This window comes from Pongo pygmaeus, chromosome 9, assembly GCF_028885625.2.
Source record: "Pongo pygmaeus isolate AG05252 chromosome 9, NHGRI_mPonPyg2-v2.0_pri, whole genome shotgun sequence".
NCBI classification, from domain to species: domain Eukaryota; kingdom Metazoa; phylum Chordata; class Mammalia; order Primates; family Hominidae; genus Pongo; species Pongo pygmaeus.
This window is the reverse complement of record NC_072382.2, coordinates 16753894-16898072: the sequence shown is the minus strand read 5'-3', so window position 1 is coordinate 16898072 and position 144179 is coordinate 16753894. Positions and strand designations below refer to the sequence as shown.

The 144179-nt window shown below is 37.9% G+C and overlaps 4 protein-coding genes and 1 long non-coding RNA gene across 16 annotated transcripts; 2 read left to right on the top strand and 3 right to left on the bottom strand.

Moving 5' to 3' along the window:
• Window positions 1-10981: 10981 nt before the first annotated feature.
• LOC129007193 (uncharacterized) lies at window positions 10982-27896 on the bottom strand. The gene is made up of 3 exons (XR_008492256.2): window positions 27742-27896; window positions 13604-13821; window positions 10982-13435 (listed from the first exon to the last, which is right to left on the bottom strand). It is a non-coding gene; the product is annotated as an uncharacterized LOC129007193 (long non-coding RNA).
• LOC129007191 (olfactory receptor 5B21) lies at window positions 22771-24071 on the bottom strand. Its single transcript, XM_054437721.1, has one exon. It carries the CDS (start codon window positions 24069-24071, stop codon window positions 23202-23204), a length of 870 nt encoding a protein of 289 aa, XP_054293696.1. The 3' UTR covers window positions 22771-23201.
• Window positions 27897-42925: 15029 nt separating the features above from the next.
• LPXN (leupaxin) lies at window positions 42926-93948 on the bottom strand. 8 transcript variants are annotated; one of them, XM_063670895.1, is made up of 10 exons: window positions 90110-90786; window positions 86248-86365; window positions 85589-85746; window positions 79154-79200; window positions 69860-69959; window positions 66139-66306; window positions 65047-65220; window positions 64861-64942; window positions 44095-44243; window positions 42926-43774 (listed from the first exon to the last, which is right to left on the bottom strand). In XM_063670895.1, the coding sequence occupies exons 1-10, from the start codon at window positions 90215-90217 to the stop codon at window positions 43505-43507; spliced, it is 1374 nt and encodes a 457-aa protein (XP_063526965.1). In that variant the 5' UTR covers window positions 90218-90786; the 3' UTR covers window positions 42926-43504. The 8 variants fall into 8 exon arrangements, with proteins under 8 accessions (XP_063526965.1, XP_054293691.1, XP_054293693.1 ...); XM_054437716.2 differs by lacking the exons at window positions 86248-86365; window positions 90110-90786 and adding an exon at window positions 90809-90979; XM_054437718.2 differs by lacking the exons at window positions 79154-79200; window positions 86248-86365; window positions 90110-90786 and adding an exon at window positions 93353-93948.
• Window positions 90725-136045, top strand: ZFP91 (ZFP91 zinc finger protein, atypical E3 ubiquitin ligase). 5 transcript variants are annotated; one of them, XM_063670893.1, is made up of 12 exons: window positions 90725-90980; window positions 92955-93322; window positions 99984-100012; window positions 124904-125113; window positions 125371-125407; window positions 126011-126112; window positions 126659-126793; window positions 127343-127393; window positions 127831-127909; window positions 129304-129418; window positions 131788-131887; window positions 132254-136045. In XM_063670893.1, exons 2-12 carry the CDS (start codon window positions 93270-93272, stop codon window positions 132762-132764), a joined length of 1422 nt encoding a protein of 473 aa, XP_063526963.1. In that variant the 5' UTR covers window positions 90725-90980; window positions 92955-93269; the 3' UTR covers window positions 132765-136045. The 5 variants fall into 5 exon arrangements, with proteins under 5 accessions (XP_063526963.1, XP_063526964.1, XP_054293688.1 ...); XM_063670894.1 differs by lacking the exon at window positions 90725-90980 and adding an exon at window positions 92764-92860; XM_054437713.2 differs by lacking the exon at window positions 90725-90980 and having other exon boundaries at window positions 93069-93322; window positions 126008-126112.
• Window positions 136046-137358: 1313 nt separating this feature from the next.
• CNTF (ciliary neurotrophic factor) lies at window positions 137359-143581 on the top strand. The gene is made up of 2 exons (XM_054437722.2): window positions 137359-137959; window positions 139125-143581. The coding sequence occupies exons 1-2, from the start codon at window positions 137846-137848 to the stop codon at window positions 139611-139613; spliced, it is 603 nt and encodes a 200-aa protein (XP_054293697.1). The 5' UTR covers window positions 137359-137845; the 3' UTR covers window positions 139614-143581.
• Window positions 143582-144179: the final 598 nt, after the last annotated feature.

The window sequence follows — 144179 nt, the reverse complement described above, 5'->3', positions numbered from 1 at the left end:
TTACCTTTCCTTTACACATAATATCACACTTGCCCATTACATTGATGACATTATGCTGATTAGACCTAAAGAGCAAGTAGCAATGACTCTAAACTTATTGGTAGGACATTTGCATGCTAGTGGGTGGGAAACAAATCTGACAGAACTTCAAATGCCCTTTACCTAGTGAAAATTCCAGGGAGCCAGTGGTATGGGGCATGTTGAGACATCTCTTCTAAGATGAAGGAAAAGCTGTTGTATCTGTCCCCTCCTACAACCAAAAGTATGGCACAACACCTAGTGGGCCTCTTTGGCATGGGGAACAACATATTCCTCATTTGGGTGTTTTATTCCAGCACATTTACTGAGTGGCTGGAAAAGCTGCTAATTTTGAGTAGGGCTCCAGAATAAGAGAAGGTTCTGCAACAGATCCAGGCTGAATGCAAGTTGTGCTGTCACTTGGGCCATATGACCTAGCAAATTCAACAGTGCTTGAAGTGTCACCAGCAGATAGGAATGCTGTTTAGAGCCTTTGGCTGGCCCCTATAGGTAAATTGCAAAGCAGGCCCTTAGGATTTGGGAGAAAATCCCTCTCATTCATTGCCAATAACTACTCTTTTTTTAAGAAACTGTTTGGCCTGACATTGGGCCTTAGTAGAGACTGAGCACTTAACCATGGGTCGCCAAATTACCATGCAATGTGAGCTGAGCTGCTTATCATGAATTGAGTGTCATTTGACCAACCAAGCCATAACGTTGGGTATATACAGTAGTACTCCATCATCAAATGGAAGTGGTATATACATGATTGGGCCCAGGCAGGCCCTGAAGTTACCAGTAAGTTACATGAAGAAGTGGCCCAAATGCACATGGTTTTTATTCCTACCACACTGACTTCTCTCTACAAGCCCGTACCTACGATATTATAGAGAGTTCCCTATAAACAGTTGACAAAGGAGACATAGACTCAGGCCGGGATTACAGACCTTTCTGTACAATGGGATGTAACCAGTGGTTTGTCTGGATGGTTAGGAGCTTGAAAAGAACATGATTGGAAAATTGATTCTAAGGAGATTTGGGGAAGAGGTAGGTGGGCACACCTCTCTAAATGGGCAAAAAAAAATCTGAAGATATTTGTCTCCCATGTGAATACTCAGTGAAGAATGACTGCAGCAGGGCCTTTTAATAATCAAGTAGATGGGATGATATAATTTCTGGATACTGGTCAGCCCCTTCCTCCAGCCACCCCTGTCACTACTCAATAAGCTCATGAACAAAGTGGCCATGGTGGCAGGGATGGAGGATATGCATGGACTTAACAACATGGTCCTTCACTTACCAAGGCCAACCTGATATATCCATCACTGAGTGCCTGACCTGTCAACAGTAAAGATCAACACTAAGTCCCCAAGATGATATCACTCTCCAGGGTGATCAGTCAGTTACCTTGTAGCAAGTTGATAACATTAGACCGATTCAATCATGGAAGGGGCAGTAATTTGTTCTTACTGGAATAGACACTTACCCTAGATACAAATTGGCTTTCACTGCAGGCAATGCTTCTGCCAAAACTAGTATTCATGGACTTACAAAATGCCTTATCTGCTATCACGGCCTTCCACATAGCATGCTGTCTGACCAAGGAATTCACCTCACAGCAAAAGAAATGTGGTAATGGGCTCATGCTCATGGAATTCACTGGTCTTGTTAACCACCATCTTGAAGCAGCTGGCTTGATAGAATGGCGAAATGGCCTCTTGAAGACTCATTTACAGCATGAGCTAGGTGTCAATAACTTACATGACTGGGACAAGGTTCAACATCCAATGTATGTTGTTTCTCTCATGGCCAGGATACATAGTTCCAGTAATCAAGTGGTGGAAATGGGAGTGACACCTCTCACAATAATCCCTAGTGACCCGTTGACAAACATTTGGCTTCTTTTGCTTGTAATCTTACCCTGTGCTAGCTTAGAGGTCTTAGTCCAGAGGGAGGAAAGCATGTCACACAACAATGAACCCATTGAACTGGAAGTTAAGAATTCCACCCAGCCACTTTGGATTTCTCATACCTCTTAATCAATGGACAAATAAATGAGTTACAGTGCTGGCTGGGTGATTAATCTGGACTACTAAAAGGAAATTGGACTACTACTGTACAATGGAGGTAAAGAAGAGTATATCTGGAATAAAGAGATCCCTTTGGGCATCTCTTAATATTATCATGCCCTGTGATTAAGGTCAATGGAAAACTACAATGACCCAATTCAGCCAGGACTATGAATGGTCTAGACCCTTTAGGAATGAAAGTTTGGGTCACCTCATCAGGCAAAGAATCATGAACATCTGAAGTACTTGCTGGAGATACAGGGAATATAAAATAGCCTGTAAAAGAAGTTAGTTATAAATGCCAGCTATGACATGTTATCAGTTATAAAAAAAAAAGATTGTATTTGTCATGAGTATTGCCTAGCTTTTTATAAATATATATTTGTGTGAGTGTTTGTTTTCTTTCCTCTCTTATTACCTTATCATGAGACATAAGATACATTGACTTTACCAGAATTTAACTATTGTTAATTTTATATCATAGTTTTTAAGTTATGGGATATCAAGGAAAAGACTAAACATCATTCAAGGACTTTACCTCATCTTCTGGGGAAGGGATTAGCGCATCTTCAGTTGTTTGTGGGATAGTTGTATAATGTTAGGTGGATTATGTCCTTGTTATTGTCTTTAATGAGATCAAGCCTGGTTTAAGGAGATGTGTATGGGTGTCAGGTTCACAAGTGGCAAATTTGTGATGGTAAATTTTATGTAACTTGGGCCACAGCATGCCCAGATCACTGGTTAAACATTATTTCTGGGTGTGTTTGTGAGGGTGTTTCCAGAAGAGATTAGCATTTGAATTGAATAGAGTAAAGCAGATGGCCCTTCCTAATATGAGTGAGCATGATCCAATCTGTTAAGGACCTAAATAGGGCAAAAAAGTGAAGAAGCTTGAATTCACACTCTGCCTGATTGCTTGAGCTGGGGAACAGATCTTCTCCTTCCCTGGGCACTCCTGACTCTCAGGCCTTCAGACCTGTACAGGAACATATACCATTGGCTCTCTGGCTCTCAGGCCTCTGAATCACACCACAAGCTTTCCTCTATCTTCAGCTTGTGGACAGCACGTCATTGAACTTCTCAGTCTCCACAGTCACATAAGCCAATACCTTTCAGTAAGATGTAAATAAATGGATAGATAGACAGATAGATAGACAGATAGATAGATAGATAGATAGATAGATAGACATAGATGCATCTTATTGGTTCTCTGGAGAACCCCAACTAATACATCCAGAAATGATTCTATGAAGATGGCAGTAGTGGGGTTGAGGAAAAATTGGAGAAGATGAGTGTTGTTCAGAAGTCCATGCACATATGCAGGATTGTGTCCACAATCAGGATAACCTGAGAACTCCCTAATCTCTTATCTCTGGCTGACCTTGACTTACTGTACAACCAGGAAGTACAACCGGGTTCTGTACAACTGGGAAGTAAAGGCTAAGGGCAGAGATGTACATATTTTCCCAATTGATCTACAGATTCAACACAATGTCCAGCAAAATCCTAGCTGCTTTTCCTTTTAAAGAAATTGTCGAGCTAATCCTAAAATTTATTTAGAAATGCAAGGAATCCAGAAGAGCCAAAATAATTTTGAAAAAGAAAAAGTTGAAGGACTTAGACTTCCTGATGTCAAAACTTACTACCATAAGATATCATTTCAGATCTACTAGAATGGCTAAAATAAAAAAGACAGGCAAAAGCAAGGGTTGGTAAGGATTTGAAGATGTTGGAGCACTCATTCATATCTGGTAGAATTTTTAAATAGTGCTGTAAAATATCTTCTCAAAAGGTAAGCATAAAGTTACCATAAAACCCACTAACTCCAATCCTAAATATATACCCAAAAGAATTGAAATGTATGTTCATAACAAACTTTTGTAAATAAACGTTCATAGAAGCATAATAGCCAAAAGTAGGAAAAAATGTCTATCAGCTGATGAATGAATAGCCAAAATGTGGTATATACATAGAATTGAATATTATTCAGCTATACAAAGGAATGAAGTATTGGTACATGCTACAACATGAAGACAGAAGAAGGTAGATTTGTGCTTCAGGGAATTGGAAGAGGGGAGAATGGAATGGAAAGTGATTGCCAATGGGATTTATTTTTAGGTGATAGAAATATTCTAAAATTAGATAGTGGTGATGGTTGCATAACTCTGTAAATATAATAATAACCACCAATTTTACATTTTGAAGCATGAATTTTATGGCATATAAGTTTTATATCAATAGCACTATCATTTTTAAACCATAAAATGTTATGCTGTAGTCTGACACAATTAACTATAATTACGTATAGCACATGGATAGATCTCTAAAGCGAACTCTTGAGTAAAAAATCTATGAAAAAAGAATGAGATCTATAGCACATCATTTATGTAAATTTTAAGAATAGTCAATATTTTTAAAATATTGTAAAATATTTAAGAATATTTGTAAAATATCATTTCCAAGGAAACACATACATCTAAATATATTAGACTTAATGCCTTTGCAACAAAGGAAATGGGGGAAGAGTTGGAGATTAATATTAAGGGAGAAAAATAGTTAAATAATAGTATAAGAGGGGCAGAGACCAATAAACACAGAGTGAAATAAACCATGGAGTATAACAAACTCAACTTTATGAACTTGTGTTTTTCATCCCCTCAAAGTGGAGGCCTTTGTTGAAGACTGATTCAACCTCAGTCTACCAGGTTAGCTTCATCTCTGAATTATCATTACTCTGCCTAGCATACAAAATGCAAGCAATCAATCGTGACACTTACCACCAGAAATTATCAAGAGCTTACCATTTTACAACAGTGTTTGACACTCAATAAATACATGAGCATTCATGCCACATAATTATTTGAGTAAAAAGCATTTCTCTCAAAAAAAAATAGATAGCACTTCTATATAGAGTGCACTTCAAATGACAGACAAGAAACAACTGTTTTTTCCTCCAACAAAACTGAGTAAGTCATTCCAAGATAAATAAGACAGCAGACATGAAAGGAATACTTCAACATAGGTTCCACTCAGCCATGATAGTCCATTGAATGAAGTTTATCCATGCCATCCAGAAAGAGAAAAATCCAATAGCAAATTCTGTTGGGGTTTCCTTCATCTCTCAGGCATTTTTCTAAATTCAGGGTTTGCTTACACTACAGAAATACATCAACAAAAGCAGCCACAGATATGTGCCTTGGCAGACATCAGTAGATCATGCAAAGTGAATGCTCTAAAACCTTTCAACTGAGAACTGATACTGCCAAAACTGGTATTTGACCGTATACACCCATTCCAACACTTATTCACCATCTTCTTCATCCAGCTAGATGCTAGAGATGGAGAGATGAACCAGACTGTTCCTAATCTCAAGAACTAATACTGTCAGATGGCAATGACCAAAGAAATGATAAGTGCTTGAAATGATGGATACCCCAATTATACTGATTTGATCATTACACATTGTATGCCTGTATCAAAGTATCAAAAATATATATTGTTATGTACCCATAATAATGGGTACATAATAATTAAAAATAAAAATTTTAAAAATAAACAAAAGCTCACCCTCAGAAAAGGAAAAACTAGAAGAATACAGTTTTCAAAAAAATACACTTTGAAGTCAGACAGCAAGTTTGCATGTTGAATCTGCGTCTATCAGCTGTTTAGCAAGGTCTTTGGTCCTTTTAAATTTTAGCTTCTACATTTAAATAATAAGAATTACAGCAGGAATTTAATGCAGATTTTATAAAAATTGAATAAAACTAAAAATGCCTGACCAGAGTCAATGCTTGGCAAATGCGACCTTCTCTTGCTCTCCCCTGCTGTTGAAGAAATGGTGTGTGAATATTGAAGGATGTGCCATTGCAGATATGGAAACGTGAAATAAAGTGTATTCTGATTGTTATGTGCTCAGAAAGCTGCAAACTTAATTGAGATTTTGCTTTCACAAGAACTTTTCTAAGGGCACTTTGACCTTCCCTATTCTTTAGGCTATGGACAGAGGGTACAGGGTAGGAATGACTATGGCAAAATAGGAATGTAATTTTGTCTGTGTCCACGGAAGGGCTGCATCTGAGCTGTGAAGACAGGAGAATGATGATCCTAACTGAAGGTGGACACCACAGTGAGGTTGGAAGCACATATAGAATAGTCCTTCTGCAATTACGCATGGGGCAGGGGGATGAGGAGATCAATGAATGTAAACAGATATGTGATCATGATACTTAAAATGGGGAGACAGTCACTGAAACCCACTGGAAAGAAAATGACTGACTCACAAATGGCAGGACTCAGCATAGTAAATATATAATTAAAAACCTATTGTTATGTGGTAATTCTATTTTTAGTGTTCTGAGGAACTTTCATACTGTTTCCACAAGGTTATACAAATTATCTTACATTCTCACCAACAGCGCACCATGGTTCCCTTTTTATACCCTCGCCAACACATTATCACTCATCTTTTTGATAATTATATACACAATGGAATACTATTCAACCTTAAGAGGAGGGGAAATCCTATTATTTGTGACAACCTGGATAAACCTGAAGGGCATCATGTTAAATGAAATAAGCCAGGCACAGAAAGACAAATATCATATGATCACTTATATGTGGAATCTAAAAAACAAAGTTAAATTCAGACAAGTGGACAGTAGAATGAAGGTTATCAGAGTTTGAGGACGGAGGGAGGTGAATGGTGAAAGGGGAGACATTGATCAAAGGGTACAAAGTTTCAGTTAAACAAGAGGAATAAGATTTAGTGAACTATTGTGCAGAATGGTGACTATAATAAACAATAATGCTTTTCATATTTTAAAATTAAGTAAGTCCATTTTAAATATTTTTACCACAAAAATGGTAAATATGTGAGGTGCTAGATGTGTTAATTAGCCTGATTTAATCATTCCATATTGTAAACATATATCAAAACATCACATTTTGCCCCATAAATATATGCAATTATTATTCAATTAAAAATAAGGTTTTAAAATATTATTATTATTTACAGTTATACATTTCAGCTTATTACTAATATTAAGTGCCTTCAACTATATCTAAAATGACTAAAATCATGAAGTAAACAAACAGTTAAAAAATAAGGAATTCACAATTAAGTTTCCATTTTAGGGTTAATATTTCTTGTAACAAAAGAGCAACAGTTAAAAAATACTTATCCTATAATTTAAATCACATGCTGATAGAAACTCTTATCTCCAATCTGGGTAGATTTATATGTGATATAAAGAGGTTCAAATAATTATAACTATCTATATAGAAATAACATTATTTCTCATGCAGCAAAAGGTAGCCATAAGAAAGGGGAAGCCTGGCAGGAGTGTGAATTTCAATAGAAAAATGCAGCTACTACCAATCTGCAACTCAGCAAGCAGGGAGTTGAGGGAATAAAGACCTCAGCATCTCTTTCCACCTGCCTTTTGATCACCAACTGGACAAATCCATGAAGCCACAAGGAAAGGGAGTCCAGATGATCTAGTTTATAAAGTGAGCCTCCTGTGGCATGGAGCACCAGAGAAATGGCAGAGCAGGATGTAGAGGGAAAGACAGAAGTGACAAAATGACATCTGTGACTGCCTAGAGAATAAAATACAACTTCCATATCCAACCACCAGTATGTATACTATGAGGCGGTCAATATGCTTGCTAGGGTCTAGCTTATAGCAGGTGCCTCACAAATGTATATTGAAATAATAAGCCTATCAATCAATGAATGATGGAATTCAAGTGACCGTCTGGCCAAGTCAAATTAGCCCTCTCGTGGCAGAGTTATACACATTCTGGAGTGCCCTGTAAATATTTTTGTTGGATGTGGACTGAGTTAAATACTTCATGAATGAAACAAACACAGGTCGGCAGGTAATCATGAACCTTCCAAGAGTTTTAGAGGTGTTTTTCTGTTTTATTTAAAAATAAATAAAAACATTCATTCCTGACTTAAAAATAATCACAGAACATTTATGTTTCTTTGGCTCCTCTCTCTTTTCCTCTCCCTCTCCCTTTCTCTCTCTTTCTCTTTCTCTTGCTCTGTCACATAGGCTGGACAGAGAAGAAATCAGAAGCTCAAACCTGTGTGGAATACTATCTGCCTTTAAGAAGAAGAAAACTCTGCCATATGCAACAACATGGATGAACCTGGAGGACATTATGCTCAGTGAAACAAGCCAATCACAGAAGGATAAATACTACTTGATTCCACTTTTATAAAGTATCTAAAATAGCCAAACTCATAGAAACAGACAGTGAATGGTGATTGTTAGGGGCAGGGGGAGGGGGCAATGCTGAGTTGCTCAAAGGGTATAAAGTTTCCATTATGAGGCCAGTTGCAGTGGCTCACACTTGAAATCCTAGCTCTTTGGGAAGCTGAGGTGGAAGGATTGCTTTAGCCCAGGAGTTCGAGGTTACAGTGAGCTATGATAGCACCACTGCACTTCAGCCTGGGGGACAGAGTGAGATCCTGCCTCCAAAAAGAATAATAATAATTCAGTTATGCAAGATCTGCTATACAACATTTTACCTATAGTTAACAATACTGTATTGTGAAGTTACAAATTTATGAAGAGGATAGATTTCATGTTGTGTTCTTATCAAAATCTTTAAAAAAGAAAAAGGAGGCTGGGGGTGGTGGCTCACACCTGTAATCCGAGCACTTTGGGAGGCCGAGGCGGGTGGATCACGAGGTCAGGAGATCGAGAACATCCTGGCTAACGGGTGAAACCCTGTCTTTACAAAAATATAAAAATTAGCCAGGAGTGGTGGCGGGTGCCTGTAGTCCCAGCTACTTGGGAGGCTGAGGCAGGAGAATGGCGTGAACCCGGGAGGCGGAGCTTGCAGTGAGCCGAGATCGCGCCACTGCACTCCAGCCTGGGCGACAAGGCAAGACTCCGTCTCAAAAAAAAAAAAAAAAAAGAAAAAGGAAATAAAGACATTTGCTTCTGACTTTAAAATACAGAATGTTTTTGTTTCAATGGCTTCTCTCTCTCCTTTTTACTTGTGCTGTGTAGGTGGGACAGAGGACAGACCAGAGGCAACTTAAACCTGTTAGGAATGACTTCAGCAGGTCCTGGGATATGAGGGTCCCTCCTAAATCAGAAGAGAGTATCTTAAGGTTATATATCTGTTATAAAGAACATCTCCCCGTGTCCCCAAAATATAAAGACACACTAAAAATACATATGACCCAAGGAGAGAACCCACACAAGTGTGGGTGTGATTCACAAAGTTATAAATATCACTTGCATAAAGGATGACTCAGAGAAAAATAATTTAGAAAGAGACCAAGAACATTATTTTATTAATATAATTTCTTCTGAGAGAAAAATGAGGCTGAAATATATGACACTGCTTTCCTGTTTCTCCCCAATAATGAACCCCTAAATGGGGTTGACAGGAAGAGTCTGCTATAGGTCACTCCTGTTCTCAGTTACCTCTTCCACGAAATGAAAATGCTAAGAATAATATCCACCTAATAATAATATGAAAAACATTAGGTAATATTTACTGAGCTTTACTATGAGTTAGAAATCAGCCTGCAGCAATTATGTTATGTAACCTCTACAAGCCTGATGAAAAAGATACTACTGTCCTATGATTGCTACTTCAGAGATGGGAATTACAAGACTTAGAAGTATTTTAGTAATTTCTTCCAGGTTGCATCACCAGTAAATGGCAAAAACAATATTCAAAACCAAGAAGTCTGATTTCAGAAGCCACAGCCTAAATACCAGGATAAATATCTCTTGATTAAATAAGATAAAGCATGTCATAGTAAGCACTCCATATTTGAAAGTGACTACTATATTTCATCTAAGTCCTGCTTCTATGCATTCTACACTATTATCCCATGCTAGTCCAAACTTGGAATTTCTTTCTTGTGTTAGTATTTATTTCAGTCTGCAGGTTCTTTCCATCTCTGCTGATAGGAAGGATCAAAATTCACTTAGAGATTTTTCAATTTCTAAGAAGACTTAGCATCTCTTCAGCATGCTCTGCGAAGTTCAAGCCTCTTGATTGAAGCTTCTTATCCTCTATGCATCCATGTGCTCATTAAATTCTGAAACAAGGTTCATGAACCAAAAGAAAAACGGTTAAGAACCACAGCTCTGGCTCTGATGACTGAAGCATGACTTCTGTCTCTATTTATGAGGAGTTGGGGTTTGGCACTTTTCTTCCTACTTTGAGCTTTCTGTGTTCAATGCCAAATACCACTTAGATTTTCCTTCTGTCAAAGCCCTGCGGAATATTGGTACCATCACATGAGTTTTAAAAAAATTCTATGTGGTTGAAAAGTCTAAAAGTTCAGAAATAATACTTAAAACATCCCCATCTGAGATTTAAGTGTTCAGTAGGCTATCAAAGATGCCGAGAAGTACTGTAGTAATGTAACAGTAAGCTGTTTAACTTACCTGCTTATGGAAAGCTTTTTCATATGTAACCCTGTTAACTCCCCATAGCATTTTGCTTGGGAAAAAAAAAAAAAAACAGCATTACACAGAAGTGTGAAATCCATGAAATTCCTGGATTGTGTCCCTCTGAATACAATGCATCTCAGAGTTATACTCTTTGTCCATTTCATGCCAGTTTTCAGGACAGCACATATACAATTTGCCCATTTTCATAATTCTCTCTCATTAGCTTGAGTGTTCCATGAGGATACATTTTTGTCATGTTTACCTTTAAAATACCATCACACTGTCTAGAATTTATTAGTTATAAATAAAACACTTCTTGAATAAGTGAATTACTCAGAACCTTTTGTTTGTTTCATTGGTGGTGAATAGAGTAAACAACTGTTCCAATTTGCCCAGAATTAAGAAATTTCCTGAGATTTAGGGCTTTCAGTGAGAAAACAGATTGTTCCAGGCAAACTAGGACAAATTGGTCATGCTATGTGGTGGTGATTTTTTATTTTGTTGATTTTTGCTTTTAATTATCCTATTTGTCCACTCTGTGTGTGTGTGTCCAAATTTTAGCTAAACACTGGCCATGAATTAGTTTGTTTACTTCTCAAAACAGCCTCAGGAAATATGTATGATTTCATCTCCATTTCACAGATGAGGAAATCAAGACAAAGTTTTCATGCCTTGGCCACAGATACCCAGCCTTACCCTGCTGTCTGGTTCTAGAGTCTGTGCCCTCCAAAATGAATTCTGCAGGTACAGCAAAGAGCATAAGGTCATGAAATTCATCTTTGAAAATAAGAGCTCAGTAATTCACATAGAAAATAATGTGGACAAGCACAATCCATTCCCTGCTGGGTGAGATAGAATGTGAGAGAAAGAAGTCTGGAAAGCCATAATCTTAACATTAATCCAAGACACGAGTGAATTTGAATTTGAGCTTTTAATATGTTATATACAGGCCAAGCAAGCTGAGAGCTATTTTTAGCTCTAAGTTATGAAATACAATCACATGGACAGGTGGCCTACATTTTCAGTTTTATATTTGGTGAGGAGTTTTGCAGTCAAAGTGAGAATGCCATTGCACCGACCAGGTTTGGAAAAGGCAGCCGGAGTCCTACAGATTCTGAGCATGCTGAGCAGGACAGCTAGCTGGTGTTGTGGAGTGGGAGATAGAAAATCTGGAGCCTAGACTCAACACCACCAGTCTAGCTATATGACATGGGAGAAACCATTTGAGATTTCTTTTTTTTTTGCCTTAGTTTTCTCATCTGAAAAAAAGTAGAACATGTTGGGGAGGTAAGAATAGAGTATAAAGGGTTTGTAGGCCAGCAAAAGAGTGAAACTGTATCCTGGTTCTATCACTTAGTATCTGTATCTGAGCCTCAGTTTTACCATCTGTAAAATGGGAAATCTGATTCATAAATCACAGGTTATCATTTAGTAGAAAATGATGACACATCTTCATCTGTTTAATCCTTGATAAGTCACTTCACATTTTTGTGCCTTGGTTTTATCAACTATAAAACTAGGATAATAACCTAAATGTTAACAGGGTAATTATGAGAAACAACAAAGGTGAAAATGCCCACCAGAGCTCACAGCACACACAAAACCATCAGGAAGTATTTGAGGAGGGGACAGCTTCTAAGGCTCTTTACATCTCTAAGAAATGTGAATTTTGTGCACACTAGCCACTGTTTTCTGCTTACTTCAAGAGACAAGTCTAAAGATTTAGGATCTTATCTCTGATGTTCTTAGCAACACAAATCACAATCTTAAAGAAGGTAAAACATTATTTGGCCATCAGAAATTATCATAGAATTAAGAGTGGATCAGGACAGCAAAAGAAACAAATAGAGTAAAAAGGGCAACTTACAGAATGGGAGAAAATATTTGCAAACTATGCATCCAACAAAGGTCTAATATCCAGAATCTATAAGGGACTCAAATTAACAAGCAAAAAACAAACAGCCCCCATTAAAAAGTGGGCAAAAGACACGACCAGTTTTCAAAAGAAAACATACAGTGAACAAGCATATGAAAGATGCTCAAAATCACTGATCATTAGAGAAATGAAAATCAAAACCACAATGAGATATCATCTCACACCAGTCAGAATGGCTATTACTAAAAAGTCAAAAAATAACAGATGCTTGTGAGGTTGCAGAGAAAAGAGAATGTTTATACATTGTTGGGGGGAACGTAAATTAGTTCAGCAATTGTGGAAAACAGTGTGGCAATTTCTCAAATAACTTAAAACAGAATTCTTATTTGACCCAGCAATCCTATTACTGGGGATATGCCAGGAGGAATATAAATAGTTCTGTCATAAAGACACATATACGCATATGTTCATTGCAACACTATTCACAAGAGCAAAGACATGGAATCAACCTAAATGCCTATCAACAGTAGACTGGATAAAGAAAATGTGATATATATACACTATGGGATACTATGCAATCATAAAAAGAAACAAGATCATGTTCTTTGAAGCAACATGGATGGGGCCATTATCCTGAGTGAACTAACACAGGAACAGAAAAACAAATATTACATGTTCTCACTTGTGAGAGCTAAACATTTGAACACAAAGAATGGAACAAAAGACACCAGGGCCTACTTGAGGGTGGAGGGTGAGAAGGAGGAAGAGGGCTGAAAAACTACTTATCAGGTACTATGCTTATTACCTGGGTGACGAAATAATTTGTACACCAAATCCCCATGACACACAATTTACCTATATAACACACCTGCACATGTACCACTGAACTTAATAAAATAAAGTAAAACAAAGTAACTATTTCATACAGGGAAAAAACAGCAAGTGAAGAGATCTCTCAGATTAGATTCATTGGGAAATAGACTCTGAGACTGAGATGTGTGTGCAGATGGCTCTCCAGGAAGGACTGTCAGGAACAGCATCTGTAAGGGAGAGATGGCAGCAGAATCAGAGAGAGGGAGAAATTGGGCTGCAATGCAGTCTCAACAAAGGCCTCAGCCAATCCTTCAGGGTGCTTGGGAGCTGAGATGGCTCTTGGGAGCTGTGTCAAGGAAACAGGACAAGTGGGGGCAGGCCTTCATACTACTCACTGGTCAATCTTGGATGACACTTCTACAGCTGTTTAATCTTCACCTGGAGCCATAACCTCAGGGGAGGTGGGTCCCATTGACTGAAGGAAATTCTTGGAAGGATTTCAGCTAGGAGATCCAGGTAGCACACAATCACATCCACTATCACAGACACTATTGTTTACATACGATGCACTTGGAATTGAAGAGAGAAATCTGAAGAGCAGCCAACGAGGGATCTAAAAAGAAGTGGTTGTTGCAATTAACTTGAAAGTCAGTATACTGGCTCCTGGACACAACATTGTCCAGCTTTAGCCAGGCTCATACATTACTCAGATAAAAAGTGACCATTATTTGAACAGAAAATCAGTAATGTGTTTATAAGGACAAACATGTTTGTAAGAAAAATGTTTCTGACTCTATCAAAAACATTAAGCAAACTAAATGTGTGCTCACACACAAAAGGGGTTGTGGCCGCCAGCCAGAGCAGCTGTGGTGTGTGAAGTGGTATGCAGAGTTAGAATACTGCACAAAGTCTCACTCTGTCACTTCCTGGATGAGAATTCAGAGACCACTTCTCCTATCCAGGCCTCAACTTCCTAGTCAGTAACATGCAACAGGGGAACAAAAACAGCCCTAAGATCTCTTTCATCCTATGTACCAATAATTCCAGATCTTTATTACTATTGTTAGCAAGAACAAAAATATTTACAAAATGGATGCCTTGGTAATTTGCTTCATTTTCTGCTAAGTTAAATTTTGTGGCAGTGTTTCCTCTGCATTATTTACTTCCTGATAATTTTTTATAACACTTTTTGTTTTTTATTGAAATATTGTGGACCTCTCTTTTATTATTGAGGGTGCTTTATTCCCCATACTCTTTAACATTTATAATTTTGTGAGGTCAGTGACTTCTCTCTTGTTCACTCTACCGTCCATGGAAGAGTATCCCTCACAAGCTAGAGGTATCAGTTATGTTTCATTATAGACACCAGTTCAGGCTAACTTAAAGGGAAACAAAGGAGGTAATTGAAAGGATATCAAGAGGTTTGCAGAATCAAAAGGAAACTGGGCAAAATGCAGGAACCAGGAGCATTTCAGAGGGCTAAGGAACAGAAGTCAGAAGCAAAGAACCATGTCATGTCTGGAATGGCCCCACCAGCATTTCCCTGCTATAGCAAATGAGCTCCAAGCCTTGATGCTTCTTTCCATCCCTTGCAGATTCAAATTTAGGGGAGTGAGAACTTTTTGTTGGCTGAGCTTAGGACTCACGCCTGCCTCTCTATGTACCTCCATGAATCTGTCTGTATAGATTTCTCTTCCTTAGGGGGCAGGGAAGGAAATGTTATCCTTGCCTCAGCTTCCATAGACTTGTGGGTGGAGAGGGTACAGGAACTAGACACTCTTCTCCCACCAATCTATTCTCCAAGAAAGAGATCATTCTCCAAGAAAGTCACGATATTTTAAGCAGGAAAATGGATTCTAGATACACAGAATACCAATATTTGCTAGAGCAGGTGCTCAAATAATGTTTAAGGTGGATATGTGCTCATATATAAAATGCTGAAAATTTCCTCTGAAGCAAACAAGTGCTTTACTTTAACATAGGCGCATAAGGAAAGCTGTTTTAAATACTCTTCTACAGCAGTTGAGATTCTGCCTTATCTCTGACATCTATCTGCATGATATCCAGAATTTCTTTAGTGAAGTTTGAATCTATAGCTTAAATTTGAAAACCTCAATTTGAAAGATAATATCCCTACTGTTGGGCACCATTGTATCATTCCAAACTTATTTTCCATTACTTCTCTCCACAGATATTACACTTCAGCCAAACAGACACTATTTGTGAAATATATCTGAATAATTTCTCTTCTATTTTACTGTATCTCACTTTCTTGTCCAGAGCAAAGTTATCTTCCTCAATTCCTCACCCTAGAATCTACCTTTCAACTATTACTATAGCATTTTATATGTATCTCTTGTTGGTTTTTATTATTTTCTACATAGAATTAAAGTTACTTATATATAGGTCTTATCTCCCCTTTAGTTTTTTTAAATAAACTTATTGAATATAGGAGCTCTGTTGGGTCTGTTTCTAAACATTTGAAGTGTGAAATGTAACATATATGGAAAAGTTTATAACAGAAATTTAGTTATATCACTTTCTAAAATATAAGAGCTTTGTTTGATTTACCTTTTTTAACATTTTTACTGTGATATATATTTTGGTGTGCGTGTGTGTACATATATAAATATATTTTATTTTTATTTATACATACATGTATATATAATGTGTGTATGTGTATATATAATACAAATTTTATATATACATATATATGTGTTTGTGTATATATATAAAATTTGGTATTCCAAAAAAGGTACATAAAATACGTAGGTTCATTTGGCTTTCCTTATCTACCTAGTCTCAACTTTCACCTTTCTTCTGAGCTCCCAGTTCAGGTTTCTAAGTATTGAGGCACATCACCAGAGAGGAGACATGTTAGCATCTAAAATACAACATATTATGGGGCAAACTTCTCACCTTTTTCACCAAACTAGCACTTCTTTGATATTTCTGACCATGTCATCACAATTGTTTTTAACCAATCAGGCAAAATCCAACAAATTCCTTTAACTGATATGGACTTCACTAATGTTGGCCCAAGGATGCAGCATATATATACATACTATATATATATATAATATAATATATAATATATATATATTATATTATATATTATATATTATATAATATATTATATATTATATATTATATAATATATTATATATTATATATTATATAATATATTATATATTATATATTATATATATTATATATTATATATTATATATTATATATATTATATATTATATATTATATATTATATATTATATTATATATTATATATTATATATCATATTATATATTATATATATTATATATCATATTATATATTGTATATATTATATATCATATTATATATTATATATTATATATCATATTATATATTATATATATTATATATCATATTATATATTGTATATATTATATATCATATTATATATTATATATTATATATTATATTATATATTATATATTATATTATATATTCTATTATATATTATATTATATATATTATATATAATATATAATTATATATAATATTATATATATTATATATAATATATAATATATATAATATATATAATATATAATTATATATTATATATTATATTATATATTATATATTATATATATATATATACACACATATATATACACATTTTTTTTTAGATGGAGTCTAGCTCTATCGCCCAGGCTGGAGTGCAGGGGTGCAACCTCAGCTACTGCAACCTCCGCCTCCCGGGTTCAAGCAATTCTCCTATCTCAGCCTCCCGAGTAGCTGTGATTACAGGCACCTGCCACCATGCCCCACTAATTTTTGTATTTTAGTAGAGATGGGGTTTCACCATGTTGCCAGGCTGGTCTCAAACTCCTGACCTCAGGTGATCTGCTGGCCTCGCTCCCAAAGTGCTGGGATTACAGGCATGAGCAGTCATGCCCAGCCTCAGCATGCATATATATATATATATATATATATATATATTTGCTTCTGAGCTCTTTATTTCACTGCACTGTATACCCCCATTCCAAAGCCCACACATATTTTTGACCTAGGATCTGAAGTATGTGTTTATTATATTTGCTTGATTCATAGGTGACCTATGTTAAAGAAATAGTCCACTGTGGGCACTCAGTGAATATTGTTTAAATAAGTGAGGCTTGGAAGAAGAGGGAAGGGAACTGATATTTATTTAGTCAATGTGATTTGCTAGATGTTTTATAAATCTTAACTAATTTATTACTCCCAGTAGCTTTCTGGGAATTTATTGTTGCCTTTTATAGATTAGGAAAGTGAAGCTTGTAGAGGGTCCAGAGAGTAGATGATAGCAGCACATAAACCTAGTTTTTTTTTTCAATTTCAAAGACCACAATATTCTTTTACTAGACCTCATAGCTTGCACACTGTAAAATTATCACTAAATTCTTATTATTATGAGTGTATTTTAAAAATAAAAGCTCTTTCAAATATAAAAAAAATTTCTAGATTCAGTTTAACAACAATTACCAAGCAAACATCAATTTCTATCACTCAGTTAGGAATAGAACAAATTAACTCCCCATATATTCATTTCTGTTTATTCTGTTTGTATTTATTTGTGGTTCATTTTTACACAAATAAAAACAGGTGAAAAATTTGGGGAAAAAAACAAAATTGTGCTGAACTTCAGCAGTAATCAAGATAGTACAAATTAAGACAACAATAAAAGACACTATTCTCTAACCAAACTGGCAAAATTTATAACTCCAGTAATACTAAGTACTGGCAGTAAGAACTCTCACACACTGTTCATAGAAGTAAAAATTGGTATAACTACTTTGGAAAATAGCGTCACATTATTTACAAAAGTTGAAAATGAATAAACCCTACAGTTCAGCAATTCTACTTTCAGGTATATTTAGCCTAGAACAATTAATGCATTTGTGCACCAAGATACATGACCAAAATGTTCACATGAGCATAATTCATCACTACCCCAAACTGTAGATAGGCCATATAAATGAACATGAAAAAGGAGACTGGACAATTAAACTTTGTATTTTCTATTGGGTTATCTGTCTTTTTCTTACTGTTTTCTAGAAAGTTTAAAATACACACACACACATATGTATATATATATATATAGACACATAAATATGCACACACATGTGTTTATGCATATGTATATACAATAACTTTTTTTCCTAATTAAATATGCTACAAATATCTTATCCCTTCCCCCACACATTTTGTGAAATAATCACAGGCTAATAACTGAGAAATTCCATGTTATGAACAGGAGGGAGAATTCTCAGGCTTGGATCTAGATACCTGATTGGTGAGATCCTACAGAAATTTTTCTGTAAAAGCATGATTTCTCTATAGAGATGCAATTATTCTCAAAGGCCCAGTCTCTTCACCTTGTTTGATGACAACAAGTTTCAATTGCCTGTAGAAGTAACGGACTGAGGCATTAGTGGTTCACCCTCTTCTAATCTGAATGGCCAACTTTTCTACAAGCTCCTGCCAACATGCCATGTGCAATCCAACCTCCATACCTGAGTTCAGATGGTTGCTTAGGAACTCCCCATTCAGCTCTGCTTATAATATTATTACCAACAGCAACACTATAGTTCAAAAGAGGGTAGCAATTCTGAAGATGCTTTCTCATCCACTATCTCATTTAGCCTGCAAAACGCCCTAAGGAAGGTATGGCTGGTGCTATTGTCTTCACTTTGATGATAAGAAAATTGGCTCAGAGATATGTGGCTTATACCAGCTTCACCACTGGCAATTGGTAGAGTTTTGACTAGAAAGTAAGATTGGAATCTTGGAATTCTGGGTTCCATCTACATTATTCTTACAGAGCTTGGCTCACATGCCACATCCTCTGAGGATCTTACCTGCCCATAGGATTCTTTCATGTCCCTGATGAGTTCTAATTATTATTTTCTAGACTACTCATTTGATAATGGCCACAAATGCCTTTGAACTATCATCTACCTAGAGGTATGTCCTCTGTTCCACCACGTTATTTGTAAGTTGCTCCTGAAGCAGGAACAATATTGAATATCAACTGGTTTCTTCATCAACTTCACACCATGCCTTTTCTGCAGCTTGTGTCTAGTTAACATTGGCTGAGGCCGGGCTATCACTGTCAGCTGTGGCACTCAAAGAGCCAACTCTATCAAGACTGAAAACAAATATGCCCTGATCCATTCATGCTCTGTGGAATACTGGAAAATTCCTGCTGGTAAAGTTATTGAACATTGAGTCATTAACCTTAAGGTGCATTACATCAGTAAACATATATGCAGGGGGCTTTACTTTGTGGAAGTAGGGATTACATCTTACAGTCTTATTTGTATTCTTCAGAGTGCCTTCCACATGGCAAGGACTCATCATGGAAGAGTGTAAGTGAGTTTCACATTAAGTAAGACCTCCATTGAAATTTATTAACATATGTAGTGACTTATTTTTTCAGAGTCTTGGTCAGGGAAGGCAAAAACTCGTTTCATACCTCGGTTCCTCTTTTTAACAGTAGACAGGTAAGTTAACTTCTCAAAGCTTTGGTTTCCTCCACTGCAAAACTGAAGCACAAATAACTATATCATGGTGAATAAATGAAGGTAAAAGTATAAAATGTCTTTTTATACCACAAGTACTTTATATAATATGAAAAAGGGTCAAACAAGATTTGGTTCTTTGTGAGTTTAAGCAAGTTAAACTGTAAAAATCGGGGTTTTTAATTGTGAAATGAGAGGATCGGTTTAGCTTATTTTTAAATTCTTTCAGCTTTTGGCTAAAGAGTCTATGACTCTGCAATTCCAGCTTCAATTGCCAAGGAATTTAATATTTTAATTTTCCATTCCCAATACATAAACCTCAACAAATGCTCTAATGCACAAAGGGAACATCCTACTTAGAATAATTCAATCATAATCCATTTTTAAAAGAATAATCTATCCTGATATAAATAACTGCCCTGATTTATGAATTTTCACATTCTCTTTTGAACATTTCAGGTAGGAAGTCCCTGTGCCTTTATTGCACTGCATTGAGCTGCAGGCCCTACATACAAGGTCTCTCATTCATCAGACAATTCCTGCAGGGAGAAAGTGGGTGTTGTTATTAACCAAATGGGCATTTAGTCTCCATTTGACAGATTTCCTGTGTGGAAGGGACGAGCTCCCACAGTAACGTATACTCTGTGAATTGATGTCTTGCTGGCGACAGGACATCCCCTTCTGAGTAGCTTCTATAAATGAATACCCATGTAATGTCAGCTTGAAATGTGTCTGCTGTAGAGCTGGAAACTTGGAGGGCAGGAAGTTAAACAACGAATGAAAATAAAAGCTAGGACTTGGATGGGATGAGCTTCACCTAGCTGTCCTTGGACTTCCTATTTTTGCTCAGGCAGCTCAAGAGCCAAAATGAGAAGTCCAGGGACAGCTAAGTGAAGAAAGAGCTAGTATAGAAATCTCAATGGTATGAAATACACATTCATTATGATGGGCACATTCACATACTTAATTTCATATTACCCTCACACTTTATCCTGTATATTGAGTTCAGTAAGACTAAATGACTTTCTTGAGGTCACACAACTGATAAGAACAGTTAGAATTTTCATCCAGCTTTTGACAGTACTCTTTTATACCTATTTACAGTCAGATGGAACACTTGTTTGAGGTGATTTCAACATAAAATATAAATATGTAGACACTAGGCCCTTAAATCTTAGGAGGCCCACTTTTTCCTGCCTAAACTGAGGTATAGAGGCATAAAGAAATACGTCCATAAGAATGATAAAATGGACTTTGGGGTCTCAGTGGGGGAAGGTTGGGAGGGAGGTGAGGAATAAAAGACTACATATTGGGCACACTGCTCGGGTGATGGGCACAATAAAATCTCAGAAACCACCACTAAAGGACTTATCCATGTAACCAAAAACAACCTGTACCCCCCAAAACTGATGAAATAAAAATTAAAATCATAAAAGAAGAAACATGCCCAGATACACATCTTAATATATACTGTAATGGTTATGATATATAGACTCTAGACTTTAATTTTTTTATAGAAATCTAAATGGTCTAGTGGTGAGGAAAGTTCCTGCTTGGGCTGGGCATAGAAAGAAGTTGGGAAGGAAAAAGAGGAGAAGAAGGATAAAATGAAGTAAAGAAGGAGGAGCAGGATGAGGAGGGAAAAAAGTCAATTATATCAAGTAGGGAAAATGTGTAGCTGAGATCGGAATGCACCCAGTGCTTGGATAGCTGCTTCCCAGGCTCTTCTCCAAATGCAGATACTCTTGAGCTCTGTAGCTTTCAATGAGAAAGATTCCTATATGCAGTGGATCCTGGCCTGTGAAGGCTGTTCTTCCTTGTGTGTTGCTGAATGGGCCTCATTGCTAAAGAAGAGGGGAGGGAGGCGGCTAAATGGGGGAGGTATAGGTTGTCTAGGCCTTGGGCTCAGAAGCTCCTGATCTTTTCAGGTGATGGCAGCCATGTGCCAGAGAAAGCTATTCTCATGTTTCTCATGTTCCATAACTCCTTCTTTGCAATTTTTCCCAGAAGACTTATGATTTATCCTCCTCAGACAGAGGCTGCCCTGTACATAATGGAGCTCAATAATCTGAAAACTAAATTGACATTTTAAGGCAACTGAGTTAGCCAACCACGATTTCTGGTCTTCATCTATAAAGTCAAAATTAATTTGTTGGGTTTTTTGGGGAGATTTTGAAATCATGATCTATTGTGGTGACTTAGATTAACTGTAGTTATAAACACCATCAAGCAGTTGATATGTGAGAAGTGAAATTAATCACCACTCCCTTCCCACGCACACACATTTGCTCACACCATCTAGCACATGAAACAAGACCTGAAGGTGGACTAGCACTGTGCGTCATCGTGCTGTTCCTAAGAAGTAAATTTCCAGGCAGGCTTTTTTATTCTTGTAGCATCTAATTACAGAACACCGGAATGCAATGGAGACCCAGAGGTGAGCTGAATTATTGAAAAAATAAAAGCAAAGACAGTCCAGAAAGCTATTACACATCTTCATAATAGATTCACCAAACTTAAGGGTGCTAAGAAATGCAAGCATTTAATTCAGAAAACAAATATATTTTTTCATAGCTCTAGGGAAAACTGTTTTTTTTCTTTAAACCTTCTGGAAGTTTTGGTAATTATGTTAGACAGAGACAAGAAACATAGAAGATAGTGTAGGCTCTCCAAAGGAAGTTGTATTTAGTCAGGTTAAAGTTTAAGTAATTCATCTATTAAAGCATTTCCATATTTCTGTATATAACAAGGTGTAATGTTTCCCCAACGCTTTAGCAAAAGGGAATGGAAATTACAAAGGCACATGACCAGTGAGTAGGATAGGAATGTGGGTACAGAAGGGAGAGTAGGGGGTTGGAAAGATTTAATCTTCAGCTACCTGACTCGATCTACTGCCCTGTCCTTTAAATTACAACTTTCTCTGAAATATCATTTAAAATATTGAAACATCCTTTGTCTACCTCAGAAAGTCCAACTTTCAAACTCTCAGGACAAAGGAATAAAAAAATACTGCGTGTTCATTTGATAAAAATGAAGGTGAAATCTTTACACCAAGTTTAATAGTGAATAAAAAATTCTTACAATTAAAAATAGGATGAGGAAAATTTGGTACATTCACTTGTATGCTTCAATCTTCTGCTTTAAACCGCATGAAGAAACTAAAGCAAGAAAAGCTTAACTGTCCCATGTTGTTGTTCACTAAATATAAGATTATCTTTCTAAGTAAGACTTTTCAATGTGCTGCTTTTTACATCTTCTAATAGCAGAAGTAACCACTGTTCTTGGGGAAGAAAGAACTGAAACCAGCCAAACATTGAAAGTCATGATGGCATTTAGGTGTGAGAGAAAGTTTATCCCTTAATTGCTTGCCTACTTCCCATTCACACTTAATATTGGGGGTAAAGTTTGTTGAGTATTTTCCAGAGAGCACTTTTCACTTCTTTGTTCCTAAGGCTGTAGATCAAGGGATTCAGCATGGAAATCACCACTGTGTAAAACACAGGCTATTTTGTCTGTGTCCACGGACTGGCTGGAGTTGGGCTGTAAGTACATGAAGATGATTGTGCCATAGAAGATGGACACAGCAGTGAGATGGGAAGCACAGGTGGAGAAGACTTTCTTCCGCCCTTCAGCAGAACGCATACTTTGAATGGTGATGCATATGAAGAAGTAAGAAATAAGGATGACCAGGAGGGTGAAAAAGACACTGAAGCCCACCACAAAGAAGACCACCAACTTGCTGATGCGTGTGTCAGAGCATGAGAGAGCCAGTAGTGGGGGAATGTCACAGAAGAAATGATTAATCTCTTTAGAACCACAGAAGGAGAGTCTGAAGGTGCCTGCTGCGTGGATAGAGGCATTGAGGAAGCCAGAGACATAGGAACCAGTAGCAAGAAGGACACACACATCTGCTGTCATGGTGGTGGTGTAATGAAGAGGCCTACATACCGCTGCATGGTGGTCATAGGCCATGGAGGCCAGGAGGTAGCACTCAACGGTGGCAAACCCCACAAAGAAGAAGAACTGAGGTGCACATCCATTGTAGGAGATGGCCTTGCCCCCTGACCGCAATGCAGCCACCGTTTTGGGGGCTACAGCTGATGAGTAACCCAAGTCTACAAAGGAGAGGTTACTGAGGAAAAAGTACATTGGAGTGTGGAGATGGGAGTCTGAGTGGATGATCACTATCATTCCCCCATTCCCAAGCAGGGTGATGAGGTAGATGAATAAAAATGCCAGGAGGAGGGGTATCTGAAGATTGGGGTCATCTGTTAATCCCAAGAGGATAAACTCTGTCACTTCTGTGCTATTCTCCATTGTGGCCAGCTTGAATTAGCCTGGTGATTAAAGAAGAGGCGTCAGCAAAATTCCAATGAAAGTATGAGAAGGGAGGATGGAATGATAAAAAAGGAGAAAACTAATGTATAGAGAGAATGTACTGTGTGTAAGACTCATGCTAGAACCCTCTGTTATATTATAGCTTTTAATTCATATGAGATAGGTGCTATTATGCCCATGTTACAGATAAGGAATTTAAGGCTCAGGGAGCTGAATATTCAGCAAGATAGCCTATCTAGGGGTCAGAATCAAAGTTCACCCCTTTATATTTCTGAATCTAAAGTTCATACATTCATCTTGAATTCTTTAACATATTTACATCATATAAATACAAATTATGATGTGGATATAAGATTGTATGTATTTAATTATTAAAAATAAAAACATCCATCACTTATTGTCTTCCACATTCTACTTCCAATAATATAGCCTCACTAAAGATTTTCTAAATTTATTTTTCCTTAAAACAACACAAGTTTATTCTCTCAAAATTCTGGAGGTCAGAAATCTGAAATCAGTTTCACTGGGCCAAAATCAAGGTGTTGGCAGGGCAAGGTGGTGCCTTCAAGGTCTGTTTGATACTAAATCCAAAGATCTTAACCACAACTTTTGAAGCCTTTATAAACTAATCCCTCAACAGTAGTTCAACTGAAAGGGAGTATGGTATATGTAAATATGAGTATGTATTTATATGTATTTAATATAAAACTATAAATTTGATATATACAAACGGCTTTGTGTATCTGTGTATATGCATATGTCTTTTTTCACCCCTTATCAGAAGTCTTTGTTGTAGACTCTAATTACAGTTAAGTCCTCCTTTCTCTGCCTCCTCAAAGCACTTGAGTCTTGGCTGATTATTGCACAATTAGTTGGGCAACCACTCACTCTTCACCTAGCTCTAAGCCCCTTGGGACGGTAACTATCTTCATCCCCTCTGGTCTACCCTCCTTACCATGGCCCCTCACACACATATATAAATATTTGGTGAATCAAACAGAACATCAATAGGAAAGTATGGAAATATTTTTCATGCTCTTTAATTCCACAACAAACATCCTATCGTCCTCTTGTCTAGCAGGTTTGTGCTTTGGGCCAAAATATTAGCTTAGACTTGCCGTATGAAAAATATTCAGGAGTAACAGTGAGTTTGCAGATGGTTAGGCCTGGAGACAGGTTTCTGTCCTCATTTTAGAGCACTCTTTCCCTCCTATTTTTGTTCCTCAACCTGAGGTGTTCACAGGCTTTCCCCACTCCTAGTAGCAGAGTGAGTGGGAGCAGACTCAGAAGAAGTGAGGGAGAAAATGTGAGAAGAGAGGAGGAAAAAGGAGAAAACAGGAATTAAAGGAGAAAAATGCTTCAGTTCTGCTGGACTTTAGCTTACCTTGAAGAGTAACAGCAGCAATTTGGCGACACAAAAAGAAGGGGATAGTGTAGCTTGTCCTTTTTGGATGACCATTACACACACACGATGTGGCTAGTTTCATAAGAACTGGCTCAGTCAGCTTGGTACATTACTATCCAGTAATGTACCAATTGACTTTCTGACCAGTAGCACTTTCCATTATATTTATCCAGCCTTTTTAACTTGTTTTTCTTTTGACTTTTGACATGTGTGTATACTCTCAAATTTAGCAAACACAATATCCTGTAATCTATGACAGGCAGTGTTCTGATCTTACATATTTGGAAACAGAAGGATGTAGTGCCCCTCAAGGTCACATAACTGCTTAACTGTAAAATCTGTACAATTCCAGAGCCTGATTTTTCAGCCTCAGCACTACTGACATTATGAGCTGGATAGTTCTTTGGTGCAGGGTGTGGTGGGGGAGAGGGAGTGCTGTCCTGTGCGTTGTAAGATATTCAGCAGTTTCCCTGGCCTCTCTCTACTCACTAGATTCCAGTAACACCACCACCTCCCATTTGTAACAGTCAAAAATGTCTCCAGACGTGGCCAAATGTCCCCTGAAGGGTAACATTCCCCTGATTGAGAACCACTGTTCTAGAGTTTATAAAAAACACTGGTTCTAAAGTTTATAAAACTCTTTTTGCATTCACTTCTTAATTTAATTATTGCATGACTAGATAGAGAGAAAGATAGCAGATATAGACATGAAGAAACCGAGGCTCAGTGAGGTGAAGTGACTGGTTTAAAGTCTAGAACTCTAGCCAAATATTGCTGCCTATTGGTAGAGGGACCCCAGGAAGGGATAACTGCTTGCTAAGTACTGTGGTCCTTTGACCAAAGAGATATTAGCCCTCCCATATCGTAAACCAACCTTTTCCTAGACACAAGGTAGGATGAAAACCTGGAAAAACTCCAAGAATAAAATGCAGCTGAGTTAGGGTGGATTGTGAATTATTTTCCAAAATACCTTCTGAAATGCTTATTAGATCAATTTCCTTGGTTAATATTGACCACAGGAGTCTATTCACTTAAGCTGTAGGTTCAGCTTTTAAAAGCCATTACACCACCCCCCCATAATGAACTGTCCCTGACTGCCATATTCCTCTACCAGCAATTAATATTTAAGGTACTTTCTGTGTTCCGTTGATGGGCAACCCTTCCATTTATGCATTGCGGTCTCTGTTAATAAATGTGTTGAGATCCAGAGCAGCAAGGAGAAATCTGGAGTCAGTGCAGAGAGAAAAGGCCTCATTTACCCAGCACCAACCCTGGGAGGCTGCAAGGCCTGAATCCAAATCCTGCTGCTGCTGCTGTATCTCCTCCCACTCAAGTCCTGTAAAACCCAGGCTTTTCTGCATGGACCTAAAATAAATATCGGAAGGAGTCTTGAAAGAGAAAAAACATTTTTGAAATATCTAAGATTGAATACTGAAATATCTAAGGTTAAAATATTAAGTCAAAAACTGAAAAAGCATTAAAATTTAAGGAATTATTATTGTTATAAAGAGAGAAGGAGAAGTCTAAGCCATTAAGATAGTTTGGAAATAAAAAGTTCCATCAAAATTTCTTCTAAAGGGGTTTGAAGCATCACCCCCAATCATCACAGCCCCATTTGGGGAGTTCTAAAGAAGATTCTCAATGCAATAAATTCCATAAGGGAAGAGACAAGGTCTATATTGTTTGTCACTGTTTTGTGCTTTATTATCCACTACTTAGACTCAAGGCAGCCACATGGTAGACTCAACTATTTGTTAAGTGGATGAGTGAATTAGAATCTCAGCAGTTGAGTTAGAGTAAGAGCTTTAATGCTTACTTGCTTTGGGACTGTAGGCAAGTCAATTTTCCTTTATAGACAGAAGATAAAGTGAGATAAAATATGAGAAAATTCAGCCAGTGTGTGGCCTCTAGCAGGTGCTCCATAGAAGCTAATTAATCAATCTCTTTATTAAACTGTAGGCCAATCGTATGAAGTTATTTGCCAGGTTTTATTAACATCAGTTGGTAGCAACACCCCATCTAGCAATGACTATGGCAATGGCTGTCTAAGTAAAGGTGACTCCAAATTACTTATGGGAAACTTCTGTCTCTGTTCTTGTGAAATGTAGCAGAGGAGGTTGGGGGAAATTGAATTAAGAGTCTTTTTATATACCTACTTCTGAGCCTCTTTCTTTTAGACGAACCCATTATTTCTACCTACAGTGTGAAGAATACTGCTTTTTAAAAAGATCAGGGAAAACATACCTATGTCCTTGGGAATTATGAGATCTCAATTCAGAACTGCTTCAACACTGGACTTTTTGAAGTCTGAAAAAGAAAAGAAAAGAAGAGCTGTTGGTCTCTGAGGACCTTGGATTTCAAATAGTAAAAGATTTCCTGAGGCTATGTGATAAAAGTGTAAAGACAGTTCAGCTGCTGCTGCAGTTTGCTTGAGACTGTAAGTGAGCCATACCAAACTGTGTGAAAAGTCTGAGATCAGCTAGAAGCTAGTGCCTATGTAGATTTGGGAGCATCTGAAGCAGGGGTTCCCTAAGGTCTCAATTCCAATCCAGGGCTCAGCAACATACAAACAAGCAATCAAAACACCACTTTCCTGAGGGAACTGAAACATTATTATGATATGGAGGCGCCTCAAAGATCCCTTAGGGGCCACAGGGGAGTCCTGGTTCTCCTAGTCACAGGCTAAGATTATTGATGAGCAAATTCTATCAAAAAATGCTTTCGAAGGAGCTTGAGGATCCAGCCACCGCACAATCAGCCCACAGATTTCCTGTAAGTATTGGGAGTTGGCCCTTTATCTAAGACTAAATGGGGAGAAATTTTCAAAATGTCAGATTATAAATGATAAATTGCATCAGAATCTCCATTTTCCCAAACCCAGCTCTGTCTACAGAACTCAGAGTTTCAAAGAGCTCTGTGAATCAAAACACTTCCAGGAACTTTTTTCCCAATCAACTTGGTTTTAAATGAATTTTAACATGGAGCCTACAAAAAGCAAAGGATTTCTTTATTTCAGCTTCTGATACATTTATATGTATATAATATATATTTATATAATATATAATATAGCTTCCTATGTTTCAAGCCCTTGGTTCAGTATATATTTGTATGTGTTATTTCACTTAATGTTCATATAACTCTACGAGAAATATATTTTTTTTCAATTTTACAGATGTGAAAACTTCTGTACACACCTAGCACTTAGATCTTTTTCTAATATTATTCTCTAATAAAAGAAACCAGGGCTCCTTCGAGAAATGGCTGGTTCTAGCACTGGAGCAGGGAATATACCAGGGAAGCCTGGAGCATCTTGTAATTCCAGAAAGTGAGGAAATGCTCAAGTCTGTCTGACCCAAATTCTATATATTTTTACACTGTGCTCTACTGCTTCTCTTGGAAATAAATGTGGAAAAGCAGAGATGCTCTCAGAATCTAGAAAACAATACTTCTCTTAGATTCTCACAAATGCATGTTCCACTACAGTCAGTTACAAAAGTACAGCTTATTTACTCACTTTTTCTTTTCTCTCATGAAAACATTTCCAAGAAAAAAACCCCTGTTAGAATAATTATTTTTAACAAAATAAGACATATAAAGTGGCCAAGCAAGTGGCAAGCTAGGTGATAGAAGTCCAGGGATATTTTTGCATACTCTTGGAATTTTGTAGCATCTAATCACCTGACCCACAACTCTGAGTCCAACTCTAAGTCCAACTCTGAAGACTTAGGTTTCTTCCTTATTATTTATTTGACCAATAAAACAACCAAGGAAAAAACTAGAGAAAGAAAGAGTGAAAAATGGGATAAGACAGATAAAGAGAGAAAGCAAAGAAAAGAAGGAGGGGAGGGAAGGGGAGAGAAGAGGAAGAAAGGGAGAGGAACAAGATGAAGAAAGAAGGGAAAACTTCACCTGTAGGATCACGACTCTAACCACTGAGACAATCTAGCCTATATATCTGGCTTTATAAAATAATTTAGTACTCTCCTTTATCAGTGTTTAATATTCTAAAAAATTAACCAGATAAAAATGAAGACTATTAACATGGTGAAGGGGTGTGGTTCTTGGTTTTGGCAAGTAAGAGGCCTAGAATTAACTACTTATGAATGGATAACAGACGAATCATTAATCTTTTTGAACCTCACTCATCATTTCTTCATGGCACCCAATATATCCTCTTTCTTTTCCCTCCAAAGACTCTTAATTCCTGGGAAATACTTCTACTTTTCCACTTTGATGCCTCCAGTGTCTTCACTGTTTGGTCTCCTCACAAGATCATGTTGACTCTTCACCTCCAAACAGTTACAGCTTGGGGTTTTAGAAGAACTAAAAGGCAGAAAAGGGCCAATTCTGGCTTTTGGATTACTTCAAGGCCAGATACCAGGCTCTGTCCATCCATATTTGAGTTAATGCTGCCACCTTGAGGCCATCCCGAGCTTTTCACCTGAGGGAGCCGTTCCCAGCGGTGGGGCTGGGAAAATGAAGACTTGTCTTTCTTGCCGCAATGACCAGTAAGTTCATACAGGAAAAATGCTTTGGAATTACAGGAAGAATCAAGAAACTACACATCTGCCTAAAAGGTTAATTTCATGGCCACATAGAATGTTAGCACCTCTTAGGACCCTGGAGATCACCTAGGTGTTATGGTACACCACGCACCACAGCCCACAGTGACAATTACAGTCGTAGAGCCATCCCAGCTCTCCCTTCTAGTTCCTGGAGGGGCTCTTGCAAGTCACTTAGTCTCTCCATTCCTCTCTTTCTCATTATGGGACTGTTGAGAATTAAAGTTAATCAACATAAAGTACAAATAAACTTCGGAGATATTGGGGGTTTGGTTTCAGACTACTCCAATAAAATGAATAACACAATAGAGCAAGTCACACAATTTTTTTGCTTCCTAGTGCATATAAAAGTTATGTTTACACTATACTGGGTCTACTGGCATTATGTCCAAAAAATGTACATAATTTAAAATACTTTATTGCTAAAAAATGATGATGATCACCTGAGCCTTCATTGAGTTGTAATTTTTTCTTTTGCTGGTGAGGGGCCTTGATGGCTGCTGACTGATCAGGATGATGCTTACTGAAGGTTGAGGTGGCTGTGGCAATCTCCTAAAATAAACCAACAGTGAAGATTGCTGCATCAATGGACTCACTTTCTTTTCTCTTTTTTTTTTTTTTTTTTGAGACAGAGTCTCTGTCGCCCAGGCTGGAGTGCAGTGGCGCGATCTTGACTCACTGCAACCTCCACCTCCCAGGTTCAAGTGATTCTCATACTTCAGCCCTCTGAGTAGCTAGGATTACCGGCACACGCCACCAGGCCTGGCTAGCTTTTGTATTTTGAGTAGAGATGGGGTTTCACCATGTTTGCCAGGCTGATCTGGAACTCCTGACCTCAAGTGATCCACCCACCTCGGCCTCCCAAAGTACTGGGATTACAAGCACGAGCCATCGTGCCTGGCTGATTGACTTTCTTTCATGAAAAATTCCTCTGTAGCAAGAACTGTTGTTGATAGCATTTGACCTACAGTAGAACTTCTTTCAAAATTGTATTAAGTCCTCTCAAACCTTGCCAGTGCTTTATTAACTAACTTTATGGAATATTTGAAATCCTTTGTTGTCATTTCAACAATGTTCACAGCCTCTTCCCCCAGAGTAGATTCTATCTCAAGAAACCACTTTATTTCCTCATTCATAAGAAGCAATTCCTCATCTGTTCAAGTTTTGTTATGAGATTGCAGCAATTCAGTCACATCTTCAGGCTTTAGTTCTAATTCTAGTTCTCTTGCTATTTCTACCACATCTGCAGTTACTCCCGCCACTGAGGTCTTGAATCCTTCAAAATCATTCATGAGAGTTGAAATCAATTTCTTCCAAACTCTTGTTAATGTTAATAACATGAATTTATGAGTCACAATGTTTTTAGTGGTATCTAGAATGGTGAATCCTTCCAGAGGTTTTTCAATTTACTTCACCCAGATCCATCAGAGGAATCACAATCTGTTGCAGTTATAGTATTTTCTAAACAATAAGGCTTGAAAGTCAAAATTACTCCTTGAACCATGCGCTGCAGAATGGATGTTGTATTACCAGGCATGAAAACCACATTAATCTCTTTGTCCATCTCCATAAAAGCTTTGAGTGACCAGGTACATTGTCAATGAGCAGTAATATTTTGAAAAAAATATTTTTTCTAAGTAGTAGGTCTCAATAGTATGCTTAAAATATTCAATAAACCATGCTATAATCTAGTCTTTTCTGTTTATAGAGCACACGCAGAGTAGATTTAGCATAATTCTTAAGGGTCTTAGAATTTGCAAAATGATAAATGAACACTGGCTTCAATTTAAACTCACCAGCTTCATTAGCCCCTAACAATAGAGTCAGCCTGTTTGTGGAAGCTTTGAAGCCAGGCATCAATTTCTCCATTCTAGCTATGAAAGTCCTAGATGGCATTTCTTTCAATATAATGGTGTTTTGTTTGCATTAACAATTTATTGTTAGGCTGGGCATGGTGGCTTATGCCTGTAATTCCAGCATTTTGGGATGCTGAGGTGGGTGGGTCACCTGAGGTTAGGAGTTTGAGACCAGCCTGGGCAACATGGTGAAACCCCGTCCCTTTCCAAAAACAAACAAAAGAAATGGAAAAGAAAAATTATCAGGGTGTGGTAATCCCAACTACTCAGGAGGCTGAGGCATGAGAATCACTTGAATCCAGGAGGCGAAGGCTGCAGTGAGCCAAGATCTCACTATGGCACTCCAGCCTGGGTGTCAGAGGGAGACATTGTCTCAAAAAAAAAAATATATATATATATATATATATAAAATATATATGTTTAGTGTATATATATGTACTAAGTGTGTATATATACATATATACTTAAGTGTATATATGTATACTTAAGTGTATATATATAAACAATATATATATATATATTGTTTAGTGTAGCGACTTCCATCAGTTATCTTAGCTAAATCTTCTGGATAACTTGGTGTAGCTTCTACATTAGCACTTGCTGCTTCACTTTGCACTTTTATGTTCTAAAGATGGCTTCTTTACTTAAACTTCATGAACCAACCTCTGCTATCTTCCAATTTTTCTTCTGCAGCTTCCTCAACTTTCTCAGCCTTCACATAATTGAAAAGAGTTAGGGTCTTGCTCTATTAGGCTTTGGCTTAAGGAAATGTTGTGGCTGGTTTGATCTTCTATCCAGACCACTAATATTTTCTCTGAATCAGCAATAAGGATATTTCACTTTATTATCATTCAGGTCTTCACTGGGGTAGCACTTTTAATTTCCTTCAACAACTTTTTCTTTGCTTTCTCAACTGGGACAACTGTTTGACACAAGAAGCCTAGCTTTTAACCTGTCTCAGCTTTTGCCCTGTCTCAGCTTTTGACATGCCTTCCTAAGTTTAATCATTTCTAGCTTTTGATTTAAAGTGAGAGATATGCAATTCTTCCTTTCTGTTGAACATTTAGACTTCATGGTAGGGTTATTAATTGGCCTAATTTCAATGCTTCATGACTTGCAGACTTATTTCTATCCATCAATTTCTCAGAATTTTCTGAGTGTCTGCAGACTCCACAGCCCCACTCAGGTAAATGCACTCTCTGTGGATGTGTTTTCCTTCATCTCCTTTACCAAATCAAGGCCATCTAATATTAACTTCACTACAATCTCTCCATCTAAATCCATCCTATCCTCCTCTGCCTTCCTACCTCAGAATTTCCCCCTCTTCTGTAGCAGGCTGGCCCCTTCATCTATGCCATTGATCCATCTTTACTTACTTTGGTGAGACCGTACTATGGCATTTACTCCTGTCCCTCCACCCTCCCTTACTCATTCCTACCCCATTTGTCCACAGACATTCTAAAGTTACCATCTCTTCCCCAAAAATGCTCAAGAATCTTTTTCCCATCCTAATATACTCTTGTGCTATACCAGCATCCTTCCTTCTACCATCAAAATTATCAAAAGTAGTCCACAGCGTCTCCCATTCTCTCCTAATCCACTGCATTGTAGCTTCAACTGTTTCTACTCCACTACATTGAAATAACATTCTTTTTTCTTTTGTTTATTTATATTATTTTTAATTGACAAATCACAGTTGTATTACATTTATGGAGTATGAGGTGATGTTTTGATATGGATATACAATGTGGAGCAATTAAATCAAGCTAATATAGACATCACCTGTTGACCTTTTCTCTTTTATTTTGAGACAGAGTCTCGCTCTGTCACCCAGGCTGGAGTGCAGTGGTGTGATCTTGGCTCACTGCAAGCTCCACCTCCCGGGTTCATGACATTCTCCTGCCTTAGCCTCCTGAGTAGCTGGGACTACAGGCGCCCACCACCATGCCCAGCTAATTTTTTGTATTTTTAGTAGAGATGGGGTTTCACCATGTTAGCCAGGATGGTCTCAATCTCCTGACCTCGTGATCTGCCCACCTTGGCCTCCCAAAGTGCTGGGATTACAGGCATGAGCCACTGTGCCCAGGCTTGACATTATTTTGTGGTGATACATTTGAAATTTACTCTGTAAGTTATTTTGACATATTATTATTGACTATAGTCACCCTGAAGTGCCATAAATCTCAACACTTATTTCTCTTGTCTAGCTGAAACAATATTCTTAAAGGTTGCTCCAAGACCAGCTTCACAGATGTGCAAAACAGACCCTGTGCTCAGAAAAGTCCCACTCTTGGAGAATAACATCTTGTGATTGTCATCTTCACATTATTTAAAATGTTATCTTTGAATTTGCATTTTGTAGGTAAAGTCCAATGGGACAATGGAGCAAACACAGAAAACTTGGAACCCCAGCTCGTGCGTGGTCACACCTTCTGCTACCTCCCATTCTCTCCACAATCCACTGCATTCAACACTGTTGATGACTGTTGCCTACAAGATGATGTCCCGCTTCCCAAGCCTGACATTCAAAGCACTCTAACCCTGAATAGTTTTTCCAATTTTATTTCTCTTGATAGCCACCAGGCATCCTACTTTCTATCCACATAGACCCCAAAGGCCCATGCCGCAGTGTTTGGCACACTGTGGACGCTCAATGAACTGGGTCCTTCCTTCACTCACCACACCATGTACACTGTCCCCCTTTGACATATTTCATGCTGTTCCCTCAGTATGGAATGCCCTAGTTTTATTTTTTTTAATCACTTTTACTTGTGGGTTCAAATTAATGCCATCTCCAAAGTGAAGTTTTTACCTGAGGTTTTAAACAATTATGTGTGTCCTATTTATAACATTTTTTTTTCAAATTGCCTTGTGTTATTTTCTCCTGTATATTATGTCTCCTTTTGTTTCTTTTCCTAGAACACAATACTTTAGCTTCTCCTACTCCTATATTCCTACCTATTACAAAATCCTGTCCAGAAACCATCCTGTATGGACAATCTCGTGTTAAGAGACTGAATGTGGGGGTCCTTCCTGGGCTGTAAACTTTCTGAAGGCAAACTATGCCTTACTCATCTTAGGTTTCTTCTGTAACCTAGAACAGTGCCTTTTGACAGTAAGTACCTACCGAATTATGCAAATCCCATCTGATTCTCTATTTAATAAATTGGAGAAGGCACAGGTATATCAACTTAGGAGCCCACCTCAGGGAAATGTATTTGTCCTTAACTCAACAAACTAGCTTCCAGATCACTAGATGTGATAGTTTAAAGTAGCACTGTCTGCTTGTCATTATGAACAAACATGGAAAATTTGTAAATTGATAAACCCTGGGGCTATTTGCTAATGAAAACAGTTTAAACTGGTGTCTTGAAATATATCTTGCTCCCACTTTTGAAAAGGAAACCGCATCTGTCTGCTATGTTACAAAACACTTGCATATGTAAACACATAGAAGATGAAACACTCTTGTTCCTAAGTATAACTCTCATCTGGGCTTCTGCCTCCATATCATCTGTATCCTTTACAATCTGGTTTAGTTATGTCACCTCACATCTCTTAAATCACCAATATCTCCATCTCTGTGGTCTCTGTCCAGTTACATCCAAAAATCACTTCTCAACTTTGATCATCCTTGGAACTAAACTTCTAACTCAACTTTCTTTTCCCTGAGTGAGTGAATAAATGCTCAAAAACCAAAGGACATTCATGAAGGAACATAACTAGTAAGTGGTAGAGCTGGGATGGAAACTCAAACCTGAAGTCAAGACCCACAACATAAAGTCTTCCCCACCTTTTAACTGCAACTCAATTACATCAGTCTCAAATGATCCATATACCAAAAGACCACACTATTCCTGTCAGTGAGTCTGGTATTGGCTAACAGAGTACCATCCATTACCTAGCTGTTGATCAGAAGGCATATGGAATTGTATCTTTGCCAAGCTGAATTATTTTAAGTAATAGTGTTAAAAAAGATTTTCCTAGAAATTTCCCTTGGATTATAGTTAGATCTATGGCAGGCAATGGAAAATCTTGGCCCTGGAAGGCTCCTGAGCTCTTTTCTCATGGCTATGTTTCCTTGACCTGGGTGAGCTGTTTTCTATCTATGGGAAGTAGCTAACTGCACAGATTTCTGTGCCATGGAAATCATTCACTCCTGAGTATTACTTTGTCAATATGTTGCTGCAAAGGAAGATTATGAGCTCAAATTCAAGCTCTTCTCCTAATCTCCCAGCATTTTCAATTCCATCAGCTTTCATCCTGAGCCTTAAAAAAGATTTCTAAAATCATACAAAAACAACTAAAAGCCTGCTATGGTTTCATGGTCTCCATGGAAATGCTAGGAATGGATGCTGTGTTGACTTCCTCACATATCTCTTGGACTATTTTGTTAATGCCTTTTATGTATGGTACTTGGCAGTTTACAAAGCCCTTTCTCACGTATTATCTCAGTTAATCCCCACAACAAACCCATGTGGGAAGTATTATTACCGAGGTTTAACATATCATGAAACCTAAATTTGGAGAAGATAAGTGGTTTAACCAAGGTTTACAAGTGGTAAGTTCACTTACAGTTTGCAAGTGGTAAATTCAACTTTTAAATTTTGGTTTGCCTGAAGCCATGGCTGCTACTCTTGCCACTATAACCAAAACAGTGTAGCCTAGAGCAGATCACTTTGATGCCCTAGTGCCCTTGCTTGTCCCTTGAAAATTCACCTCATGGGCACTTTACATTGTTGATATACAGCCTAAAAGAAAGCATCCCAGACAAGGAATTAACAAATTTTAGTTCTGTTTCTAAATCAAGTCACCTTGACCTATTCATGTAATCAACTGCTTCTTCCACAGGTAAATGGAAATAATAATCCTTGCCCACTTTCTCCCTTCTGTTATCCCCTCTACTAATACTACCTTAGATGAAATACATTAAGCTTCATAGAGCTGGGAATATTAAAAACTTTGCAAATGCATGGCTTACCACAAATTCAGTCTTGTGATTACCGGTAATGTGAAGACCTTTGCTATGATTTTCTTCCTTTTAACCTTACCCCTCGATAACTTTACCCAACAAATGGCATCAGTTCCCCACCCCTATCTGTTGGCACTTACTGCTAGGTACACACTGCTGCTTCCTACTCAAAGTGCCTGTGATTTAGAAAAAGGGCTTTCTTTGGCCTCAGAGTACATGCAGCTTGAGTACAAGGAAGACAGGGGTGTAAGGGTTGGTGGACCACCTCTTGTACTCTACAATGAATCCCAGAGGTCCTCTGAGTATTGAGTTTCAACTTTCCAAGACAGTAACCTGCTCATTAATGCACACTGATTTGGCCTCCTTGCCTTTTCTTTTTTGTTTGTTTGTTTTTTGGGTTTTTTTTTTTTAGACGGAGGCTCACTCTGATGCCCAGGCTGGAGTGCAGTGGCGCTATCTTGGCTCACTGCAACCTCCTCCTCCCAGATTCAAGCGATTCCTCTGCCTCAGCCTCCCGAGTAGCTGGGACTACAGGCCGCGCACCACCACACCCGGCTAATTTTTTGTATTTTAGTAGAGATGGGGTTTCACCGTGTTGGTCAAGATGGTCTCGATCTTCTGACCTTGTGATCTGCCCACCTCGGCCTCCCTAAGTGCTGGGATTACAGGCGTAATCCCTGTAGAATATAGAAAATATCTCACTTTTGGCTCTCCTACCTGTACATCTAGAGATTGCCTCCTAAATAGACTACTGTACACAAGTCCTAGTCTCAGCGTTCAATTCTAGAAAAACCCCAAACTGTGAGACAATCTAGGGTAAGTAGTAGCTTCACCAGGTAGTTTGTGTAAGGGAACTGAGTGACAATTCACCCCACTCTGTCTTTCTTTTCCTCAGAGAGTGTGTTATATGGCCCATCTTGCCTCCTTTACTGAAAGCTCTGAAAATTTCACCTTGCTCAACTCACAGATTCTCATATATCCTCTAACTTTCTTCCGTCCTACTTTTCCTCCCTTTCAAAATTTTCAGATTATCTTAGGAAAATCTCCAAGTTCTTCATTTTATTTTTGAGCCTCCAATATTTTCTAACTCATGTCTGAAAATGCAAGAGCACCTAGAAACAGAAAGTCATATTTTCTAAGGGTTATTGAACATAATGAAAATAACCACTTCCAACCTCCAAAGCACTGAAAAGTGTCCCTAAGTTCCCCTCTCAGAATCACTATAAATGTCTTCTTTTTCCTCCTTAACTTCATATAAACCCAATTTTCTTTAAGTAGCACCTTTCAGGATGTAATGGACTGAATGTGTCATTCCAAAATATGTTGAAGGCCTAACCCCCAATGTGGCTGTATTTTAAGTAAAGAAGTAATTAAGATTAAATGAAATCATAAGGGTTGGGCCCTGATCCGATAAAATTGGTTTCCTTACAAAAAGAGACACCAGATCTCTTGTGGTCTCTCTTTCTCTCCCTCTTTTCACTCTCTCTCTCTCTCCCTCTTTTCACCCTGTGAGGTCAAAGCAAGAAGGCAGCTATATGCAAGCCAATAAAAGAGCCCTCAACAGAATCCAAACCTGCAGACCTTAATCTGAGACTTCTCATCTCCAGATCTATGAGAAAATAAATTTCTGTGGCTTAAGACACCCCATTTATGGTATTTTGTTATGGCAACTGTGCAGACTAAGACACAGGATAAATGTAAATTTATTTCTCTTATAATCGTCTAATTTTTCTTTCTTTTTTGTTTGCTAGTGGGGTATCAGGATGTTTTAAAACTAGTTTTCACTATAAAGAATATTGCAGTAATATCAAATACGTAATAGTTCTCTCTGGATGATAATTAAACAAAGTAGCATGAATACCATGATTTCCAAAACAATTTTAAAACTTAGAGGATGACAACACCCTCACAACCTTTTTCTTCTCCTTTGTAATAGTGACAGATATTGCAAAATTGGACGGGAGCAAGAAGCTTGTACACTAAATATGCGAGCTATCCACAGGATGACTTAACCTTAAACTACAGAGTTTCACTGTGCTCTGGTGTAAAAAGCATCAAGAAGTGATCAAACACTATTTTTGTGTATTAGTTTTTCATGACGATATACAATATACATTCTGTACCAACACTGAGTTTATTTGTTCAATGTAAACAAAAAAGAGAATTTATTTGCTCACATAATTTCCTAGTCTATGGTTAAGATGCTGCTATGGTAGAACTGAGTGGCTCAAAAAAAGAAAACACAGCCTCTCCATTACTCGGTTCTACTTTCCCCTGTGCTGGCCTCTTTCTCAGACAGCCTCCCCCTAAGTGATGATAAAAATATTTATCAGCAGCAATGGGTTTTTATTATCTGCACAACTAGAATTCCAACGAATGGGAATGTCCTTTCTGAATAAATCTAGTAAAGGTCATTGGCTTTGCTGGGGTCACATGTCTATTCCTGATCCAATCGCCTTCCTTCAGAAGAACAAAGTACTTTTATTGGTCAGACCTGGGACTGTACCTATTTCTGAGGCTGAGGTTAAAGTCAGCCTCGCCTAAACACGTGGACCAAGAATGGGAGATGCAGTTCTTTGTAGAGAAATTAGACTCTAGGGAAAAACAGCTGAGAAATTTACTCCCCTTTCATTTCATGTCCCATCCTCAATTATATCCAATAATATTATTCAACATAGCATATCAAAGTCCAAAAACATTAAAATCCAAAATCAAATTCTCTAAGTTAAAGTTTAGAGAAAGTAAAGTATTCTTTGATTTCTTGGTCTGTTCATTTTCAGCTTTAGGAGTTTTCCCAGTAGAACCTGTGATCTGAGATATCTCTCACTAGAACTGAGGTACTTATCCCAGGAAAAATGTTATTCCCATAATACAGTATTTATTGTGATTTAATGATATCCAAAATAGGAAGGGAAGATGGATGGCTCTCAACAGGATGCCAGGATGTCTATGCAATTGTCCAGAATCCTTGGTCTATGAACCTAAACACAGTTAGGAGACTTCTCCCCACGGAAAATCAATTTAGGCACTATACGCTGACTATATCTAGGGTAGGAGAATGTCCTACATAAACTGTCTCCTTTCTTATAAGTTTGAGACACCACTGCCTTCTGGCAAAGTTATAAATTTGCAACAAGTACAACCCAAGCACCAGCTTTTACCTGAGATTTCTTTCTTTTTTATCCTGTGGATCGCAGGAGATTTCCATTTCCCCACTGAACTCTGTGTTCCCAGCACTTAACGTGCTGCACTGATGGTACCTAGTAACACAACCTCCACAATATTTTGGGGACAGGCAGTCTCTTTTTCAGTGTCATATTTCAGTGGCTGCCACCACTGCCTTATTGAGGACCTGCTTATGCCTAAGACACTCGCCTCTAAAGGAAGCTGCTACTCTTTCTCACCTTGATTTCAGCTGGAAGATCTCCTTTTCCAGACTGCCAAACTGAAGCTGCTTTTGATGCTTCTCAGTGGTGCGCCCCTAGGGGCCCAGGAAGAGCAGTGCCTCTGCCGCATGTTCCTCAGGACACCAGCATTCCTGGCTGTCTCCTCTGCCTTTGGGTTCTGTAAAGTTCTTGGACATGATCCCTCAGGATACTGACAATGCCTGCTTGCTTACCTTCTACATTACCTTGAAACTCAGCAACTCCAATATTTTCACTTTTGAACATACGAATTCAAGATTCATTGTCCCCTTCCCGCTTCTTACCAATATCCAGCTTTTAAAGTATTCACGTCTCCTCCACAAAGCCCTTGTGCTTTCGGGAAACTTAGTCCTGCTTGTAACTTTGGAAATAATTCAGTTTGGTTTTAGCCAAGCTGCAGAATCCATTCCCCCAGCAAAAATTACTGGTATGTGACCTAGGCTAGACCAGTGAGGATGAATCCCAGAACTTTTGCTTGCAAATGCTCGATAAAAGCACTCTTGCTCCCCCTACTGGTTATGAAACAAGAAGCATGCGCTGGCAGCCATCCTACAACTCCAAGAAGTGTGTGATGGAACTTGGATGGAAAAATAATTGTTGTCTTTATCAAAGTATTACCTTGGAAGAGACTAAATTTACTTCAAAGAAAAGCTGACCAAACTAATTGAGAGACTCCCCTTTGAGAATACAGTACCAATTCTACAGCATATTCCTTTCTATACGTTTATATTCACTGGTGGAAAACCCCTGTCCTGTGAGGGTGGGTTTGATTTTTTAAACACCCTAGGTTACTCAAAACCAAAAGTAAATAGGTATGTGATCAATTTTAGTAATGGCATTTCCAGGGTTTTTAAAAAGCAGAACTTTTTACTTGTGAGTAGTTTCCTTATTGCTAAAACACTAGTCCTGAAGTCAGTATCTCTTTGAGCAAATAAAACCACTTCTGTTCAATGTGAGAAGAAAGTGTTTTCACTTCTTAATTGCATCTTAGTGAACTCTGGATTTTCTTTGACCTTTAAAAATAGTTACATTCTATTGAATCTCAAAATAGCTAATCCTTTTTAAAAAACTTTTAGCACCTGTACATTTCTTTTTAAGGGCTAAAACTCCAAGTTTACTTTGTCAAATTGCCAAGGCAACCAATAACATTGCCATATTAACACCTGCGTGTGACATCGTTGAGTGAAGACATTGCAAAGAGGATGTTTAAAAGTTGAATGTGTGTTCTGCATAGTCTGGCGCTCTCAGACAGCCAAACAGGATAGAGGCCAGATGGTTCCATATCTGTGTGGCCTCCCACATATCTTACATGCATTTGGAGCTCCTATTTTATAGAATTAACTGTTGCCAATTCCTTGTAACTCTCAAAACCCCCTTATTATCCATTCCAACAAAGGACATAGATATAATAAAGTTTGGCAAGAAACATTTAATCCATTTCAGCTCTCCCAAGTAGTACTATTCCTCTATCAATCTAAAGACACCAAATTTTGTCCTATTTTTAAAAATACCTCCAGTGAAGGAGTTTTCGCCAGTAACTTATCTCAGAATCAAGCATTCTAAGAGTCTGGTTTTTGTTATAACAAATAATCACACAATTATTTTTAAGACCATGGGAAGAAGGATATTGTACTGATCTTCTCGAAATCCCTTTTGCAGAAAGATGAGTCCTTGTGAAGCTTACTTTTATGAAAAGTAAACTGTAGGACAGTAAACTGACAGGACATAAGAAAGTCAGATTCTCTGATAACCTGACAAGCTTTTCTACATATTTACTTATAATATTTTGAGATGAACAAATGATTAAGAGGAATTTTTCTTTGAGGCTTGGCTTTCCTAATTCTAGATAATAATCATTTGAGCTTTTTTTTTATAGCATCTTTCTTCAGAGATGCTCTAAGAACAGCCATCAGCCATCTCATTTGTCGTCAGGAGGCAAATGTGAAATTGTGTTTCATTTTTTACTTTAGAAATGAATTTGTGGCTGGGCGCAGTGGCTCACGCCTGTAATCCCAGCACTTTGGGAGGTCGAGGTGGGTGGATCACCTGAGGTCGGGAGTTCAAGACCAGCCTGACCAACGTGGAGAAACCCCATCTCTACTAAAAATAGAAAAATTAGCCTGGCGTGGTGGCGCATGCTTGTAATTCCAGCTACTCAGGAGGCTGAGGCAGGAGAATTGCCTGAACCCAGGAGGCGGAGGTTGCGGTCAGCCGAGATTGTGCCATTGCACTCCAGCCTGGGCAACAAGAGTGAAACTCCATCTCAGAAAAAAAAAAAAAAAAAAAGAAAAAGAAATGAATTTGTAAGGTATCTAATGGATAGCCAGGGTTTCTCCTTCTGTAAACAAAGTAATAAAAACAATTTTAAGAAGCTTTGTCATTTTTAAAAATGATTCAATCATCTAAGTCTAGAAAATAAAATGGTTATGGGACCAAACTAAAAAGAAAAATTAGTGAAAAGGAGACCCTCCTTTTAATTTCTTCCGATTAAAATTTTTAAAGTGTGCATTGGATGGAAGGAAACGAGGTATGATATAATCTTAATTGTACATAGTGCCTAGTATATAACACGGGAAGCAGAAAGTTTATCTCCCAAACAAATATGACAATGAGTTATTGAAACCGCAAGCCAGTTTATTTATCAATGATGTCAGTACTCAAAGTTGTCCAGTTAAAATCTACTTCCTCTTGAAAAACAAAAATACACTGAAGGAAGATGCAAAGAGCTAAGAGTGGTATCACGATTTCACAGCAGTGATTGTAAGGCAGTGAACCACACGGAAATGGGAAAACTTGAAAAGAAACAAGTATCAGGGCCAAATTAGAGAAGATATGAGTAGGGCCATCACTAGAGATGAAAACAGAGAAACCTAAGAAAACCAGTGCTGGCAATGAATTATGCAAGTGGAAAATACATCTGTAGAGGGACTAGATAGAAGGACCTAGATCTAACTCCAAGTACTTGATTGGAGAAGAGAGGGAGAAAGAGAATTTATAGAATTAACTGTATAGAAGCCTAAAAAATAAGATTATCAGCCTAGTCATGTAAAGTCTAGAAGTTCCTTTATTTGCTCATCACCTTTCCTTTTTCTATAAGACTATTAAGCAGAAGGTCAGTAACAGCAAATCTACCCTTTCCCGTCTTGGTTTAAATTTTATAAGGAATCTGAAGAGGCTGTGGATCAGTTGGCATTACAGTGGGAAGAGCTTATTGAAGCAAGGTTGACAATAGGTCTTGTCATTCTGCTCCCTGAAAATGCCCTTCGACAACTGTGTCAGGCAGAAAGCACACACAAAGTGCTCAGGATGGAACTTGTACCCCATGGCACTGATACAACGGCCAGTGATGGGCTGCCCACATCCATGGCAGAGCGTTCCCCGGCGGTGATGGTAATGGAGCTCACAGAATGGACGTCCATCCAGTTCAAAGAAGGAGCCAGTAGAAAAACTGGTGAAGCAGTCCTAGGGGTAGAGAGAAGAGAGAGAAAAGGAATGCAAATGTCAAGAGGTAAAATGTCAGCAAAGTAAAATTTTCAGCCTTGAAATTCCTGCCAGTTACCTGCCAGCTACAGGAATTTCCCTCAGGTTCTTGACAAATGGAGACTAGATTTCCCACTTGCAAAACAGACAAGCAAAGGGATCTGTATTTCATTTCTCCTTCAGGATGCCCACATCCATTCCTCATTCAGGACTGTGAACCCTTTCACTAACTGCAGCTCTTCCTCTCAGAGAGGACAACCCTTGACTTTCCCTAAGTCCAAAAGAAAAGTGATTATACAGACCCCACAAACAAAGCACTCTGGGTGCCAGACAGTGTCCATGGCTGAAAGGTAGTTTTCCAACACTGGGCGATTGCAGCCACCACACTTGGGTGAGAACATGGCTAAGAAATCCTTTCGGCAATATGGCTTCTTGTCCTTCTCATGAAAGCCTGGAGAGATAAAATCAGGAATTCACTGTTGCAGGTTGAGCCCTGAAAGCTACACTGGAGACTGAGAGGAGGCCCTTTCAATCTTAGTGTCCTCATATTCAAAATAGGATGATTATTGTTACCTAATTCAAAGGGTAGTTGTAAGAAATAAATGAGATAATGCAGATGAAGTGTTTTGGCATTGTGTCTGGTTCATAGTAAACATTTAATAAGTGTTAGGGGCTATTGCTCCTCAGTGCCTTTGTACTAAGTATTTCCTTGGCTTGGATAGTTCTGTCCCAGAACCTGATATAGTTGCCCTCTTCATGTGATGCAAGAATCACTCAAATATCATCTTATCAGAGAGGCATCTCTTCAGTCCCTCCTCATCACATCATCTTCTTTCACTGTCTTTATGGCATTTACCTTTATCTAAAATCATCTTTGTGGTCTGTCTCCCCTTACAGGAACATTAGCTCTGAGAGAAACTAGATATTGTTGATCTTGTCACCATTATATCTCTAATATCTAAAACAGCAACTGGGAAGAAAAAAAGTGTCTGATATTTTAAAATAAAATACTACTAAATAATAATTTCCAAATGGATGCAAGATCTAAACATAATGACTCATACCATATATTTGAATTAAAAATAGATGTATTCCTTTTTTATTTTTTGTGTGGGTATATTATTTTTATTGTTTAGCAGCAGTGTATGAAAATCCCAGTTATTCCTCAGTCTTTACATCACTTGATATATCCATATATTTCCTTTTTAATCAATCAAATGGATGTTATCTATCTATACAATGTTATCTCATGGTAGTTTTGATTTGTATTTCCCAAAAGGCTAATGATACTTAGGGTTTTTTTAATGTGTGCATTTGCATTTCATATCTTGTCATTAATGATGTATTCCTCTTTAATCTGGAAATAGAAAAACTGTCATAAATAGAACCCAAATTCCAAAAGCAAGTTAAATATTAATAAATTTAGCTACATAAAAACATATCTGAATGACTTACACATGTCAAAAAATCACCATAAACAAAGACAAAGAACAATCTGAAGGAAATATTTGCTAATTATATTCCAGAAAGACATAGCTAATACAAAGAGCTCTTAAGTATATGTATGGTTTCAATTATTGTTGTACATAATTAAAAAGTGAAAAAATTGGCCAGGCGCAGTGGCTTGCACCTGTAATCCCAGCACTTTGGGAGGCCGAGGCTGGTGGATCACAAGGTCTGGAGATAGAGACCATCCTGGCTAACATGGTGAAACCCTGTCTCTACTAAAAATACAAAAAATTAGCCGGGCATGGTGGTGGGCGCCTGTAGTCCCAGCTACTTGGGAGGCTGAGGCAGGAGAATGGCGTGAACCCAGGAGGCAGAGCTTGCAGTGAGCCAAGATCGCGCCACTGTACTCCAGCCTGGGAGACAGTGAGACTCTGTCTCAAAAAAAAAAAAAAAAGTAAAAAAATTAAAATGGAAAAACATGAATCCCTAAAAAATTGAATCAAATTGAAGAAAATTAACTGTATATCAAACTGATGACATGAGCAATAAAATAAATAATTTGGAGATTGCTGGCAAGATGACCGAATAGGAACAGCTCAGGTCTGCAGTTCCCAGCGAGATCAACACAGAAGGGAGGTGATTTCTGCATTTCCAACTGAGGTAACCAGTTCATCTCATTGAGACTGATCAGACAGTGGGTGCAGCCCATTGAGGGCGAGCCAAAGAAGGGTGGCCTTACCCAGGAAGCACAAGGGGTCAGGGAACTCCCTCTCCTAACAAAGGGAAGCCATTAGAAACTGTGCTGTGAGGAACAGTGCACTCCAGCCCAGATACTGTGCTTTTCCCATGGTCTTCACAAACCGCAGACCAGGAGATTCCCTCTTGTGCCTATGCCACCAGGGCCCTGGGTTTCAAGCACAAAACTGGGTGGCTGTATGGGCAGACAGTGAGCTAGCTGCAGGAGTTTTTTTGTTTTTTGTTTTTCATACCCCAGAGGAGCCTGGAATGCCAGTGAGACAGAACTGTTCACTTCCCTGGAAAGGGGGCTTAAGCCAGGGAGCCAAGTGGTCTGGCTGGGTAGGTCCCACCCCCATGGAGCCCAGCAAGCTAAAATCCACTGGCTTGAAATTCTCACTGCCAGCACAGCAGTCTGAGCTTGACCTGGGATGCTAGAATTTGGTGGGGGGAGAAGCGTCCACCATTGCTGAGGCTTGAGCAGGTGGTTTTACCCTCACAGTGTATACAAAGCCACTCAGAAGATCAAACTGGGTGGAGCCAACCACAGCTCAGCAAGGCTGCTGTGGCTGGACTGCCTCTCTAGATTCCTCTTTTCTGGGCAGGGCATCTCTGAATAAAAATGGCAGCAGCCCCAGTCAGGGGCTTATAGATAAAACCCCCATCTCCCTGGGACACAGCACCTGGGGAAGGCGTGGCTGTGGGCACAGCTCCAGTAGACTTAAACATCCCTGCCTGACAGCTCTGAAGAGAGCAGTGGATCTCCCAGCACAGGGTTTGAGCTCTGCTAAGGGTCACACTGCCTCCTTGAGTGGGTCCGTGGCCCCCGTGTCTCCTGATTGGGAGACACCTCCCAGTAGGGGCTAACTGACACCTCATACAGGAGAGCTCTGGCTGGCATCTGGTGGGTGCCCTGCTGGGATGAAGCTTCCAAAGGAAGGAACAGGCAGCAATCTTTGTTGTTCTGCAGCCTCTGCTGCTAATACCCAGGCAAACAGGGTCTGGAGTCGACCTCCAGCAAACTCCAGTGGACCTGTAGCAGAGGAGCCTGACTGTTAGAAGGAAAACTAACAAACAGAAAGGAATAGCATCAACATCAACAAAAAGGACATCCACTCAGACACTCCATCTGAAGGTCACCAACTTCAAAGACCAAACGTAGAAACATCCAAGAAGATGGGGAGAAACCAATGCAAAAAGGCTGAAAATTCCAAAAACCAGAACACCTCTTCTCCAAAGGATCACAACTCCTCACCAGCAAGGGAACAAAACTGGATGAAGAATGAGTTTGATGAACTGACAGAAGTAGGCTTCAGAAGGTGGGTAATAAACTCCTCCGAGCTTTATAAAGGAGCATGTTCTAACCCAATGCAAGGAAGCTAAGAACCTTGAAAAAAGGTTAGACAAATTGCTAACTAGAATAACCAGTTTAGACAAGAACATACATGACCTGATGGAGCTGAAAAACACAGCATGAGAACTTTGTGAAGCATACACAAGTATCAATAGCTGAATCGATCAAGCAGAAGAAAGGATATAAGAGATTGAAGGTCAACTTAATGAAATAAAGCAAGAGGACAAGATTAGAGAAAAAAGAATGAAAAGGAATGAATAAAGCCTCCAAGAAATATGGGACTATGTGAAAAAAACACATCTACGTCTGACTGGTGTACCTGAAAGTTATGGGGAGAATGGAACCAAGTTGAAAAACACTTCAGGATATTATCCAGGAGAAGTTCCTCAACCTAGCAAGACAGGCCAACATTCAAATTCAGGAAATACACAGAACACCACAAAGATACTCCTCGAGAAGAGCAACCCCAAGACACACAATCATCAGATTCACCAAGGTTGAAATTGAGAGGTGACAATGTGCTAGCAGCCCTCGCTCGCTCTCGGCACCTCCTTGGCCTCGGCATCCACTCTGGCCGTGCTTGAGGAGCCCTTCAGCCTGCCGCTGCACTGTGAGAGCCCCACTCTGGGCTGGCTAAGGCTGGAGCCAGCTTCCTCTGCCTGCAGGGAGGTGTGGAGGGAGAGGCACGGGCAGGAACTGGGGCTGCATGTGGTGCTCGTGGGCCAGTGCGAGTTCCAGGTAGCACGGGCTCAGCAGGCCCCGCACTCAGAGTGGCCGGCCAGCACCACCAGCCCCAGGCAGTTAGGGCATTAGCACCCGGGCCAGCAGCTGCGGAGGGTGCGCTGGGTCCCCTAGCAATGCCGGCCTACCCATGCCATACTCGAATTCTCGCCAGGCCTCAGCTGCCTCCCTGTGGTGCTGGGCTTGGGATCTGCAGCCCGCCATGCCTGAGCCCCCACCGCAGTGGGCTCCCATGCGACCCGAGCCTCCCCGACAGGTGCTGCCCCCTGCTCCATGGCATCCAGTCCCATCGACCACCCAAGGGCTGAGGAGTGTGGGCGCATGGCATGAGACTGGTGGGCAGCTCCACCCGTGGCCCTGGCACGAGATCCACTAGGTGAAGCCAGCTGGGCTCCTGAGTTGGGTGGGGACTTGGAGAACTTTTATGTCTAGCTAAAGGATTGTAAATGCACCAATCAGCACTCTGTGTCTAGCTCAGGGATTGTAAATGCACCTATTAGCACTCTGTGTCTAGCTAAAGGTTTGTAAATGCACCAATCAGCGCTCTGTGTCTAGCTAATCTAGTGGGGACTTGGAGAACTCTTATGTCTAGCTAGAGGATTGTAAATGCACCAATCAGCACTCTGTGTCTAGCTCAGGGATTGTAAATGCACCAATCAGCACCCTGTCAAAACAGACCAATCAGCTCTCTGTAAAATGCACCAATTAGCAGGATGTGGGTGGGGCCAGACAAGGGAATAAAAGTAGGCTGCCTGAGCCAGCAGCAGCAACCCACTTGGGTCCCCTTCCACACTATAGAAGTTTTGTTCTTTCACCCTGCAATAAATATTGCTGCTGCTCACTCTTTGGTTCCGCACTGCCTTTATGAGCTGTAACACCACGAAGGTCTGCAGCTTCACTCCTGAGGCCAGCAAGACCACGAATCCACCGGGAGGAATGAATAACTCCAGATGGGAGGAACGAGCAACTCTAGATGCACCGCCTTAAGAGCTGTAACACTCACCGCGAAGGTCTGCAGCTTCGCTCCTGAAGCCAGTGAGACCATGAACCCACCAGAAGGAAGAAACTCCGAACATGTCTGAACATCAGAAGGAACAAACTCCGGACACACCATCTTTAAGAACTGTAACACTCACCGCGAGGGTCCGTGGCTTCATTCTTGAAGTCAGTGAGACCAAGAACCCACCAATTTCCGACACAAAATGAAGGAAAAAATGTTAAGTGCAGCCAAAGAGAAAGGTTGGGTAACCCACAAAGGGAAGCCCATCAGACTAACAGCGGATCTCTTGGCAGAAACCCTACAAGCCAGAAGAGAGTGGGGGCCAATATTCAACATTCTTAAAAGAATTTTCAACCCAGAATTTCATATCCAGCCAAACTAAGCTTCATAAACAAAAGAGAAATAAAATTATTTACAGACAAGCAAATGCTGAGAGACTTTATCACCACCAGGCCTGCCTTACAAGAGCTCCTGAAGGAAGCACTAAATATGGAAAGGAATAACTGGTACCAGTCACTGCAAAAACATACCAAATTGTAAAGACCATAGATGCTATGAAGAAACTGTATCAACTAATGGACAAAATAACCAGCTAGCATCATAATTACCAGATCAAATTCACACATAACAAGATTAACCTTAAATGTAAAGGGACTAAATGCCCCAATTAAGAGACACAGACTGGCAAATTGGATAAAGAGGCAAGACTCATTGGTGTGCTGTATTCAGGAGACCCATCTCACGTGCAAAGACACACATAGGCTCAAAATAAAGGGATGAAGGAATATTTACCAAGTAAATGGAAAAAAAAAAAACTAGGGGTTGCAATCCTAGTCTCTGATAAAAAAGACTTTAAACAAACAAAGATCAAAAGAGACAAAGATGGGCATTACATAATGGTAACGGGATTAATGCAACAAGAAGAACTGACTATCCTAATTATATACGCACCCAATACAGGAGCACCCAGATTCATAAAGCAAGTTCTTAGAGATATACAAAGACTCTTAGACTTCCACACAATAATAGTGGGAGACTTTAATACCCCACTGTCAATATTAGACAGATCAATGAGACAGAAAATTAATAAGGATATTCAGGACTTGAACTCAGCTCTTGGCCAAGCAGACCTAATAGACATCTATACAACTCTCCACCTGAAATCAACAGAATATACATTCTTGTCAGCACCACATCACATTTATTCTAAAATCGACTATGTAATTGTAAGTAAAACACTCCTCAGCAAATGCAAAAGAACAGAAATCAGAACAAACAGTCTCTCAGACCACAGTGCAATCAAATTAGAACTCAGGATTAAGAAACTCACTCAAGAACAGGCAACCTACAAAATGGGAGAAAATTTTTGCAACCTACTCATCTGACAAAGGGCTAATATCCAGAATCTACAATAAACTCCAACAAATTTACAAGAAAAAAACAAACAACCCCATCAAAAAGTGGGCGAAGGACATGAACAGACACTTCTCAAAAGAAGACATTTATGCAGCCAAAAAACACATGAAAAAATGCTCACCATCACTGGCCATCAGAGAAATGCAAATCAAAATCACAATGAGATACCATCTCACACCAGTTAGAATGGCGATCATTAAAAAGTCAGGAAACAACAGGTGCTGGAGAGGATGTGGAGAAATAGGAATACTTTTACACTGTTGGTGGGACTGTAAACTAGTTCAACCATTGTGGAAGTCAGTGTGGCGATTCCTCAGGGATCTAGAACTAGAAATACCATTTGACCCAGCCATCTCATTACTGGGTATATACCCAAAGGACTATAAATCATGCTGCTATAAAGACACATGCACACGTATGTTTATTGCAGCACTATTCACAATAGCAAAGACTTGGAACCAACCCAAATGTCCAACAATGATAGACTGGATTAAGAAAATGTGGCACATATACACCATGGAATACTATGCAGCCATAAAAAATGATGAGTTCATGTCCTTTGTAGGGACATGGATGAAACTGGAAATCATCATTCTCAGTAAACTATCGCAAGGACAAAAAACCAAACACTGCATGTTCTCACTCATAGATGGGAATTGAACAATGAGAACACATGGACACAGGAAGGGGAACATCACACTCTGGGGACTGTTGGGGGGAGGGGGGAGGGATAGCATTAGGAGATATACCTAATGCTAAAAGACGAGTTAATGGGTGCAGCACACCAACATGGCACACATATACATATGTAACTAACCTGCACATTGTGCACATGTACCCTAAAACTTAAAGTATAATAATAATAATAATAAAAGAAACTCACTCAAAACTGCACAACTACATGGAAACTGAAAACCTGCTCCTGAATGACTACTAGGTAAATAACAAAATTAAGGCAGAAATAAACAAGTTATTTGAAACCAATGAAAACAAAGACACAAAGTACCAGAATCTCTGGGACACATTTAAAGCAGTGTGTAGAGGGAAATTTATAGCACTAAATGCCCACAAGAGAAAGCAGGAAAGGTCTAAAATTGACACCCTAAAATCACATTAAAAGAACTAGAGAAGCAAGAGCAAACAAATTCAAAAGCTAGCAGGAGACAAGAAATAACTAAGATCAGAGCAGAACTGAAGGAGATACAGAATGAAAAACCCTTCAAACAATCAATGAATCCCGGAGCTGGTTTTTTGAAATGATTAACAAAATAGATAGACTACTAGCCAGACTAATAAAGAAAAAAAGAGAAGAATCAAATAGACACAAAAAAATGACAAAGGCGTTATCACTACTGATCCCACAGAAATACAAACTACCATCAGAGAATACTGTAAACAACTCTATGCAAATAAACTAGAAAATCTAGAAGAAATGGATAAATTCCTGGACACATACACTCTCTCAAATCTAAACCAGGAAGAAGTCGGATCCCTGGATAGACCAATAACAAGTTCTGAAATTGAGGCAGTAATTAATAGCCTACCAACCAAAAAAAGTCCGGGACCAGGTGGATTCACAGCAGAATTCTACCAGAGGTACAAAAAGGAGCTGATACCATTGCTTCTGAAACTATTCCAAACAATAGAAAAAGGGGGAATCCTCCCTAACTCATTTTATGAGGCCAGCATCATCCTAATATCAAAACATGGCAGAGACACAACAAAAAAAGAAAACTTCAGGCCCATATCCCTGATGAACATCAATGTGAAAATCCTTAATAAAATATTGGCAAACTGAATCCAGCAGCACATCAGAAAGCTTATCCACCACGATCAAGTCAGCTTCATACCTAGGATGCAAGGCTGGTTCAACATACACGAATCAATAAACATAAGCCATCTCATAAACAGAAACAATGACAAAAACCACGATTATCTCAATAGATGCAGAAAAGGCCTTTGATAAAATTTAACACTGCTTCATGATAAAATCTCTCAATAAACTAGGTATTGATAGAATGTATCTCAAAATAATAAGAGCTATTTATGACAAACCCACAGCCAATATCATACTGAATGGGCAAAAACTGGAAGTATTTTCTTTGAAAATCGGCACAAGACAAGGATGCCGCTTCTTACCACTCATATTCAACATAGTGTTGGAAGCTCTGGCCAGGGCAATCAGGAAAGAGAAAGAAATAAAGGGTACTCACATAGGAAAAGAGGAAGTCAAATTGTCTCTGTTTGCAGATGACATGATTGTATATTTAGAAAACCCCATCATCTCAGCCCAAAATCTCCTAAAGCTGATAAGCAACTTCAGCAAAGTCTCAGGATACAAAATAAATGTGCAAAAATCACAAGCATTCCTATACACCAATAATAGCAAAATCATGAGTGAAACTCATTCACAATTGCTATAGAGAATTAAATACCTTGGAATACAATTTACAAGGGATGTGAAGGACCTCTTCAAGGAGAACTACAAACCACTGTTCAAGGAAATAACACAGGACACAATCAAATGGAAAAATATTCCATGCTTCTGGATAGGAAGAATCAATATTGTGAAAATGGCCATACTGCCTAAAGTAATTTATATATTCAATGCTATCCCCATCAAGCTACCATTGACTTTCTTCACAGAATTAGAAAAAACTACTTTAAATTTCATATGGAACCAAAAAAGAGCCTGCATAGCCAAGACAATCCTAAGCCAAAAGAACAAAGCTGGAGGCATCAGCTACCTGACTTCAAACTACACTACAAGGCTACAGTAACAAAAACAGCATGGTACTGGTACCAAAACAGATATATAGATCAATGGACAGAACAAAGGCCTCAGAAATAACACCACACATCTACAACCATCTGATCTTTGACAAACTTGACAAAAACAAGCAACAGGGAAAGGATTCCCTATTTAATAAATGGTGTTGGGAAAACTGGCTAGCCATATGCAGAAAACTGAAACTGGACCCCTTCCTTACACCTTGTACAAAAATTAACTCAACATGGATTAAAGATTTAAACATAAGACCTAAAACCATAAAATTCCTAGAAGAAAACCTAGGCAATACCATTCAGGACATAGGCATAGACAAAGACTTCATGACTAAAACACCAAAAGCAATGGCTACAAAAGCCAAAATAGACAAATGGGATCTAATTAAATTAAAGAGCTTCTGCACAGCAAAAGAAGCTATCATCAGAGTGAATAGGCAATCTACAAAATTGGAGAAAATTTTTGCAATCTGTCCATCTGACAAAGGGCTAATATCCAGAATCTACAAAGAACTTAAACAAATTTACAAGAAAAAAAAAAACAACCCCATCAAAAAGTAACTGAAGGATATAAACACGCACTTCTCGAAAGAAGACATTTATGTAGCCAACAAACATATGAAAAAAAAAGCTCATCATCACTGGTCATTAGAGAAATGCAAATCAAAACCACAATGAGATACCATCTCACACCAGTTAGAATGGCGATCACTAAAAAGTCAGGAAAGAACAGATGCTGGAGAGGATATGGAGAAATAGGAATGCTTTTACACTGTTGGTGGGAGTGTAAATTAGTTCAACCATTGTGGAAGACTATGTGGCAATTCCTCAAGGATCTAGAACCAGAAATACCATTTGACTCAGCAATCCCATTACTGGGTATATACCCAAAGCATTATAAATCATTCTACCATAAAGACACATGCACAAGTATGCTTATTGTGGTACTATTCACAAAATCAAAGACTTGGAACCAACCCAAATGCCCATCAATGATAGTCTGGATAAAGAAAATGTGTCACATATACACCATGGAATACTATACAGCCATAAAAAAGAATGAGTTCATGTCCTTTGCAGGGACATAGATGAAGCTGGAAACCATCATTCGCAGCAAACAAACACAGGAACAGAAAACCAAACACCGCATGTTCTCACTCATAAGTGGGAGTTGAACAATGAGAACACATGGACACAGGGAGGGGAACATCACACACCAGGGCCTGATGGAGGCAGGGGACTAGGGGAGGGATAGCATTAGGAGAAATACCTAATGTAGATGATGGGTTGATGGGTGTAGCAAACCACCATGGCACATGTATACCTATATAAGAAACCTGCACATTCTGCACATGTACACCAGAACTTAAAGTATAATAATAATAAAAATGAAATAGTTCATTCAAGTAACTTTAAATGATAGTGTTCAGAGTGTACAGTCCTAATGATGCAAAACAAGCTACAAAGAAATCTTAAACTGTTTTTATATATACTGGAAATTCGCTGAGAGTAGATTCTGATGCTCTTACCATATACACATGAAAAGGGTTACTATGAGTGAGGATGGATATGTTAATTTGCCTAACTGTAGTAAATATTTCACTGTGTATATCAAAATATCATGTTGTGTACCTTAAAAATATACAATAAAATAATACAATATATATACACAATAAAAATAATTTGTTCATTTACAATATTTATGTATTTTTTGAAATTATTACAGGTAGATTGCATAATAAAGCAAATAATTATATTAATGTATTTGGAAAGCAAGATTTCCAGCATTAAAAAAGACACAAGTAATCAAACAAATCAAACAAAAAACTGTATCATTACACTATATCAGATATATTAGTATGAACTCATGACTTACTTTTCTTTAAAAAAAAAACAACAACAACAGATTCTATCTGGGTGCAGTGGCTCCTGCCTGTAATCCCAGAACTCTGAGAGGCTGAGGCAGGAGGACTGGTTGAAGCCTGGAGTTCGAGATGAGCCCTAGGCAACTTAGTGAGACCCACTCTCTACAAAAAAATTTTTAAAAATTAGCCAGACCTGGTGGTACACGTCTGTAGTCCCAGCTACTCAGAAGGCTGATGTGGGAGAATTGCTTGAGTCCAGGAGTTCAAGGCTGTAGCAAGCTATGATAGCACCTCTGCACTCTAGCCTGGGAGACAGCATGTGACCCTGTCTCTATAAAATTTAAAAACCTTAAAAAGTAGATCTGAAGCTCTGTCCACTGAAAAACCTAAAAGAAATGACATCCCAGAAATAATGAACACTCCTAATTTTTAAATATCCTCAATGAGGCAGTCTTTTTGGAGAAATGGATGATTCCAAGTATGTGGCAGAGTTGACGAGATAGGCCTGATATATCTTGCTGTGCCAAGGAAATAGGAAGATTACTGGGATCATATCAGAAAGATACAGTAACCAAATTGAAGGGGCTACCTCTGACCTCAGATAAAAAAATTTGAGCATTAAAAAAATACTAATTCAATAGATCAAATTATATGAAGTATATATAACTCCTTGAGTTCATAATGATTTTTTAAAAATAAAAATTTATTAGTCTCCACTGGATATTGTTAATGAACTCATTCATTACCCTTATAATTACTCTTATTAACAGAAAGTGTCAAACACTTATCTCACCTTTCCTGTATGAGACATATTCCAAGATAACCCAATAACTGATGATAGAAAGTTTTTGTAGAACTCAGCTAATAAATATAGAAGGAATAATAGAAAATTCAGCATTTTACTATCTATTCCATTGGATTTAGGGAATAGTCATCAATGGGGAACTTAAAATAGAGGGATCAGGATGACACTGCTTAAATTTAGTGGTCAATGTTAGTATCAATAAAAGTGGTCAACCAGTCATATACCTCTTGATGTGATTCAACAAGAAGTATACTGCACCCACCACCTGAAACCTATTCTTGTCATCCAGACCCCCGAAAACTGAACCTAAACCTAGTCATCTCTAGGTCTAAATTAATAGTTTAAGGAAAATATAGGAGATGGGGGCAGGAGTAAAGCAAATAAGTTAAACAGTATCATGAGAAAGCAGCCAGTCAAATAAATAATATGCGATATTTTATGGGATACAGGTTCTGGATTCATTAACAAATCTATGGTATAAAAAAGCAGCAAAGAGAGGACTAATAATAGAATTTTTTAAATTTGAGAGACAAAACAGTCAAATGCAATGCACTGACCTTGCTGAGATCCTGATTCAAGCAAACCAAGCCTGTGACATTTTCTTAGAAATTTGAATAGGAATTGTAAATGATAATAAGGAATTCTTAATTTGTTAAGCATAAAGGTAGTTTTTAAAAAGACCTTCTCAGCTAAAAGTGATGCATGCCGAAGTACTTAATGATGAGATTACATGACTTCTAAACTTGCTTCTTAATATTCCAGCAAGAAAAAATGTGGATGGATGGGTGAAGGTTAATAGAGGAATCCATTTGGCAAAACACTTGTACTTATTGAAGCTAGGTAAGGAAGCACTTTTATGTTTAGACTGTACTATAAAAAGCAATTTGTTGAGGTATAAGAACTTTCTCTTTAATACATGAAATTTTCACTGTTAAGACACATATTAGAAAATTCTTGGCTTGAGTCTTACTGATCCCATGTCCAGGTAATGGAGCTACACTGAGAATAAGAAACTCATGGTGATTGTTTTTTAAAACCTTTTAAAACAAGTGCACCCCACAAATCAATGAATAGCCGCAAAATAAATAATTTTAATAATAATATGTTGGACATTATGAGTAAGTCAGGAAACTCAAAAGAAAACAATGAAGTTGTAATTTTTGCTAATTAGTAGTTGAATTTCTTTTTTTTTTATTATTATTATACTTTAAGTTTTAGGGTACATGTGCACAATGTGCAGGTTAGTTACATATGTATAAATGTGCCATGCTGGTGTGCTGCACCCATTAACTCGCCATTTAGCATTAGGTATATCTCCTAATGCTATCCCTCCCCCCTCCCCCCACCCCCCAACAGTCCCCAGAGTGTGATGTTCCCCTTCCTGTGTCCATGTGTTCTCATTGTTCAATTCCCATCTATAAGTGAGAACATGCGGTGTTTTAGCTAAGTAGTAAAAACAGTGTTAAATAAATATACTCAATACTGGAAGATATATGGAATGATCCATATATTCATATATTCCTGGTAATAATATTAACGGTATTATTCTTTTGGAGAATCACTTGATAATCTATATCAAGGTTTTTTTAAAAAAGATGTAGACATCTAAGTCCTAGGAATTAATTAATACAAATAATTCAAAAGAAGAAAACATTATGTTTAATGATATTTATTATAGTACTACTAAACACCAGAAGTAATCTAAATATGATACTATTGTTAATACATTTAGTTGTTTCCAATGTTTGGAACTATAATAATGCTTCAGTGAAAATCTTTGGGCATATAGCATTTTATTTTTTGTTTATTTACATAAATCCCTAATGGAATAATTGATAATGTTAAAATTATTATAAAACTATTATGAAATTATGATGAAACAACATGGAGAAATGCTTAAGTATAAAAAAAGAATTTTAGGCACACAATAACTTATGTGCGCACACATATATGAATAAATGTAGAAAATCATTGCTAGGAAAAGTTTTCTGTATTGCTTTAGGTTAATAGGGTAATAAGTTAAAAACAAACGTTTCTGCAAGGTCTTTTTATTGTCTTTACACTTACAAAAAAATTAACTAATTAATCCTTAAGCACTTATTCAAGTGATATATTTGCTCTGTTTTGAAACTCACTTCCCTGAGACACCCAAATGGCTTAGTTCTTTGCTTACCTCAGGGGTCTGCTTAAGAGAACAAGTGACTCAACCACTGTGTCTCAAATATTACCTAATCACTCTCTCTCTCGCCATGCAGAGTAGGTCGTAGTTAGTTGGCTAGTTTGATTACTGTTTGTCTCCTCCACCAGAATACATTAATCATGAGGGCAAGAACTTTCCTTTTTGTCACTATATCCCTAGTACTTAGAATAATGCTTGACACATATATAGTAGTTGTTCAATAAATATCTACTGAATGAGCAGACATAAGAAAAATATTACAATAGCAAAATTGAGATCATCTGCTCCAGAGTATATTGCAGTTTAGAGTCTCACTTCAGCATTGACTAGAATATACATAAATAGATTAACTTTTATGTAAGAATCCCTCCTTAGTATTTACTTAGAGAGACACCTAAAATGAAAACTATATTATCAGCAATCCCATTTATGGAGCATCTGCATTATACTGGTTCCACTGAAGGCTCTATCTATAGTACTAAATTAAAATGAGATTTTTTCAGAGCAACCTTCTGAAGTAGGCTTTAGCCCCATTTAACAAATGTGAAAAGACAGCTTAGAGAATTTACACCTGACTAGTCAGTAGAGGAGCTGAGATTCAAATCTAGGCCTAACTTCAAGGCCTAACTTCAATGTCATACCTCTAACTTAAATGCACCCTGACTTTGACCTCTCTGTGGGAACTGACAGTATCAGCTGAGCACAAATGTCACAGCCCAATAATTTTGTAAATATGAGAGTTCTACCTCTTCCCCACTAAGACAGCATGTAAGCAAAGCATGCACAGTATTCTGTAAAGCAGACTATCTAGAAAACACTATTTCTAGAAATCAGCTTTGATAACAGCAGCTAGATCACAACATGACAATAGAAGCAGCTAGGTGTTGGGACCCAAACCATATAGCTGCAGTTTTTCCATTACCTCGTCACTTTTTCACATGCCTTGCTTTGTTCAACTTTGCTTTCTTTAAAAAGCAGACAATTTAGCAGAATTTTGAGGCCTACAGATCTGAATCTAAACTAGTAATTTTATATGCTGTCCTGTGTTCTTCCTCTAAACCCCTGAGACACAGAAGAGTTCACTTTACTTTTTATTTACTCTGTCAAATGATGTCTAGGGTCTATTCAAGGGAAACTGAACACTGTAAGTCCTACTATTTAAGAAAAACAAATACCTGCAACCACCTGTCTCAATTTTGTGTAGCATAATAGTGTTTCTCAAACTTTAGTGTGCATTATTCATCTGGGAACTTGATAAAATGCAGATTGCTGGGTCTTCCACCCTGAGTTTTTGATTCAATAGGTCTGGGATGGGGCCCAAGATTTTGCATTTCTAATAAGTCCCCAGGTGATGCTGATGCTGCATAAAGCAAATGACACAAAACGGAGCTTGCCTATAGGTAGGCATTACTTGAGAAAACTGTAAGACATGCCAACTATCTGAGAAATGACCCTCATCTAGGCATCTGCTGGACAGCTGGTTTCGAGAGTGGGATAGCAGGGGAGTAACAGCCTCTGTTTCAACTTGGGTAAATCTCAGGAGAGAAATCAAAAGCAATCACCCAAACTTGCTGTGATACCCCTGCATTTCATAATCTAATAAATTAAGAAAGTTTCAGCTCTTGCTTTCTTGGAGGATCTCTCTGGGACCAATTACCTCTAGAGGAAGAATGAGAAATACTGACAATTAAAAGTGCCATAAAAAGAGGGAGAGTGTTTATACTCTGGTGAGGCTCTTAGCCACAGGAGAAATTAGGGAGCACCTGCATGACCTGGATAATGAACAATTAAAAAGAAACACAGGTAGACATTGAAGAACTCATCCCTGTGGGAGGATGCCAAGGACCAATGACTTGAGCCTTAAAGAGGAATTCTTTGAACTGATGAAAAAATGCAAATGAATTTAATTTCCCAGGAGGCTCAGAGGTTAAACTGTCATTATAGAAACTCTTTGTGACTATGTAACTTGGGATGAGACCCTAATTAATGAACTGATCATATGGCAGGAGACCTTTTTACAGAAAGCCAGGCATAAAAAGGAAAATACAACCCAAATGGAGCTTCTGATCAATAAATGTCACTTTTTGTCATGTGGCTCTATGTATAAATATGTTTTAAGTGTTGTTTCCTGTTTATATAAAGCCATAAATGACCCCATCAGCCCTGTCTGTTTAGAGGGGGCCTGAGTCAAGAAAATGAGAACTAGCTACCTTAATGGTGCTTTCTGGTCATCCCACGGATTGGGTATTTTTTTGTGTGTGTATCTAACTTATGTCTCTACTTGAAATGCGCCTATGTCCTGTTGTTCTGCTTTCAGGCAACTTCTCCATCATAATGATCCATGGGCAGTATTCACTTGCTGACTGTTGTACTCAACTAATTCTCAGACTTTTATGGCTACCAATACAATATAAATTTATTGTGACACAATTTAATATGATTTGGATTAAGTGTCAATGAAAAATGCTGCTTAGGTAAAATACCATCTAGAAATGAAATACCTAATGATTTGTGAAAAAGCATTGAGCAAGCTCCAGTGAACAAGCAAATTACTACAGAGCACTTTTCTAGTGGATTCTGTCAGCGCTACTGTATCTGGGTCTATTGTCAAATAAAGCATATCGTGTTGGTACCACGAAAGTAAAGAGATCCAACAGCAGAAAAGGAATTGAATTTCAGTCAAAAGGCAGTTGTGATGTTTTATAAAAAACAAGGAACTTGCAGAAATGATAACCCAAGATGAAATCTTGCCTCTTCAACTTTCTAACTGTGTGACTTTAAGAAAATCACTTTACCTACCTAAGACTGATCTATAACTAGGTAAAATGTTGAATAAACTTGCTCTCACAAGACTGTAGTGGCATCATATAAATTATTTTTAACCATATACATAATAATATGCCTGATATTTAGGAAAGTCTCCATATTAGTAAAGGGCCTAAACACATGGGATTTTCTTTACTCCCTCCTGAAACATCATTAACATGACAGTTAAGGAATTATGTAAATTATAAAGAGCCATAAGGAAAGAGAAAAAAGTAAAGGATATGCCACCAGATGAGATATTAACTAAATTTTCAAGAATTTAAAGTAGGTTATAAGAGTGGTAACTGGCTTAACATAAATAAGAAAACTGGAACTTATGTCTCCACAGATGGGAGAGGTCAATAAAAATCAAGCCATCTTGAATATGATAACATCAGAGGGGCTCAGGAACTGAATGCATGAGATACTCTTCAAGGCTAGAAACAGGACTGGTTGAAGGTCTAAAGAACCATTGGAAGGTTAGATGCCTTATCTTACCGTAAGATGCAGTGATTATTTCTGTAAATATTGAACAAGAGAGTCTCAGTGATCAGAGATGTTGGACACCATGAGGAAACGAGTCAAGCTCTCTACTGAAAAAGGGGAATTAAGTAAAAGTTGACATGCTGAATGGTGAAAAACCCATTCCCCCATCCCCTTTTTCAATCTCAGAATGCTGGCAAAGAGAACATCTCTTTAGCATAATTGACTCAACAGAAAAGACCTAAGATTGTCATATTCAGGAGTCACTCAACAAAATGGCCAGAGCATCTTACCTGAGTACCATATAGTCAAGTCTACCAGTCAACAATTTCTGTCTATATCCACGGAGTTTGCAATTAGCATTTTAGCGTCTCATTCTTAAATAGTAACAGACAACCATGGATCGGCAGTATTGGCAAAGACCAGTGTAAACAAATGTAAGGCACCAAGATGTAACATATATCAAACTCCAAATTGAACTGCAAAACATTCCTCCAAACAGGTAGCCAAAGATTATCTGTACAATTCTGGAATTCCTCACTCCTGTTCAGGAGAAAACAGGTAAAGAAAAAGGAAAACTGAGAGAAGGATTCCTTTGAAGAAAACTGTGCTATGAGTGCCCCATCACTACGAAGAAAGATGAGGTATAGTTCTTGATAACCTCAGGTTAAAAGAGGGACTTCACTGGGACCACTCAGGCAGTTGGATATGTGTGCCTTGGCATTAGTGAGATGCAGTTAGTGGTATCAGAGTTACCCCTGGAAAAAGTCCATAGGTGAGTCTGGCTGAAAGAGCCTGCGGCAGCTGAATAGAAACATGCAGCTAAAAATTATAACTCTACTGGCTGCCAGAGAAAAGAGTAAGTTATCCATGGCCCTTCTATGAAAATATGAGAGGAAGAGATGATCTGGAACGATGTTAATAATTTCTAAGGGTTCACTAGGAGGGAACAATGAAAGCCCCTTGAAAAAAGAATCTTTACAAAACAAATCCTCAAAGAAACATGACAAGGAGAGAATAGCCAGTCAAGACACGTAAAGGGCAATCAAGAGTTCACTGCTGGACCTGTCTTAATCCCAAAAAGAATTCAGGGAAAAAAGTCAGAGCTAAACACTGGCTAGGCCTGAAGAGCAGAAAGCCAATTTAACAACAATCCTAGACAAGTTAGACCTTCCTGCCTTCTATTCTCATCTCCATCCTCCCTCGTGTTTCAACCTTAGAGCAGGCAGGTGTCAAGGCTGGCAATAAGGGTGAGGGTGGTAGATAACGAAGCGGGGTCAGGAGAGAGGAAAGGCCATACCTCTGTCCTCACCTCCTGCAGCTTGAAGGTCTTAAAAAAGAGAGGGAGCGGCTGTCACTTTTAAAGTGCTGGAAGCCTTAACTATTACACAGACTGAATTACCTAAGGGCTTAGTTTTTGTGTTTTGTTTCTTAAATTGATTTTATATTTAGAACTGTTTTTTAGGAGTAATCAGAAAAGACAGAGGACTGCACAAGCTTTTATTTATAAGAGAGGAGAAATCCTTCCCCACTGAGTTCATTCTAAAAGGACAGGAGAAAAACAAAGTAAAGCAGCTTTCTGATTCCATATTTGTTCAAAACAAACATAAAAAGAAGAAATTAAAAAAAAAAACAAGACAATTCAGAAAACACATGAAACAAACATACAAAGGGGGAAGAATGGGTCATGTAGAAAGGATCAAGGATAAAAAAAATTTAATAAAAACTTGCCAATCATGGAAGCTAGAAGACAGTGAAGCAATGTCTTCAGAATTATGAAGGAAACTAGTTTCCACTTAGAATTCTATGCCCAGGCAACTTAAGGGCAATGACAGAATAAAAATATTTTCAGATATTCAAGTTCTCAAAAATTCTTTCTCAGAAAGCTACTAGGGGATGTTCCTCACCAAAATAAAGGTGGTAACATGTATAAAACATAGACATGCGACCTAGGAAACAGAGCATCCAAAGAGGAAAGTAATAAAAGGAATTTCCAAGAGTAATTACTAGATATAATTCTAAGTTAATGAACCAAAATGACTGCTACTCAGCAGGAAGAAATCATTTCATGTTGAATCAGGAGGAGGAAAGTCTCCTGGAGGGATATCTCCAGAAAAAAAAAAAGAAAAGAAAGAAACTGACTTATTGCCAGATGTAGTTGGCCATTTTGAAAAGAATTTCACAGTTCTGTTGCATAACTTAGTGATAAGTACAATAAAAACTAAGCCAATTTCAAAAAGGATTCAAATGTTAACTTTAGAAAAAAATGAATTTATACCAAAAGGACACTGTGATAATAATATTAACATTACTATACCTCCATGTGCTTGGCACTATTCTAAATACCATGCTTGTATTGTCTCTAAATCCTCATAACAACCCTATAAGGTAGGCAATTCATTAGGACTATTTTACTGATGAGGAAAGTGAGGTACAGAGATGTTAAATTACTTGAACAAATACCACAACCCAGATTTGAACCTGGAAGTCTGACTCTAAAATCCAGACTCTAGTGTAGTCAGTTTGCTACATGGCTTACTTGTGAGCAGTATTCTATGATTGTCGACATATGCACACTTAATACTGATCTAACCTGTAATTATGACATAATTATATATTGAAAAAACAGGGGAGGGGAAATATGTTAGGAGTGAGTGGGGTAATAATAACATTTCTAAATCTCATCTTCCCTCTTAGACAGTCAATACATAATGGTTAAAACTGGAAAAATAAAACAATCTATAACAATATAAGTTATTATTTAAAACACATAAGCAGGCCAGGGGCAGTAGTTCATGCCTGTAATCCCAGCACTTTGGGAGGCCAAGGCGGGCGGATCACGAGGTCAGGAGTTCAAGACCAGCCTGGCCAATATGGTGAAACGTTGTCCCTACTAAAAATACAAAAATTAGCCAGGCGTGGTGGCAAGAGCCTGTAGTCCCAGCTACTTGGGAGGCTGAGGCAGAAGAATCGCTTGAACCTGGGAGGTGGAGGTTGCAGTGGGCCGAGATTGCACCAGAGATCGCACCACTGCACTCCAGCCTGGGCAACACAGTGAGACTCCATCTCAAAAAAACAAACAACAACAACAACAACAAAACATAAATAAATATCAGAACAAACAGCTAAAATAATTTGGAGAGGAGAACTGGATTTGGAGATGAGAAAGGGACTTTTTCAATATTCAACAAGAAAAGGCTTTTTCAATATTACCCTTGAAGTAATATTTGAGTTTTTAAACTATGCATTTGTATTTCTGTGATTTAAAAAATCAATTTAAAGGGAAATTATAAATGTTGGAGAAAGGTAAGGAGGGATGGTATCTAGTACTGAAATGGGCACTTTGATAGTAGTGATAGGAATCAGGACTCCCGTGACTACCAGGAAAGGTGTTGCTGGTTTTATAACTACCCAATGGGGTGTGGGATACAGCCTCTCAAGTTGGGTCATACCTTCTGCACCAAACACCTCTCCACAGTGAGAGCAGAAGAAGTGCTCTGGGTGCCAGGTCTGGTTCATTGCTGTCAGCACTTTCTGGAAAGGGAACACACAGATATTACAATGACGCAGAGTTGTAAAGCATGACTCTGGTTCTAAGTGAGTGATTGAAAGCTGGAGAGGAGTGGGGATTTACTTACATCCAGGATGGGAGCAGCGCAGTAAGCACAGCGTGGAGAAAAAAGTTGGTGGTAGTCGTTGGGGCAGTAGGCCAAGCCACTCCGCTCAAAGAAGGGACTGGAGCCAATCTCTTCTTTGCAATGAGTACAGACAAAATGCTCAGGATGCCATGATTGCCCTAGAGCATGGATCACCTGTGGTGTGAAATAAAGCCTGACACAGGAGGCCAGTTGAGTGCTCTACAGCCTATAGGTTGCACAACTCTAGGGAGCACTCTTCACATTGCATCCCTTGTAGACAACACCCCCTGGAATTATACAACACTGAGGCCTAGACCTAGGTTCCACCTAAGGCCATCTGTTGTCTGTGCTTTATGGATTGATAATAAAAGGATGCCCACTTCCGGGACTGATCACTGTGATGAAAGCCTGTAAATGTTCGCAACCACTCCGCTGCCACAGGGAGTGGCAGAAACAACATATAGCACATTGATGACAGAGAAGTTGTAACTGTAGCCTTAGTGTGGAAGGGACCCCTGGAAGAGGAAAAGGCCAAATGACAGTTTTTATTCCTCTAGTTTGAACACTTTATTCCATGCCCCATACAGTCAGGTCTCAAAGCCTTTTATCATAGCTTTGGTGAAGGACGATGCAGAACAGGAGTTTGCAGCTGTGACTTGGAGCTGAGTTCAGCTGAAAATTGTAATCAATCAATTTAGACTGGGAATGTTTGAACAAAGGGAGCAGTGAGGAAGGTCATCTCAGTAAAGGCAGTACAGAAAAATGGTTAAGAACTCAAACTCGGGAGAGAGTCTCCTGGTTTCAGATCTTACCTCTACCTCTTATTAGGCCTTGTATATGTCCATTAATGTCTCTGGGTCCTCAGTTTCCTCATCTTTACAAAGGGAGCAATCATTCTTCTTGAAGGGCTGATGTGACCATTAAATGAGGAAATACTTGTAAAGCACTTAGCTCAGTGCCCAGAGCACTGTAAGTGATTAGTAATTATTAATGCTAACTAAAATATCTTAAAATATAAGGGGAAAGAGCAAACCTTGATGAGACAGAGAGAGACAAAGAAGGCTGTAGGACCAAAATTTCAGCCTATCTCACCTTCCCAGCAATCGGTTTCTGGCAGGATGCACAATGGCCCTTGGGCACTGTGGCAATGCCAAGGTCCTGCAATTCCTGCTCCAGACCCCCAAGCATTGAGTCCAGGGAGGCCTTGTGATCCTGCTTGTCTGGTAAGTGCTTCCTGCCAGCATCTGCTCTCACTGCAACCTGGCCCAAGGGAAGAACCAAGAACAGAATCAGCCTCATGTATTTTTATTCTCACTGGCATCTTCTAATGACTCTATAAATTCACCTCTACTGACTGATCTCTTAGCCTTTCCCCAACCTTCCTGAAAGACATTGGAAGAATCTAAAATTTCAACACCAATAAAAATCTTTTCATCTCCCTTTCATCCTAAACTCCTCAGGCCAAATGAAATCTGACTAATTTTATATTTGTAAATCTTTTCTTAATGTAGGAAATTTAGTACATGAAGATGATACCCTTTGAAGATCTTAGGATGACCCTTGTTCAAAAATTAGTCACATCTCTCTTTTACTCATTTATTTGGCAATATTTGTTGAATACCTGGTTTGTGCCAATCACTGCTCTAAGCACTTGGATTAAAGCAAGGATAAGACAGACCAAGTGTCTGGCCTCATGGAATTGCATTCTGCAGAGAATAAATAACTAAACAAATAAATATATGTTGTAATGTCAGACAGAGATAAGTTATAGAGAGAGATAGAAGGGACACAGCAAGATGGTGAGAAGAATTCATTTAGATGGAGGTAATAATCAAAGAAGGCCCCTCTAAGGAAGTAATATTTGAGTAGATACTTGGGACTCAGAAATATTGACATTTATGGGAAAAGCATTCTGGGGGAGGGAAGGCCCTGAGGAATAAAACAACTTGGCACATTAGAAGAAAAGTCAAAGAGGTCAGTGGGGCTAGAGCAGAGGGAGTGAGATTGAACACGGCAGGAGAAGGTGATGGAGAGAGAGGCAAAGATCACATAGGAACCTCCCGGTAAACGTTTGGGTTTTATTCCAAGGTGATGGGAGCCATTGCAGGATTTCAAGCACAGGAGTGAAGGAATCTGGAGGATCCCTGTGGTAGCTGAGTGGAGAATTAAGTGTTGACAAGCAAGAGTGAATACAGGGAGATTATCAGATAATGACTTAGATCAGTGTTATAGGAGAAGGTGGTGAGAAGTGGTCAGATAAGACTTGATGGATTGGAATTATTTAAGCAAAAGCCCAAAATTATTATAAACCGTTCAAAGAAGGATCCTCAAATTAAAAAAAAAAAAAAAAGGCTAACTGACCCTTTATAATCTCATAACCTGATTCTGGCTCTCTCTACTCCTTTCCAGCTGGGCAACTGCTACCATCTATCTATTGAATACTTCACTCATCAGAAAACTACAATGGCTCTCCATTGCCGCCACATCAAGTCTTCACTCATCAGACAGACATTCAAAGCCTCCCATCCACTGTCCTCCCTTTTTATCTTTCCCAATTTCATCTTTTATTAATACTATGTTGTAAAAAGCCTCCGTTGTTCAGGACAGCTGGGCTCTTCATCTCCTGAATGTGATCTGTTACTGTCTCTTAACAGACCTCTACTTATGCTACTTTTACTGCCTATTATAACATCACATTGCCACCAATCAAAATGCTTATTTTCCTTCGAGACATTTTGATCATCTGACAGACATCCTTCCTCCTCTAATATATATTAGTTAATATTCAAGAGGTTAGTGTTCAGAAGGTTAGTGTCTGAAAGGTCTGAAAGGGTGACTGACATTAATTATGAAAAATAAGTAAAAATACAATATAACTACATCTACACCTACATCTCTATCTCTTCACTGGTATCTTCCAGAATACTTCTGAACAGATATAGAAAAGACAGGAAATTCTGCCTATCTCCAGTGGGGCAGAACTGGATGGCTAGCATGCAGAGCTGAGAAGGAAACAGTTCAGTGCAAGCTTTTTGCACTTTTGATTTGTGTACAATGTGAAGGTCCAGCTTATTCAAAAGATAAATGGGGCCGGGCACAGTGGTTCATGCCTGTAATCCTAGTACTTTGAGAGGCTGAGGCAGACAGGTCACCTGAGCTTAGAAGTTTGAGAACAGCCTGGGCAACATAGCAAAACCTCATCTCCACTAAAAATACAAAAATTAGCTGGGCATGGTGGTGCACGCCTGTAATCACAGCTACTCAGGAGGCTGAGGCACTAGAATCGCTTGAACCCAGGAGGTGGAGGTTGCAGTGAGCTGAGATCACGCCACTGCACTCCAGGCTGGGTAACCGAGTAAGAATCTGTCTCAAAAAAAAAAAAAAGATGGTGTTGTAAATTAAAAATTTAAATAAACCAATACACATGCTAAATCAATTAGAAACGCAACACAATTAAATCTAATGTACATTTTTTTCTAGTATTTTCAGATATACAGCATAATGAGCCAATCTACCCAGCTTTATTGTAGACGCTGGCCCGTCAAAGGATGTTAGTCATTAAGGAAAACTTGTTTGTGATGTTTATTTATTCATCTCTCTAATAAATATGTGTTGCTCACGATGTATCAGGCCCTGTGCTGAGCATTTGGAGTCCCAAGGTGAGCTCTAAAGATAAGGTCCCTGCCCTCTCCAATTATATACATTTTTATATACTGCTTTGAAATTATTTCATAGTCACCTCATGAGTATATATCAAATCCTCCAACCAGATTTAAAATGGTTGGATTCTCTGCCTTAAGGATTCTGGATTATATTTCCTTTAATAAATCTTCAAGCCCATTTATCTGAGATTTCCATTCCATGCCAGACTATGTGAGCTCACCACTTTAGAGGTGTTCTAGAGGCTAGAACAAAGAGGTAGATTTTATCTCAATATGGGCTTGGGACTTCTCATCCTTCCTACTGTCAGAGCCATACTTTGATCTCCCTTGCTGTGTCTCAGCTTGCTCACTGGTCTCCTCTGTCCTGCTTAGTCAGGTCTCTTTAACAGTCCTTTTGGCCGGGTACAGTGGCTCACGACTGTAATCCCAGCACTTTGGGAGGCCGAGGCAGGTGGATCACGAAGTCAGGAGTTCGAGACCAGCCTGGCCAAGATGGTGAAACCCCGTCTCTACTAAAAATACAACAAAAATGAGCCGTGCGCAGTGGTGGGCACCTGTAATCCCAGCTACTCGGAAGGCTGAGGCAGGAGGATCGCTTGAACCCGGGAGGCGGAGGTTGCAGTAAGCCAAGATAGCGCCACTACACTCTAGCCTGGGCAACAGAGCATGACTCCGTCTCAAAACAAACAAACAAACAAATGAAAAATCCTTCCATATCATCAAGCCCTCAGGACTCACTGCAACTAAAACCACCTTTCTTCCCATCTCTTTATGTCCAAACTCTGCCAGTTCTTCAGAGTCCATCCCAAGTTTCAACTCTGATTAAATCTCCAAAATCTCTCTATATACATAATGTTTGCTCCACATATGTTTGCAAACCACCTGGCTTTTATTCTATAAATGTTAAGAAACTTATGCCTCATTTCGCCAAGCACACTCCAGCTCCTTGAGATCAAAGTCTGTATTATATATTAATTTTTGTGTCCAAATAACACATAGTACAAAGATGGGTTAATTCATGGAATTAAATTTAGTCTGGAAAAAGCAATAACAACTTAGGAAAATTCCTAAGTGGGAGAATGGAGAGCTGAGTTCCACAAAGATAAATTGGTGACCGCATGGGCCCTGTTTATCATCTGGACTGCACTCACCTTGGCCTGCATCTCAGTCAGGTGAGCCATGAGCTCATCCAACTGAGCAGCTGCTGACGTTTTAGAAGGTGGTGGTGATTTCTTCGGCTCTTGGGCTTCGCTATAGAGGGAAAACAAAAAAGTCATATGAACAAATCGAAACTCAAATAATGTTAAGCCACACATAAAGTACTGGAAATGCAACTGTAATAATGAATCCCTTGGATATGAAGCTAAAATTAGAGATGGGGGTATTTTAAAAATATATTAATATGTACTAGACCAAAAATCTAAACAAGTCCTCTCTGCCTTTTTTCTCTATTTCTCCCTGGTCATCTAAGTCACAAAAAGTATTATATCTCCTGTCAGTTTTTGTCAAAAAATAAAAATAAACTAGAATATAGAGCAGGCATCAACAAACTAAGGTCCTTGGATCAAATCTGGCCATATCCATTCATTTATCTACTGTCTATAGCTGCTTTTCTGCACAGTTGGGTAGTTGCTACAAAGACTTTATAGTCCACAAAAGCCTAACAAACTTACTATCTGCCTCTTTACAGAAGAAGTTTGCAAATCTCTGGTGCAGAAAGTTTAGATAATATATATGATGATGATTTCATAGTCATATAATTGTAAGTAAATTATAAATAAATAAAACTTTGGACCCAATAAACAGAATACAGATTCTATTCAAGTAGCTGCATAAGCGTTAGTAAAATTAACTATGTATGAGGATACAAAGTAAAGCTCAATAAATTTTTTAAAGTACATCATATAGACCATATTCTTAGATTGGAGTGAATGGAAGTACAAATTAATCATAAAAACTATCCACTTAAGAAAAAACAAAGCACTTCTAAATAATTCTTGGGATAAAAAAATTAAACTGAATTTTCAAACCAGTTAGAAATAGCAATGAAAACACACACACACACTCACACACACGCACACACACACACACACATGCCTTTGGGAGTTGAAAGCTAAATGTTATTGAGAAGAAAATATATAAACAGACTTAAGTGTGATATTAAAAAATGAGAAGGATCAGAAATAAACAAAACTTCCAAGTCAAGAGTCTCAGAAAAATCTAAAATAATTGAACAGAAGGAATAAATGCATAAATTAGTGAAACAGAAAACAAGAAATAAAACAAAAACTCACAGTTTTTGGGGGATCATTGTATAAAATTCCCAAATACATAGAAAAATATGGAACATTACCTAATTCATTCTATAAATAGCACAGAAACTTTTTAAAATCAAAGAAAAAACGATGTGCATGTGTGAAGAGAGAAGGTTAAATAAAATTAGCTGAAATGTTTTTTTTTAAAAAACATAAAAAATTTTAACAAGTCATGGCTAGGTGGCGTTTATACTGGTCATCCAAAAATAGTTTGAAATTCAAAATTAGGAAAAAGATTAATATAATTCGTTAACAAATAGGAGAAAAGCTTTATAAACACAATGATATGTGCTGAAAAAGCAGTGGAAGACATTTAACCACCATTCCTGTTGTTGAATATCAAGAAAAATAAGAAAAAGTCTATAAACTGATAAAATTGTTTCCATAAGAAATCTATAGCAAGCCTCATAATTATTAAGCAGATTTCTAATTAAGAGATAAGCTGGACATAGATCCTATTATTATTGGCAATCTTCAACATTATTCTAGAATACATTATCAAACGCATTTAAAAGTACAATAAGAGAATTATATATTTGAAAAAAAGGCAGCACATCCTCATTCTTTCTTTTAAAATAGATGGTATAATAATTTCCCAGGAAAATGTGAGATAAATGACTGAACAACCATTGGAATGAACAAAAAAGATCAGGGTGGTGATTAGATACAAGAATGAAATGAAACAGTCTCTTTCCTATTAATCATCAATAAGCAGTTTGAAAATCCAATGCGAAAAAAAGAACCTGTTCACAATTCTAACAAAAGTTGTAAAATATCAAATAATATGTTTAACAAGAAATGTGTAAGAATTCTATGAAGAAAAACCGTTGGCAGACATAAAGGAAGATCCACATATCCAATTAAACAATGAGCAAAGGACCTGAATAGATATTTTTCCAAAGAAGAAATAAAAATGGCCAAAAGGTATATGAAAAGGTATTCAACACCATTAATCATCAGGGAAATGCAATCAAACTATTACGAGATATCACTCACAAACAGATGGCTATTCTCAAAAAGTCAAAAGATGGCAAATGTTGGCCAGGGTATGGAGAAAAAAGAACCCTTTACACACTGTTGGTGGGAATGTAGATTGTTACAGCCATTACAGAAAATAATATGGAGGTTTCTAAAGAAATTAAAAATAGAAATACCACATGACACAGGAATCCTTCTTCTGGGCAGACACAAAATAAATGAAATTACCACTTCGTAAAGATATCTGCACTCGTATGTTCATTGCCACAATATTCACAATTCACAATAGCCAAGAGGTGGAAACAACTTAAGTGTTCATCAATGGATGGACACCAATGGAATAAAGAAATTGTGAAATATGCACACATACACAACAGAATATTAGTCAGCCTTAAAAAAAGGAGATTCTGCTATTTGTCACAGCATTGATGAACTGGAAGGACATTATACCAAGTTAAATAAGAAAGAAAAATATTGCATGATCTCACTTAGAGGCAGAATATTTTTTGTTACTTAAAAAGGTCAAATATGTAGATACATTGGTGATGAGGGGCAGGAAAGGGGGTGAAAATGGGGACATGTAGGTTAGAGAATATGAAGTAGCAGATATGAAAGATGAACAAGCCTAGAGATCTAATGTACAACATAAGAACTATCGGTAATGAAATTGTATCATATTTAGGATTCCTGCTGAATGAGTAAATTTTGGCTGTTCTTGCCACAAAAACAAACAAACAAAAATGTGTAACTGTGTGAGATAATAAATATGTTAATTTGCCTCACTATAGTAACCATTTTACTAACTATTCATATCCCATAACATAATATTGTACACCTTAAATATGCACAAAATTTATTTTTAGAAAAGAAGGCCTACATAAATGAAGATAAATATTACATCAGTTTCCCCTAATTAAATTGTAAATTCAATGTAATTCAAATAAACATTCTGATATAATTATTCAAGCTAATTAATAAGGTGATGTTAACATTTATGGGATAGAACACTCAAGACAATTTTGAAAAAAAATAATAGGAGGGGTGTGTGGTGTCTCACATCTGTGGTCCCAGCACTTTGGGAGGTCCAGGTAAGAGAATCACTTGGGACCTGGAGTTTGAGAACAACCTGGGAAACATGAGAGATACCTGGTCTCTATAAAAATTAAAAGTTTTAAAGAAAAAAAAACAGGAGGGAAGATTTGTCTTGATAGATGTGGTGTCTTGTAGAGTAACAATAATTAAATTTGTATGATGTTGGTAAAAAAAAAAAGATAGGGCTGGGTGCGATCATTCATACCTGTGATCCCTTTGGGAAGCTGAGGCAGGAGGGCTGCTTGAGCCCAGGAGTTTAAGACCAGCCTGGGCAACATAGGGAGACCCTGTCTCTACAAAAATTTAAAAATCAGCCAGATGTGGTGGCACACACCTGTCGTCTCAGCTACTCAGGAGGCTGGGGCAGGAGGATCACTTTGGCCCAGGAGGCCAAGGCTGCAGTGAGTTGTGATCACACTACCACATGCCAGCCTGGACAACAGAAGCAGAATGAGACCCTGTCAAAAAAAAAAAAAAAAAAAAAAAAGGAGAAGAAAGGAAAGGAAGAAGAAAAAGAAAAAACAAATAGGTCAAAGGAGTAGATTAGAAAACCCAGAAACAGGCTCCTGCACCTAAAAGAACTTCCTATTTGATCAACGTGGCATTTCAAATCATCCAAAACAGACTATTTGACTCAAAGAATAACAACCTATTTGGGACAAAATAAATATGGATCCCCAACACACCACATACATGAATAAACTTGAAACAAATTAAAGATAGATATAAATATTTTTAAGTGTAAAGATAATAGAAAAATGAAGAATATACTTTACAATTTGGGGTAATGAAGGTTTTCCTAAGATGGACATAAAATTCTGAAGTGATGTCAAAAATGAAAAAAATATTGATACAGCTGAGTTCACAAAACTTAAATATAAATAAATATTTAAAATATAATATTCAAGATTTTAAAGAAATCTATAAATAATTTAGAAAAATATAAACCTGAGCTAAGGATTCTTTTAAAAAGCAGGTTTCAGAAAAGAAAACTCAAATGTTTATTACTATATAAAAATACCCTCAACCTCATTAATCTTTAAATTTGCAATTTAAAGCAATGAGATACCAATATTTACCTATTAGTTGAAATTTTAAAAGAGGGATAATATGCAGTGTTGGCAAAATATGAATTTTATATATATATATACACATACACATTTATATATACCATAGGTGGTTATGTAAATTTATAAACACTTTTGCAAGGCAGTATCTATCAACATTTCAGACACATATACCACTTGATTCAGCAATTTTGCTACTAAGAATCTATCCTACAGAAAAATTGGACATACATATATAAATATATGTGCAAGGACGTTTATTAGGGTACAGTTTCTATGAGCAAATTGGAAATAAACCAATGGAGCTAAAGTAAAATAAATTATGGTTCATCCATGCTATAGAATAACATGCAACTGCTAAGCAGACATAGATTTATGTGAACTAAAAAAGACTTCCAACATACATTGTTAATGTAAAAAAGAAAAGCCCAGAACAATACGAAAATTATACTTCCAGCCTGATGCAGTCACTCATGCCTGTAATCCTAGCACTTCAGGAGGCTGAGGTAGGAGGACTGCTTGAGCCCAGGAGTTCAAGACCAGCCTGGGAAACATAGGGAGACTCCATCTCTATGAAAATTTTAAAAATTAGCTGGGTGTGATGGCACCTGCCTGTGGTCCCAGCTACTTGGGAGGCTGAGATGAGAAAATAACTTGAGCCCAGGAGGTCAAGGCTGCAGGGAGCCGAGATAACACCACTGTACTCCATCCTGGGCAATAGAGAGAGACCATATCTCAAATTAAAAAAAGAAAAAAAAATACTTCCATTTATATAAATTTGTAAGCCCATGTACATAAGTGTGAATATGCACACACATAAGTCTGTAAGGAGAAGAACCTGACAGCAGTTACCCATAGAGCTGGTAATGAGTTGGTGAAAGGAAAGACTCTAAGCGGAGTGGTCTCAATTTTCACCCTATGTATACATTTCCAAATTCTTTGACTTTTTATGCACATGAGTTTATGAAATAGTTTTGTATCTTAAGTTATATTTTTAAAACAAAACAAAACACAGGTCTTCTATACTAGGAAAATAGCTAACACACATGGCCAACAGATGAAGTGGTGGAGGTGTCAGATGAGACATCAGTAGTGCAATTCACCTGTATATCTCAGTTATTGTACACACACACACACACACACACACAATGCTTCTACAAACAACCTTCAGTAAAGTACATAAATACGGTCACAGTGTAGAGCTTTCTATTTAAAATTGTTTTAAAATATAAAATTAATACATGTTAAGTGTAGAAAATTTGAAAACTGCAGAGAAATATAAAGAAAAAATTTTAAACACATATAATCCCCTTTTCAGGAGGCAATTACTCTGGACATTTTGGCTAATACCATTACACTTAACTATGATTGTGTGTAATTTTAGAAAACTAAAATTATACATTTTTCCTACTCTTATGCATTTTTCTATCTTCTGCAACCATAATAGATAGCATTTATTGACTGTCTGTCTGCAATATGCCTGACACTCTATACAGAGCTTCACACAGGTTCTCTTTAAATCTTTTATAATAACCTAGGTATTGTCACCGCCAAATGAAAAACTGGGGCTTAGAGAAGTTAAAAACTTTTCTGTACATAATACAGTTGGCAAGTAACAAAGAGCTTGGGCCTGCAAACTGCAAAGTTTGTGCTGTGTGTCATGAATTATCTGCCAAAATAATGTTTAAAGGCTATATATTTTCAAATATATAATGTATTATATAATTTATCAAACCAATAATTTATTGCTGGACACCTAGATTGTTTTCTAACTTTCATTATTATAATCAATACTGCCAAACAAATATTTGCACCCATGTTTGATCATTTACATAGAGTAAATTTTAAGAAGTGAAATCACTGGGCCAAGAGGTATAAAAAGGTAACTGACTGTGGAATCATGTTTGTAATCAACATTAATCAACAGAGCTTAGCTAATAACCCACCAAACCAAAACCCTCTGTCTCACAACTACTCAAGCCTTTTCTCTCTCTCATCTGCAAAGATGCAAAGTCATAAATACAAGTAAATGTTCTGTCTTTCACTTAATATTTTCAAAAATGAAAACATACATTTACTACTTATCTTTATGTAGTTATCAGCCAGAAAAAAAGCAGAAGAAAAGTGGATACTTTTCTCTCTTAAGAAGAAAAGACTATCTTTTGGATACGACATGTCTCATGTCCACTTATTTTTGATCACTTAACAACAAGGAAAATATAAGAGGAAAATGGATATCTCTTAAGATAAAAGATTTATCTTTTAGGTACTACATGGCCCTCTACTAGATGCAAGATTTTTTGTTTTAATCTGAGAGCAAAAACGGTCAAGTATGCAAGTAATTGATTCAATCCATCGTCGACGTTTCCAAGAAGGTACACTGGAGCTTTTTCTCACAGCTCGATCAGTCATAATCCTTTCGTAGCTGCTGCCACAGGCAAATGCCTTGGGAATACAAAAGGCAGCAGGACTGTGAACACATTCTGCTGCCCTATGCCCAAATGCAGAATAAATGCAGTTTCTTAGCAGGGCTTGTATATTCCTAAAAAACCTTCCAATCTCACAGTTGGGGCAAAAATTTGTGCTTATTCAAAGAATTCCCACTGGTTTTTAACTACAGTCCTAGTGCAGTGTAGAAAGGGAAATAGATCATTGTTATAATACTACAACAGTTATTGAGTCAACAGTATCAAATTCTACATAAGAAATGAGAGACCTTGAAGAGTTAATGATTACAAATTAAAGTGCCCACTGCAGGAAATGTTCCTGAAAAGAGAAGAACCTTTGATTTGCTCCCTGACCTTTTGAAGATAGTAAAGATGCTTGGCTATGTCATCAGCAGCAACTTACTTCATTGCTCAGAGATTTCAGTAACATATATCACAAGAGATGCATCTAAAAGAATCCAGACTTAAGCAAGGGGCTTCATTGTGCTGGGTTTTTTTCCCCTACTTACTTCTCTGTTATATTTTTATGACTTGTTCCTCTCCATTATTACCAGAATTATTTCTGTTCATATAAAAGATACATTTCTAAATTATTGCTCATGTTGCTATTGATACATAACTATACTAGAAATGTTATTCCATTGTTATATTCAGAGCTAGTATTGAAAATACTTTGAAGGTATGTTAAAAGCAATATTTAGTTCATTTAAGCAAGCCAGAGTAAATAGTAGAAACAGAATGCAGGAATCTAGTTTGTGTGTCTAATATTCTATTTATATGCTAGCCTTGCCAGCTCAGAGTGATACCAGTCTCAGGGATGTGCATCTATCTATTACATATTTACTAGGTCACTTGGATTTTATGTCACTCTCCCACAGAGGCCTGCCTACACAGCAAGTATCATTCAGTAATGGGAAGTACATCAAAGGCCAGTCAGGAAAACACAAGCCACATGAGTACACAGAGTTTAGTCCAGAAACTTGATTACACAGGTGAGGGGAGAGCTAAGAAGCAAAACAGAAGACACTGAGTAACACAGAAGTCACTACTACCCCTAAGCCAAAGGGAAAAAGAAAAGAGGAAAAGTTACCAGAGCTAGGGCCCAAGTCAACAGGCAGAAGCTGAAACCACAGCAGACCTGTTGTGCTCCAGCTGAAGTCATAAAGAAGATAAAGCTGCTGACAGAGATCCTGTGGAAATAGTGCGACTTGGGGGGGAAATGCCCTGGATTTCACTGCTTTTTACCCTGCAGTCTTTCCACAGTGCCTCCCATTGGTTGAAGAGTGAGGACCAACTGATCCTGGAGCCTGGAAAACCCAAGGCATCAGCTCCCCTGGAATATAGAGCAAGAGAAGCAGGAAATCATGGGAAATAGGCCAGAGAGGCCCATACTATGAGGAAGAGGGTGTCAATAAGTTAGTATTGGTACACCATCAGTTAAACACAGTGCCAGATATACAGGCTGTTGGTTGGGCTAGTTTTCATGTTATATGTTCATGCATTCACTCGCATTTCTATTGGAGTCTTGGTTTCCTAGATTTAAGAAACCAAATATTTACTGAGGACCTATTGTGTGCCAGCCACTTTTTGTTATTGTTTTGCTTTGTTTTTATTTTTCATTAGGGCTTCAGGGACTGGGGAGGGACTAGGAGGAATTCTCACCTGGCAACATCCTTGGAACTAGAATAAACTGGCAATATGTATCAATAAATTGGCCTTACCTTCACCAAAGTAAAAAGCATCCTTAAGAGAGAAGTTTTAAGAAAACTTCTTGTAGCACATTTCTTGCCTTATTTTTGCCTTGCATGTGTGCACTATTGACTGCAATCTGGAAACCAAATAAGGTGTGGTCTAGCACTGTTTCCCAAGCATGAATCTTTACTATCTATATTTTATGCCCTTTAATTTATTTTCCAGAAAGTTGTCTGATGTTAAAAATTGCAAGCTATAACTAAGGACAGAATAATAAATTAATCTTTTTATTTTTTCAGACTGCCAATTCTGCTTTAGCCAGGAGAAATGATTTAGTAAGTGTATCTGTTTTAATATGGAACTTCTCATAAAAGGAAATCCTTCTACCCATTATACAAATTTTGAGCAAATATGGAAAGAAAAAGTAAACACTCATCAGTTGGCCATGGAGACCCATTGTCTTAGTTTAACCCTCATCCTAGCTCTGACATTGCTAGAATCTTGCTGAAGTTTCTTCAGGTGTGTTTTATCTTTCAGGAAACTGAAGCATAACATCTGGAACAGCGTGGACAAAACATCTGTGGTAACTCTGGGAGTATTTACACTTCTTTAGGTGGTAATGGACATAGCAGGGCCCACTAGCCTAGACAACCCCTCCAGAAGCCAGGCACCTTGAGGAGTTGTCAAGTCAGCTTCACAGAATTCTACCTATGCTCAAAGACTATGGAAAGAGGAGGATGATATACGAGTTCTAATAATAAACACTTGCAAAGCAAATTATCACCCAAACAAAGATTGATAACAATTATCTACTAACTTTAATTTTTAAAAGCATTTAATAGAAAAAAAAATACCTGTAGACATTGAGCTCCTGGATATTGGTAGTATACACGAGCTGCGCCTAAGATATGTAAGTGACAAGAGAAGAGCAAAGAATAAATTTTTGTTATCAGAATGTTGAAGCTTAATGATACCCACAGTTAATAGATGTTTGTAGCTTTTAAAGGGGATTGACAAGTGGCATATCTATGAGCTTTTCTTTCACAAGCCAGAGGAATTACCAGCCATCCCACAAAGAAAAGCCAAATTCTAAACAGAGCAGTTGGCATGTGAACAAACACTAGCAGCCCCTCCTTGCCTAAAAACCACTGAAATAGAGAAGTTGATCCTCCTTAGATAAGAACCATAAAACAAATAAAATGGGTCAGAGCTAAGCCCCTTTAACTAAACAGGATGGTGCCTAGGGGGAGACTATAATGTTATTAAACTTGACATATGAAAAGAAATAACATGTGAATCTAAAAGATGGTTGACTGGCAATTCATTTATTTATTGAACAAATATGTATTGAGGGCCTGTCATGTGCCAGGGCTGAGGATGTAGCAGTCAAAAAGCAAAACAATCAAATACAGACTGTAAGCCCTGGAGCTTACATTCTGGTGGTGTGAAACAAATAATAAAGAAATTGGTATGTAAAAGTAATATTCTGCATAGAGGATGGGAAGTGGGGAGAGACAGCAATTATAAATATACTGATCAGGGAAGGACACACTGAGAAGAGAACGCTTGAGCAAGGACTTATATAGGAGGTGGGGAAAGAAAGCAAATATCTGGGGTCACATGATTCAGGTGGAAAGGCCAGCAGGAAAAGCACCTGGAGCATCTGTGGAACCACGAGAAGAAGAGTGTGGCCTGAGCAGAGTGAACCAAGGACACAGGGACAGCAAGTAAAGGGGCCAGATCGTGCAGATGGGGTGGCCACATCACCAAATGTTCAGAATGGGATATTTTTTAGAAAGAAAATGGGTTCCAAAAATAAGTCATATTGTATCATTTTTAAAATATATGTTTATTGGCCAGGCACGGTGGCTCACACCCGTAATCCCAGTACTTTGGGCAGCCGAGGCAGACGGATCACGAGGTTTTATCATTTTTAAAATATGCGTTTATTGGACGGGTGTGGTGGCTTACGCCCGTAATCCCAGTACTTAGGGTGGCTGAGGCGGGCGGATCACGAGGTCAGGAGATCGAGATCATCCTGGCCAACATGGTGAAATCCCGTCTCTACTAAAACTACAAAAATTTAGCTGGGAGTGGTGGTGCGTGCCTGTAATCCCAGCTACTCAGGAGGCTGAGGCTTGGAGAATTGCTTGAACCAGGAAGGCAGAGGTTGCAGTGAGCTGAGATCACGCCACTGCACTCCAGCCTGGGTGACAGAGCGAGACTTGGTCTCAAAAAAAAAAAATGTGTTTATTGACCCGAATTTGGTCTTATTATATTGGTGGACCTATAAGATAATTCTATCCAAAATTTATTTTCAAAATAAAAACTTCCTGAAATATCTTAAAGTGATAGTGATACAAAGTTATGAACATTCAAGAAATTTTAAAAAAATATTGGCCAGGCACGGTGGCTAACGCCTATCATCCTAGCACTTTGGGAGGCTGAGGCAGGTGCATCATTTGAGGTCAGGAGAATTTGAGACCAGCCTGGTCTCATGTGACCAGACATGGTGAAACCCTGTCTCTGCTAAAAATACAAAAAAAATTTGCCAGGTATGGTGGTGGGCGCCTGTAGTCCCAGCTACTCGGGAGGCTGAGACAGGAGAATTGCTTGAACCCAGGATGTGGAGGTTTCAGCGAGCCAAGATCATGCCACTGCATTCCAGCCTGGGCAACAGAGTGACACTCTGTCTCAACAGCAAAAAAAAAAATTGATTATCTGAACATTTTTAATGGTACAGACAATTATTCTTGATATGTATTCACATACCTTAATTGGTTATTTAGATATTATTGTTTCTAGCATTGGGATGTGGACATTTTTCAGGAACATGTGTTTCTTTGTTTTTTATTTAAACAGTTATTATTTTCATAAAACTGCAATCTTTCTCAAAACTTCATTTTATGGTTAATATATTTGAAATTGTGGACAACTTTAATTGATGCTTCACTATAGACTGTAATGTTTTTAACTGAGAACACATTTCTTCTCTAGATACTGATGAACCTGTAAGTTCTGCTAAATGAAGAATCTTCTCATTTTTTATATTAAAATACGTAAATATTTCAGGCCAATATCATCATAGGTGCTGTCTTTCTACCTTCATTCAAAGCACATTTGCTCAATAATTTCTTACAAGATAAAACTTTCAAGTTGTCTATATCTGTGATTGTTTCAACATTTCACCAAATCTACATACTGCAAAATCATAGACTTTCACAATTTTTCTCCATTTTTGTAGAGAATAAAAATTTATCCAAATAAAATTAGAAGTCAAAATACATCAAAGTCAAGATTTTTCTGAAGCACAATTGTCAAAATAGATAATTAAACCATATCTGCTTTCATCTTTTGATTTGTTCAACTCCTTCTTGGCTTTCGTAGGGAGAAATTTGAGCTTCTTCCTTTGCAAGCCTTATTTTACATAATTGTAACTTGCTAAAAGCTTCAAAAGCTGAATTTTCATGCTACATTCATTCAGTAATTGATTAAAAATTTCCAACTGGTCTTGAACATAATGCAGTCTAAATTTGGGTTGCTTTACAAAGTGGTTTTTCAAAGGCTCAGGCATTCCCAAAATCCAACTGATGACATGCAACACAGACAGGAATATACATATAGTCATTCTGAAATGTTTCCTTGCATGGTAGTGTTCAATATCAGCTTCTGTCAGAAAAGTTTTGTAGATCAGTTACTTATATAATCTCTGTGTGTGTGTGTGTGTGTGTATATATATTTATATTTATACGTTTTGACAATTTTAGTTTCTGTTTTGATAGAATACTGCAGCTTGTTTGAATGCAGTCACAAATTTTGAGCACATTACAACCAATTCCAAATACATTTCTGCTAAATAGCTTGTTAACTTGGTAAGAACATTTTTAACACAATGCTGTGCTCTATTAACATTTGTATTCATATTCTTACAACAAAAACAGCAGTTTACCTTCAATGTTGAGCTTTTCAACTAAATTTACAGTGGCATTAACAACGTCAGATGTTTCACTTTTTGACTAGGAAATAAATTTTCACATATTTTATTTTGATTCTTTGAATTAGATAAAAAACAAAATTGAAACATTTCAGAATTAATACATTTTCGAATTGAGACCTTTAAGGACACTATTATAAAAAACATTATTTGAAGGTTTGCAAAGGGAAATCACTCATTAATTATTACCAGTTTACTTACAAGTACAAGAAAACTTGGAATTGAAAATGAGCAAAATTAATTTATGAGTTATTTGATATTAATGGGAAGGTGTGCTTCACAATGACATGTACATAGGCCTCCTGCAGCTGCTGTGTTGAAGTCATTTTAAGGCATATTCTTCTTAAATTATTAACTTTGGAAACAGATGCCAAAGCTGCTTCACCATATTTGTACCTTCTGGTTTTCAAAGGGATAGTGATCTCTCTACTTGCCTGCATGGTGCATGGTAAATATTGACAAATATTTTCTGCACGTTGCATATTCATTATCAGCTTTCTTGAGACAATTAAACACGTGGGTTTTGTTTTGAGCTAACTGCTAAAAGGGTTTATTGTAAAATTCAAAAGGCATTACCATATAATAAAATAAATACAGCTTCACATATACAAATAATAACAAAACTGCTTTAATAAAACAATTAGGTTACACTATACTCTATGCAAAATTACTTAGCCTCTATTTCCTAAACATAATTTGTATGACATTAAGCTACAATTTCTCCCATTTTCTACTGACTCTGAGGAGGTTCCATGCATCTCACAGGCCACCCACCACTCGACAACGGGAGGGCAGGAGTGGTGGTTCACCAAGTCGCCAGCACGGGGAAAAGCCTCAGAAATTTTTCTGCTACCACCTAAGATCAGAAGAGTTAGCTATCTCTGACTACTTGTGCTTGAGCTCTTAGCTTTAACAGTCAGCACCCCGCATATAATTCTTGAAAGGCTGCTGCTAGCTAGGTTTCATCTGAACAGAATCAAGAAAAAAGACAAGTTATCATTAGCCATCTTTTGCATTTAACCATAATTAAGTCAGAATTTGGCTGGGCACAGTGGCTCGTGCTTGTATTCCCAGCACTTTGGGAAGCTGAGGCAGGCAAATCACCTGGGGTCAGGAGTACAAGACCAGCCTAGTCAACATGGTGAAACCCTGTCTCTACTAAAAATACAAAAATTAGCTGGGCATGGTGGTGAACGCCTGTAGTCCCAGATACTCAGGAGGCTGAGGCAGGAGAATCACTTGAACCTGGGAGGCAGAGGTGGCAGTGAGCCAAGATTGTGCCACTGCACTCCAGCCTGGGTGACATAGAGAGACTCCATCTGAAAAAAAAAAGAGCACTGTTCACTGAATATGTGTTTCATACACTGCTAGATGAGACCATGGAAGAAGCTGGAAGGAGGTCCGTTAAGCCATAGTGGCTTACTTAACGCAAATACTGATAAGAAAACTTTAAATAAAATTGAAAATCTGGGGTAAAAAGTAAAGTTAATAGGATGTGAGAAAAACAAGCATAAACCCAGGACTCTTTCAGGTAAACCAGGATATATGGTCACCCCAGAAAGATCAACATAAGACTATGGCTTTTACTCCAAATGAGATGGGGAGTCATTTTGGGGTTTTGAGTAGAAGAATGACAGGGTCTGACTTTAGTTTTTAAAGGTGACCCTGGCTGCTTGAGAACAGACTGCAGTGGGGGAAAGGGCAGGAGACCACTTAGGAGCCTACAGCTATAATCTAACATTGAGAACAAAGACAATAGTTCCCTAGTAGAGAGATAAATTCGTATCCTTAAAACTGTGTATGTGTCTGGAGAAAAGAACAGTTAGGGGGTAAACTACCCCTGAGCTCAAATTTCAAGTCTTTGCTTCCGGCTATTTCATATAGGGAACAATGATGAATCAAAATATCATAGTACAAAATTACCAGCTATGAAGAGCATCTACTTAATTCATCTTACACTAATTCCATTCTCATCAAGCAACCTTTTAATTATAATGTACATCCATATAGACTTATCCATAGGAGAGGATGCATATATGAGTAAATATAGCTGTTTTATTTGATAGCTTTAACTGTAACCATAAATTAATAAATTTGATTTCTGAGTTTTGTTTTTTTGTTTTTGTGTTTTTTGTTTGTTTTTTGAGACAAGCTCTCATTCTGTCGCCCAGGCTGGGATGGAGTGGCGCAATCATAGCTCACTGCAGCCTCGACCACCTGGGCTTAAGCAATCCTCCTGCTTCAGCCACCTGAGTGGCGGGGACCATAGGCACGCGCCACCACATGCTGCTCATTTTTTAATTTTTCGTAGAGACAGGGGTCTCACCATATGGCCCAGGCTGGTCTCAAATTCCTGGCTTCAAGTGATCCCCCCACCTCAGCCTTCCAAAGTGCTGAAATTACAGGCCTGAGCCACTGCAACTGCCCTGGGTTTTTAAAATATATATACAAAATCACTTGTCAATTTGGTTAGTTTGAGTTGGTTCCCTAGAGCTTCATCATCTCTGTGTAAACTAATAATTGAATTTCCTAATCTATTCAGCAGAAAATAAGACCTGGGAAGTAGTGACCCTAAAAAGTCACCCTGAGAAGACTTGTCTATGCTGCCACCTGGCCTTCCTCAGGTGATCTCTGGCCTGAGTACCATTCCAGTCAAACTGCAACATGCATCTCTGATGCCCCCACAGTAACATCAGAATATCCCCAGTGAATCAGACAATACTCTGCCTGTGATCATGTGCTCATTAGAAAAAATTTAGTTTTCGGCTGGGTGCAATGGCTCATGCCTGTAATCCCAGCACTTTGGGAGGCCGAGGCAGGTGGATCACCTCAGGTCAGGAGTTTGAGACAGCCTGGCCAACATGACGAAACCCATCTCTACTAAAAATACAAAAATTAGCTGGGCGTGGTGGTGCGTGCCTGTAATCCTAGCTACTTGGGAGGCTGAAGCAGGAGAATTGCTTGAACCTGGGAGGTGAAGGTTGCAGTGAGCCGAGATTGTGCCACTGCACTCCAGCCTTGGAGACAGAATGCGACTCTGTCTCAAAAAATAAAAAAATAAAAAAATAAAAAAATAGAAAAATAAATTTAGTTCTCAAAAACTCATTCCTCTGTGATGATTTTCTCAATTTTCCTCCTCTTTCCAAAAACATCTTTAGATTAACACTAAGGCATTATTTTTTCTCTTTCTTGGATATATTATTCTCCTTTCATACCATTTTATGTGGGATACAGTTAATTTTCAGAAATGCACTCAAACATCCATGTTTAAGGACCATAATAAATGAAAAGTTACCAGCAAGGGACTTGTGTTATCCTGAACAGAAAGGATCTCCGAAGTCTCATCACGGTTACTCTCCTTTCTGGAATGCTGATCCAGGGGAAGAGGAGCTGGGTTGGAATATTCATCACTGTCCTGAAGAGTGGAGCGTTCCAGTTCCTCCAATAAGGCATCTACATCATAAGAAGCAAGAGAATCATGACAGAGAATATTTAAATCTCTACAGTCATTTTCTCCTTAAATATCTTCACTGTGCCCACATTCATCTCCTTTTCTTCAGTTATGGCTATTTTCAAATACTTTCCCTTATTCCTTATTTCACTTCAAGCATGTGGTGAATCCTACCAAGAAATGTTTAACGCCTCCATAAATTGTGGTTTGTTTCTTATTTTCTATGGTTGCATTCAATTTCATAGTCTCATGCTATAATTTGATTTTTTATACCACAGGTATTAATTTTCATCATTCATTTAGGGTAGATTGCCCACAAATATCCTTAATTAGAAAAAAATAAAACTGGGCTGGGTATAGTGCCTCATGCCCATAATCTTAGCACTTTGGAAGGCTGAGGTGGGAGGATCCCTTGAGCCTAGGAGTTCCAGACCAGGGCAACATAGCAAAATCCAGTCTGTATTAAAAATACAAAAACGTCAGCCCAGCATGGTGGCACACACCTGTAGTCCCAGCTACTTGGGAGGCTGACGTGGGAGGGTCACCTGAGCCTAGGTGAGCCTGTGGTGAGTCGAGATCACACCACCACACTCCAGCAGCCTGGGCCAAAAGAGTGATACCCTGTCTCAAAAAAAAAAAAAAAGAAAGAAAAAAGAAAGAAAGAAAGAAAGAAATAAATCCTAAATGCTTTTTTCTATCAGAAAAATATAAGCAATTATGTTACCATTTTTCAAAACATACAAGGGAAATAACACTTATTCTTAATCCTAATGATATTTTTTTCTTAAATCTTAACAATTATCCTGAGCACGTAACAAAATTTTCAAAGCAAGGTGTAAGTATCTTGTCTTTTAGGGTGTGGAGAGAAAAAATCGTTGGGGAGGAAACTGAGATATTGCAAAATCAAGTAAGATGTTGCAATTTAAATAGCTGGGATTTGTTACTCTTTCAGTTTTTTTTTTTTTTTTTTTGGAAAAGTATTATATACTAGTATCTATCTGTTACAACGAAATAAATAATAATTAATAAAAATTAACACATGCCAGGCACTGTGCTCAGGAGTTTACACATTTCATTTAATCATCCTAACACTTTGAGGCAGATGATATTATTGTCCTTATTTTGTAGATCACAAGAAAGAGACAAAAATAATTTGCTTAAGCTCATGAATGCAGAACCAGGACTTGAATCTGGGCTATCTGATCCCTAGCCCCTGCACTAACTGAAAGTTAGAAGTTCTAGTCTCGTGTCTTATACATATTCTCTGGGTTACCTTGAGCATGTCATGTCCTTCTCTGATGCAGTTTCCTCATCTACATAACAAGGCAATTGGATTAGAACAGTATTTTTCAAATTATGGCTAAACATCCATTAGTGGATCTCTAGCAGACTTCTTACCACAGATTATAGCTTTCAAACTTTAAACACAGAATTATATTATTTCTAAGGACCTGCCTACATCTAAAGTTCTCAGATAAGGAAAAAAAACTTCACAGGTCATTAAAAAAAAAACCAGATTTTTCATTTATTTTAGATTTTGGAGGAATGAATATTTCTTAATGGCATTAGAAGAGATCTAATCCTTTTTTTTTTACAAATGAAATATACAGATCTTTCATAATCATCCATTTATCAAAAATGTTGACTTTTAGGTACCATTTTAGAGATAAGCAAACTGAACTAAACTTTAGGGCAAATGAATAACTGTAATGGGAAAAAAGAGATGGGGGGAACCTATAGCATTAAAAAGTTGAGAGACTTATAATAAATTTAATTGTATGAACTTTATTTGGATCATTAAATCTACCCTAAAAATGAAACAATCAAGACTATTGAACACTGACTGGATATTAAATAATATCAAGTAAGTACTGTTTATTTTAGGTGTGATAATGATATTTGATAATATGAAGTAATTCTGTTAAGTTTTTAGGTATGATAATGGTATTTTACAATATTAAGGAATTACTATTAAGGCTGTTGTAGTTATGGCAATGGCAGTACAGTTATATGTATAAATATATATTTATTTATTTTAGAGGTTAGTGTTAAAATATTTACAGATAAAATGACATCTGAAATTGTTTTAACATAATTACAGGGGTGAAAGGAATGGGTGGGCATATATATGAAATAAGACTGATGAAGAACTGATTGTTTCAACTGGTTGATGGGCATATCAGAATTCATTAAACTATTTTCTCTACTTTTGCATACTTAAATTTCTTTATAATAGAAGTTTTTTAAAAAGAAGGACAAATAGGCTGGGCATGGTGGCTCATGCCTGTAATCCCAGCACTTTGAGAGGCCGAGGCGGGCGGATCGCCTGAGGTTGGGAGTTCGAGACCAGCCTGACCAACATGGAGAAACCCTGTCTCTGCTAAAAACAGAAAATTAGCCAGGCATAGTGGCCCATGCCTGTAATCCCAGCTACTCAGGAAGGCTGAGGCAGGCGAATCGCTTGAACCTGGGAAGCAGAGGTTGCGGTGAGCCAAGACCGTGCCATTGCACTCCAGCCTGGGCAACAAGAGCAAAACTCCGTCTCAAAAAAAAAAAAAAAAAAAAAAAAAGGAAAAAGAAAAGAAAACTAAGGTAGAAAAAGAAAGAAAATTTTTGCCTCAGATTTTTATTAGCCAGACCCTACACCAAATTTGAGAATTTCGAATTTTTATTCTGCATCTTTCAATTAAGCTAGAGCCCCTTTCTTTTCTATTTTCTAAGCTTTGCTCTAACTGGAAGCCAAAGATCCTCCTGAGCTCAAAATAAAAAGCCATTTACAATAAAGATTATAAGAGAGAGGAAACCATACCACTAAGAGTAGGAAGTTGCCCTCAGAAGCACGAGCTAACCAAAGTTATCAAAACCCTTCTTTCTGGGTCATGAGTTATAGGCTTTTCTCTTCCTGTTTCATATGAGTGTGCATATCACCAACACTGTGAGGTTATTATGCCTTTTGCCAGATTTTGTAATTTGAAGATGACTAATTTCAGTATGACAAATATGGGATTCCTGGACAGTGGGGGCGGGGGAAGCGGGGACTAGACTGAAGACTCCATAATTCTTCACTGTAGTCTTTTACTGTGGAGATGAAATAATATCAATATTAACATGAAAGGAGTAAAGTGAGGTCTCTTGGGAGTCTCTGAGGGTTGCATGGATTTCATTCGGAGGCAGAATTTGCTCCTGGTTCCTCTTTATCTATCATGCCTAATGCCTATGTAATGAGGGTTTAGGTAAAACCTTCTGGGTGTATACAAGCTGCTAGCCTCTGAGGCACTACTGCAGACAGGAAATATTTGCTCACTTGAGCCAACCTGTCCTCGATGCCATTTCTCTGCCAGCAGGAAGAAAGATCCACACAAAGTCTCAAGGGTAGTTACTGGGCTGATGACAATTTGAAGAAACTGTTGAAGTGTAGCCATCAACAGCCTGTGGAGATGTAGCCAACTGCATAATCTGCACAAATGTTAGCTTCCAGGCTACTTGGTACTTTCTGTATTTCCGGACAAGATTTACCTAACATTTAGCCTGCTCAGGAGATGCAAAACAATATAAATTTCTGTTAAATCTGGGTTACTTCATTGGCCAGAACACCAGAACCAATAAACTTCTAAAATAGGAGAGCACCTTGCTGCTTAGTTTTGGTGTCGGGTGTTCCCGACAGTGACATTGAAAAAGTTATTTTGTTTTTCTTAGTCTTCTCATCTGAAAAAGAAGTGGATAATACCTATTTCAGAGGGTTGCTGCAGACACTAAAATGATTAACATATGTAAAAATGTCTAGTTTTTGCTTGATTTACTCAATAAGTATTAGTTTCCTTTTGAATTATTTGCCATGAAAGCCATTTGGTGTCCCCTCCATCCCCACCCCAAAAAAAAGAAAGAAAAAAAGGAAAAAGAAAAAAGGCCCTAGCCCTACTGGAACTCAAGCAGAAATTCACATTCTCCCAGCACTCACGTAGGATAAGAATTAGAATTCTACCCCAAGTCCAAAAAAGAGTCTGGCCCAGTATCAAAATAGACTTTACCTCCAAAGCAGTTTGGTATTTATTAAACACTACCTTTTTCTCTTCATTAACATCTCTTGCCTCCTGGTAATTTGCCCTTTACTTTTCCTCTGTTTCTCCAGCTTTGAAATCACACGCCATTTTTTTTAAGACAACGTAACAATGTGCAAGATATTTTTTGTTGTTGTTTTTTGCACTTTTGACATACCCCATCCCCAAACACACCCCAAACCAGGACACTGTGGAATTAATACAGTTTGGAAATTGGGTATAGTTTAGTGACTCAGTGTTAGTTAAGATGCTGGCAACAGATGTTGGCAAAGGCTATGGAATGAGTCCCAAGAACGACAAACCTTACATTACTCCAGGTTTGAAATCCAGGATTTCTCTGGTTAATGTGGCTAATAGTTCCACTGCTGGTTTTAATTGCCTTAGAGTGGAAGGAGGTGTCATATTTCCAGGCCATAGTAATCTCTTCCTTCAGAATTCTTCTGAATAAAAAGCTTAGCAACAAAATCACTAGAGTTAGAGTGCTATGCCTTCTTGATTTAATACTAAAACATGCAACAAATGAAACCACTCTGGCCTTTTTCCAACCTCTACAGATCCCTCATTCTTATACTTCTAGTCCATCTTTTCTTCCTCATAACACCCCAACTCCCTTTTTGCTCTTTCTTTTCCTCCTCAAATCACATCTCTGCATTGTCTTGCTACGTGGCCACCCTATGACCTCCAGTCACCTCCAAAGGGCAAAACGCCCATAACAAGACAACAACTGCAGTAACAATTCAGTCCAAATGTATTTGCCAAGAGTTTATTCTGCGGTTAGCACCAAACTCTCCATCTATTTTGCCACTGCAAACAGTGAACCCATAGTTCCCCAAAACAATCATAGTTCCTCATGCTTCACTCTTGGCAGGGCTGAGGACAGGAAAGAAGTGAAAATAAAATCTTCCATTACTACCCACAGTCTAGCCAGAAGTATACCCCACCACACAAGGAGATGGCAGCCAAGTCTTCACTCCCTCAGAGCTTCTTCTCCAAGCTGCTCACTCACCTAACTCTTCCATTGTCCTATATCCAAGATGCTCGTCTCACAGGCCGTGAGGAACAGCTATGGCATGTGCTGAAGAAGAGGACCGCAAAGGAACTGGATGAGACAGCATAAGGCAGCCTCTATAACCCTTTTTGGTTCCTGTATTTGCTTAGCACTTCCTCTCTTTGATTTGGTGAGTTTTTTTTTTTTTTTCATAGGTTACACAGTTTTAAAAATGGGACTGACATAGAAAGGTAGTAAGATTTGTGTTATGGCAGTGCATCGGCCAGGGTGATAAAGATTCAAAATTAATTTTGCAAAATTTGAGGACCTACTCTGTGCCAGGATTCATCTTGGATTCATGGGAATGGCAGACTTATACTTGCGTTTTTTCCAAGTGTAGGTACCCTACTCTGAACATCTTTCTTTTTTTCTTTTTTTTTTTTTCTGTGAAGCTGGGAGACATAGAAGCATAGTCTCCTTCTTAAAATTTGCATCAGAGTTGACCAGCATCCATTTCATTTTGTTGTCTTATTTATTCAGAAATTATGCTTATCTGCTTTCCTGCATGGAATGTCAATCCTTAAAAGTAGGGCAGAAGTGGATTCATGCTTGGATTCTCAGGGCCTGGTTTACTCAGTGGTCCCAAAAGCAAACATCTACAGGGGGGTCACAAAGAAGGAAGTAAGGTTTGACACCAGATGTTAAACTGTGTGCATCTCAATTAAGCATAATCCCTGCCTAGATACACTGCCTTATAGCAATTTCTTTGGAAAGTGACACTGAGGTTAACTCTTCACCTTTTTTACCACTGTGATTTATTCACCTTGAATTAAACATTTACAAAAGGCCTACTATAAAAAGGCAATATGTAAGGAACTATAATTATGGCCCTGTGAAATAGATTTTTTCCCCCTTTTTACCAATGGTGAAATAGGTTCATGTAATAGCAACTTGCTAAGATAATTAATTGGTAGCTTTGCTACTTACTATAATTGCAAAGTCTGGGATCTTTCCTCTACAACACAGTAGCCTTCTTTATTGTTTTAGAGACAAGCTCTCTGTCACCCAGGCTGGCGTGCAATGGTACTATCACAGTTCAGTGTTAACCTCCAACTCGAACTCCTGGACTCAAGCGATTTGCCCTTCTCAGCTTCTGGAGTAGCTGGGACCGTAGGTGCATCTCATCACGCCACTAGGTTAGCTTAAAAACTTTATTTTTATTTTTTATGTAGAGGGTGGTCTCCCTATGTTGCCCAGGCTGGTCTGGAAGTTCTGGGCTCAAGGGATCCTCCTACTTTGGCATCCAAAAGCGCTGGGATTCCGGGGGTAAGCTACCACATCCAGCCCACAGTAGCTTTTTTTTTTTTTTTTTTTTTTAGGGAATAATTCATTCTCCATTCCACTGTCTGTACATTTTTTTTTTGAAAGGAGATTTCTCTTCTGTATTACTTTGAGCATCCATTGGATGTCAGCACTCTTCCTTCCAAAAGTCTGCTCACTGCAAACTCAATATTAAAAATTTTCCATTGACACTATGCCAATCGATTATTACAACCGAAAATGACAGCCCTATGAAAATGCAAAATACTCAGTAGAGAATATAAAACATTTGTCTAATATGAAGTGGTATCTGAGTCAAAGTACTGGAAGGAAAAATGTACTTCAGCACTTGTCTACAGTTTAACTTAATGATTAATGTGAAATTTAAAATTAGATCCCCAGATCTTGTTTCCAGCTTCTTTCTTTTGGGACTTTTAGCCCTGGATGCCTTATTTTCCAGGGGTAAAGGATGTTCTTGCAAATCGTCCCTTGATTGTAATGGATGTAAAGAAAAAAGAAATGGGAGAGGCCCACTGCATCACCAACTGCAACGGAAACTCCCTTTGATGAATCAGGAAGACAAATTAATGTCATACGCTAGCGCGCAGAAAAGTAACTCCTGATAAAGTTGCTATTGTATAAACCGCAGAAGCAGATGGCTTCCGGCCGCAGAGCTTAAGAGACCCTTCAGCTTCTCGGTGTAGGTCACCAGAGTCACATCACGCTAACAACCCTTTCGCCTCCCTCTAGGTCAGGTACCGCATCCAAGTTAAGCAACCGACGCCGGCTCCTTGGTGTCCCAACAAGGTCTAGTAGAAAAGCAACTTTATAATTCGTTTCACAGATTTGATTAAGAGCCAACTGAGTAGTGGGCCTTGTGCTAGGGCTCCGAGGCCCCAAGGACCCCATGGAACCAGATTCAGTCGCTGACCTCTAGGAGCTCACGAGTGAGTGACTCACACACCGGACGACGAGATCAATAATGTAGACATGAACGCTGGCTAGCCAGTCCCAGAGGTGTCATCTGACCAAACCAAGGTAAGTCTGGGAAGTTACGCAGACACCCCAAGAAAGGTACGCCAACGCCCAGATAAAAAGTAAGAAAAAGTAGGAAAAACCCTCCCATCAGACCAGCAATTGGCTCGACGTTTGAACCCGGATGTACGGCACGCGTCGCGACCTAACCCGGAAACACTGCCTCCCGAAAAAAAGGTAAACTCTAGACTGCGGAAAGTAAACTACCTTTCCCGTTGTGAATCAGTCAGAACCTCCCGGCATCCTCTCCACCTCTGGTTTCCCGTCTATTTTTCCTAAAGCCTAGGCGAAATAAGACTTCAACTCCCAGAATGCCCTTGTTAAGTTAACGGTGCGCATGCGCCAAGAGGCGGGCCCTCGATGCCCCCACAACCCCGCCTCCGTTTTGCCGCCGCCATTTTTTCAGAGACTTTCATCCGGCAACCGACGGGGCTTTTTTTCTTAAAGGAGAAGCGACAGCTCAAAATACTACCCCCTTCTCCGCGCAAGATCTGGCGGCGCTGGGGACAGAAAGGCCAAAGACAGGAAAGTGGGGTAGGGTGGAGGCGGAAAAACGCCTAGGCTACTTCTGCGGCCTAAAGAAGAATAGAAAGAGCCCTTGTGGTATCAGTGGCTCCTTAGGGAGGCAGGTGCGCGCGCAGCCAGTCTAGGGTTTGCGTGAGGCGGGGAAAGAGGTGCGATTTCTTCTCACCCGCCTCCCTCGCGAGACCTGCCCCTCGCACTGCCCCTAGCGCGCATTGAACTCTGGAGGGGGAAAAAAAGGTCACTTTGGGATTGTCGCGAGACACAGCCGTTTAACGGTGAGAACGGGTGCGCGGGGAAGGAAACCTCGCGCGCTCCCTTTTAGCCGTTTCCTGATTGGCTGAAGGAAGGGGTGGGGGAGGGAACCTGGGACGTCGCTGCGTGTAAGACCGCGAGGGGCGGGGTGAGGAAGCCTGTCCTCTTCTCCGATTGGCTCGCTGAGCGTCTGTGGCGGGCGCGCGCGCGCGCGCGCCGCCAGCGGTAGCGGACCTTGAGTGGCAGGGGGTGGGGGGGGCACCCTCGGAGCCGGGCAGAGGGGAGGGGGGAAAGAGGAGCGCAGGGTGAGAGTGAGCCGCAGGCTTCGGGAGGCGAGGGGGCGGGGGGAGCAGCGCCGAGGCCGCCGCCTCCGCCTCCGCCGCCTGGGACTAGGGGGTGGGGGACGGACAAGCCCCGATGCCGGGGGAGACGGAAGAGCCGAGACCCCCGGAGCAGCAGGACCAGGAAGGGGGAGAGGCGGCCAAGGCGGCTCCGGAGGAGCCCCAACAACGGCCCCCTGAGGCGGCCGCGGCGGCGCCTGCAGGGACCACTAGCAGCCGCGTGCTGAGGGGAGGTCGGGACCGAGGCCGGGCCGCTGCGGCCGCCGCCGCCGCAGCTGTGTCCCGCCGGAGGAAGGCCGAGTATCCCCGCCGGCGGAGGAGCAGCCCCAGCGCCAGGCCTCCCGACGTCCCCGGGCAGCAGCCCCAGGCCGCGAAGTCCCCGTCTCCAGTTCAGGGCAAGAAGAGTCCGCGACTCCTGTGAGTAACAGTCTTTCAGGCGGTGGGAAAAACCCCCCTCTGTCCGTACGCAACCCTCTCGGCTCCCGTAGCGCCTGCTCCACGTGACATCCTGCCTGGTCTGCCCCCTGCCGGCTCCGCACGACAGATGTCACACCGTTTCCCCGGGAGCCTTCGTGCCTCCTCTCTGCGCCACTCTCCCCTCGCTCCTGTACCCTCGCCTGTCGGGCCGTTTCCCGACTCCCCGAAATCATCTTTTGATACACCGCTGCACTCGCTAGTGATCCACCTCCTCCCTGCCACCCGCAGGCTCATCCCTCTTTCTGGCATTCGCACCCCCTTTGTCAACCTATCCCTTTCCTTTAGGCGGCTCTCCAGTATTACATCACATGCCCTTTAGGGAATCCACAGCCCGATCATAGCCTTCAAAAATGTGTTCCCCCCTCTTCGCGTTAGCTCAAGAGCCAGCTGTGCTAGTATGTTTATGTAGCTTTTTTTTTTTCATTTTTCTAAATTTTCACAACCCTTATCATTCTTTTGAGAAATTTGCCACTTATTATGGTCAGGGTAAAAGCCCACTGCTACGATTTTAAGTATGGAGTCTTTCATATAAAATTATATGAGCATTCTTTAATGTTTGTTTTTACTAAGTAGCATATGTTTTATCTTTGTGTTTCGTGTTTTTAAATGTAGGAACTTCATCCTTGAAATTAGAATCATCTGAAAGGAATTCCTTTATTACCTAGACGTAATAGAGGAAACATGAACAGGTGGCCAGGAGCATTGTTTTAAATTGTTCGTTAAAATAATACTCATGTTAAGAATACTGAAGCACTCAAGTTTGTAAATTCTAGAAATTAATCACATTAACTATTCATGACTGAAAACATCATTAGTGACCTTTGACTTTTGAGTGAAAACAGATTAGTAAAAACAGAGAAAATTGAAGTGAGGGGGAGTCAGTTTTAAGTGTTTCCTTTCTTCCAGGAGAGATAGTGGCAAGGTTTGACTTACACCAGACCTAATAGATTTAAAACTTTAAACAGACTTGGTCCAAAATTAAGAGTTAAGCCTGTGTCTTGGCATGCTTGCCTTAGAAGCCTCTCAGAAAGAGAAAATTCAGAGGTAATCATATTGTGGTATTAGATATGCTTTCAAATTTTTGAATGTCAGCTAAGTTAACATAATTTAGAGAATTTATTGTAAGAACTACAGTTCTGTCGACAGCAAAAATCTGTACTTACAGATTCAGCTGCAATTAGACTTCTAATTGCTGTAGATGCATTTCATCTTACAAAAATTTTATAGTTCTATATTGTTTAATCTCATAAATTTGAAAAGATACATGTATGTCATTGACCTCATTTGGATATGAATTCTGTGAGCAAATTTCTTAACCTACCCATGCCTTAGTTTCCTTAACTATAGAGGGTAATCTCTACAAGTTTGTGAGTTTGTGAGAATTAAATACAGTATGTGAAGTTTTTAGAGGGTAATCTCTACAAGTTTATGAGTTTGTGAGAATTACAGTGTGTGAAGCGCTAGACACAATGCCTGTTGTAAATACTAAGTACAAGTTGCGTTTTTCAGTAATGGTGGGATGGTAGATCCTTGAGTGGTTTGTAGTGATGTTTTTCATGTAAATTATGCAAAATATGATTTTTTCACTCTTTAATATTACTATTCGTAGAGAGGGTAGTACTTAAAATATTTTTTAAATTTCCTTTTATTCTCACCTACCCCTTGAAAGTTAAATATACCTATATCTCAAGATAATTATGTCTAAAATGGTACCTGCTGTTTAATTTTTTTTTTTTTTTTTTTTTTTGGAGATGGAGTTTTTGCTCTGTTGCCCAGGCTGGAGCAGTGCCACGATCTCTGCTCACTGCAACCTCCGCCTCCTGGCTTCAAGCAATTCTCCTGCCTCAGCATCCCGAGCAGCTGGCATTACAGGCGTCCGCCACCAATCCCAGCTAATTTTTGTAATTTTAGTAGAGGTGAGGTTTCACCATATTGGCCAGGTTGGTCTCCAACTCTTGACCTCAGGTGATCCACCCGCCTCAGCCTCCCAAAGTGCTAGGATTACAGGCGTGAGCCACTGCGCCCAGCCTGCTGTTTGAGTTTTAAAGGAAAATAAATAATTTTTATCTAAAATAGTAATTTTACCTGCTGTCATGACTTATTTTTGCCCTAACTCTTGGCAACAAAGTACTAGTGATGCTTTAATTCCATATAAATGTTACTGTTGTATATGGATGAAGATGACTTAATTAAATTCCTTCCTTTTTTCTGCACAATGTTCCTTGTGGGGAGGAGGAAATAAGTCTGAATTCTTAGTGCCACCCGCCTCCCATCCAATATCATTAAAAAACAATAGTGACAATGGTATGCTTCTTTCAGCCCCAAAATTATCTCTTGACTGTGTTTTTGATCAGGTTGTTAAACAAATTTTCATCATAATAGAGTTTTTGTTACACATTTTTGCCTTATTCCATAATCTGGAAATCAAAAGAATGCTAAAGCATTTTAGCTTGGCAAACTTGTTTGATCAGTATCTGGGCCTGGTACTATGCTGAACTAGGTGGTAGGAAGAAAAATGAGACATGGCCCTCATCTTCAAGGACCTTGGGGTGTAAAGGAAAGATGCGTTGATTAGTGGAGATATGTCAAATGTGTGTATGGTATACAGATTTTCAGTTATAAAATACATTTTAAGACTTAATTTTTTCTACATAATTTAATCCTTTCAGATATTTCAAGAGGTTTTGAGTCCAAACCCTGGTCTAGTATCTTTGACTTTGAGTCATTTCTGTTTTCCAAATGACATTTTGAAAATTTTAAAAAGAAAGGTTTATTCTGTATTACTTACTTCTTCGTGCTAGTCCTTTTTCCATATCCCAGCATTTCCCTGTATACAATCTTAGCAATCAGCTGTTTAACCTACATTTGATTCTCTTAATTAAAGTGATAGTAAAGTATACCATAGTTTAAAAGGCCAAGAAATAGATAGATTTGGATTGGTTGAAACCTCTGTTCTCATTGGAAGGCAAAATAATAGAGTGGATAAAGCATTGGACTTTAGTCAGAAAGTTTTATGTTCCAGCTTTGTACTATGCAGTAAGTGCCCTTGAGCAAGTCACTTAACCTCTTCATTTATAATTGCTTCATTTATAATTGATATTTTATGGATTTGTGAGATGAGCTTTATAGTTCCATATTTAGCTTACAGTTTTTATAATCTGATGTTTATAACAACTTCTTTTCATAATGAACTATTTAGGGGTTATTGGGAAGAGGAAATATTTGTGGATGAAGGGGAAATAAAAATTTTTCATTGTATGTGCTCAAGAGAGGCACAGAGTTAAATGCTAGAATCATGATAAATTGAAGCATAGAAAGCTAGTAGGAAAAATAAACCAAATTTGAGGAAAGTTTATGTATCCATACTAAGAGTAAGACTGATCATTTGCTGTTAGCCAGTAGATTACAATTATTTCAAGTGCAGGTTTATGTACTCTCTTTAATTTTTGAAGTAAAATCTAGTAGCATTAGTATAGTAGTTTTTGCCTATGATTTTTTTTCTGATTCATCCATGCATTCTGCTAATAGGGAATGAAATTGTCAAATTAAGACTAGGTTAAAATGTATAAGTCTTCTTTTCATTCTTACATATAATAGCCCTTCATTTATCCTGTGCATTTCAGAGCTTAAAACTTTAGGGACAAATACTTTTTAAAAATTCTAACTTCGCTGTTGAGTAACCATATTAGCTAATACTGAGTATTTTTAGATGTTTTCCTTCAGGTTCAGATCAAGGAAAGTAGTTTTATTTTCTGGTATATGAAATTCCATTTTTGGTATATTTTCTTGCTAAAATTAAAACAGTAATAAACCTTTAGGTGACCTTTCTTGCTGTTTCCCTTTTGAAGGTCATGGATAGTGAGGATGAAGAGGTGGTAATATTCTGAATTGAAAAAACTTACAGTTCTTTGGAGAAGCCTTTGGTTGTACAAGACTAAAATCCTGAGTGATCAGGATCTTAATCAGTATGATGATAGAAACATTGAACCAACTTTCAAGGTTTTTGGGAAAGTTCGTTATATAATTTTTCAAAAATTTAGCAATTATTTTTGCAGTTTTTATTTAAAGATAGGATGATTAGCAGTTATGGTGTGTTAATTGGGACGTTGGTAATGTGATTTAAAATAAAATTATAATACCAGTCTTTTTTTTAAAAAGTATGGAACAAACAATGATAACTATTCTTTCTAAGTAGAATAGATTTTTGTATTACACTGTGGCTTCTGTATTTGTCTGGGTATTTATAACATATTGTAACATAATAGAGTCTTTACTATATTAGGTTTACTTTTGGGAGGAGCAACAACAAAAAAACTTTGTACTGTTCAGAGATACTCCGTGGTATCTATATGATAAATGTTCAGGGCCTGTTGACTTTTGAATTTTAGTAGTAAGTATAGGAAGTTCATTATACTGTCCTCACCAGTTACGTATGAGAGAAATTTTTCTGAATTAAAAACCTGGGGATATGTCTGATTTTTGTTGTTTTGGGTTTTTTTTTTTTTAAATCTTCAGGCTATAACAATTTTTAAGCTCTTTACTGTTGCTTTTTAATTTGTAAAGGGCAAGTTACATTTACTTGTGAGGTCCATCTATTGTCTTTTTACAAGTAGATTTTGATTTGGTCTTAAACAATTTTAGGGTCTTTTTAACAGTTCATTGAGTTTTTATTATGAAAATTGTTAAATATACACAAAATAGGGAAAATAGTACAATGAAACCCCAGTATTGATCACCTAGCTGAGATTTTGCCGTGCTTGCTATGTCCATCCTCCCTGTTTTGGCAGAAGTATTTTAGAGCACATCCCAAACATTGTCATTTCATCTCTAGTTAGTACATTTGTATAAAATAAGAACATTTTCTTATATAATCACTTAATATAACAAAATCAGTAATATTTTCTTTCTATCAATATATTAGTTAAAAATAGGTGTTTTGAATGATATTCTAGCTCTGTGCTGTCAGTTATGGTAGCCACATGTGGCTATTTAAATTTACATTAATCAAAATTAAAAATTCAGTTTCACAATTACATGAACTGTTTCAAGTGCTCAGTAGCCACATGCGACTGCCATATTGGACAGTGCAGATATGTTTCCATCACTGCTGAAAATTCTGTAGGACAACACTGGTCTAAATGCTTTCCTTATCACTCTGGAGGTGAACCTGAAAGAGATAAATATTTTTATTTTCAGAAAATGTGCTAGATTGTTCATTAATGTTTGATTCTTATTTCTTTCAGATGCGTAGAAAAAGTAACAACTGATAAAGGTAAGACTTGGTCATCCTTACCTCTAGCGTACGTTACACTGCTTATCTTACAATCTGTTAGAAAGCCTCATCATTCAAATTGGTTCCCATTTAAAAGGAATTTTTATTTGGTAAAAAAATTACTGGAGTTGTTAGAAACTATTTAGACGACAGCAGGTTTGGATAATAGAGTATATTGGCATTATTTAGAAACCTAATAATGGCAAATCAAATTGTTTGATGGTAATTTATAATAACTTTTTTAAGCCTTTTATTTTTAAATGAGGTAACAGACTGGAATGATACGCAGTATACAGAGTGAAGTGAAGGCAAAAATTTTTATGCTAGTGGAGATACAGATTAAAATTGCAGGGTGAAGAATGCTGAGTGTTCTAAGAATTCAGCCTGGTGAATAATTAAATTAGGTCAATATTAGGTCATTGTCCTTTAAATTTGAGTGTTAGCACACCAGATGTATGTATTATAGTTTTCTGTTTTCCTGGATTATGACAGGAGCTAATGTTCACTTTTTCAATACCTTTTAAAATACTTTATTCTGGCTTTACAGATTAGGTTATTAAAATTGCCCTAACATGTTGGACCAGTTGCTTATTTGTTTCATTTTTGTTTTTTTCTAGTTTTTGGCTGTGTTCCTTGATGTTAAATTCAAACACACAGCATCCTCCTTAAAACTGAACAAGTATACTTTTAGGCACATTTCATTTATTGTGTGTGACCTTGACCCAGGCTTGACACAGCCAGTTTCCAAACTCCTAGAATCCACCTAGTATCTGAGAGTCAATTAGCTTTTAAGGTCTACTTATAGCCTGCTACTATTGCTATAAAAGAATATAGGTATATGCATTTTATTTATCAGTGTATGTATTACATGTACATGAGAATCTTAAGGTTTTTCTGTTCTTGATAAATAATTCTGCGAGAACGTATAAGGCAAGTTTAAAGCCTGGATTTTGTGCCATATGGAAGAACGATAGTGTAATTTAAGAACCAATAACTTGAATTGGTGGTGGCTGCTTTGTAAATAATTAGGTTTCAGTGCTGAGGTTTCTTATTTCTCTGAATTTTGGAATCTGAGTCTAATATTTCATAGTATACCAGGCAGAGGTTTTTCATACCTGGCATTTTTTTTTTTTTTTTATGTAGAAACCTTTGCATGATTATTTTGTCTAGCAAGTTTTTTGTTCCTGTTGTTGTTACTTAGAAAATAGGTTATGTCTGCCAAAAATGGAAGGTCTCACATTTCTTATTCAGAGATCAATTTGGAGATTTTATGATGTGGAGAAAATGTAGAGACAGGTAACAAGTCTAGAGCATTCTGATTAAAACAAAAAGCAACCTGCTTTTGTCAGAGCTGAAATTACCTTATGTGTCCAAAGAAATCACTGTGGGTTGCCTTGAGGCGAACTTGAAGAAAGGTGGAAATTTGGAGCCCCTTTTGGGGAGAAAAGTAGATGACCTTTGGGTAGATGTCTTTTTTTGTTTGTTAAGTAGAGACAGGGTTTAGCTAGGCTGGTTTCGAGCTCCTGGCCTCAAGTGATCCGCCTCCCTCATGTGTAAATGTCTTAAACTAGAAGTTGACTTGTTGGCATGTTTTGTGATTGTGCAGCTGTGGAGAGATTAAAACTACATTCTGGATAATTTGATCCGAAGATCAATCCCACTTTACTGTTTAAAGGCCCAGGATGTAGATATTCTCAAATGCCAATCTTCATCTCTGTTAGTTTACCTATTAAGGTAGCTGTTCAACTCTATGAACAGTGGATAGGTATATAAGAACTGTAACATTCATATAAGATGAATGAATAAAGAAATGGAGGCTCGGGTAGTCACTTTTTCCTGTTGTGTTTCGTATTTAGAATTCACCTTAATTACTTTTCTTCTGGTCATTTAACTTCTCAGTTATTCTGTTACTCTGGAATAGTCCTCATGTTCAGTCTGCTAAATTTTAACTGAAATAACTCATGTTCATTTCAGAAGTTAAGGGTTTTTCAAAACTTTAAACAGGTTTTATTTTTTAGAGGTAAGACTGGCCTTCTGTTGTATTAATGCTGAAAAGATGTCTTCAGGATTGTTTTTACTCTTATTTACTCAAACCATCTAGAAATTGTATGCCTTCTTTGAGTTGAAGAGAAGAACCTTTGACATACACATAAACAATATTGTACACACAGAGTAGGCAACTTTCCATGTTTTTTAAATTAAGTTGCAAAGTGCTACATTCATTGTTTTCAAACTGAAATAATAAACATGAGTATTAGTTCCTGTTTTTGCTACCCTTTTTTTAACCGTGATTGGTGTATAAAACAAATTGAAAGCTACTATGCTAAAATAGTGTTAATTCATTCAACAAGTAATTGTTGAGCATCCACTATGTGTCTGGCGCTATTCTAGGCACTGGATTCTACTGGTAATCAAATAAATGAAGAAGTCAAAACAGTGTAATAATGTTTGATGAAGTTGGAGTTGGGAAAGCTGAGTTTAGATGAAATGATAAGGGAAGACCTTTTGGTGGAGGTGACATTTGAGATTACACCTGAATATGCAGATAGTTAATTTGGACAAGGAACATTCCACACAAGTTAAAAAGGAAAAAAATACTTCAAACTTGAAAGCTTAGTTTACCACTGGCAGAGGATTATCTTCATCATTGTGGAGTTTCCAAGAGTGTTAGCAGAAATCTTAAGGGATGGAGATCTAGTTCCTTTTTAACTTGGCTTTATGTTTTCATTGTTTCTCTGTTTTGAACCAGTGTTGTACTTTGATTATAAAGTAAAAGAACGGTCTACCTACATGTAATTTTTAGTTATCCCAGTGTTCATTTTAACTTATTTCACTTTCTAACCTCTGACTATAGACATGTTATGAAGCCTAATTTTTTTTCCCTCCCATCTGTTACGTCCTTAGTGAGGAATAATAGTTAAAACTGCCTTTCAAGATAAAACATAAAAATGGATACCGGAATACCTTAATGTTTATTAAAGTATGTTTTAAGTGTTTAATGGAATGATAATAAATACTGTAGAATCAAGTAGATGTGGGCAGTGCTTCAGTTATTAATGTTAGATAGGTTATTTATTGCAGAACTTTTCAGAAACTGATTTTTGAGTAATGTGCAGTGTAAATACCAAAATTTAGCGGCAATTACCTAACCTATTTGACTTATAAGACTCCCTTTTTAAAGAACATTTCGTAAAACTGGAGTTTACAGAAAACATACTTGGAAATACTGCATGCTTGAAAATTTGTATAAAACTCTGGATCTCAACCTTTTATTCAAAATCATTTTACTCTTTTCAGTTGCTCTTATGAAATAGTGATGTTTGACAGTGATAACTGTGAGTCTCTGACTTGTATAGTCAGGAAAAAGGAAGTCAGTCATCAAATTCATAACAGATCTCAGCATTTATTTAGATTATTTGGAGCTTAACTGTTAAGTATTTACCTTATCTAGTTTATCATAATCAGCATACTATCTGTAATTATTACTAAAGTATTAGTTTATTTTGATTGTTTTTCCTCCTGTCTGGATGACATCCTCAGTTTTTTTCTTATATTGATACACAGTCTAATTTATAGCTTATGCCTCTGTGCTCCATTTTTTAAAATTAGAATTAATTTGTTATTAAGTTTTCATAGATTTCAACAGTTTTATTTTTCATGCATTGAAATATCTTTGATTATCGTATCCTCTCAAATCAGTCTCTTGTATCCCATTCATCTTGGCCTCTTGTCAACTTGCAACCTCAATATAACATTGACTGTTTTTACTTCCTTTACAGATGCGTCTCTTTTATAGTATACTTTTTTGTTGGTTTTTCTTTCTTTCTTGTATATTTAAAGAATATTTTTATTATTTCTAAAAATACAGAAGACACATTTTTATGCTTTTTTTCCCATTCCAGTGAGAAAATCTAACTTTTGTAATTCTTACCATTTGAGTTTGTGTACAAAAGGGAGAATCGAGAAGATACTGATAACATTGTCTTCACAATTCTTTCTTGAAAGATTTTGAATCTCCTTGCTAATGACCTAGTTTTCCTAGTCAAAATAAAATCTTGTAGGTTTTGAATAGAAAAAGAGTTCTAGAAGGAAAATCTGTAGGTGAGAAAGGGCATGTATAAGCCCAGTCTTAACACTCAGGCTTTTAAGGTTTTTTTTTGTTTGTTTTTGAGACAGGGTCTCATTTTATTGCCCAGGCTGGAGTGCAATGGTGTGATCATGGCCCACTGCAGTGTTAATCTTCTGGGCTCAAGCCATCCTCCTGCCTCAGCCTCCCAAGTAGCTGGGACTACAGAAGTGTGCCGCCATTTCCAGCTGATTGTTTTTGATTTTCTTGTAGAGACAGGGTCTCACTGTGTTGCCTAGCCTGGTCTGGCTAGGCAGTCTTCTTGCCTCGGCCTCCCAAAGTGCTGGAATTTATAGGCATGAGCCAGTACACCCGGCCTGTTAGTTTTAGCTGAAATATTCCCCTTTACCAATTAAATGATACTGTTCTAAATTTAAGTGTAAGTTAACAACAACAACAACAAAAGCCTCTTTCCCTGGCTTCTCTTAATACTACTGAGATTGGCTAATATTTCAAAGCAAACTTTAATTATTTTATGGAAAACAAAGTGCAGCTAGCGATAGAAATACACAGAGTAGTTCAGTTAGGTTTCAGAAACTCAAGTTTCTGACAATATAATGTTCAAGCCTCAAAGGCTAAATACAGTAGATAGGCATTTTTGTTTGTCCTTCCTTCCTAATCTTTTATCTTAAGGTAGCAGTAACTGTATTATTTCTCTTAGTATGAGAATAATTTACTCAGACGTCTTGTTCCATGTTGGTATGGCCCAGATCCTTTAATCTGTATTGCTAGTTCAGACATCCAAACCTCCTTTGGTTCTTCTTTTCCATTATTAATTTCCTACAAATAAAGATATATGTCACTTATAATATGTGAATTGTGATGTAGGTTTAAAAAGCCTTGATCATCAGCTTATTTCAGTTATGGGATTACCTATTAGGTAAATGAGTCTTAACTTTATAATTTGTCTGTTACAGTTCAGCTTATTGCCATCTTCAACACAGTTATAAGTTTATTCTGCTATATATATTATTTTACATTGAGATCCCTTTTCCTGCCAAGATCACTTGAGAGTTAAAGCAAAATGCCCTGATAGAAGAAAACTGAAGCAGAGGAAACTTAAAATCCTTAGTGGGGAAACCCATATTCAGCCAGTACAAATCCAAAACCTTTAAGAGAGACTTGTCTCTAAATCCTCATTTTGAAATGAGCCTTAGTGGATAAGAACCTGTGACAAAAAGGAATTGCCCCTTGACTGTTAAGTTCAAGAAAGAAGAAATTCCTCTGAATTAAAACCAGCCAGAATGATCTAATGCTATCCGGGCAAAGGCTTCTTTAGCTTCATAACAAAACCATCTAAAAACTTAGTGGCTTAAAACACATCAATTTATTATTTACTGGTTGGGCCGTTCCTCCCTCCTCATTGGTCATTCAGTTCAGACTTGTTTTATATTATGGTGGTTGCAGCGCAGTGTTCCAAAATCCTGAAGGCAGTAACTGTGCAAGGTGTCTTGAAACCACCCCCACGGTATAATCAATCAGTTGTATTTCTGTATATTAGCAACAAAAAATAGAAAATCGAAGTCATAAAATCAAAATAAAATTTATATTAGTATTTACAACCCTATAAGCAAGATATACTGCTCCATTTACTTAGGTTTTTAATTTTACTCAGCAATGTTTTGTACTTTTCAGTGTATAGGTCTTTCAAATTTTTTATCCCATTTATCCCCGAGTATTTCATATTTTTTGATGCTGTTAGCTTAGCTTAATCGGGATTCCCACTGTGTTTTAAGAGTGGGATTGATTTTTTAAGAAAGAAGAGGTGCCTAGATGCTTTGTGGATATCCAGTCATGGCTACTATACATTGATATTCTATTATTTAACCATTACCTAACTGAAGGGCATTTGATATTTCTGGGGTTTTTTTTCCCTGAGATTACAGGTGATTCTTAGAGAAATCCTATTAAAATGTACCATACATATACAGAAATGCACATATTATAAGACATATACATGTACTCTTGTTTCTCCTCCCCCTTCTTTATTTTAGAAGTGAGCAGACCCAGGGTGAGCCCAATCATGTAACCATTTACACAACTGAAGAAATAAAACATAATTGTTTTGGAAACTCCCTTAACGCTCCTTCAAGTCAGCCGCCCTCAAGTGTAACCACCGTTTTGACTTTAAATAGCAGAAATTAGTTTTGCCAATTTTTGAATTTTACATAAATGGAATAATACAGTAGGCACTCTTTTGTGTCTGGCTTATTTTGCTCATCATTTGTGACAAGTGCTGTGTTTGTCATAGATCGTTTAGTTGTATAGTGTCCCATTGTGGGAATATAACCACAGTTTAACTGTTTTACTGTTGATGAATGTTTGGGCAGTTTTCAGTTATTAGTCTTTATGACTAGTACTGTGATGTATATTTTTGAAATATAGTGTTATTGGGATGTAATTTATATATCATAAAATTCACCCATTTCAAATGTACAATTTAGGGATCTTGGTACATTTTATGAATTGCACACCTATCACAATACAGTTTTAGAACTTTTTCTTCACCCTAATAATGTCCTTCATGCCTATTTATAGTTAATCCGTATTCTCGCCCCCAACCCTAGGCAACCATTAATCTACTTTCTGTCTGTATAGATTTGTTTTTTTCTGGACATTTTGTGTAAATGGACTCAGACATACAATTTGTGTTTGTATATAGGAAGCATTGCATGCAGGCAAGACAAATTTGTATCTAGAGTCTATTCCAGTAAGAACAAAGCACTGCCACTTCCATGATGGAAGTGGTCCAATGTAGCGAACCTTGCACCAGGTGAGCTGGATGATCACCCCAGGGAATGGTGCCATATCAGGGACTCGGTGTTAGTCTCTGCTACTGGCATATTAGGCAATTAGCAGTGGCTGTAGCCAGTTCAGCCTGGGTTTGGTTTTCAGCAATCTCAGTTTTGCAGCTATAGTAGGTAAGTATTGTTTTCAGGAAAGACACAGAAACTTTGAGGTCATTTTTGTGATGCTTGAGCTGGGAATTTGAACCCCTGAGCACATCTTTTTTTTTTTTTTTTTTTTTTTTTTTTTTTTTTTGTGATGGAATTTCACTCTTGCCCAGGCTGGAGCACAGTGATGTGATCTCAGCTCACTGCAGCCTCCGCCTCCCGGATTCAAGTGATTCTCCTGCCTCAGCCTCCTGATTAGCTGGGATTACAGGTGTGTGCCACCACATCTGCCTAATTTTTTTGTATTTTTTTAGTAGAGACGGAGTTTCACCATGTTGGCCAGGCTGGTCTCGAACTCCTGACCTCAGATGATCTCCCTGCCTCAGCCTCCCAAAGTGCTGGGATTATAGGCATGATTCACCGTGTCCGGTCTGCACATCCTTTTCTTTATCCACTTCGTGTTTGCTAGTTAGGAGCAACCAGCTAATTTCATTATATTATTACTTTGACCAGAATGTTCTAAGGTATCAAACATATGATCTTTAAAATGAAGGAAATTCTGTCATTCGTGACAACATGGGTGGAACCAGAGGACATTATGCTAAGTAGAATGAGCCAAGCACAGAAAGATAACACTGTATGATCTCGCTTGTGTGTAATCTAAATAACTGTCTCATAGAAATGTAGTTACTGAAGGCTGGGGGATTAGGAGGTAGAATGAGAAAAGGGGAGATGGAGATGAAAAGATACATACAGACTTTCAGTTAAATTGGGAGAGTAGGTTTTAGTGATCTTTTGCACTGTGTGTTAGTCCCTTGTGAGTTGCTAGAAAGGAATATGTGAGACTGAATGATTTGTAAAGAAAAGAGTTTTGTCTGACTCATGGTTCTGCAGGCTGTACAAGCATGGCACCAGCATCAGCTAGACTTGTGGTGAGACCCCTGGAAGCTTTCGCTTGTGGTGCAAGGTGGAGCTGGAGCAGGTGTGTCACAGAGCGAGAGAGAGGGGAGGAGGGACTAGGCTCTTTTAAACAACCAGGTCTCACATGAAGCAATAGAGAACTCACCTATTACCACAGGGATGGCACCAAGCCATTCATGAGGGATCCACCCCCATTACACAAACACCTCCCACATCCAATATTGGGGATCACATTTCAACATGAGATTTGAAGAGGACAAACATCCAAACTATATCACACTGCATGGTGACCACAGTTAATAATAATGTATTACATATTTCACAGTTGCTAAGTTGGTGAGCTGATATATTCTATTGTTTTGAATGAAAATCTTATTAAGTTTATCCGCCTGTCCCCAGCAGCCACCAGATGCTCAGAGAGCACCAGCAGGCGATGCAACTGCATGGGTCCCTTTATCAACACTGTATACTTAGGCTACAATAAATTTATACACAAATATTTTTCTCTGCTCTTTCCTTTTCTTAAACGTGTCCTCAATATTAGTGCTACACTTGTATATGTCTTTCATGCCCCAGAAAAAGTGATAAGAACAGAACAAGATTGTACTGTGGTTGTTTTTAATATATTTTGTAATGCAAAACTGCTGCTGGAAGAGAGAAATCAATGAATAAGCCAGATGTTGGGGACAGCCAAACAACACATTTCATAAATATTGAAAATGATCCATTTTATATGAACCAAGCTAAATCTAGATAATAGTTTGTTTTTATGTGCTGACGATTCCCAATTTTATGTTTGTAGCCCGCCCTGTCCTTTGAACTTTAGGCCTGTTGATGTTTTACTCAGCAATAATCTCAGACTTGGTCAAAGCAGAACACATATTCTCTCTAGTGTCTCTTCAAGAAACAAAAAACCCTGATCTTTTTCTTTGTTTTCATCATCAGTCCAGTTGTTCAAGTCAGAAATCTAGAATCCCAAGTCCTTGGCATCTCCCTCTATCCCTGTTAAGTCATTCTCTATTCCTGTCTCGTCTGTTTCCTAAGTATTTCTTATGTCTCTAATTCTTTCCATATTCAGTGGTATTACCCTCTTTAAAGCCATTATTATCTGTTGCCTGGCATATTGCAGTAGGTTTTTAGCTGGTCACCTAGCATCTGCTCTTGCCCCTACCTAGCTAATTGTCTAGCCTGCAACCAACATGAACATTAAAAATGCAAATCTGATCATGTCACCGTTCTGTTTAAACTCTGTCTGTGGCTATTAGGATAAGATCCAAAATCCTGGAAGGACCTTGTTAGACTTTTTCATGCCTCCTCGGCATGATAAATGATGGGTTTTTTCGTGTTTTCTGTGCTCCAGTCATATTTATCTTCTTTCTTTCAATTCTCAAGACATATACATGTACTCTTGTTTCTCCTGCCCCTTCTTTATCAGCTAGCTACCACTTATTTATTCTTCAGAGTTCACCATATTTATTTAAACTTAAATGTTGAGCTAATTCTTAGCTATAGAGATCATTAAGTTAATGAGCACTAGTTTTAAGAGCTGTGCTTTCAGATAAACCATCCTTTCACCTTCTCAGACTTACGTCTGAGCAGTCTTAATGTTTTTAAGAAGCAGAACTGATTCACCTAATGCCTATACTTTGAACGTTGATGACATCACTTTGTGATTCTATTTTTGTTTTGCTCCAAACTTTTAGTATCTGCAGAAATTCTGTGAAAGCCTAATATTTTTTATCCTTTCTATCAGTGCATCAGTGGCTGATGTCTGCTTTGAAATCAGTAAGCCAGGAAAAAACATATGTAGATGGAGTAAACAGAGATGACTAGAATAAGAAAGAAAAATCTAGGCATTAATACACAATGTTGATTTAAAAATGAGTAAACCATTTTGGAATATAAACATTCTTAATTTCTTAAATACAATTTTAAAATCTCATTTATTTTCTGGTTTTTAATCACAATAAAATTTCTCTAGTTCTGTTTTGAAACATAAGGAAATACAGCATGTGGCTTTAGGTTAAAAGTTCACTCATGGAATAATTCTTACAGGTGTTTCAGGTTAGTATATTATATAAATGGGGCCCTCTTTTGGCACTTGAATCCAAGGCTGGGTGGAAATTAGCCAAATCTGGATTGAGCCGTTGCCCTGGCACTTTCCGTTTCTCGTTTACATGGTTAGGTGTGGTATAGTAGAAAGAATATAGACTTTGGACTTAGACATACCCGTGTTCGGTTCCCTCTGCAGCTTTTAATGTGTGCACTTGGGAAAGTCAGTTACTTGGTTTCTTCATTTATGAAGATAAGAATAATAAATACTTGATAGGGTTATAACTGATTTTTGAGAAATGAAAAAAATATATATTACCTAGCAGTTAATACTTAAGATTTGTTAATTGCCCAGAAGAAATTTAAATACTTAAAGGTCTTCAAATCTCTCTTTACCTTTAGTATCTTCCCATCTTATCAACTAACCACACCCTCTTTCACCCTACAATAAAATAATAGCATCGATTAAGTTAGAATGGCACTTCTTCTAACTTAAAGTATTTTATCATGACCAAGTGGCTCTCATCTTTTGGAATCTGATGGTTTGACTTGTTGTAATAGTTATCTCTGGCTGTAGGATTGAGATAAATCATATTTCATTGTCTGCTATCTAGAAGAATTAGAAGAAAACATTCCTGCCAGTAGTATCAGTCTCTTTTTTTTTTTGGTTTTGAGACGGGGTCATACTCTGTTGCCCAGGCTGGAATGCAGTGGTGCGATCTTAACTCACTGCAACCTCTGCCTCCTGGGTTCAAGCAGTTCTCTTGTCTTGACCTCCTGAGTAGCTGGGACTGGTGTGCGCCACCACGGTCCTGGCTAATTTTTGTATTTTTAGTAGAGACAGAGTTTCACCATGTTGTCGAGGCTGGTCTGGAACTCCTGACCTCAAGTGACCTACCCACCTCTGCCTCCCAAAGTGCTGGGTATAGGCTTGAGCCAGCACGCCTGGCCTAGCATTAATCTCTTATTGTCTCAATTCGTAGTATAAACCACTCTTACTTCATACCTTCTTTCAGGAATGTACAGTTGGCCCTTGAACGACATGGTAGGGTTAGGGGCACCACCTCCCCCTCACAAACAAAAACATTTAACTTCCCAGAAACTTTACTAGTAGCCTACTGTCGACCAGAAGCTTTATCAATAACATAAAGTCAACTAATTCATATTTTATATGTGTATTATATCCTGTATTCTTACAGTAAAATAATCTGGAGAAAAGAAAATGTTATTTAAAAAAACATAAGGAAGAGAATATATATACTATTCATTAAGTGTAAGTGGATCGTTATAAGGTCTTCGTCCTCTTCTTCACATTGAGTAGGCTAAGGAAGAGGAAGAAGAAGAGTCATTACTCTTATGTCAGGGGGTGACAGAGGTAGAAGGAGTGGCAGGAACATTTGGCTTAACTTTACAGAGATACAGTTTCTGCCTGACTTCTTTTTGCTTTTTCGTTTCTCTACAAATGTTTCTACACTTTAACCATTTGCTTTAGTTTCAGGGCAGATATCATAGAAGGGTTCCTGTCATCAAAGGAAGTCAAAAGCAGTCTTGAATAATTGGAACCTTTCTGCCAGAATTTCTAAGTTTTTAATGTTAGTTTGTTTTCTGGCATTGCTTCTTATATGTTGTCTTTCTCATCATCTGGCACCTGTTCAAAAGCACACATCTTCATCATGTCATCTTGTTAATTCCTCTTCTGTGGTGTCTGTTTGCACTTGAATTTATCCAAGATGCTTATTTTTAAACTCTTCACCATCACCACCCCACCACCACCAATTTTTTTTTTTTTTTTTTTTTTTTTTTGCCATATTCACAATCTCTTTCATGATTTCCTTGATTGGCTCTGCCATAAATCCTGTGAAGTCATGCACAACATCTGGACACAATTTTCTCCAGCAGGAATTTTCTATAACAATGATGGCATCTTCAGTGGTGTAATCCTTCCTGACTTTCATGATGTTCTCTCTATTGGGATTTTCTTACATGGAGTTAACAGTCCTTTTCCATACTATCGTGTAATGAGACTTAAAGATTTTTATGACCCCCTGATTGGGAAGGTGAATTAGAGACATTGTGTTTGGGGGGCAAGTAGACCACTTCAACACCTTTGATGTTAAACTCATGAGGTAGCCAGGGGCATTGTCCAATATCAAAAGAACCGTAAAAGGGAGTCCCTAACTGGCAAGGTACTTCCTCACTTCAGGGGCAAAGCATCATTGGAACCAGTCTAGAAAATTAGTTCTTGTTTTCCTGACCTTTTTGTTGTGCAACCAAAAGATTGTTGGTTTTTCTCTTCAAGGCTCAGGAGTTAGTAGCTTTATAGATAAGGGCAGCCCTGATCATAAACCTAACTGCTTTGATACAAAACAGTGGAGTTAGCCTACCCTTTCCTGCTTTAAATCTTGTTGCTTACTTCTCCCCCTTACTAATATAATAAATGTCTTTTGTGGCATTTTTTTCTGGACTGGGGTAGTTTGCATTAAAAACTTAGGCAGATATCCTTCCTCAACTGTTTTCTTAACAGTGCCTGGGAACTTGTCTGCTGCCTCTTGGTCAGTAGAAGCTGTTTCTCCTATTATCTTGACATTTTTAAAGCCAAATCTCTTTCTGAAATTATCAAACCATTCTTTGCTGACATTAAATTCTTTCTTCACCTTTCTTTTGCTTTAAGTTGTCATATAATGACTTTACTTAGAGTCTGTAGGTATGCCTTTCTTACAGCAATTCTGTACCCACATAAAAGCTGCATCTTGAATGTGAGATAAAAGTATTTTGCAAAAACTGCAAGATTTTTGCACCTGCTACTGTAGGTGCAGCAATGGCTTCACAAATTTCCTTTTCTTCAGTACTTTTTATGTTGGATTCATTTATCTTAAAATGGTGAGCAACAGCAGCTACACACCTCAACCTTCTATGCTTATCAAGCAATTCAACTTTTTCTTGTAATACCATGACTTTTCTTTGCTTCTTGGAAGCACTTCCAGTATCACTAGTGGCAACTCTTATGGGTCCCATAGTGTTAGTCAAGGTTTCAGGTATTGCTCTAAACATAGTGAAAAATGAGTTAACTGAGAGATATCACTTTTACTGTGACAGTAAATTCACTCAGGTGGTGATGATTATCTTCACGACATTTTAAGCAGATACTTGAAACAGCTGAGCTTGCTGCAATAGCAACAGGAGATAGCTATGAAATTGTGATGTACGGAGTTAATTTTATGCAGTTATTCAATAGTACATTTTTACGTTTCTTTACATTTCTCTGGACTTTGGATGATGCCATATATAGTCTAAGACTTTGTGAGTGTAAGTTTTGTTGAGTTTTAACTTCTTATATTTGTGTATATTTTACAGTAATGTCATCAAATAGATCAGTGTCTATAGTTTATGCATTCATGCCACCTTAATTTTTCAATATTTCTAGGCTTCACAGTTTGTCTGCAAGTTTTTTCAAATTGTCACAAATCTCCAAAAAATTTTCTTAAATATTTAAAAAAACCTGTGTATGAGTGGATCCACGCAGTTCAAAGCTTTGTTGTTCAAGGGTTAATTAACTGTAGTTATATTCACCGTGCCTGCATATTGCTCATGCAGTGACTAGCATGATGTCTTCCTTTACCCAAGCTAGTATGACTGTTTTCTCTTATTATTTATGTATCAAGGAACCTCCTCAAGGTTAGCTGCTATTATAAGAAACAACTGGAAATTGTCTTTGAAGTATCACACAGAAGAAACTTGGCTTGTTTCCTATCTGCTTATGATTGTTTATGCTAATGTATGGATTGTACTTCAGTTGTCAATTTCTATTCCAGAAACCTGGCAGTACTTTTGTGCGTGTGTGTGTGTGTGTGTTTTGAGGTGAGATTCACATAACAAAAAAGTAGTAAAAAATACTTGAAAGCATACAATTCAATGACATTTAGTACATTTACAGTGTTGTACAACCATCAGTTCTATCTAGTTCCAAACATTTTCATCACCACCAACAAAGGAGACCACTGTACCCATTAAAAGCAGTTATTCCCCCTTCCCTCCTGTTCAGCTGCAACAAACATTAATCTGCTTTGTCTCTATGGATTTACCTATTCTGGATATTATATGTAATTGGAATCATACAATATGTGACTTTTGTTTCTAGCATCTATCTTATAGCATATTTTTAAGGTTCACATTGTAACATGTTAAGACTTCATTCCTTTTTATGGCTGGATAAAAATTTTCGTTGTATGTATATATGACATTTTGTTTATCCATTCACTGGTTAATGGATATTTGGGTTGTTTCCACAATTTGGGTATTGAGAATTGTGCTTCTATGAATATTCATATGTAATAAGTATTTCTTTGAATGGCTGTTTTCAATTTTTGGTGTATGTACCTAGAAGTGGAATTGCTGGATCACATGGTAATTCTGTGTCTAAGTTTTTCTTAAGATTTTTCTTAACATTGTTTTCTTAGGTTTTCCATAACACTGTTTTCCTCATTAGCTGCCTCATTTTACATGTCCACCAGCAATAAACAATGGTTCCATTTTCTCTGCATTCTCACCAACACTTGTTATTTTTTTAAAATTATTTTTAGTAGCCATTGTAGTATGTGGGAAGTGGTAATCTCATGTGATTTTGATTTGCATTTCGTTAATGACTGATGTTCCGTATCTTTTCAAGTACTTTTTTGGCCATTTGTATATCTCTGGAGAAATAATCTGTTCAGGTTCTTTGCCCATGTTTTAATTGGGTTGTTTCTCTTTTCGTTGTTAAATCCAAAGACTTTATATATTTTGGATATTAGACTTTTACCAGATATATGACTTGCAAATATATTCTCCCATTCTGTAGGGTTGTCTTCAATTCTATGCATTTTTTAGTGCTAGCTCTTGTGTTTAGGTCTTTGATCCATTTTGAGTTAATTTTTATATATAGTGTAAGGTAGGAGTACAACGTCATTTTTTGCATGTGGATATCCATTTGTCTTAGCACCATTTCTTGAAGAGACTGCTTTCCTCTGCTGAATGGTCTTAGCCACGTTCTTAAAAATCAGTTGACCATAGATGTATAGATTTATATCTGGACCTTTAATTCAGTTAGTTGATTTAATTATTATTAGTCTTATGCCAGTAATACATTGTATTGATTACTGAAGGTTTGTAGTAAGTGTTGAAATTGAGCAGAAAAAAGTGCATCTTTAACTCTGTTTGTTTTCAGGATGGCTGTGACTAGTGTAGATCCTTTGCATTTTCCTGTGAACTTTAGGATTGGGTTGTCAATTTCTACCGAAAAGGAAGCTAGGGTTTTGATAAGAATTACATTTAATCTGTGGGTTTATTTTCAGAGTATTGTCATCTTAACAATTTTTCAATATTTTATTCCTTTTTATTCTATTGTAAAGGTAATCATTTTCTTAATTTCCTTTTTGTTCATTGCTAATATACTTAAAACAATGAATGTTATGTGTTGGTCATATATTCTGGCACTTTGAATAAAGGTAATCATTTTCTTAATTTCCTTTTTGTTCATTGCTAATATGCTTAAAACAATGAATGTTACATGTTGGTATTAGATTCTGGCCCTTTGAATTTGTATATGACCTTTAACAGTTTTCTTTTGTGAAAATTCTTTAGAATTTTCTACATGTAAGGTCTTTTCACCTGCAAACAGAGATACAGTTTTACTTCTTCCTTTTCACTTTGGGTGCCTCTTTTTTTTTCCTTGAGTAATTGCTTGGTTAGAACTTCCAGTACAGTGTTGAATAGAAGTGAAGAATGAGGGCATCCTTATCTTGTTCCTGACCTTAGCAGGAGAGCTTTGTCTTTTGCCACTGCGTATGATGTGAACTCTGGGGTTTTTGAAGGTGATCTTTGTCGAGTTGAGGAAGTTCAATTCTATTCCCAGTTTTTTGTGTGTTCTTATCATGAAAGTTTAATTTTGTCAGGTTCTTTTTCTACATCAGTTGAGATAATGGTGTGTTTTTTCGTCTCTTTATTAATGTGGCATATTACATATATTTTTGTATGTCGAACCACGCTTATAATCCTGGGACCTGTCTCAATTGATTATAGTGTTTAATCTTCTTAATATGATGCTATATTTGGTTTGCAAGGGATATTGGCTTATGGTTTTTTGTGGTGTCTTTGTCTGGCTTTGGTGTCAGAATAATGCTGTGTTTATAGGATGAGTTGAGAAGTGTTCCATCTTCTATTTTTTAAGAGTTTGAGAAAGACTGGAGTTAATTCTTTAAATGTGTGGTAGAATCCAACAATGAAACCATCTAGAGGCTTCTGGCCTTTTTATTGGGAGCTTTTTGTTTACTGACTCAGTTGTCTACTAGTTAAAGGTATGTTCATCTTTTCCATTTCTTGTTGAATTGTTTTTGGTAATTTGTGTGTGCCTAAGAAGTTGTTGATTTCATCTATGTTATTTGTTAACATACAATTGTTCATTGTGTTTTCTTATGTTTATTTCAGTGGTAGTGTCCCATTTTCATTTCTGGTTTTAGTAATTTGGGTCTTCTCTTATTAACCAAAAGTTTGTTGATTTTGTTGTCAAAGAACCAACTTATTTACTTTATTCTGCTAGCTTTGGGTTTACTCTGCTCCTTTTTTCCTAGCTCTTATGGGTACGATGTTAGGTTATTGATTCAGGCATGTGATTTTTTTTTTTTTCTATTTTAATGTAGGCATTTATTTCTAGAAATTTTACGCTGAGAACTGCTTTCACTGCATCCCCTAGGTTTTGGGATATTTTGTTTTCATTTTCAGTCATCTCTAAGTATTTTGTAATTTTCCTTGTGATTTATTCTTTGATCCATTGGTTTAATAGTGTGTTAATTTTCACGTATTTGTGAGTTTTCTAGTTTTCCTTCTGATATTGATTTCTAGTTTCATTCCATTGTGGTCAGAGAACGTACTTTATATGACTGCAGCCATTTGAAATTTATTGAGACTTTTCAATATGTCTGTGATTTTTTTTTTTCCCCCTAGATGGAGTCTCGCTCTATCGCCCAGGCTGGAGTGCCGTGGTGTGATCTCGGCTCAATGCAACCTCTGCCTCCTGGGTTCAAGCAGTTCTCCTGCCTCAGCCTCCTCGAGTAGCTGGGACTACAGGCACACGCCACCATGCCCGGCTAATTTTTGTATTCTTGGTAGAGACAGGGTTTCGCCATGTTGGCCAGGCTGATCTCGAACTCCTGACCTCAGGTGATCTGCCTGCCTCAGCCTCCCAAAGTGTTGGAATTACAGGTGTGAGCCACTGCGCCCGGCCCAATATGTCTGTTTTTTAATTTTATGTCTAATTTTGTCTAATATGTCTAATTTTTAAATTTTGCTTGAGTTCTGTATTTCCTTATCAAACTTCTGACTGGTGTTTGGTTCTGTTATTGAAAGTGGGGTACTGATGTCTCCATTTTTGTGATTGTGGTATTACCTGTTTCTCTTCAATTCTGTAAATCTTTGCTATGTATGTTATGTGTTGATATATCTCGAGAGAGAGATGGGGGGAGAGGGAGAGGGGACCTATGTTAGCTATGTATAGGTTTATATTTATTAAATTTTCTAGACTGATTGACCCTCTCATTAATGTATAATGTTCTTTGTGTTTTGTAACAGTTGTTGAAGTGCATTTTGCCTGATATTAGTAGGGCCACCTTTGCGAGTTGAATTGCTTTCCTCAAAAGATGTTGAAGTCTTAACTTAGGTACCTGTGAATGGAACATTGAGAAATAGGGTCTTTGTACTAAACAGGCTTTTGTGGTAATTTGTTATGGCAGCCCTAGGAAACTAACACATTTTGGTATTGGAAGTGGGCTATAAAAAAGTACCTAAAAATGTTGGCATAGCTTTGGGATTGGGTAATGGATATTGGCTTTGAGTATTTTGAGGTGTGGCGTATGCCTCTAATCCCAGCTATACTCGGGAGGCTGAGGCAGGAGAATTGCTGGAACCTAGGAGGTGATGGTTGCAGTGAGCCAAGATTGCGCCATTGCACTCCAGCCTGGGCAACAAGAGTGAAACTCTGTCTCAAAAAAAAAAAAAAAAAAAAAAGAAAAGAAAAAACAGCCTAGATTACCTTGAAGAGATGGTCAACAGAAATATGAGTGTTAAAGGAAGTCTGATGAGGCCTTAGAAGGAAATGATGAACATGTTATTGGACAGTGGAGAAAAGGTGATCCTTGTTATAAAGTTGCAGAGAACTTGACTGAATTGTGTTCTATCATGGGGTAAGCAATGAACTTGGGTATTTAGCTGAGTAGATTTACAGGCAACATGTAGAAGGTATAGCCTTGTTTCTTCTTGCTTATATACTAATATGTGAGAGGAAAGATATAAATTGAGGAATGAACTGTTTATGTTTAGCAAAAAGGAGCCAGCACTTGATAATTTGAAAATTTTTTAGTCTGTCCAGATAGTGTATTGTGGTACAGGACAAAGGCTATGACTGGACAGCTATTCTCTAAAGAGACTTGGTATATAACTTGTGGTTCGAATCAGCCATGTCAGCAGTTCCCAGAATAGACATGCAATTTTTCAGGAAAGATCTGTGGAGGACCCTCATTTGGTGCTTTGACCCCCTGAATTTCATGAAAGACTGACAAAGTTTTTGAGAATGTTGTGACAGCAGAAACACTGCCAGGCTGGCCTGAATGGGACAGAGACAGAATGGAATTAAAGAAGAATGATGCTGAGGGTAGAGCCACAAATACTGGGTCCTGGGTGTATTAGACTTCCTGGGGCCACGATGGCAGGGCTATTTCCCCAGTGGGCTCAGAGTACAAACCATTATCCACAAAGGCTTATTCTTAGGCCTTAAAGTCTGATGCTTTTCGCTAGGTTTTGGACTAACCTGGGACCCCTGACCCTTTTTTCTCCCCTCCTATTTTCTTCCTTTTGATATGGAGATGTGTAATCTATAACTGTCCCACCATTGTTTTTTGGAATCAGCTCCACAGATGGAGAATTTTGCTCTAGAGTGGACCATACCCCCAGTCTCATTCATAACTGATCTAGATGATGAGATTTGATCCCTTTTGAGTTGATGATTTTTAGGTATTGTTTGGATTTAGACTTGATACTGGAATGGGTTAAGACTCTGGGAGGTTGGGATTAGGTGAATGTATTTTGCACATTGGAAGGACATAAATTTTAGGGAACCAGAAGGTGCAGACTACTACGGGTTGAATTTTATCCCTCCAGAAATGTGTTGAGGTCCTAGCCCTTAATACCTGTGAATATGAACTTATTTGGAAATAGGATCTTTGCAGATGTAATCAAGTTATGATGGAGTTATTCTGTATTACAGTGGGCCCTAATCCACTGTGACTGATGTCCTTACAAGAATAAGGACATCACACGTGGGACAGGAGGAAACACCATGTGATGATGGAGATAGAATTGAAGCTAGCCGCTATAAGCCAAGTTGTTGACCACCACCAAAAGCTAGGAAGAGGCAAGGAATGATTCTTCTCAGAGTCTCAGAGGGAGTGTGGTATGTTATTGTGTTGATTTTGGACTTTTATCCTCCAGCAGTATGGGAGAATAGATTTCTGTTGTTTTAAGACATCCCAGTTTGTTGTGATTTGGTAGAGCAGCCCTGGTAGACTAATACATTATTTCAGCTCTCTCTTGCTTACTATTCGCATGTAATATCTTAATCCATTCTTTTACTTTGAACCTGTTTGTGTCTTTGGATCTAAAGTAAACTTGTCCACTATGGCCCACTGTCTGAATGCGGCTCAGGACGGCTTTGAATGTGTCCCAACACAAATCGTAAACTTTCTTAACACATTATGAGCTCTTTTTTAAATGTTTTTATCTCATCAGCTATCATTAGTGTATTTTATGTGTGGCCAAGACATGTCATCGTCTTCCAATGTGGCCCAGGGAAGCCAAAAGATTGGACACCCAGGTCTAACGTGAGTTTCTTATAGACAGACTGTAGATTGGTTGTATTTTTTGTTAATCCATTCTGCTAATATGTACCTTTTAATTCCACAGTTTATATATATATAAATTACCGATAAGAATGGCCTGCCATTTTGCTTTGTGTTTTCTACCTGTCTTAATATCTTTTATTTTGATCTTTATTTTCTTTGTATTTCCTTCTTTGTGTTGCAGATATATAGCAGTGTACCATCTTCTCTTTTCATTTTCTGTATATTTTTATTTTCTTAGTGGTTACCTGGGGCTTGCATTTAGTACTTTAAACTTTATCTAGTTTAATGCCAGTTTAGTTTCAGTAGTAAACATATCTCTGCTCTGTACTATTCTGTGCCTCACCATTTATGTTATTGTTGCAAAGTGTATGTTTTGATATCAAATGCCCATTAACATAAATTTATAATTGCTGTTTTATACATTTGTCTTTCAAATCATGTAGGGAGAAAAAGGAGTTACAAATCAAAAGTACAATATCATATTTTTGCCTCTGTAATTATCTTTGCCAGTGTTTTAATTTATGGCTTTCAGTGCTCTCTAGTGTCCTTTAATTTCATCTTAGAGGATTCCTAATAGCATTTTTTATAGGGCAGATCTGCTAGTGATAATCTGTTTTTGATTTTCTGGTAATGTCTTAATTTCATCTTCGTTTTTAAAGAATGGTTTCGGCAGCTATGGAATTCTTGCTTGACGATTTTTTTTTTTTTCCTTTCATCACTTTATCACACTGCCTTCTGACTTCCATGGTTTCTGATAAAAGGCTGTTAATCTTGTTGAGTATTCCTTGTTGCTGATAAGTCACTTCTTGCTGTTTTCGTGGTTCTTTGTATTTGTTTTTCTACCAATTGATAATAATGTGTCTGGGTGGGGATCTCTTTCATTTATCCTACTAGGAGTTAGGTAAAGTTCTTGTTTATACAGACTTTATTCCCCAGTAGTTTTTCAGATATTCTTTCTGTTCATTTTCTCCTCTCCTTGTGCAAATCTTATTATGCATCTGTTGGCATGCTTAATGGTTGTCTAAACGATCTCTTAGGCTTTATTTTTCTTTATTCTTTTTTTCTTTATATTCTTCATACTGGATCATCTCTGTTGGCCTAGCTTAAAGTTCACTGATTCTTCTTTTTCAAGTCTGCAGTGAATTTTTTATTTCAGTTATTATAGTTCCTTTTTTTTTTTTTTTTTTTGAGTTGGAGTTTCACTCTTGTCGCCTATGCTGGAGTGCAATGGTGTTATCTCGGCTCACTGCAACTTCCACCTCCTGGGTTCAAGTGATTCTCCTACCTCAGCCTCCCAAGTAGCTGGGAATACAGAGATACGCTGCTACAAGCAGCCCAGCTAATTTTTGTATTTTTAGTAGAGACGGGGTTTTGCCATCTTGGCCAGGCTGGTCTCGAACCCCGGAGCTCAGGTGATCCGCCCACCTTGGCCTCTCAGAGTGCTGGGATTACAGGTGTGAGGCACTGTACCCGGCCTCTCTTGGTTCCTTTTTATAGTTATCTTTTCATTGATATTCTGTATTTGTTGAGACATATTTCTTCTGATTTCCTTTAGTACTTTGTCAGTGATTTTCTTTAGCTCTGATTTTCTTTAGTTCTTTAAACATTTTTTTTTTACAACTTTTATTTTAGATTCTGGGGTACATGTGCAGGTTTGTTACTGGGCATATTGTATGATATGAAATTTAGGATACAAATGATCCATCATGCAGGTACTGAGCATAGTACCCAATAGTTTTTCAACTTCCCCCCAGTAACCTCCAGTTTCTGTTGTTGCCATCTTTATGTCCATGAATACCTAATGTTTAGCTCCTACTTCGGTCTCTGTGGTCTCTAAAAGTTCTGGTCCTTTCGCTTATATTCATCAAGTGATTTGACAGATTTCCTTAAACATCTTTACTCACTTTTTTCTTGAATCAATGCTCACTTGGCTTTTATAACCTTTAACTATTGTCAAGAGTTTCCACAAAGTTGATTCTGACAGTTTTTGTTCACGATATGTGTTTGTTTCTGTGGAGGAACATTTTTGCTGTCATCTCTGACAGAGTGGTTTTTTTTTAAGACTAGATTTTTAGGGGACGGGAGCAGTAGTATTCAATAAGATAGGCTATTATGCCTTATTCATAATGGTAAGCTATTGTTATCAAATTGACATCATTTATCCAATGAGTAAAATCCACAGTATAGGAGGTTGTGGGCATACCATCCTTTCATCATGAAGAAGAAAGGAGCTTTGTTGAGGACAGGAGGTTGTGGAGTGGGTTCAAAGTCCAACTCGGTACAGTTAGGTTAAGGAAAAAAAAGATGTTTCTATTATTAAATGTTGTAATACTTCATAGGTGGTGTTGAATTATTCTTTTTGATGAAATTTTTTTAAAAGTAGTCATGACCTATATGTAAAAGTCCTTCATTATTAATCTCAAAATATGATTTCTAAATCTAGGTGTCCTTAGCTAACCTTGTGATTTTGAATAAGCTGCTTCTTTGGTCTTCCAGATACTTTATGGGTAAAACGTAATGGATTGTGCTTAGACTGAATGGCCTTTGAGGTATTTTCACCTATATTAATGTTTTATTTTTTATTTTTTCTATTAAAATAGTTCAGATGGGAGGGTGATGCAATAATGAATGGAAAAGACAGCTGAAAGGAAATGCACAACTGATTTTGATGGTTGTTTGAACTGTTCGCACTGCTATTTATCTCTGTGTTTCAAACTAATTTCATCACTTCAGTATATTGTCATAAAACTTTCAGTGTAATTAAAGCTAAAATAGCCTATAGTCAACACATTGCTCCATAGTAAACTATTTTCTGATGTTAAGCAAAAATGTTGCCATACTGTATATATAGTTGTGTGTCTTTTTTATACATTTAACAATATTTTTGCTGATAATTCCATGTCATTTTTAACATAAACCTACCTCTTTATAGTATTCCATCATAGTAAGGTATCATGGTTTATTTAAGCACTTTATCTTTGACAGAGGGTTAGGTTGTTTCTGTTCTTCGCTATTATAAACATGCTACAGTTAACCTCCATGTGGTAGTTTATATTTCTAGGGCATATACTTAAAGGTGAAATTACTACACATATTTTTGGATCTACCTTGGAAGTAACCAGTACTTAGGAATTTCTTGTATCTTCTTCCAGAAATGTTATTATAGTATGTAAGATATATATATATATACACACACACACACACACACACACACATACTGTAATGACTAATGTATAGCACTGTTTTTAAGTAGTAGAAGAGTAGAAAACTAAACATTCAAAGGGGGATTGGTTTCATAAGTTACATATTTGTGTATATATATATATATATCTTATATATCTCTCTCTCTCTTACATATGTACACAGTTATTTGTGAAACCAATCCCTCTTTGAATGTTTAGTTTTCTACTCTTCTACTACTTAAAAACAGTGCTATATGTTAGTCATTTATAAATATGATTGTAATTTTGTAGGATAAATTTCTAGTAGTTGAACATCATGTGGAAAGGTATATACATTTATAATTTTGATGTATATTGTCAAATTGGTCTGCATGGAGGTTTTGCTAATACATTATCATATGTGTGTTAGAGTACCTGTTTTCCCACAGTCTTGACAATACATTGTGTTGTCAAATATGATCATCCCCAATATGATACATGAAAAATGGTGTCATGCTATCGTTTTCATTTGAGTCCCTTGTTCTGAGTGGATTGAGCTTTGAGCTTTTGTTTTTGTTTTTTCGTTCCTGTTTTTCTTTTCTTTTTTTGGAATGGAGTCTTGCTCTTTTGCCGAGGCTGGAGTGCAGTGGCGCAGTCTCAGCTCACTGCAACCTCTGCCTCCTGGGTTCAAGTGATTCTCCTGCCTCAGCCTCGCCAGTAGCTGGGATTGCAGTTATGCACCACCACGCCCGGCTAATTTTTGTATTTTTAGTAGAGACAGGATTTCACCATGTTGGCCAGGCTGGTCACGAACACCTGACCTTATGATCTGCCCACCTCGGCCACTCAAAGTGCTGGGATTCCAGGTGTGAGCCACTGCACCCGGCCTGTTAGTTCCTATTTTTCTATTGGGTTATTAGACTTTGTTTATGGTTGATTTTTGCCATGTGGAAAATTGTTTTTATGTGTATCTTATGACCTGAAATTTTATTACTGGGCCTTTCCCATTCTGAGTTTATTAAAGAATCTTCTATTGTTAAAATGGGCTCACTTCTAATGTGCTTTTTCTTATATAGGTCTAAGTAATTAGCTACTCCAGGTATGAAAGCCAGTTTCTGAGATTAACTTTTTATTACTTACTACTCAAGAGAGGATGACCTACCGTACTTCATTCACCCTTAAAACATGACAAAATATAGGATAACAATAACAGATTTTGTGTGTGCTCCTGTACACAGTGTCTTGTAGGACAACTGAAACAGAATAGCACCAGAGCTGGACTTTACCATTCAATTGCTCTACAGATTAGTTCAAATTTATGATGTGGTTCCAAGAAAAACTCTGGATTAGAGTGAAAAGTACTCCTGTTAGGAATTCCTCTTTAGTAATTTGTTATAGACTTGTTTGGTTATAAATAACATCTAGATCTATGGTTCTTTTTGGTGCCTCTGTAGTTCTGGTCATCTTTTTGGGACTAATTAATTTAGTTTCTTTTAACTTAGATCTAAAAGGTAGAATTTCATGAATCCAATTACTTAAGTGTATTTTGCATAGTTAGCATTGCATTTTTTAGAAGATAAGGCAGTATAAAATTACTGCTTTGCAACATGAAGTAATTTCTGTAGCATGATGACATTAAGGATAAGTTTTATCTCATTTTCCTTTTTTAATTATTTCAATAAAAGTCTTCGGGTTTTTTTTCCTTTGAAAATATTTAATTTATCTTCAACTGTATTTACAATTAGTAGATATACAGAGATGGTTATTGGTTAACTGTAAACTTAAAGAGAATGGTGTGTCTTTTTATTTAGATCCCAAGGAAGAAAAAGAGGAAGAAGACGATTCTGCCCTCCCTCAGGAAGTTTCCATTGCTGCATCTAGACCTAGCCGGGGCTGGCGTAGTAGTAGGACATCTGTTTCTCGCCATCGTGATACAGAGAACACCCGAAGCTCTCGGTCCAAGACCGGTTCATTGCAGCTCATTTGCAAGTCAGAACCAAATACAGACCAACTTGATTATGGTACAGTGCAACTAGAATATGGCTGTTTACTAACTAGTTGCTGTTACATTTTAAATGTAATGTTGAACATTTGCCTTAACAGCTTAACTGTCAGGGGCCGGTGTGATGGTGTAGGTAGTATTTCTTTGAACAGTTTGCAGATATTCTTCTTTTGTGTAATTACCCCATGCAGTAATTTGATTTGCATTTCTTGACTGCAGAGAGAAATATCTTATATCTACACTAATAAATTTTTGTTTTTGGCTTTGTTTTTCTAGATGTTGGAGAAGAGCATCAGTCTCCAGGTGGCATTAGGTAAAAAAACATTAATATTTCATTTTTAAACCTTCGGAGACACAGTAAATGATTCAGAAGTTGCTTCCATTTGAAATTATTTTGAGCTGTAAGAGAAATTAACTTCAGTTTTGATACTGCATTTAGATTCCATGTTGAGCTTGATTAGAACTTAAACCATGTAATCTACTTACATAGCTTAGAAATCACGTCTTGAGTATCTTCTGTGTTTGGACTTATTCCATGGTAGGCACTAATGTGAAATGTGGGTGTTTTGGCCAAGGTTTGAGATTTTATTGGAATCTTTTGTGTTGTGATTTATCTGTTAATAGGTATTTTGATATAGCAGATCACCAGACAGTATTACAAAGTCAGTTGTTTCTTAACTTTTAATGCCATTGAGTTGTTATCACCCTGTCTTTATCTAGGATTTATGTCTTTTTAGTTTCAATTATTATTCTTTGTGATAAAGCAGCTAGATTTCAGTCCAATTAGATCATTAGGATGAAAATGCTAGATGACTATCAGTTTTTGGCTACCTCTTAAAAAATTACCAAATAAAATCCCCTCAGACATGATCCCTACAACCAGAATGTCTCATTTCTATGTACTTATTTTTAGTAGTGAAGAGGAAGAGGAGGAGGAAGAAGAGATGTTAATCAGTGAAGAGGAGATACCATTCAAAGATGATCCAAGAGATGAGACCTACAAACCCCACTTAGAAAGGCATGTCTCAGATTTTACTGCAGACATGTCAGTGAAATATAAGTAGGAAAGCACTGTTGCATGCTTTTATTTTGTCTATTGCCAAACTAATGGGTATAGAATTAATTTTAAATGAGTAATTAATTATGCACTTCTTTTGTAAGTCTAACATTTTACCATACCCTGATAATCCTCTCTCCCATTTGTAGAACTTTATTTTGATTATATACAAGTTTTTATGAGTCTGCATGTTTTATTTCAACAAGGTATCATGAATTGCCTGAATACTTAGAATTTTTTAACTTATTGTCTCGTTTTTCTTTACAATTATAGTGAGATTTGATTTACAGGCATCTTTAGTCTGGGGAGGGTTCATTCCATGAGCAACAAATACATATATTTGGATCATTACTACGCATGTGAGGATGATTGGTAGGAATTCACATTTCATGAACTGAGGAGGGTAGTTTTATAACAAATCAATGATAACTCTAAGCTTTAATTTGTTGTCATAGTCTTCCTTGAAAAGATCTTTTGTCTAGTATTGAAATGCATTTGTGTTTTCAGGGAAACCCCAAAGCCACGGAGAAAATCAGGGAAGGTAAAAGAAGAGAAGGAGAAGAAGGAAATTAAAGTGGAAGTAGAGGTGGAGGTGAAAGAAGAGGAGAATGAAATTAGAGAGGACGAGGAACCTCCAAGGAAGTGAGTACACAATTATTATTAAAAATGAAAATCTAACAGATTTTGAAATGACTAGTGGAAAAAAGAGTGGGAGTGTGAGGAAGGATGTTGACATATACATGCTTCAAAATATGTATTTTTTAACTTAAAAAAATTTGGCCTCAAGCAGTTGACAATTTCACTGGAGAGACTCTTAGTAAAAAAATGTTTAGATTTTTTAGTTCTATTGCAAGGAGAAGGTATTTTTTATTCTTAGTGTTTTTAGATGATACATGATAGCAACTCTAAAAGTACTGAGATTCATCTGAGTCTTTCATAGTATTGCATAGTTTATGGAAGATATATATTTAATCTGTCTTACAGACTGATTTGAAAGTGAAATTACTTCAGTGTAAAATTACTTGCTTGATTTGCCAGATATGTCTTTGACTTTATGTATTCTTGGTTATCCTTTGCCACTTGTTCTTTGGCCGTGTGTGTGCGTGTGTGTGTGTGTGTGTCTTCAGCCAGCCTTCACTGTGTAAGTTTTGATTCAGAATATGTCTGCTGTTACCCTGTCTTCAATTACAGGAGAGGAAGAAGACGAAAAGATGACAAAAGTCCACGTTTACCCAAAAGGAGGTGAGGAATTTTTACCCCTACTGTTTTACACCTTATTCCAATACCAGGCACTTTACTCACACATTTAGACTTCATGATAATCCTGCAGGAATGGCTATTTAAAAATTTCACAAAAGCAACTTCACTAATATCCTAGATGCACAGGTGTTATGATCTTATTTTCATTGTAAGATCTTGAAATTTCTAACAATCTTAATACTTTACCTTTGGGGGTTATTAGTTTATTTGTGTTACTTTTTAATTCTGTCAAATATTTGCTAATTCTTGGTTACTTCTAATACAAATTCTGTGTAATCTGTATAGTAGTAAAGAGATTTTAATTCTTCCTACTATAAAGTAGCTGTTCCCAATAGCACAGTTTGAGTCAGAGGCCACTGTGCAGAGTGCCACTTTTTTTTTTTTTTTTTGCTAACTTTTCTTCTGCATTTTGATAATAGAAAAAAGCCTCCAATCCAGTATGTCCGTTGTGAGATGGAAGGATGTGGAACTGTCCTTGCCCACCCTCGCTATTTGCAGGTCAGTGAAGTTGTTATATAAGAGCCTTTCAGGTTGTGTTCCTTTACTTGTTCTTGCACCACGAGACTTTAATTTGTTGGCTTGTGTAGGCTTTATCATTGACATGTAATGTCAAGAAAAGTCTTTCTTTAAACATAAAATGACTTTAACCCATTTATGCCTAGTGTTCCATTATTAGAACGCTAAGCTTGGGCGAGTTATTTATATCCTACTTCTCAAGGTCATCACCAAGGTCTGATTTTCACAAAAATACATTTGCAACCTCCAGCATAAATGGGTTAATCATTATTAGTCCATTTGTGCTGCTATAATAGAGTACCTGAGACTGGGTAATTTACAAAGAACATACATTTATTTATTAGCTTGTGGTTCTGGAGACTGGAAAGTCCAAAAGCATGGTGCCCACATCTCACAAGGGCCTTTTAACTGTCTCAGCCCATGGTGGAAGGGCAAGAATGGGTTGAACTTGCTTTTGTAACAAATCTACTCCAATGATAATATCAACCCATTTATATAAGGGTAGAGCCTTTAAGACCTAAGCACCTCCCATTAGGTCCTGCCTTCCAACACTATCACATTGGGGATTAAGTTTCCAGCACATGAACTGTGGTGAACACATCCAAACTCATAGCACCTTCTGTTTAAAAAAAAGGTGACTAAGAATCTGAACCCAAATAGAGGACTTTCCTTGGAATCTTTCAATATTACAGTAGTTCCCAATGTGGTGTAAATACAGAGTAACAGATTTTATTTTAAAGTGATTTAGAAAAAAAGTAAAATTAGAACTCAAACCTATGATTTCTTGGATACTGTGTAGAATGAATAAAAGACTTTTAGTTGAGGTTTTGTTTTTGTTTTTCTTGAGTAGATTATTATTATTATTTTTGATGAGTAAAGGTACCACTTATATATAGGTCCGGCAGGAAACATGAAAGTGAAATACTGCTTAGGAAATACCTGTTTGATCTTCAGCAGCAAATATAACATGACACTAAGGCCTTACTTCTGGATTGTGGTTCAGTTATAACAATCGCTGCTCCTCCTCTGCTGTGTGCCATTTGCTGCTCTAAAGCACAGTACAATACATAATCTCTTATCCCCATAACAACACTTAGATGGTTATTGTTATCTCCATTTTACAAATGAGAACTGGAGCTTGAAATATTTGTCTCCTAAGATTACAAAGGCTAGTGAATGACAGACCCAGATTGGAAACCAGGTCTATGTATTACCATAGCCTATGTTCTTAGCCACTTTATTATACTCCCTCACTATCCATATGTGAAATCTAAGTATTTGGTTTTCCTTCAGTACTTTTGACTTAGCAAAAAGACAAGTACTTTCAGGAAGCCTTAATTTTTTTTTTTTCACCCCTTTCGCTTTGTCTGTTTTAGCACCACATTAAATACCAGCATTTGCTGAAGAAGAAATATGTATGTCCCCATCCCTCCTGTGGACGACTCTTCAGGCTCCAGAAGCAACTTCTGCGACATGCCAAACATCATACAGGTACTTTTAAAATGTGTTTATCAAGTAGGTAATTGCACTGTGCTTTAGTTTTGCATGTTGGTAATGATAACATTTTTCTAACATAAATCTTAAAAGATTCTATAGTCAAGTGCGGGGAAAAGGTGTGAAAATAAAATGTAGTAAGACAAATTTTACAAGGGATGGACAGACTAGGACTTTTGAATTTTTATCCTTTGACTTCTTGAACTTCTATGACCAGGATAATGATCTTCTATTGAGCATTTATTCTCTATCAACTGTGGACTAAATACGTTATGTATATTATTGCTAATTAGTCTATTCAACACCACTAAATTTGTTTATATTGATCTTATTTTACAGCTAAGAAACTACAAGCTTGGCAGGATTAAGTAACCTGCCCATGGTCACATAGCTAGTTTTTAGGAGAAGCATAATACCCTGCTGCTATTGAAACTGTGAAGGCTAGCTGTTGAATTTGCATGTAAACTCCCATAGGAACTGTCAAAAAGAGTTGCTGAGTGTCTGCAATATGTATTATATAATAGACTCAAATTCAATTTATTTGTAACCACTGACCATCTCAGTGCAGTGTACCTAATAGGCACAAATTGGGTGCATACCACTGAGTATGTCCTAGACACTTGATAATTACACATTACCTTCTTAACAGTCTTAGAGAGTAAGTCTAGGAATTCTAGTTGTAGAAATATGTCTCCTGCCCAAGGTCATACTGATAAATGTAATAACTCCTTCATTTACTGTAGGAAAGTTACTTAACTTCTCTTTTCACTTTTCCTTCTCTGTGTATTAAGGATACCAATATCAGTTATTGTAAGGATGAAATCAGATAACATAAAATGCTATTGACTACACAGAGCCTGGCACAATACCAGGATTGAACTTGAATCTTAATCACTCCAAAGTCTACAGTTTTCTTATACCATGTTTCTTCAGGGTTATTTCCACAAGTAACAGTTATTTCTGTTTCTTGATAGGTACTGCAATTTCTCTGTTCCTTCTGCTCCCTGTTAATACTGTTTTATGCCATAGAAAAGTCATTTCTGACAGCCAGTTTAGATTGTTTTAGTTAAATATCACAAGCCTATGAAAAACTGTTTTATAAATTCAGTCCATTTCAAATATTTATATTTGGTTAATACAATTTATGATGTTAGTTTTCCTTTTGCAAATTAGTATATATAGACTTTTTTTTTTGCAAATGTCATTTATTTAGCAAATAGATGCCCCACACAGGTTTGTCCTGCTATGGAACTGGAAATGTGGACATGACCTGGGAGATGCTAAGAGTTTCCTAAGTTAGAATTTTTAGACCTTGCTATATAAAGTATGGAATACAGACCAACCAGCATTGACATCACTTGGGTTCTTATTAGAGATACAGAAAATCTCAGGCCCTGCTTCAGACCTGCTGAATCAGCATATACATTTAATAAGCTATCCAGGTGATCTCTAAGCTGTTTGGAAAGAAGTATAAGTTTAAATTGGATATTGTTCACCTTTTAACTTAAATTCATGTTTTCATTCTCATTAATTCTGGTAATTTGAAGCAAAAGGAGTAGAAACTAGTGGTCATTAATTCAACAAATACATATATTGAGCATCTCTTTGTGCACGGGCTTCCCAAACACGGTAAAGAAATGAATAAATACAATGCTCCTTTGCCTCATAGATTCCACACCATGTTACCACATTCATCAGAAATCCTGCATAATGGGGTTGAGGGTGTTGTGAGTGACAAAGGGAGGTAGTTGAAAGGTGCAGAAGATGAGTAGCAGAATAAGGTAAAGTAGTACAGGTGTTGTTTACATATATTTGATAGCAACTCCAGTCTTTTGAGAAAAGTTTGTTTATCTTGGGTAACATTTTTTAAACCTGAAACAGGGTATGATTACCTCTGGATCAGTTTTCTTCTATACAGTGCCAAGTTCTTGTGTTTTGTTTTTGTTTTGTTTGAATGCCAGATTCTTTCTGTGTAAGCATTCAGTTTTCATTGTCTGTGAAAAAAATTGTTTTAAGGAATAAAATATATGGAAAATATAGTTGTTTACTTGCTAAACACTTGGTATCCAAGACCTGGATTAGTGGTAAAATTGAGATTAGGATTCCATTTCTTATATTTTTATCTAGTTTTTCTGTTTGTTTGTTTTTGTTTTTTTTTAAACAGGTCCGTATGCTACTGAATGTTGGATTTTTTTTTTAAAGCAATATTTTTCTTTTTTAAATTTTGTTTACCCAAAGTGTTTATACATTGAAAACAGCATTGCTTTTACTCTAAATTGCCTGCCCCATCATCTGCTTACTTACTGTAAGGGAAAATACTTACAGGGTATCTAAATAGAACACTAACCACAGTATTTTCTTCATAGATCAAAGGGATTATATCTGTGAATATTGTGCTCGGGCCTTCAAGAGTTCCCACAATCTGGCAGTGCACCGGATGATTCACACTGGCGAGAAGCCATTACAGTGAGTATTATTTACTGGTGAACATCTGGGTGAGAAGGATATATGCCCTACTTGAAGGTTTGCCGCTTTACAAACATATTAGTTGCCACTGCTGTTTACTTTCATCAAATAAATGAGTGGATATTGATTGGGGGCATTAGTTAGTGGCCTTTTTCTTAGTTTCCCTCTGTTTTTCAGGCAAACAGAAGAAGATCAGATTAGTTTTCCATCTAGTAACATTTCCCAATCCTTCAAAAGAAGTATGTTACTGATTATTGTGTGTGTGTGTGTGTGTATATATATGCTCTAAACTCTAACCCTGATCCTGAATAAGAGCACTCTTTATTTCTCTGTTGGATCAGCCATTTCCTTTTCTCCTCTCCTTAGATGTGAGATCTGTGGATTTACTTGTCGACAAAAGGCATCTCTTAATTGGCACATGAAGAAACATGATGCAGACTCCTTCTACCAGTTTTCTTGCAATATCTGTGGCAAAAAATTTGAGAAGAAGGACAGCGTAGTGGCACACAAGGCAAAAAGCCACCCTGAGGTGCTGATTGCAGAAGCTCTGGCTGCCAATGCAGGCGCCCTCATCACCAGCACAGATATCTTGGGCACTAACCCAGAGTCCCTGACGCAGCCTTCTGATGGTCAGGGTCTTCCTCTTCTTCCTGAGCCCTTGGGAAACTCAGCCTCTGGAGAGTGCCTACTGTTAGAAGCTGAAGGGATGTCAAAGTCATACTGCAGTGGGACGGAACGGGTGAGCCTGATGGCTGATGGGAAGATCTTTGTGGGAAGCGGCAGCAGTGGAGGCACTGAAGGGCTGGTTATGAACTCAGATATACTCGGTGCTACCACAGAGGTTCTGATTGAAGATTCAGACTCTACCGGACCTTAGTGGACAGGAAGACTTGGGGCATGGGACAGCTCAGACTTTGTATTTAAAAGTTAAAAAGGACAAAAAAAAAATCTAAAGCATTTAAAATCTAGTGAAATAACTGAAGGGCCTGCTCTTTCCATTGTGGATCACAGCACACACATACATACACCCTCCACCCCCCCAATCCCCATCCCCTGTTCTCCCTCTATTGCTCCCCTTATAAAATTGATGTTGTCTTTACCAGAAAGGTAGACAAAAAAGAAGCAGCAGCAGCTCTTAAAGTGAGGGTTATTCTCATACTCGGTTCCAGCCATCAGCAGACTTCTTGCTCATCGGCAGATCCCCCTTTCCATCCTGTAACTCTGATGTGCTCTGGATCAGCTTTTAACTTTTAATCGTATATTACTGTCTTCTAAATCCCTTCTCCTCCTCTACTGCTGCCCTATGGTTCTGGCTCCTACCCGCTGTGGCACACTTATCTTGAAATACCGTAGAATTCTAATCTCTGGAGGCTGGCAGCTTGACTTGGCACTTTAGGGCCCCTTAGCAGGGTGAGCTGTTAAAACAGCACACATCTCTCATCCCCTCTTTATTCCCCACTGGGTTTCAGAAAGGAAGGATATATGGGGACCACCTCCCTCCTCTTTGATCCCAGCATCTCAGTCCCCCTCCCAACCCTCCATATGGCTCTCAATGGTGCTCACTTGCTTGAAAGCAGGCTCCCAATAGGGAGGGGGCTGCCCTCTACACAGTCTCTTTGACTGTAAGACAGGGCTCTGTATCAGTGAGACGATGAGAAAAGTCCCAGGCTAATGGCAGAAATTTGCACTTTGAACATGTGTGTTTTTGTGTTGTGGAACCTGAGATTCCTTATTTATTAACAGAAAGTCTGATTTTTTTTGTTTTTGTTTTTTTTGGAGTCTTTGTTGCTATATTTTATGGGGCTGGGAGAGAGAGATTAGATTATTTTGACATGGGATCCCTTCCATAACAGGTACTTTGAAGGCAAGACATAGGGTTGAAGAAGCACAGCCAGCCTCTGAAATCATAGCTCTCCAGTGGCCTTTAAAGAAAGCTGGTCCTCAGCACTAACAAAATCACTACAATAGCCTACTGCTTTTTTGGAAGCCTTTTTAGGGAAGAATGCTAGGTTCATGGTAACTAGTATGCTCTTTGAGATTTTTAGAGTGTTGAGACTTAAGAATTTTGAGAGGATGAGGAGGGTTGTTCAGAATCTAAATTACAGATAGATGATTTTTTCTTGTGAATTTGTTTCTTTTCCTTTTTTTTGTCCCTACCATTTTCTTACATTTCCCTCGGGGCCCATCTCTGGCTCCTTGCTTTTTGTTTTTTGCTTTGCTTTATCATCAGTTCATTCCAGCTCCCTGTTGGTGAAGGACACTGCTGTTAAGGAACAAAGTCTATGAGTCCTAAAATTTTAAGTCAAAGAAAACTGCACTGTTTCCCCTTTAGTAACACTTCAGAAGAGGAAAAACTTCAAAAGCCAAAGTTAATAATGCTATATAATAATTGCTTTGGCTTTCACCTAAAATTCTAGGAATCACAATTTCCTTGGGATAGAGATTGTGTTGGGGAGTAGATTGCTTATTGCTGTTCACTGGAGGGAAAAGGTAGTGTTTTTGTACAAGGTCATACTGCCAGAAGCCCCAAATTCTATTTTGGCTCATCTTCAGGTAAAGAGTAATTCCTATCCTGTGTGCCTCAGAAGCTAGAATCGAAGGCTTACCCTATTCATTGTTTATTGTCAGAAATGCATGATGGCTTTTGGAAAGAATGACGTTTTGCTGGAAAAAAAAAAAAGAACAGTTTGTTTTTCACAAACATGGCTTATCAATTTTTTTAAGGAATTCTTTTTTCCCAAAAAGAGGAGTAACAAAATGTCATTTCTGAAAGAGGCTTACTTTATACCCACTAGTGTCAGCATTTGGGTTGCCAGGGAATAGAGAGTGAGACACCTACAATCACCAGTCTCAAATGCGCTATTGTTTCTTTTCAGAGTGTTGCAGATTTGCTATTTCTCCATAATATGGGGATAGAAAATGGAATAAAGATAGAAGGGGTGTAGAATATGCTTTCCTGCCAACATGGTTTGGAGTTGACTTTGGTATATTGACTAGATTTGAAAATACAAGATTGATTAGATTAATCTACAAAAAGGTTGTCCTCCTCTCAGGTCCCTTTTATACTTTTTGACTAGCTAGCATCTATATTCCACACTTAGCTTTTTTGTCACACTTATCCTTTGTCTCCGTAAATTTCATTTATTTCATTTACAGTGGTTAGTCATCAGATATTTTAGCCACCTACACAAAAGCAAACTGCATTTTAAAAAATCTTTCTGAGATGGGAGAAAATGTATTCTCCTTTCCTATACTGCTCTCCCAACAAAAAAACAACTAGTTAGTTCTACTAGTTAGAAACATGCTGTACTTTTTCTTTTCTTTTAGGGGTCAAGGACCCTCTTTATAGCTAACATTTGCCTACAGTAAATTATTGTAGCAGTTTGCAATACTAAAATATTTTTTATGGACTTTATATTTTTCCTTTTGATAAAGGGATGCTGCATAGTAAAGAGTTGGTGTAATTAAACTATCTCAGCCCTTTCCCTGCTTTCCCTTCTGCTCCATATGCCTCATTGTCCTTCCAGGGAGCTCTTTTAATCTTAAAGTTCTACATTTCATACTCTTAGTCAAATTCTGTTACCTTTTTAATAACTCTTCCCATTGCATATTTCCATCTTGAATTGGTGGTTCTAAATTCTGAAACTGTAGTTGAGATACAACTATTTAATATTTCTGGGAGATGTGCATCCCTCTTCTTTGTGGTTGCCCAAGGTTATTTTGCATAATTGAGACTCCTTGATATGCTTCAGAGAATTTAGGCAAACACTGGCCATGGCCGTGGGAGTACTGGGAGTAAAATAAAAATATTGAGGTATAGATTAGCATCCACATAGAGCACTTGAACCTCCTTTGTACCTGTTTGGGGAAAAAGTATAATGAGTGTACTACCAATCTAACTAAGATTATTATAGTCTGGTTGTTTGATATACCATTTTTTTCTCCTTTTGTGTTTTTCCCACTTTCCAGTGTACTCAAGAAAATTGAACAAATGTAATGGATCAATTTAAAATATTTTATTTCCTAAAAGCCTTTTTTGCCTGTTGTAATGTGCAGGACCCTTCTCCTTTCATGGGAGAGACAGGTAGTTACCTGAATATAGGTTGAAAAGGTTATGTAAAAAGAAATTATAATAAAAGGGATACTTTGCTTTTCAAATCTTTGTTTTCTCTTAATCTAGGTAAGGCATATTAAAAATAAATATGTAAAGAAGAAAAATAAAAGTTGTCTTCATGGAAGCAACTTGTCTTCCTTGGTTGTACTGAGTTACAGTTATCCTAGGGGTGAAACATGTGATGCTGCTAAGCAAACCAAATGCCCTCAGAACGGGTGTTATGTGGGGCATACTATTGTTTGCTTTTGTTGAGAATCAGGTGGTTAATTTTTGACTGTTCTTGATTTCTAATGCTGAAATGACATGATTCTGGTATTCAGCAAACTTGGAAATCTTGATGTTTTGACAACTGCCTCCTAGGAAAACTGGCCATATTAACCTAGTAGATGGAACATTAAGGATTATTGAGGTTAATTTTGCCCTGATAATGACCAAACCTTGATAGCATTTAATATCAATACTACTTCTCAAAATTGAATGTTTATATCAAGTACTGATTTTTATTTTAAAAAAGAAAAAACTATAATCCTTCTGCCTTCTAAAAGCCATACTGTGATAGCTGCCCAGGCTGCTCTCTTACATCTCCCATTTATTGTTTACTTTTATAAATTTGCTTCTAAGATGGTATGTGTTTCAGCTTATTGGCAATATCTATGATACAAATAATGAAAGCTATTTATTTCATTTAGGGATGAAACTTTTAGCCCTTACCCAAAAAGCATCATTCTCTAAGTTAAATGCAATAGAATGACAACCCTCCAAGTACCTTTTAACTGTTATACCGTCATTTCAAAGCCCAGCTCATTCTCTTATTTTAAGAAGCATGTGGTATGACTGGGTAGGGAGAAAAAAGGAAAGCATGTTGTCACTTGAGTGAGACTGCTTTAGAAATGTTACCAAGTTAGCGTTGTGTGTTTCCTGTTCTTTGGAAGAGAACAGGCCTAAACAGTACCTTCCTCCTCCTATGTAACTACCAGGAAGGCACCATGATTGAAATTAGAGATGCTTCCTTGCTTGATTTTTAAGTATAAATTAAATTACCTTTAAAAAATACTGAAGGATAGGAGTGAAAAAATGCTATGTTTTTAAAGGACTTACTTCACACACCCTTTGTTTCTTGAACAAAATGTGAACTACCTAAACAGAAAATGAAATTGGAAAGTCAGTGGGAGAGACAACTGTAGAATCAGACTTCTATTTAAATTCAAGCCTCATTACTTGATTTTGTGCATGTTATTTCTTGAAGTTTCAGTTTCTTATATGGAGAAATAACATTTACCTCAGAAATATTCTGAAGAGCAAATGGAATTGCTTTAAAGTATTTAGCTCACTGGCTGACCCATGGTAGATACTTAATAAATGGCAGCTGTATCAATAACAATTTCATTTAATGAACATTTCGCCAGCCTATGAGAAAAAAGACATAGGAAGCATAAGGGAGAATGATAATAAAATGAACTGATTATAAGTGTGTGAGAATGATTACATTAGGCAGGGGTGCCATGAGGATTGGTATGATAGTGACCTTGTTGCTAAGTGCAAAAGCAAAACAATGACAGAAACAACTGTGCTAAGTACTGAGTGGAGGAGAGAGATGGAGGCAGACGCTGCAGGGGAAAAAAAAATCTGATTAAAAAGGGCCCTTTTATTCCACAGCACAAAAATCCACAGCCAGGAATTTGCTACCACCTCTGAGTCAGGCAGGGGGTGGGGGTGGGGTGCACAATCCCATTAGTAGAGAATGCCCAGTGGGTTTAGTCTTTGAGAGTCACATTTCTTATTTGGACCAGTGTAGACAGAAGTAAACCCAGCTCACTTGTTTCCTGGGACAGTTGAGTTAAGGGATGGCTTTCACAGAGCATTCACCGCTGACCCCTCACCGTCGGGACCTCTGTAGCCGCTCTATCTGGCTAGCAAGGAAGATTCATTCAGACCTGACTGCTCTTATGGAATCTTATGTAAGTTGCCTATTTTGCTGTTTCTGTTTTCCCTTCATCTTTTTTGATCCAGCAACTTACCATCATGCATTAGCTCCGTTACCAATTGTGAAAGCTCTAATCATATAGTCATTCATATAGGTTATTTGACACGGGCCCTTCCCTTGAGGAAACCCATGTGACCTTATTTTCTTCCTCCTGGCTGTTTAGGAGGTATGTTACTTGAATGAGAAAATATATATGGAGTTCTAGATAGGATTGGCTTATATGTCTTGAAGGCTATTCCAAATTTATTTGCATATATTCTGAATACTACTAGAACAGATTAGCCATGGGCCCTCTGGGTTCTTCATAGCCATTGTTCTGAATTTTTTAGCTATGTAAATGAAAGGTTTATGGGATAGGAAGAGTACTATGAACGTGGGAGGAATTTGTAAATCCTACCAATTTCTCCTATATAGCATTAGCCACCCACCTTTTAGTATTCTGCATCAAAAGTAGAGTGTGTCTAAAGAGAAAGGTAAGCTATCAAAAGGATCTCCTAGAAGATTCATTGGAAACTTGTGGAAGTGTCGAATTCTTGAGCTAACTCTGGAGTTCCAGATTTGTCTTCTAACAGTAAGGGGATCCCCATCAATTTCCACCTGAGATATGCTGTGGAAATACTCCAACCCCTGTGAAGAGTTTTGAATTTAGGCTGAGAACTGATTTATCTTTGTACAGCTTCACCAGACAGAAATCAGACTCTTTGGGAGTGCTCAATGGGGAGAGGGAAGTTAGAGAAATTCTACAATGGCTATATTCCAAGTCTTTCTAGTTGTGGCCGGTGTCTTTTACAAGTATGTATAAAAATACTTTAATATGATTAGAATATTCCAGTTACTGAGAGAGTTTGAAGTGAGAAGGAAAAATTCTTCTAAATCAGTTTTCAACCTTTAGAACTCAATAAAATCTGAACATTCTTCCGAGAAAAATCCATAGGTACTCAATTTCAGGGAGTATTGGATCTTTCTAAAGCCCAGTCATAGAGCCCAAATTAAGAGTTCCTACTGTAGACATGTTATTTACTTTACAATTTGGATCCTTGGCCAGAGAGGTGAGTGAGATTTTGTATTAAATTTAGGGGTGATTTAAGGACATTGGGGTGATTACAGAAGATGTGGTGTTTTCCTGTATCCTCGGCCAGGTGAAACATCAGGGCCTGAACAAGAACATCAACCTGGACTCTGCGGATGGGGTGCCAGTGGCAAGCACTGATCGGTGGCGTGAGCTGACCGAGGCAGAGCGACTCCAAGAGAACCTTCAAGCTTATCGTACCTTCCATGTTTTGTTGGCCAGGCTTTTAGAAGACCAGCAGGTGCATTTTACCCCAACCGAAGGTGACTTCCATCAAGCTATACACACCCTTCTTCTCCAAGTCGCTGCCTTTGCATACCAGATAGAGGAGTTAATGATACTCCTGGAATACAAGATCCCCCGCAATGAGGCTGATGGGATGCCTATTAGTGTTGGAGATGGTGGTCTCTTTGAGAAGAAGCTATGGGGCCTAAAGGTGCTGCAGGAGCTTTCACAGTGGACAGTAAGGTCCATCCATGACCTTCGTGTCATTTCTTCTCATCAGACTGGGATCCCAGCACGTGGGAGCCATTATATTGCTAACAACAAGAAAATGTAGCAGTTAGTCCCTTCTCTCTTCCTTTCTTTCTCTTCTAATGGAATATGCGTAATTCCGTGGGGCCTCGCTTTCCCATCTTAAATTTCTAAAAACGGTTAAGACTACAGGCATTTTCTTTCTTTTTTCTCTGACCACCTGCAGCCTGTTGAAGGACTACAGACATTTTCATCAAGTAGCGTTGGAGACATACACAAATGGGCATACAAGTTTAGCCTGGGGGGTGTGATTGTGTGCGCGCGTGCATGTGCTGCAGGTGTAAGAGAGTGGGAGCAGGGACAACATCCTTCCACTTCAGGGTTCTAACCTTTGTAACCCACTAAGTAACCTCTACAGGCATTTAACAGCCTTACAGACAGAATATACATATGTTATTTCTAGTTCTGGATGACTCGGTCTGAGAAGATTCAATTTAAAATCAGACTCTTTAGTCGATTTAAACTCTTAGAGAATAAGAATAATAATGGCCAACTTTTATTATCTTCTATATTAAGGCAATATGCCAAGGGTCTTTATGTATATTATGTATAGCGTTTACAACCTTGTGAGCAAGGTGGTGTTACTCCCATTCGGTAGATGAGAAAACAGGCTCACAGAGATTTGGTTAAGCTCACACAGCTAACAAGTGGCACACTGAGTTTGAACACAGATCATTCTCCTTGTAAAGCCTATGTGCCTTTCACTTTAGAGGCTTGATCATGAATCAACTGCACCTCTTGGTCACAGGGTGTTGGAAGATGCATCCATGTAATCTATTCCCATCGCTGGAAAACAGCTGCTGTTAGATGTCCTCAGAAATCAGTTGCAAATTTTAGCGTTAAAGTCAGGATTTGTTGTTCATACTTGGCAGTGAGGAGGGCAGCTGGAGATCTTAAGATTCCATTTTGGAAAGTGATTAGACCCGCCAAACTTCTGAACTTTGGAAGCTGGGGATGTTTAGTAATACAGCCTGGTTTTAAAGTGCTCACTAAATGTTCTCGAATATTGGGTTGGGCACAGGTTATACCAGGTTACCTCACTTTTAATTAGTGATGCAGGCAGTGTAACCAAAGCATTTGTGGACAATGAGTGGAATACTAAAGTTAAAAAGTCATCAAACTTGCACCTCAAATTTTCAAGACTTAGTCATGAGGAGAGGGTGAGGCCCACTCTTTCTACTGGAGATACCAGAGACTCTGAAACTATACCTTAAAGCCTCTGTGCTGCACAACAAAGGGGCGGGCTCTGCTTTTAATTTCTTGTAAGAACCACACATAGTATGAAAGTTTGGTCAATGTGGACATTAATGGAAAAGGCCATGTACTGGTGGTGCGATGTGAATCCAAAAATTTTCAAGTGTGTCATTTATTTTATACTTATCAATTAAAACTCAAGATCATGGATTGGGAGACCAAGTTAATTTAATTAATTGGGGCTTCTGTATTCGTAAATGAACCATGAGTCACGGCTAACTCCCACAGGTTTCATGAGGTGTGGATGAGTAGCTTAGCTTGTATCCTTTCTCACATGGGTGTGTGTACAAAACTCCATGAAGTCACTATTACCAGAGTACTCTGGGCTAGGCATTGTAACAGTTCAGGGAAAGTAAGGCCCTGCTTTCTAATATGCATTTGTGGCAATATGGTTGTGGGTGTGTATACACACACACGTACATTACTGTGATCAGTGATGCAGACAGTGTAACCCAAGCCTTTGTGGACAGTGAGTGGAATACTACTCAAAAAGTCACAGAACTCCTTCACCTCACATTCTCTGGACTTAGTCATGAGGAGAGGGTGAGGCCTACTCTATTCTCACTGGAGATACCAGAGATTCTGTAAACACACACACACACACAGTCGAAATTATAAGTCCCAGGTTTGTTAGGAAGCTAAAGGAAGGAGAGGGGTCCAAAGTAGTTTCCTGGAGGAGGTAGGAGTTGTGTCTCAGTACAAAACTACAAAATACTCTGTACTGGTTGAGTACAAAGTGGAAGTCATGAGAGAAGGGAAGAGGTGGTCATTTGTAATTTTGGCACTGAATGTATAGTCTTATTCCATTCAAGCTCTCTCTTAATTTCTTCTGCTGAACAGCAGCATTCTCAAATAATAAAATTTCTACTTATTAATAGGAAGCTCTTAGAGCTATCTTGATAATACTTTTGTTCAATGGAGAAATATGTCTACAATTTCTTAATGGGGAATAACTGACTATGAATTTGCTGCATCTAAAATGACCCCATCAATTATGCATGTAAAAATAAATTTTTGAAATTTTTTAAATAAAAAATTAAAAGACGTTGCCCCCATATTCCCTCCATCAAAAAAAAGTTTTTAAAAAATGAGTGTCCCCCCTCCCAGTGTTTTTATGTTTAGCAGGTACAGCAGCAGACATCTGCAGAAGTTTCAGAACTCAATGGAGCTTGGCTTAAGCTCTCATGAGTTGCATGTAAAGGAATATGTATGTATAAGAGGTGGATTTGAAGTGGCAGAGGGTCCACAAAAGGCACAAGTACTAACCACCGAATGGGAGGAGATAGAAAAATGCGTAAGTCACAATTAAGTCACAGAATCACCAAGTCTTTACCAAGTGCATTCTCAGCACTTTGCAAAACGCTGTGTACTTGTCTTTCAAGAAGCATACAATATGCACCCAAAAGAAGTGTGGGGAAAGCTAATCTTAGAAAAAGATAAAGGGGAAATGAGCAGTAAAGCATGCAACAAAAATCAACATGTATGAGATCTGAATGTGTAGACATTGCATCATGTTTATTTGAAATGGATAAATAGAAAAAGGGACTGAATGGATTAGTGTTCTAGATGTGTGTCTTATAGTAAAGAAGAGGATAATGATGACACTATGGAATTACGTTTTTTTAGGAATATAGAACCCCACGAAGATTTTCTTCATTAGGTTTTATTCTGTTGATCTGATATGGATAAGATCTCTGGGAAATCATATATGGTATAACTATATAGATTGAATTATAGTTTAAGGTACATGGATTTAGTTTCTAGCCCTAACTCATTTTGTAAAAACAATTTCTTCTGCCTCCTTTTCAGAGAGTACCTTCTGAAAAGTCCTCTGTGGTTAAAGAGATCTTGTTTTCCTGAGTCAAGGAACTGCATGGATGAGAATTTTTCTTGCATTCATGTAAGAGGGTGATTTGGAAAAGGCTCACAGATCAGCACAAACTTGAAGGCCAAGCATGGAATAAAATTAGCCTTAAGATAATCAGGTTTAAGTGAAGTGAGAGTTTTAATAAAAATGGAAAATGTAAAGTCATAGCTCTGGTATTGCTGTTATTTCAGGCTGCTATGGATCAATGCCCAAAGGATGACTCATTGTTGTGATCACTTGTCAGACAGGGAGAGGACTAGTAAATATTTCAGGAAGACATATCTGAAAAGTTATTTAGATTGAATTTTGTTTGCGAATCCTCAGCTCCTCATGAGGTACCTGAGCATCTCTATTTAGCGGTGAAATAGAGACACAGGAAGCAGAGAGACCTCCACCAGGATGTAAAGGGGATTGGTAAAGAGGAAAGGGGTAGGGGGGAGGAGAATTTGGATTTCACTTCAGTTGTTTCTCTCTCTCTCTCTGTGTGTGTGTGTGTGTGTGTGTGTGACTAATGTACTGTTAATGTAGTGTTTAGGTCAGGACATTTCTTAAAAGGAATGGTTTGGCCTCCTGCCTCATCCCACCTCCACTGCAAGCATCAGACCCACCCAAGAATGAGCTCTCTGAATGTGGGTGCATTCAAAGGCAAAAAACGATAAAAACTTCATTTCTTGGCTTCTGTAGCACTCTGAGAACTACAGATAAAGACGGAATAAGATAATTTGATAGTTTGATGAAGTGTCTGGGTGTGAGATAAAATCTATGTGTTTATGATTCTTAACATAAAAGATAGTATTTGGATCAATCTGGTTTGAACACATAGAAAACAAAAGATGCAAGAATAGCTAACAATAAAGTTCTTTTCTCAGCAATACCATGAGTTACTTCTTTTCTGTATCTTTGGATGAATGAGGGGAATTTCAAGTGACTTCAGCATTGGATGAAACATAATCCTCCTAGCCAGGGCCAGGCTCAGTCAAGCGTGCTGAGTAAATCTCCATGATGCCAGGCCACTCACACTAGGCAAAACTCCCAGGGCCAGTCAGCCTAGAAAAGGTAGATTGCCCCTATATCACCAGGCCAGTGCTTTGCCCTCTGAATATGTAGTCCTATCAGTTAGACTGCAGTTGAGAATGATTTCCTTTTATATGGTTTAATTTCAAGTAGCTGACTACCCTCCCCGCCATTAAGCCTTTGACTTAAAGAGAAGAACCCTGACTAGCCCATTTTTAGTCAGGTTGGAGGTAGAAACCAAATTGTTGAAAATCACATAGAGGAAAATATGAAACAGTTACTGAGAGATTCTATATTTCTATCCACATATTTAAGGTAGTATGAAAGGGAATAATGTAACATGTCAGGCAGCTCTGCATTATTTTATATTATTTAATCCTCTGACATATCCAGATGAGGAAAATGAGAATGAGCATTAACTTGCCCAAATTTCCTCCTCTAGCATCTGACAGGGCT

Bases quoted from the DNA above. Each gene is read 5' to 3' on its own strand.
- LOC129007191 (XM_054437721.1), bottom strand. From the start codon at position 24,071: ATGGAGAATAGCACAGAAGTGACAGAGTTTATCCTCTTGGGATTAACA.
- LPXN (XM_063670895.1), bottom strand. From the start codon at position 90,217: ATGGCCTGGAAATATGACACCTCCTTCCACTCTAAGGCAATTAAAACC. The intron at 86,366-90,109 runs GTAAGGTTTGTC...TTTTTGAGACAG, and splicing joins GATTTCAAACCTGGAGTAAT to GGTATCACTCTTTTGGCCCA. The intron at 65,221-66,138 runs GTGAGATAGGCT...TTCACACCACAG, and splicing joins AGAAACCGATTGCTGGGAAG to GTGATCCATGCTCTAGGGCA.
- ZFP91 (XM_054437711.2), top strand. From the start codon at position 94,340: ATGCCGGGGGAGACGGAAGAGCCGAGACCCCCGGAGCAGCAGGACCAG. The intron at 125,114-125,370 runs GTACAGTGCAAC...TTGTTTTTCTAG, and splicing joins TACAGACCAACTTGATTATG to ATGTTGGAGAAGAGCATCAG. The intron at 127,910-129,303 runs GTCAGTGAAGTT...TGTCTGTTTTAG, and splicing joins CCCACCCTCGCTATTTGCAG to CACCACATTAAATACCAGCA.
- CNTF (XM_054437722.2), top strand. From the start codon at position 137,846: ATGGCTTTCACAGAGCATTCACCGCTGACCCCTCACCGTCGGGACCTC. The intron at 137,960-139,124 runs GTAAGTTGCCTA...ATCCTCGGCCAG, and splicing joins CTGCTCTTATGGAATCTTAT to GTGAAACATCAGGGCCTGAA.